Consider the following 121,896-nt stretch of genomic DNA (forward strand, 5'->3'; position numbering starts at 1 on the left):
GAGACTTTTATGCATGATTCTTCACTTTATTATTTTTTTTCCTTATTTTGTTTCTTACTCTGTATCACTGAAACACACTTTATATGGCAAGCCTAACGCCCTGAAACACACTTCATTTTCAGCAAAGGGAACAACATTACCAATCTCCATTTGGGTGTGCCTCAGGACGAGCTTCCACCCGGTGGACTGGTTGCAGTCGATTTGGAACCACACGTCATAAAAGCAATCTTCACCGCCGGATTGGCCAATTCCAAAAGGGTATTGAATAGAAACACAGCTGTAATTTGTTCTGCACCCAGATTTTCCTATCGGCATAGGTGCTAACAGATCATCTGATGCTTCTGCTGTAAATAACAACACCAAAATGAATACCAATATGTGATGATGAACTAGCATTCGCATTGTCATTGGTCGATCCTCTCGTGAGTATAGTTTCTTTGCAATGAAGAAGTACTGTTAACTTAATGAGCAAACCAAGATTGTTTCACAAAATGCATAAACACAACCAAATGATCAATACAATATGAACTAGAATACAACAGGAGGAGATGCATCACCTGCTTCACGCACAACAACCATTCCTTCAAAAGCAGTAGTAGCAACACAGCTATTCAACACAAATAACCCGAGCTCCAAAACTTCAAGCAGTTACACGCAATAAATCTTCTACTCAACTGTGTGTTTAACTCCTCTCTATGGGGTAGGACTGAATGTTTTGTCACACAGTGAATAGGGACTTCAAGCACCTATATATACAAGCAAGATAGGTCTTCCCATAAAAGAATCCTTGATTCTAGCCAATGAGTTATTTGACAGATGCTATAATTTATCATATCAACTAATTAGATATTTATCTTTATCAAAATGGATTCCTAACCATATGAGTGACATACCAAAGCTCATTAGGTGTCTAGGTAGATAATTCATATATTTCATATATTTCCTATTTATTGTAATAAGCTTAATCAATTTGTTATTTACTTAATGTAGATAATATTAGATCCAAATAATATTTTACAATCTCTCTCTTGGACCAGTATTGTCTACATAACAACTTAACCAAAACTCATTCCAGAAAATAGCCAAAGTGTGCACTGAAATATATGATTTCTCAAGATCCATTCAGTTCTGTCAAGAACGCAGCAGCTAAAATAGAACTTGGAAATAAACATGCTTATGTAAACGTATTTGTTCCAAATCATAGAGAACGCAACAGAGTTCTTTTATTTCTCTCTGCAACACCGTTCTGTTGGGGATTGTATGGTGTTGTTAGGCCTCATCAGCTGGCCAGGACTTACTCCATTTTTAAATAGTAGCGAGCCGGGCCGGGCCGGGCTTTATTGTAAATTGAAGGATCCAAGCCCATCCATTTAATGCGGGCCTCGCGGGCTTTTTTGGGCTGGACAGGGCTAAGCCTTGCGGGCTTTTTCAGGGCGGGCCTTGCGGGCTTTATTTACAAATAAATCTTTAAAGATAATATTTTTTATAAACTTATATTTATATATCATACACTCCAAAGAGAAACCTCTATCAACTTAAATAAAATGGGAAAACCGACCGTTAGATGAGATTATTATAATAAATTATGAGTGAGGTAAAAAATTTAGCCAATTTCACCATATTTTCGAATCCGATCGAATTGGTCAACCGTCGTTACTTGTATGTTTTCTTGGTTGACCAATGGCATGACGACCGCGAAACGTGCTTATTTTTTCACATCATATCTGTAAATATTCCATCGATGGATGTGCGTGGACATAAGATAAAATTTCAATTTGAATTGCAAAGATGTTGGCCTATATCAATTTGCCTCCTAAAGTCGTATGACTTGTATATTGCATTTAAATTTTTGAGGTTCATTCTAAAGCAACCATGAAATGGAAAATGAATTTAGAGAAATCAACCGCTCGATTGAGAGATTGTAATATTTTATGGTGATTGTAAAAAATTCAGCTAATTTGATTCTCGTTTCAAATTCGATCAATTAGGTCAAATTTAGTTACTCTTATAAACCTATATCTATATATCATACACTCCAAAGAGCAACCCCTAACAATTCAAAGAAAATGGAAAAATGGACCGTTGGATGAGATTATTACAATAAATTATGAGTGTGGTAAAAAATTTAGCCAATTTCACCATATTTTTGAATCCGATCGAATTGGTCAACCGTTGTCACTTGTATGTTTTCTTGGTTGACCGATGGCATGACGACAGCGAAACGTGCTTATTTTTTCACATCATGTCTGTAAATATTTCATCGATGGATGTGCGTGGATATAAGATAAAAATTTCAATTTTAATTACAAAGATGTTGGTCTATATTAATTTGCCTCCTAAAGTTATATGACTTGTATATTGCATTTAAATTGTTGAGATTCATTCTAAAGCAACCATGAAGTGGAAAATGAATTTAGAGAAATCAACCGCTCGATTGAGAGATTGTAATGTTTTATGATGATTGTAAAAAATTCAGCTAATTTGATTCTCGTTTTGAATTCTATCAAATAGGTCAAATTTAGTTACTCTTATAAACCTATTTCTCTATATCATACACTCCAAAGAGCAACCTCTATCAATTCAAAGAAAATGGAAAAATGGATGGTTGGATGAGATTATTACAATAAATTATGAGTGTGGTAAAAAATTTAGCCAATTTCACCATATTTTAGAATCCGATCGAATTGGTCAACCGTCGTCACTTGTATGTTTTCTTGGTTGACCGATGGCATGACGACCGCGAAACGTGCTTATTTTTTCACATCACGTTTGTAAATATTCCATCGATGGATGTGTGTGGAAATGAGATAAAATAAAAATTAATTTTAATTACAAACACATTGGCCTATACCAATTCTCCTCCTAAAGTTGTATGACTTATACATTACATTTAAATTGTTGAGGTTCATTCTAAAGTAACCATGAAGTGAAAAATGAATTTGGAGAAACCAACTGCTCGATTGAGAGATTGTAATATTTTATGGTGGTTGTAGAAAATTCAGTCAATTTGTTTCTGGTTTGGAATTCGATCCACTATGTCAAACTTAGTTACTCTTATAAACCGATATTTATATATCATACACTCCAAAGAGCAACCCTTATCAATTCAAAGAAAATGGAAAAACCAACCGTTGGATGAGTTTATTACAATAAATTATGAGTGTGGTAAAAAATTTAGCCAATTTCACAATATTTTCGAATCCGATTGAATTGGTCAACCAATATGTAGAATATATATATGCACTAATGTACATATTCTATATAGAAGTATAAGAACACACACACACACACACACACACATATATATAGACAGGGGCGGAGGCAGTAAGGGACCAACTGGGTCCCGTGCCCCAGTAAACTTTCTTAACAAAACATATTAATTATACCACTTAATTGATTGCACAGAGTTCCCATGTGCCTGATCCTCTACTAGTCTACTCTTTAATTTGTTCACCTTCATTTTTCTTGGGAGATGATGGCCAGTTTCTGTCAACTATATCTAAAGTATTTTATTTTTTTTAATGAAAATCAAAGGCCATAACAATCTAATTAAGTAATTAACTTCACAAATCATATTGAACTTCACAATCATGACAGGTTTTTAAATGGACAACCATGAAATATTCTCATTGAAGAACAATATAAAAGAAAGGGTTTTAAGAGAAGTCTTATAAAACCAACCCAAGTTAACCTCAATTTTGAAGAGAAAATATTGAAAATCATTTTCAATATGTATTAGTTGATGTGTCCATTCTTCTACCCATTACATTAGAGGGAGGATTGTGTGACTTTAAAAAGTTCACATAACTTTAGAGAATTTAATTTTAGATGATTCAGATCAAAAAATTATAGTTCTTAAAAAGAGAATTTTTTGCTTTACTTTTGTTTGGCTCCAATTTTGTTGCAGCTGGTCAACAGTCTCTTTTATGCCCGGGCGTGCCAGCACCGTTCGGGTGCGGTCGTCGGGGGTGTCCCTTGACCTGACTTCTTTCAAGCAATTGTAGACGAGGAGAGCACCAACCTCGTCGTGGGATTCTTTGTGCCTCGTGGCGAGGACTTTTGCTGAGCTTCTTGAAAATCACAATCGATACTCGATGTTGTAGAGCGAGCAGAGCGAGAACCACTGGGAAGTGAGGAGAACTTGCTAAAGCGTGACTTTAGCTTGGCTGGGTTGCTAGGGCGTTACCCTTGCTTGGCTGGTTCTGTAACCGTTGTGGTCGCGGCACTACCGTCGGCTCCCGAGGAGACTAGGACCGAAGTACGTTGACAAAGGATTTGGTGGCACTGAAACTCGGCTTCTGGGAAGACTAGGACTAGGAGTGTGATCACCGGTAAGAGAAAGAAAAGCAGAGGAGTTGCTCTTAGAGAGGTTGCTCTAGAAAGAACTTAGATCATCTTAGAGATGTTGTTGTTGTGAATGTGTTTGTGTGTTCCTTTGTTCTCTTAGCCTCTATATATAGGCTAACAAGCCATAGTGGTTGGCTTTAAACAAATCATGATGGGTTAGGTTTGAGCACTTAAAACACTAATGGAATGTTAGGTTTAAGCACTTAAAACACTAATGGAATGTTAGGTTTAAGCACTTAAACACTAATGGATTTGTTAGGTGAGAGCACTTTCTACTCCTTTTTTGCTGCAGCTATATCTCCACCAAGAACTCAAAATGGGCCTTCGACTTCTTCATATCAAATGATCCAAAATGAGTTTAGATCATTGTGACAAATTTTCAGAGCTTTATTCCATGTGGTTGGGCCGGAAATGCTGCTGGACCTCTTACAGGTCCAGTTTTCCAGTTTTGCTTCTGTAGAAAATAGGACTGATTGTTTGAAGGCCTTCCACTCAAAACTAGCTCTGGCACTCTTCATAAGAAATGATCCTTGGTCTTCCTAGATTTAATTTGGAAAGTTTTAGCTCATTTCGATTTCATTTGGTTAGTCTGTCGCCCCTCCTTCCTTGTCTAGCTCGGTTTCTCCTAGCCGAAGTAGGAAAATATGCTAAAGTTGACTTTTCATGCTTCCATATTAAGCTTTATTTAGCCTCTAAATATATATTTCGAACCTTGTCGACAATATATAGCTTGAGCCACTAACATTGGCTCAATTTCTCCAAGACGTGCCTTGTTAGGCCAAAATGTTTGTTTTTGGTCCAAACATTTGCCCCCCAGACCTCGAAGTCAAAAGGTCTTCGTCTTGACTGAAGAGGTCTTGAATCAGCACTGCTCTTATAATGTCGTTGCTCCAAAGCCACTTGTATTGGCTTGACTGAAATTACTTGAACAGTGGCCTCTCTCCCTCTTAATTATATATAGTGAGCATACATATATTAATCACCAGTCTTCCTTCGCGAACCATCCTTTGCGAGGCCATGTAATTAAAACCACTTCGCTGCCAACAATTCGTAACCCAGCTTTCGCCACAATTATTGGCAAAAATATTGATTTGACCTCCTCCACTGCTAATACCATACTAGGCATATTAAATGCCTCTTGTATATGTGCCCAGACTAATACCAATGGCCTCTTAAGTATATTAGCAAGTTCCAGCCACTGTTAGGCAAGAACACAATTTTTTGCATCCTCCGCGACGCACAAATTTGAAACTCTTTTTGTATTTTGTATTTTTGTATTTTTTTTTTTTTAATAAGACATTGTGAATCAAGGTTTAGACATGCGGCCCAAGTATAGTCGTCTAGACACAAATTTTCTTTCAAATCCTTTGGGCAACCTTACTGAAATGGCCAGATGGGAGAGGGCGAACAAGAGAGGCAGAATCCATTTTGGCATGAGATACTCCCACATAGTGGTTTAAGCCCATTTGCACGCACTTCTGGATTCAAGAACCTGTCATGAATGTTGTCCCCTTTCTAGACACCATTTCACATAGGCTATACTTACTAAGACGAGAAAGGTCATAAGTGTGAAGACAGTTCAACAAGTGTTAATAAAGCCTCCCTTAACCTTAAGGGACCTGAACTAGGCACCAATAAGGAGTTTAGGCCAATAGTAACAAAAGAGACTTCACCTATTCCATTATGATTCACAAATGACGAAAATAAAAGTGAAAACTGAAAATTGACAGGAAATTTAAAAACAAAGAAAGAAGTGAGCAGCACTATGTTTGGCTAACCTCCAGAAGGCCACGGGGGAGGCCATCTATGCTTCACTCCAAGCTCCGATGTATCAAAATTTGTAGGGTAAAAATTCCTCTTGTGAGAGCTTGTAGGAAAAGAACAAAGATACTTCTCGTTGAAGAAGTTGGAGGAATTTGGCTCGTGAGAGGGGTAATCTTGGCCCCCAAGTATCTTTGTTGGTTGACGAGGCATGATCTTCAATTGTAATTTGGGAGATGACGGTGTCCCAAGATCGGCTTTGTCGCCAACTGTCGCCAACTTCTCTTGATCAAAGGGATGATCATGGGTCATATCTTGCCCCTCATGCATCTGATCAGTAGCCACATATTTGGCTTGATCAGTAGAGAAATCAGATATTTGTTCAGAGACAATTGTATTGTCAGAAGAACAATCTTGTTGATGACCTTTTCCATGCACAGCCTCTGTGTAAGGCTGTGACTCACCAGTGAGACCCTTAGTTTGATTGCCACCTATAGGCAAGTTAGTCTCAGAAACGACCTCTTCGCGAGCAGGTTTTTGACTTTCCAATTCGCCTTGCTGCGAATTAGCCAAGCTAGAACCTTCCTCGCATAAGGTTGTGAACTCATATGTGATGTTCGCGGCATGTTGAGTGGTCTGTTTGTCGCTGCTCAAGAAAGGCTTATGGAATTGTTCTCCAGCTTCTCGAGCGTTCTGCTCAATTTGTAGGTCCCAATCCCGAAACCTCTGCTTTGTTTTTGAGATCAAACTGGCCATGTCCCTGGCTCGCTTTTCTTTATGCCTCTCGATGTTGGCCATGATGATCGCGAGCTGTTCCTCAATGCTTGCCCCCTCTGGGATGGGAATAGGCATAAACTCATCATTAATGGCAGTATCGCCAGTGGTGGCAACATTGACCATCTATTCACTTTAGGAATTTCTTTTGGTAAAGATTTTCCCCTGGCATCTCAATGATGGCGAACAAATGCAAAAAGACTCTAGTATAATCCCACCGGGCGTGCCAAAATGTTTTTTTTGAAGCCCGGTGGTTGAATGTGCTTCAAGAGAAAAAACTTCTGATGTAGTCCCACTGGGCGTGCCAAAATGTTTGGCTCCAATTTTGTTGCAGCTGGTCAACAGTCTCTTTTCTGCGCTGGCGTGCCAGCACCGTTCGGGTGCGGTCATCGGGGGTGTCCCTTGACCTGACTTCTTTCAAGCAATTGTAGACGAGGAGAGCACCAACCTCGTCGTGGGATTCTTTGTGCCTCGTGGCGAGGACTTTTGCTGAGCTTCTTGAAAATCACAATCGATACTCGATGTTGTAGAGCGAGCAGAGCGAGAACCACTGGGAAGTGAGGAGAACTTGCTAAAGCGTGACTTTAGCTTGGCTGGGTTGCTAGGGCGTTACCCTTGCTTGGCTGGTTCTGTAACCGTTGTGGTCGCGGCACTACCGTCGACTCCCGAGGAGACTAGGACCGAAGTACGTTGACAAAGGATTTGGTGGCACTGAAACTCGGCTTCTGGGAAGACTAGGACTAGGAGTGTGATCACCGGTAAGAGAAAGAAAAGCAGAGGAGTTGCTCTTAGAGAGGTTGCTCTAGAGAGAACTTAGATCATCTTAGAGATGTTGTTGTTGTGAATGTGTTTGTGTGTTCCTTTGTTCTCTTAGCCTCTATATATAGGCTAACAAGCCATAGTGGTTGGCCTTAAACAAATCATGATGGGTTAGGTTTGAGCACTTAAAACACTAATGGAATGTTAGGTTTAAGCACTTAAAACACTAATGGAATGTTAGGTTTAAGCACTTAAACACTAATGGATTTGTTAGGTGAGAGCACTTTCTGCTTCTTTTTTGCTGCAGCTATATCTCCACCAAGAACTCAAAATGGGCCTTCGACTTCTTCATATCAAATGATCCAAAATGAGTTTAGATCATTGTGACAAATTTTCAGAGCTTTATTCCATGTGGTTGGGCCGGAAATGCTGCTGTATCTCTTACAGGTCCAGTTTTCCAGTTTTGCTTCTGTAGAAAATAGGACTGATTGTTTGAAGGCCTTCCACTCAAAACTAGCTCTGGCACGCTTCATAAGAAATGATCCTTGGTCTTCCTAGATTTAATCTGGAAAGTTTTAGCTCATTTTGATTTCATTTGGTTAGTCTGTCGCCCCTCCTTCCTTGTCTAGCTCGGTTTCTCCTAGCCGAAGTAGGAAAATATGCTAAAGTTGACTTTTCATGCTTCCATATTAGGCTTTATTTAGCCTCTAAATATATATTTCGAACTTGTCGACAATATATAGCTTGAGCCACTGACATTGGCTCAATTTCTCCAAGACGTGCCTTGTCAGGCCAAAATGTTTGTTTTGGGTCCAAACAACTTTGTATATTGAGAAATACATTTTTAATAGTATAGATTATAAAAACTAATATGAAACGATTTCAGAATCTGAAATCTCATTGTACTAGATATAAATTTCATTTAGAGAGCTTTTATATTTGATGTTGTTATTATTATTATTTTGTGCCCCAGTAAGTTCAAAATTCTGGCTCCGCCACTGTATATAGATATAGATATATATATATATATATATATATATATCTAAACACACACACACACATATATATATAAACACACACCCACAATTTAGCCAATTTCACCATATTTTCGAATCTGATCAAATTGGCCAACCGATATGTAGAATATATATATATATATATATATATAAACACACACACAAATATCTATCTATATATATATATATATAAACACACACACACACACACACATATATATATATATATAATATTTTACGGGCTTTTACGGGACGAGCTGGATTTTTGCGGGCTTTTGGCGGGCCGGCCCACTACCCACTGAGGCGGGCTTTTTAAAGGGCCAGGTCGGGCTTTTAGCCCTCAGGACCGGCGGACCTCCATCGGCCCACTTGATCCGCGTGCTTTTTGATGAGGCCTAGGTGTTGTATATTGAGCTTTTATACCTACATCGTGCAGATATAAAGCAAATGGACCCTTTTTCTGGCCAAAGCTCAGTACATTTACCATAAAATTCACCATAAAGCTCAGTACTTTTAGCCCTCAGGACCGGCGGACCTCCATCGGCCCACTTGATCCGCGTGCTTTTTGATGAGGCTTAGGTGTTGTATATTGAGCTTTTATACCTACATCGTGCAGATATAAAGCAAATGGACCTTTTTTCTGGCCAAAGCTCAGTACATTTACCATAAAATTCACCCCCCCCCCCCTTATCAGACCTCATAGTCTTAATTTTCATTTCTAGTTGATGTTCAACTTCAGTTTTGAAAATTTTTAATGCCTCAAGTGACTGTGATTTTTCTGACAATAGGTAGATGTAACAGTACCTTGAATAGTCATCTATGAATGTAATGAAATAAACATTTCCACATATTGTTCTATGCCTGAAGGGACTACATATATTTGTATGAATTAACTCTAGCAGTTTTTTACTTCTGCTAGCAGTCTTTTTTTTTAAGTTTGTCATTTTACCCTTAAAACATTCAATGTAGTATGCTAGATCTGAAAAGTCTAGTTCTGGAAGTGTTTTGTTCTTTACTAATATTTGCAATCTTTCTTTGAAAATGTGGCCTAGTCTCCTATGCCACAAGTAAGCTGATTTATCATTGACCAAGGTCCTTTTAACACTTGTGATGGTGTTGTTACTTAATGTGTTATTTTTGTCTTCAACAGTGTCAGACATAGTGTTTCAAATGGTGTTCTTTGCCATTCTATTTGACCTGTATCAGACTTTAAATGCCTTAACCTCCTCAGCTGAACTATCTTTAGTTAATGCCTCAGGTTCATCCTCACGAAAGACTAGGTCTATATTCTCATACATCATCATATAACGCTCTACCGAATCTCTCCAGGCTCTAAAGTTTGTTCCAGTGAACATCAAAACATTGTTGAGGTTTGTAGATACCTCTCACTATGCATGGAGGATTTGCTACATCACCAAGTATAAGTAACACCCTCTTTGGGACACCCACAAGCCATGGTGAGGCCCAACCAAGACATGCATCCCGTAGCCCTATGTTCAAGCTACGCTACGGTATCCGGAAGTGGCAAATACATCTCCGGGAAGCCACCTTCCCGGCCTTGCCAAGTTGCCCTCACAACATAACTTTTCTATACTAGAATAGTGGTGTTTGAGTCCCACATCGAAAACCATGTAAAGGAGATGGCTTCCTTCACCTATAAAAGGAATGCCTCCTCCCACTTAAACAACATCATCCCATTACACACTTTGTAGCAAGACCCATACACACATAGTACAATATTCAAGTGGACGTAGTCTCCCCGTAAGGCGGAGACGAATCACTATACTTCTCATCTCTCTCTCTCTCTCTCTCTCTCTCTCCTCTCTCTCTCTCTCTCTCTCTCTCTCTCTCTCTCTCTCTCCTCTCTCTCTCTCTCTCTCTCTCTCTCTCTCTCTATATATATATATATATATATATATTTATATATATATATATATATATATTTATATTTAAAGCTAACTAGAGACCCATCGGATCTCTAAAGTTAACATTGGCGTTAGAAGCACTCGGCCTTCCTTGCTTTGTATTCTCAAGCAAGCCTTATATCCGCCGCTATCCATCCTTGGCGGCAACAAAAAAAATTCAAACATAAATTTGTTCCCAGTGCTTGCAAAGTTGCAAGATTTCAAGTCAAAACGAAGTTAACGCAACACCCGCTCAAAACTTGAGCTGGTCAACGCTAATGAGTCTTGGTCAACCTTGGTCAGCAAGTTCAACGCTGCAAAAAAACAAAAAACAAAAAAAAATCTTTGGGTGCCAATTTGCTCTGGACACCCACAAGTCTCCTTTAGGCACATTTTTTATCTATCATCAGCGCCAGCTACAAAGCAGAAGCAAGATTGAGTACCGCTGACCAAAGCTCCGCTCCGCCGAGCTTCACCTCTGGCCAAAGCTCCACCAACCACCATTGAGCAAATACCAGCCAACCGTTAGGAAAATTTTATCATCAACCCAACACACCAGTAAGGCCTCCAACGCACCCATCCTCACTAAGCCCCCACCCAGCATCAGTGGTAATATCCCGCCGAGATAGGCTAGCAGTAAGCCCCCAGTGCCAAGTAGCCAAGTAACCAGCATACATCGCCCGGCTAGCGGGGCTAGCAGCCAGCCTAACGCCGGCACTGCACTGCTAGTATGCGCACCCAGCAACAATTTGCAGGCTCACCCAACCAAGGCCAATCCCCGCTGGCAACCTTCGCCGGTCACCACCGCTGACCCGAACTTCTTCCGCTACCCACTTCCACTGGCAAAAGCTTCGCCAGCCACAACATCCTTCACCGCTGGACAAAACTCCGCTGGCCCAAACCTCCGCCACCACTAGCTCCACTGGAAAAACCCCCACTGAACGCTAACACCAGCATCCTCACTCGTTCTCAACACCTCACTGACCACACAGCCACACCACCACTGCAAAACGTAAATCAACTATGGGCAACCATGCCAACTCCGTCATCGACGCTGAACAATGATCATGGCAACTCCAAGTTAGAACGCTCACTTGTTCATCACCGTGATGCTCAATAGATCTTAATTGCAGCAGGCATCGAACATTCATGCATCAGCGCCATCTGGGCTGGGTGCGAAGAACCGGGGCAAGCTAAGTTTCCCTTCCATTCACAGTCTCCTCCTTACTATACAAGCACCACGTGCTTCTGCTTTTTGCATAAGTTGGGAGACACCTGCCTGCACGTACACTTCACACATGCATATATTTATATATCTTTATGTATGGCCCACTTGTGCAGTTCCCATCACTTATGGACACGTACACTTCCTGTTAGGCTAATGGTCAATTGAACAATTATATGTTTAAACCTCTTTGTTAGTTATCTCCTACACAAATGTGTACTGTTCATATATGCTTTCATTTGTCATAAATCCATGTCTTATGACTATTCTTGTCCTATACAGCACCGCTATCTCATGTGGTAATATGAGCCATGTATTTATATAGTTATATATATGTTGTAATCCACTTTGATTAAACAAAACATGCCCACATAGCTGCGGAAGTCAACGAGGCATATTTGGCCAGTCCAAAATTGCGAATGCATATATAGCATGCTCATCTATGCAAAATCATTCGATATACATAACTCTACATGTATAGGCTCCAGCGTCTAATACATACATAATGGCTTATTGAACATGCTTCTTTACGCATTTCAGTGCAATTCAAAACTCACATAAGAGCACACAATTAAGTATGTCATTTTGCCATCAACTACTACTTCGCTCATATACTTGGCTTAATATCTTATCAAAGTACATACATAAGCTATTACTGTCGATTTTACAAATCCACATATTAATCACTTATTTTGTTTCAAGGAAATTCAATTATTTCTATCGAGCATTCAACCTCAACTACGAGTTGACATACATTATCGGAACACTTTATCCGCCAAAGCAATGGAGCGTCATGCTTGGACAACTCCATCATGATTTTGGTACTTATAATTCCAACTCGCTCCAAATCGGCATAAGATAAGTAACTCGATCTTATCTCTTACGCTCTTGCAATTAGAGCCTTTGCCATGACTATACATGTCTCCATGACCCTTAAGCATGCCTACAAAATGTTATTAGCAACTTTACTACAAGTACATGCTACACACAAACATGCTTAAACTCACTTTCATGTGACATGCATCATCTAGAAGCTTGTGACACTTACGACTTAATTAAACATGCCCGGATAAACAACTTGCTTAGGTTACGACTCACTTGGGTATCAAATATGGCCACGACTTGCACTTGGGCCATGCCCCGCATGCTCACACAGCGCCTACACACTCAACTACACCCAACTTGCTCGATCATGTCCAACATGCTTTACTTAAGCCCCAAGTTCACAAACGCTTCATACTATGTCACCGGGACTACTCCCACAATTTTCTTTGGACACCCATTACACTTGCCACTATCTATTGTGCGTGTTATGTGGCCATAAGATCCACATACACAAATACCAATATTTTACATGTTCATACACATTAATGGAATATTGAATTCTTCTACCATTTGTCGCTTGCAACAAATCGAATTCTTTTCACGTTCTATTAATACGAGCTGTAACCAATACAACAAAGTATTCTACATATGCGCTTTTTTCATCTCATTGTGTAGGTTTGACGAGTCCCTTCTTGCTTAAGGAGTTCTGGGACTTGTAGGGGCTCCGTGCCGCCCAGTTACTTATGCTTGATGACTTCATGATTATAACTCCCCAACCAAGAAGCTCCTCTTACTTGGGGACTTTGGGGACTTGTAAATACCTCTCACTATGCAGGGAGGATTTGCTACATCACCAAGCATAAGTAACACCCTCTTTGGGACACCCACAAGCCATGGTGAGGCCCAACCAAGACATGCATCCCGTAGCCCTATGTTCAAGCTACGCTACGGTATCCGGAAGTTTCAAATGCCAAGTTGCCCTCACAACATAGTTTTTCTATACTAGAATAGTGGTATTTGAGTCCCACATCGGAAACCATGTAAAGGAGATGGCTTCCTTCACCTATAAAAGGAATGCCTCCTCTCACTTAAACATCATCCCATTACATACTTTGTAATCCCCTTGGGCTGCAAGGCCCAAACACACATAGTACAATATTCAAGTGGACGTAGCCTCCCGGTAAGGCGGAGATGAACCATTATACTTCTCATCTCTCTCTCTCTCTCTCTCTCTCTCTCTCTCTCTCTCTCTCTCTCTCTCTCTCTCTCTCTCTCTCTCTCTCTCTCTCTCTCTCTCTCTAACTAGAGACCTGTCGGATCTCTAACGTTAACAAGGTTCATGTAAATACTTCTTAATGAGCAAAGTCAAAAAGAAAAAATTTTGTAAGTTTCAGTTTCAAAAATAAAAAAATACAAAGTTTCAATTTAGCAATATTTCTGCAGATTTATGTGTTAGTTCCAAAAGCAGTTCAAAAAACACATAAAACACCAAAACAAAATATCAACCATAATGGCAACAAGTACCACAAGATACTATGTCAATGAATATACCCCAAATCTGAATTTCACATTAGGCAACACTTTTGTAGCATTAATTAGACATAATGTACTTAAGTTTCTGAATCTTCACCCCATAATTAGAGAACTCAAGTTATCCAAAAAGACAATCAACATCTTATGACAGTAGAAGAGTCTTTTAAGTGTCAAAATATGAATTCAAAATCATTTGTGAAGCTGTTTGTCACCAACTATGCTATATTAACACTTCTTTGGAAGACACAAGTAAGCACAGTTTGAAAACAATTAACACAAGTTTCCAGGTCATTTTTATCTTAATGATCAAATGCAAATAATAACAGAAATTGCTTTGTGCAACATGCCTATTTTTGTTTGCAACAACTTGTGACCTAAATAAAGTTTAACTAAATTCGATTCAATACATCAAGGCACTTGAAAAGAAACTTTACTCAATCTGTAATTTTCTCTATGAAAATATGACAACATTTACAGGAAGACTGTGAACTTCTTAACTCAAACATTCATCAATTTATCATATAATCATTGTTCAATCACAGATATATGTTAGCAGAATGCAAAATATTAAGCACAACCATCCATAAGCAATCACAAAGAAGGCACAAAATCGTTTCAATTCAACTCAATTCAATTAAGAGACACAAGCACACCAAAACTTAAATTTCATCCGGTCACCATCTACTCTAGCCTAGGTGCACGCCGTGAATGCTTCTAGTGTTCTTGTAATTCAACAGAAAACAAATTAAATCTTTGAATCGAAACATGGTTCTTAGAAGGCCTAACCTTTGTGACTGCAATTATGCAACAATTTTAGCGGAAGCAATGATTCCCAATACTTGTATTCCCCAAGAACGATCTTTATCCGATTTTAATTTTTTTTTTCTTGGCCTGTTAACCAAAACCCTAATTTCCCAAAACGTTTTTGCAATTCAACATAACACAAAACTCTAGTTCAAAATACAATGAATTGATCTTCTAAAAATGATTTATGAATCGTGAAATTTGGCTCTGATACCATTTGTTAACTTAATGAGCAAACCAAGATCGTTTCACAAAATGCATAAACACAACCAAATGATCAATACAATATGAACTAGAATACAACAAGAGGAGATGCATCACTTGCTTCATGCACAACAGCCATTCCTTCAAAAGAAGTAGCAGCAACACAACTATTCAACACAAATAACCCGAGCTCTAAAACTTCAAGCAGCCACACGCAAGAAATCTTCTACTCAACTATGTGTTTAACTCCTCTCTATGGGACAGTACTGAATGTTTTGTCACACAGTGAATAAAGACTTCAAGCACCTATATATACAAGTAAGATAGATCTTCTCATAAAAGAATCTTTGATTCTAGCCAGTGAGTTATTTGACAGATGCTATAATTTATCATATCAACTAATTAGATATTTATCTTTATCAAAATAGATTCCTAACTATATGAGTGACATACCAAAGCTCATTAGGTGTGTAGATAGATAATTCATATATTTCTTATTTATTATAATAAGCTTAATCAATTTGTTATTCACTTAATGTAGATAATATTATGTCTAAATAATATTTTACAAGTACGGTACATGAATCTGTAAGCAAAATCAGTGACCACTATCATAGTTGAAAGGAAAACAATGAACTTGAAAAAACCAAAAGAGAAAAAAGGACATGAAAATTTGTTTTTGTTTTTGGTAGATAAGGATTATTTGTTCACGGCTGCTTCATGTAGAGAAATGGCACGAACAGATAAACAATAGGAACACAAGTGGACTAGTGGATAATGAATAATATTTTCCAACAACTTGGAATATGGGTAGATCTTAGGTATGGCCTCTCAGGTCAAATAAAAACGCAGCAGATGTGTGTTAGACTGTTGGTCCAAAAATTCAAACGGCAAACAGCCGAACACTTCCTTTTTTGAAATACAAATATCAAACAATCTTTACTTTTTTAAAAATTTCTGCGCGTGAAATTTCTTATTCGGTGGTCGCAGATGTGTGTTGGTCCCAAAGACCTACTCGTAACTTGGTCAGGGGCGGATCCAGTATGTAAGTGGGGCGGGCTATAGCCCGTCCGAAGATTTTGGACAAAAAAAAAAAATTAGATGTATATATATATATTTTTTAGTTGGGTATAAGTGTATTGTCTATAATTCCAGCCCGTTCGAGTATTTGACTTACTCGCCCTTCATCACTTCGTCAGTCCCTCTCCTCCTCATCACTTCGATTACGCTCCCAGGCTCCCAGCCTCCTCCTCCTCGGCTCCTCATCACTTCGATTGCAGCTCTGGCCTCTGGGATTTCGATTCTTCGACTGCGCTCCAACCCCAGTTCGTCACTTCGTCTAATCCGACTCTCGGGCCTCGGCTGTCGACTCCTCCAGTCCTCCTCCTCTTCTAAACTTCTGCAAATCTGCAGCTCTGGCCTCTGGGCTATGAAATTCTCGGCTTCTCCAAGACATCAACATCAATTTGAGGCAATGATTCAATGTAAGATTTTGTTTAATTAATTGAATCAATCCAATTTGGGGCAATTTATAGGGTTTAAGGATTGATGTGAAATTCATGTTCCTGGGTTGTATTCAGGTGAAGATTTCATGGATTGAACTCATTGAAGAATGAAGATTTCATGGATTGAACTCATCTTCGTCTGATCGTCTCATTGTCTGGTATGCAAATCTGCAATTTAACATTTTATTGTTTAATTGTTGTGGACTGTGGGTTAAATGTGATGTGGGTAAGTGGGTTTGAATGTTTGATTAATTGATTAAGTGGATGATCTGACTGGAGATTAAGTGGATGATCGGAGATAATGTGTTGATGAATTGGGTTTGAATGTTTGATTAAGTTGATTAATTGATTAACTGTCAAGCGGTTTCACGAGAATCTGAGTTGCTTTTTTCTTTTCCTTTCATAGTTTCATTGTGCATCAGTGCATATAATTGTGACTTGTATTGTGGTTTTTTATTTTTCTTAAATTAGTTATTATGAAAAGTAGTTGATTCAAAGTTAATTTCTTAATTTATAGGTGTTAGAGTAACATGTCAAATCATGAGCCAAAACCGAAGCGATCAAAATTCATTGACTCATGGTTTAAAAGAACATATGTTGAGTCTTCAAGTTCAAATGTTAGTTTAGGTTCTTGTATTGCATTGCACGTTTATTTTGTTCGTGATTTTGTTTTTTAGTTTTGTATAGATATGCATTTGAAGGGTAAGGCTCACTACGTCCCCCTTGACTAGGTGTATATTTTTCTTAAATTAATAAAATTCTCTCGCACCGTCGAGATTCTCTATAATATATATATATATATATATATATTTTTTTTTTTTTTTTTTTTTTGTTGAAGAAATCCCAGCCCGTCCAAAGTTTCAATCCTGGATCCGCCCCTGAACTTGGTCATCAGCATAACTCAAGGATCACGTCCTCCTCCAAGTGGGTTTGCTGTTTGTACTGTGCTCCTAGATTTTTAATTAGTTCTATCATTCTATGTGTTCTTGTACTCTCGAATTAGATCGATCAATCATCAATTCTGTCACCAATTCAGTGAACTTTTCACTCGACTGTGTTTAAGTTTTCACTCATTGTAAAGAATAATGAAGCAAATACTTAAACACATTCTAACTGTATCATTAGCCAACTTATCTCGTCCGTCAATTTATTTATAAATTGTTGAGTGGTGATTCCCTCAAAATCGTTTTTGGCCTTATCTCACCCAACAAACAAATCATATAAATCGTCAAGGCTAAAACTAAATCTGAGTGGGTCACATCATCAATTTATAAAAAAAAATATGAAACTAATGACTATGATTAATTAAATTAGAGCATATATAAGGGCATATATTATACAATTAGATGCCTATAAAAATAAATAATTTTATGTGTAAAGTATCGAGAGGTGAAATAAATTTTTCTCTAGATCATGATCAAATGTTGGGGAATAATTCGTTGCTTTGGATTGACAAACAAATAATAATGGGCTAAATATTAGTTAGTATCTTGTGGTTTAGGTCCAAAATCAATTCAGTCCCTGAACTTCTAATTTCATCAAAAACACCCATGCACTTTCAATTTTGATCTAATAGGTGCAATTCGTTAATATTCTATTATGAGTTCAAGTTATAGTTGGATTATTTGTTGAAAAATTATTTATTTTTAATAGTATGACTCACTCCTAAATTGATTATGCAAACCACCTCGACACCACATCATAAAACATAGGTCATATATGAGCCACGTTAACAAGTTAAATAACTCAATTGTCGGAAAACTAACAAATTAGACCTATTAGATCAAAATTGAAAGTGCAGGGGTGTTTTTGATGAAATTAGAAGTTCAGGGACTGAATTGATTTTGGACATAAACTACAGGATAGTAATTTGTATTTAGCCCAATAATAATTGAGTGCTAGTGAGGATTGATGGTTTTGCAAGGGAGAAGACATTCTCAAAATTAAAAAGATCTGATGCCATGCATGAATGTAAAATGTGCGTGCATCCACCAACAATGGGTGGTTACCAAAATCTAAGCTGAAGGCAATCATGATTACAAGCTAATCAAAAAGTTTAGTTGCCAAATTCTAAGTTGTAAAAGCAAACTAGAGAGAGAGTTCATCGCACCTAGCTTCTTCAAAGTTCAAACGAAGCTAATGACCGGTCTTTATATGAGTATTGAGACAAAATTGTATTTCAAAATAACACTTGTGTGTAATTTTCTAAAAAAATTAAAAGTAACAATAAGAAATAACGTAAGGGAAGCCGTACTGAAACCTGCACGGAAATATCAGCTCAGTTCATTTTTACCCTTTAATAATTGATCGCCCAATTCTGTTTAAAACTTTAGATTTCCAGCATTTGATTCGGTTCGGTGCGGTTAGTTCCTAAAAGGCCACTCCCCACCTTTCTTCAAGAGCCCATTATGAAGCCCACTATTGGCCCATTTTCTGATTCTCAAATAGTCGAAGAAAGTTTCAGTTGCGTATGTCATTCTCAAAAGCCCCGGAAAGTTCGAGAGAAAATCAGAAAAACGTTTTCAAGTCGGAGCATTCTCCAGAAAATTCTTGGGTCTCCTTATAAATACGCATCCAATCTTCCCCTCCAATCACCAAACCAGTGAAGCAAATACTCGAACGTTCTGATCGTCCAATCCATTCACAATGTCGCTCATCCCAAATTTCCGACGAAACAGCGTCTTCAACCTCGATCTCTGGGACCCATTCAGGGATTTTCAATTCCCTTCCTCATCGCTCTCCACATTCCCTGAATTTCCTGGCGAGAATCCGGCTTTCATCAACACCCGGATCGACTGGAAGGAGACCCCTGAAGCCCATGTGTTCAAGGCCGACCTTCCGGGGCTGAAGAAAGAAGAGGTCAAGGTTGAGATTGAAGATGACAGGGTGCTGCAGATCAACGGAGAGAGGAAGATAGAGAAGGAGGACAAGAACGACAAGTGGCACCGGGTCGAGAGAAGCAGCGGCAAGTTCTCCAGGAGGTTCAGGCTTCCTGAGAATGCGAAGCTTGAAGAGATTAAGGCTGCCATGGAGAATGGGGTTCTCAGTGTGACTGTTCCGAAGGCAGAGGTGAAGAGGCCTGATGTCAAAGCCATTGAAATTTCTGGCTAAGCCTGTAATTAAGATCATTTTTCTCTGTTTCGATCTCTCTCATACTATCAAATATGATTGTCAATGTGTAACTGTACGTGTCAATGTGTCGTGTAATATTATGGATTCGGAACTTGTAATTTGATAGCATTTGCTAGTGTGTTTTGCTTTGTGCTATATGGATGTCCAATGAATTGAAATTATCCAATTGCCTGAAATGGTGCTATATAATTCAATTAGCCATTCTTTCTCTTGCCCTCTATTTGTATTTGTTTCTCTTCAAGACAAAGCCTGCTTATCTGTCATAAGTTCATGACCATATATCTCTAGTCTTCTGGATCGGACTTTATACATAATTAAGTCTGATCAAGTCGTTACATGGTTGCAAATTGCTACCTGAAACTCTAATATTACAAGCGGGAAGACAATACAACAACTTTATACTTGCAAAGAGGTAGGATATTGAGTCTGATCAAGCCCATTAACTTTAGATGGATCAATTCATCAATAGAACAACTTCATAGTACAAGCAAAGGAAGGATAGAGTTATAAACTATAAACCCTCCGACATAAACCAAGTAAAGACAATAAGACAACTCCTCAGACTCTCCCAAAAGCTGGAATACATAAACACAGAGAAAAGAAGAGAATTTATGTTGATGCCACTGGCTTTGTACGTGTAACTTGATCCTTTTTTCTTTTTGAATTCATTAGAAGATAACATAAATATCCAACTTGAAAATCAATGCTCGCGAACCCAAGCAAATAACCATGGCCCGCTGGAGGCGTTTTGGGTAATTCTACCCTCCTCCTGTTTTTGTCTCGTTGATCAATGTGTACATGCAGCCCACTCTTCACTTCTGCAAGCCCAATAAAGAACAACAGTCAAATGGTGCAATTTGAAGCAGTGGCGGATCCAGGAATGAAACTTCGGGCAGGCTTGAGTTTCTTAATAGAAAAAAAATAAAAAAATAACGGAGAATCTCGACGGTTGAAACCATGTAGTAATGAATTTTGAGCGCTTCAATTTTGGCTCATGATTTGACATTTTGGCTTAACCTATAAATTAAGAAACTAACTTTCAAAAACCAAAATAAAAGCCACAATATTACATGCACTGCATTAAGAAAAAAGAAAAAGAAAGAGAATCCCTTGAAAGCAGTAGCTTTGCTCAATTACCAAGTTGATTTCAGCCTTTAAACAATGCTCTCCAAATAGGCTTCGACGGCATCATCAAGATAGCTATAGCTCTCTGCATCTCTGACCAAAAAAAAAAAAAAACAGAAGTAAAATCTAGATAACTATAGCTCTCCGCCCGTGAGATCATCATAGATTCATAGTGTAAGCTATTTGCAAAATTAACAGCAAAGATCCATTCCTTCCAACCAACACTAACATGAATATTAAAGACTTGCAACGACAAGTCAACAACCTCGAAAAGTCGAAATAGATGCAGCATATCAATGATATCACCATGACAATAACAACTATCACTCATTTACTTTATTAGAATTAGAAATAAGCCTTCTTCTAAACCATTGTTCCTCACACTGAATTGGAAGGAAGAAGCCATACCACTTTCTTCCTTTCGTAAGCAAGTTCCAGTGTTCCACACTTCTACAGCAAAGCACATAAAAAAAAAATCTTCAATCCACTGCTAAATGCCTAAAGCAAAACCCACAAAATTGAAATTGACATCAATTCTTAACCCTAAAAATTGTCCCAAATTGAATTGAATAAATAGAACAAAATTGAATCCTACTTACATTCAATTGATTGATTGCCCAAATTGAAGAAGAAGAGTAGAAGAGAAACTGACTTCGATTTCTGAGAGAAAAAGAGAATGTGACACTGTCTGACTGTGAGAAACTGAGAAGGACTGAAGGAGTGAAGCTGCGAAGCAACGAAAGGAACGCAGCAAATAGACGATCGTGGTCAGGACTCGGGAGTACTTGGATGGGCTTCACTATGGACTACCCTCAATTAAAAAATCAAAAAAGAAGCATACATCTAATATTTTTTTTAAACCCAAAAATCTTGGACGGGCTTGAGCCCGCCCAACCCTCTTCCTAGATCCGCCGGTGATTTGAAGGTTTTCCTAACAAATTAAAGCCATCTTATCATTTACATTTAAGTTAATCTAGTAGAATATAGATTACCAAAGTTCTAATTGAAATATGATTCCCGTAAAAAGAAAATAATAATAATAATGATGTTGTAGAGAAACTGAATTTGACAGGAATTTGCTGTGTATTCTCATTGATAATAGGGGCCTCTTTATATAGAGGATTACAATGCATAGAATCTCAATCATACAAGAAAAGTAATTCTACATTGATTAGGATTCTAGATCCTTCTAATTAAATCCTATTACCACTAGGTCAAGTAACCTAGAGTTTGGGCTAAACACAAATTAGGTTTTCCTTGAACACTCCCCCTTGTGTTGCCCAAACGCGGTGCTTCTCTCGTTGCCTCGTTAAAAACCTTGCCGAGTAACAAAAACCCAATGGGACAAAAATAACCTCGGTCGAAGGGGAAAAAGAGCACAACACACCCTTCACGATTCGAGGTGAACATGTAGACATCTCCCCCTGATGTCTGCGCCTCCCCCTGATGACTACGATCATAGGAGTTCAGATAATTTCCGCAAGCCAATTCTTGCCACATGTTTCTCGAACGTGGAATTGGGCAATGACTTAGTAAACAAGTCTGCCTCACTGTCCTCAGATCGAACCTAGTTCACTTTGATCTCGAGGAGAGTCTGTTGTTGCTGATTATGCTTGGTGTTATCGCTTTTGATGTAGCCTTGCCTCATTTGTTCAAAACAAGCAGCATTATCCTAAATGCTTGTAGGCTCATCTGTGGTAGACTTCAAACCACAATTGTTCGAACATGCGTAATTATGGATCCAATCCATATACATTCACGAACCACTTCGTGAAGAGCAATGATCTCTACATTGTTCGAAGATATAGCGACTATGGTCTATTCTGTAGACCTCCAAGATATCACGGTCTTTTCCCATGGTGAACACTTAACCAGTTTGGGAGTGACCATTGTGTGGGTCAGAGAGATACCCAACATCAACAAAACCTTCCAAAACACATGTCGTTTTGGGATGGGGATAATGGACGCAAGCCAGTGTTGGCGGCGTTCTTGGTGTGTGATGGGTTCGAATCCATCACTCTTTGTAGGGATAGAATAAGTCCATGTCAATCGTACATCTCAAGTACTGAAGGATATCTTTTACACCAATCTAATGGCGTCGCGTTGGCGCAGAGCTATATCTAGCTAACAAGTTCATGGTAAATGAGATGTCCGGTCTTGTGCATTGAGCTAGGTACAATAATGCGCCTATTGTACTTAACTAGGGCATTTCTGCCCCTAGCGCATCTTCGTCATCATCCTTCGAACGAAGAGGATCCTTTTCAGGATCAAGACTACGAACGATCATGGGGGTGCTTGAAGGCTTGACCTTGTCAAAATGCCTAAGCATCTATCGACACGATGCTCAAGTTCTTAAACCGAGACATAATCGTGTTCTCCCATAATCCTTCATCTCAAAATCGGATTTCAAGTGTTCAGCGGTTTCCCTTAACTCTTTAAGGGCTTCTAATGAAGATCATGTCCAACATGAACCGCGATAGAATCCAAAACTTGTTATAGAAACGCGTGGGCATATCCCTTCCCAATCAAGTAGTCACTTTAGTGAGCGTTTCAACCTCTTTGTAAACGCGCTCCATGGTCTAGAGCCACTTGACTAGGGTAAATGAAGTTCGCCATGAACCTTCATGTATATTCCGTATCTAGATCCCTATAGAGATACGTAGTGACCATATTTGTAAGCTGCATGTTCAGTTATTCGGAAACTACCAAACTGACAGGGTAGTAGAGTGCAATGACATCCATTACGAGAGAATATATCTCATCGTAGTCGATTCCAGGGCGTTTTGTGAGAAGCCTTGCGCCATAAGGCGAGATTGCCATCTCTTTTTCTCACTACGCTTTCTAACGAAGACCCATTAGTCAACAGGTTTTATGTTAGGAGGTGTTGGCATCTCTAGCTCGAAAACCTTCCTCTTCGTTAGAGAATCCATCTTAACCTGGATCGCATCTTTCCATTTAGGCCAAAAATTCTCTACATTGGCATTCATTCATCAACGGAGCGTGGTTCGATATCATCTGACTCAACAAACTCATGCGCAACGAAATGCACAACTACATCATCAATTATGATGGAGTTTCTATCCCACGTCTCATGTACACTAGTGTAAGTTTCATAGAGCTCTATATTCTCAGGAATAGATTTTGACGTTGAGGCATCCCCCAACGATAACCATAACCCGGAAGATTCGCATGAGACGGATTTTGAGTCTTGATGATCAAAGGATTGGAATGTGCCAAAGTATCCTTCGAACCCACGGGCCTCCCACGCATCCTAGCTGGGGCCATGGCCTGTAACGCCAGAGTGCCACTTTCTTTGGCATTGGCGCCATGCCTACCTCCGTGTAGGGTGGCGCTACGTCCTCTCGTAGGAACGTCCTTCCTTGCAGGCATGTTTGCAGCATATTTGTGTGATCTCGTCACTGTAATAGGGATCGAGATGAGACATAGTGGGGACAGGCCACGACGATCCCTGTCGTTCCTGCTGAACATCCTTGTTCTTATCTCCCCCTAACGACGGGAAGACTGTCTCATCAAAGTGACAACCCGCAAATCTAGCGGTAAAGAGATCGCCTTGCAAGGGCATTAAGTGGCGGACGATTGTTGAAGTCTCAAATCCAACGTAGTTGCCCATTCGTCTATAAGGACCCATTATAGAGCGCTGTGGCGGCGCAATTGGCACATAAATGGCTCACTCAAATGTGTGTAAGTACAAAATACGTGTACCCAGTCACTAGCTTTAACGCAGAGGTACATTGAGTGGCGGTAGGTCGTAGACGAATTAGCATGGCTGCATGCGATATCGCATCACCCCAAGCGGATGTGAGAAGATTGGTGCGCATTACCAATGTTCGGACTACCATCGTAGTCATTTCCGTGAGACCAATTGGGTGTGACATGGGAATGTGATGTCCAATATCAAGCCCATTGCAATATTCATCGAAAGTCTTCGATGTAAACTCACTAGCATAGTCAAATCCAATTGACTGAATAGGATGATTTGGGGAGTGAGCCCATTGTCATATGATATGTGCTAGGAGTGTAGCGTAAGCAGCATTTATAGGTGGACAATGGCACAACACGTGACCAGCGTGTTGGCGTGTCAACCAATATCATAAAATATTTAAGCGTCCGCAAGTTGGTTGAATCAGTCCACAAAATCCCCATGGATTCTTTGTAAGAACAGGCTTAGTATAACGAGCGAGAGGCTTTAGAAGCAACCAATGAGAATTTTGGTTAAGCCTGAGCGTCTGAAACGCTATTTTGAAGCAAGTTGGTGATTGCAGCATCACCTAGGGCGCCATCACCATGATGGACGCCATCCATGGAGTCATGGATAGGGACTACGCCAGCCCTAGGCTGGTGGTGGACGGAGGCGGTGCCCTAGGCAGCAGCATCGGTCACACTTAGTCTAAGAATCAACTTTTGATTCATACTACACCAAAACTGGTCTTTTACGGCCCACCATGTGCGCCGTAAAAGCCTATTTATGGCGCACAAAAGCACGCTGTAAAAGCTCGCGCCGTAAAAGACCCCATGTCTTTTACGGCACGCAAAGATGCGTCATAAAAGAACAATTAACGCGCCGTAAAAGTGGTTCCACAAATGTTATTGAGGTCATTTACGGCCCACGTTGCACGCCGTAAAAGACCTCCTATTTAAGGCATACATCTGCACGCCGTAAAAGAGTGACTAAATTCCTATTTAAGGCACACTTTGCGCGCCGTAAATGAGGTCTTTTCAAACAAAAAAAAAAATTATATTGCTCAAATGTCATGTTCATATTACCCTCATGTCACATATATAAGAAGCTGAATGTAAAAGAGACACTTCATAAAACTTTCATCCCTAAAAGATGTCACTACAAAATCAAATCTGTAAGACTCAGTATCACACCAATAAAGCCATTCATTTATCAATGCTTTCAGCTAAGGGTTGAAGGTAAAGCTGCCAACAAGCTCATCCTGTAAAGAAAAAATGGTGAACAAGTATTTCCGCTATCATATTCAAAGATCTTATGAGTACAAGTTCACATTCAATAAACTGAAGTTCATGTTCCATTTTTATAAATTTAAACTACCAGTATCCAATGAAGGAAGACACTCAGACAAATATGACAATAATCTCTTTATGGCTAAAGAATCCATCTTTCCCAATCCTATCGTAGTGTATTTGCACATGCCACAGATAATGAAAACCTAGTCATAAATTAAACCTGCAAAATCAAACTGACTTGCAACTACTTAACCATCGCAATAATTATAAGGGGAAAGCTATACCTTAAGAAAACGATTCCAGTTCTTGCAGTTCTGCAGATCATGTTTCACAACATCCTTTCCATATCTACAAAGATAACATCATTCAATATAATACCAAAAGTAGTATCGTCTTTGCCACTAAATAATAGATAGCAAGCAGCACAAACCTTATTGCAGTTTGAATTAAAGAGCTATCATCAACTGATGGATCACCACCATCAGTGGAATTCCATGGACCACTAATTGTCATGAATGAGCAGTGTTTTTAAGAATGGCAAACCTAATGATATTGTAGATATGAGGCATGCGATCATCAGAGCTTCTTTCATATGACAGCTCCTCTGAAACATTCTTGCTTATCCTACTCATCAAGATAATCTGGAAAAGGGATAGAAAAGTAGGATAGTCATATGATTCTATGTATTAATAGAAAGAAAACAGACAATGTCAGGATCCTATATATGTATTAACAGAGGCAAAACCGACAATGATCATGCTTAGAATCTTCAATTATGTTGAACATAAACTCTAATTTGAAGAAGGTTCCAAATATTTCTCTACTCCAGGAATTAACACTCGTTAGTTACGTAACTTGTGGGCAATTTAAAGAATAGCAAACGCAAGGAGGAAGGTCAGAGAAGTAACCTACCTTCACATTCCACACAATATTCCCACCTCCTGATATTGCAGGTTCTTCAGCCAATATTTTAGTTGTTGGTTCTTCAGTCCATGGTGCCGGATTCTAACTTGCATCAAGAAACTTTGCCCATATACTTTGCCTGTGTTTTTATAGTCTGTATTGCTGACAATCTTTATAGCACAATGAGTCTATTGTTGATCATTGGATATGTGTAGTAATCAAGCTCTTTGATAGTAACTGCCAAAATAACAATTTAATTAAGATTAGTAAACAGGAATACTCAACCAAGAAAAAAAAACAGAAAAGAAGGATAAATCAATGTCCATTAAGAAATACTGTGTTTCCATTACCTGGTTCAAAGATTTGTGCAAATCTGATCCCAAAGATCCATGATCTCTCTGCCGCGAAGATGCTTAGAACCCCCTCTAAGTCTATTGATGCATAGCAAATGCCCAATCCCATCACAATGTATTATACCATATAGCAGATGTGTTGTGTCTTCTAAGATACTATCATTTAGAGACTTAGTCCAACGATCATCCTTGGGACATGATAATTTCTCTTCGACACAAAATGGTTACTCCAATCTAAACAACAATAACAACATATTGTCACGCTGCAACCACAAAAAAAAGCTAAGAAATAAAGCCAAAGATTGCATAACAGAAGCTTGAATGACAGTGGTATAGTACGTACAAAGAATCAAACAGCAAGTTGCTAGTCTAGTCAGTACACTTGGTTGCTTTTCCTATGAGACCAAGGTAAAAGCTCTTTGATAAGTAAGACACTGAAAGACTAGTACTATCAAAACCTCAAATTTCCGGACTTATTCGCTACCAAATAATGTAATCCAAGGGGTTTTTTTTTAGTTGAACATTGCTAGAGTTAAAAAATTAAGAATGTTCCTAAGGTCTTGGATTACAAACTTCCCTAATTCCTAGACAGAAAACTGCAAACTTCATAACCAAACTACTATGTCTAGCAAGCGACCTATTATTCAAGTACTCCGATTCGAGTACTTCAACTTCGATTGAAGCACATTCCACAACAAGAAGTAAGAAATAGACAAATTGCACAAGAATATAGCCGAAAATGATACAAATCAAACGCACACAAACCCCAAATTAGATCATAGGTTCAAAATCTCAATTACCTCCAATACATTGTACACCACATGCAATTTGATTGTTCCTTGACCACAAATCATGTAATATATTAAGCTGATATCTGAAACAACCCAATGAATAGATAAAAAGACCAGTTAGTACATTCTCATAATTCTGGCAAACTGGCTTTAGTTAGATGCTACATGAATATTCAAGACTATTATTTTGGAAAAAGCACGTATTAAGTTCTTCCTAACCTGTTTGCTGCAAAAGAATGGCACCACAAGCCATTATTGTAAAACACCACAACGGATTTTTGGGCTAGAAGTTCCAACTTAAAGGAGATTCACACTAGACATGCAAATGCCCTTTTTTTTTTTTTGTGGTTTGACCCAAAGAAGTTGACTGACGTAGGCATAGAAAGCTATGCATTTGTATTGATACATAACTCCAAAAGTTGTAATTCCAATCAGAGAATTACAAAAAATTATTATCATGTTTATATCTAACATCCTTGAGTATAGATTTTCAAAAGTTTTATGCTTTATACTTGCTTCATTTATGTCACTAACGTATCAATCCATGGAAGGGATAACTTTGATTCAAATTCAAAAAATATAATAAAAATTTCAAAGGAAAGTACCAGAGCAAAGAAATTTATCACAATGAAATCACCATCCATGCTTGGGCCTGATCCAAATATCGTTTCAACTACCGAAAGACATTCTTTTGTATGTTCTCCAGAAAACAACTTTTTCTACAGCGAAAGAGGCAACTCTACAGAGCCTGGTAAGGCAAGAGATCCAATGAGAAATTTGCAAAAGTACTTTCTACCTATTTCTTAAACAAATGCTATTATATTGAGAGTTTGAGAGAATGATGAGAGAAAGAGAGTAATTTGAACCTGTAGTATCATGTTTCTGATGGATAGAGAGAACAAGTGGTGATGAAATTGGAAGATAGGAAACATTCTTCTCAGCCAAGTGACAACGTAAGCTCTGCATAACAACCAGCAAATAAGACTAAAAATATAGCTCAATAGCATATCAAAGAAACAAATTTCATTTGCATGAACATTTCCATAAGATTAGGTAAAATATGAACGTATCAATGTGAACATTTTGTGAGGAATAGGGAGCTACTGTTTCTTCTGTTCTTACTATTAATACTAGTAATAATTTTGTGAGGATAATTAGACTGCTAATAACTTGACTTGCAACATGTCAATTTAGGATGGTATAAGTAGTCAATGCTGAACCCTCCGATTATGGATTGAAACACTTTCATTTAAGTGTTTTGGTCCTAAGAGAGAGAGAGATATTCAGTTTTTTGATTCACTTAAAGTGAATCTATAGAAACAAACACTCCAGTTTTTTATTAAAAGTCAGCATAAGCTGGTATATAATTTATTGAGTACATGTAGTTGTTGGCCAACAAAGTAAAGCTGAAAAACTGCAAGCTCTAAAAAGTGTCAAGGCCTGTAGTATCATGGGACAAATCATAAATTCTTGTAATAAAACGATCAACCTGCATTTGAGACCTACAATCTCCCTAACTATTGTTGAACACAATTTAAATTCCACAGTATCCCGTACGCAAAAGACCATCTCTAAAACTTGCAGCCTTGGGATTATATGACAAGGTTAAAGGATGCCTGGCATAATACAGAAGGAAATGTAAATCAATGAACATGAAAGTAGCAGATTCTAGTATTCATATATGAATTTCTTGTGTTATATGCTACTTCATTGGAGTTCGAATGCAATGGACAATGCAAAATTGTGGGATTTACTGAGCGATAAATGGGACAATGCAGTGGCCTAACTCTGAGAAAAACGAGGGTTGTATTCTTGGGCCATCTTGAATGGTGCTAGATTATTCCTTAAAGAGGTGAACAAATGTCATTACAAAAATAATGAATGAGTTAGGGTCAGAGGAATCTGCAATTTTTTTTTGTTTTTGGAGTCCCAAAAGGTTGTTTCTTAGGTAATCCTAGAAGAATTGTCACAAACAAAAAATCTCTAGCATTGATCAAATATAGGAGCCTTAAAACATGGACAAGAGTTTATAAAAGTAAACCTCGTGAGCTCAATGTGTGATAAGAACAACTTGGTACTGTCTCTGGTCAGAAGCAAAGGCCGCCGCAATGGCTTGCAAAGAGAATAGAGAATCAAGATTATAGTCTCAAACGGAAAGAGAGAGAGTGAGTCGGCGACTTACAGCAATTGGATAGACATCGCCTTTGGTACCGAAAGCCATGAATATAGCAACGGGTTTCGTCCTCTCCGGCTCTATTTGATTGGATCTGAGTTGGATTGGTGGAAGAGTCCGGCTCCTTTTTCTTTGGGGGAGCTTTTCTGCTCAAAATCGCTAACGAGAGCTTCCAGCCGCCCGATCTCAACGCCATGAACACAACAAATGCAGAGTCGATAAGGGAAATATTAGAAAATTAGAGAAACCCTAAAAATTGAGGAACTGAATGTCGGAGAATACGGGGTTACCGTGCATGACCATCGCGGCAAGGCTATGTCTACTCCTGCCGAATCCAAGTAGGGGACCATGGTGATGGACTCGCCCTTCTTGCGCTACCTTACTAAGGAGCCAAAAGCAAAATCGGATTTTCTTGTCGATTCACCTTAGATCTGATGTTTGGGGGAGAGAGGTATTCACCCAGACAATAGGATGATTGGATTAGTTTGAGCAAGGATTGAGAGAAACAGGGGGAGAGATATGAGAGAGGAAAGGATAGCTGATAGAGTTCGGCGTTTGTTCGGTCTAAAGTGTGAAATTTTTTTAGTAAGAGATTGGGTGGGAGATTAGAATTTAGCGAAAAAAACGTGAGCGGGATCTCAAAATTTAGGCGCTTTCCCACCTTATTTACGGCACATTATAATAGAACGCCGTAAATGTATAGTAACATTTACGGCACGCAATAAAAGCATGCCATGAAAGACCACTAAAGAAAAGTCTTTTACGGCGCTCATTCAAAGCACGCCGTGAAAGACCAAAAAGGAAGAGTGGGAGTCTTTTATGGCACGCATTCAGAGCACGCCGTAAATTGCAGGCCGTAAAAGCCAAGATTTCTTGTAGTAATTCATTTCGCTCGAGAGAAAAGATGTCCGTGTGAAGTCTTTTTGTAGACGGATCATCATATCATGACTAGGATGATCTATCCTGTCATGACAAAGCCAATATGTGTTTAAATCCAAGAGATCTTCTCTCATAACTTTATTGGATTTAATAGCTCGAATAGTGACATAAAGTCCACTAGAGAGACACATAAACTTCTCTAAGATGCATCTTTGTTCGCAATCATTTAGAGGTAATGCAAAGGAACTCATTTCGGTTCTCTACATGCATTTTCGCATGGAATTCGTTGGCTATTCATAGGGTACTATGTGCCCTAAGAGCGTAGAGAGTTTCTGTGACAACTATAATCGAGGTGCCATTTGGCAAGTGGAACTTGGGCTATTCCATGTCCTTGAATTAATATTGATGGCCTAGCCATCGTAGTCACAAAGTCATATGCTCAGAATCAAAATTGAGTCATAATGAAAAGCACTCGAAATTTTATTCATAAGCCAACGGAGTACATCATTGTTTCTATGATCAAAGAAAATCTAATCCAATAAAAAGTAATATGGCAATCGCCTACATCTCTTGGAAAATAAAAAGACTTAATCAAAATCGCCAATTTCTTGGTCTTGATCCTTGTAGTCTCCCACCCTTAGATCTAGATCGCCATCTTGATCTTCTTGTGCCATGTAATTCGCTTCCCTTGCTTCACGATACGTCTTGTATGCGTTTGCAACATTCTGGGGTGCGGTACATGTTTTGGCCCAATGTGCAGTTGATCCACATCGAAAACAAACATCATTATGGTCAGGCTCCCTTGATCGAGGCGCCATTGGGGCGCGATTTGAACGACCTATCCTCTTGGTGGTGTTACCACCATGGTCGGAGGCTCCGCCTCTCTCTCTCTTCACACGTTGACCTCCACGGTTCCGTGCACGCCTCTCTTGGCGATTTCCTTCCTCTTTAGGGTGAACATATGGACCAGAATGTCCAGAATTGTCCCTATCCTTAGGGTTTCGCTCCTTGCGTCCTCCATTGGGGACGCGACTATAGTTAGACTCCGGAATAGGCTTAGTTCCCACGGGTCTAGTATTATAGTTCTTCACAAGGATATTATCGTGCTTTTCAGCTACGTTCATGGCGCCAATGAGCTCATGAAACCTTGTGATACGTCCTGCATTTACATCAATCCGATAGTTCTTTGAAATCATCAGTGCAGAGACGGGGAAGGTAGAGAGAGTCTTCTCAATCAACATCGTATCAGTTATGGCTTGGCCACAATACTCCATCAGAGACTTGATACGAAGAGCTTCCGAGTTATAATCAAGCACAGACTTGAAATCACAAAAGCGGAGGCTATGCCATCGCACTTCTAAATCAAGAAGCAGGGAGTCACGAACGTTGCCAAATCGCTGCTCAAGTTCTACCCATAGCTTTCTTGGGTCTTCCTCATTGAGGTATTCATTTTGGAGCGCGTCATTCATGTGCCTTGTCATGAGAATTATGGCTTTAGCTTGTTTTGCTTCAAAAGCAGTAGCTTGCTCAATGGAGAGCACGTTCTGACTAGGCTCTTGGATGGTTTCCAGAAGTCCATCAGCCTTAAGATGTTGGCGCACATCTCGGACCCACCTATGGTATCCTGCGCCAGTTGTCTCGAGTGGAACAAAGTTCAACTTGTTCAGGTAACTCATCCTGAAAAACAACACAAGATTAGGGTTAGTTTCGGAGCGAAAAAGGCTACAACGAAAAACTATTAAATTTCTTAGCGTAGTCGCTTCCAAGAAAATCCGATTCCAAGAGGGGTTTTGGATTAGATCGAAACGACGATGTATATGGTCGATCGTTTTCTTCTCAACAAACTCTAAGTTTGGAGGACTCTACAAGCTCCAAGCTTGGAGTGAGCACGAACCCCCACAGTTCGGCTATTGGTCTCCCCTATGAAGAAGAAAGGGGGGTAGAAGAAGGGATGTTGGAAGTCCCCGAGAAAAGAAGAAGAAATTGAAAAAAAAACTTCAAAAACGGGAACTTTTAGAAAAATTACCTTAAAAGATGGCCGGAAAAGTGGTCGCCGGAAAGTACTGTAGCTGCCGGAGTTACTGTAGCTGACCGGAAAGTGGCCGGAAAAGTCGCCGGAAAAGGGTTGACTAATAGTTGACCGAGTTACTGACGTGGCAGGTCCAGTGCTGACGTGGCAGAGAGGCTTGGCGGCTTGCTGCACGTGGGCTCACCCTTTTGGGCTAGGGGCATGGGCTGCAGCAAGTGGGCTTGGGCTGGGGCCTCCTCCTCCTTTTTTTTTTTTTTTCTTCTTTCTGCCGGTTCAGGTTAGGAAGATTCTGGTGGCGGGTTCGGTGGAATTTTGGCCGGTTCTGGTGATGAAATTTCCGGTTCCGGGTTACTAGGGTGTAGACGCTGCAGGTGGTCGAGTATGGCTGCAGGAGGTGGTGAGCAAGGCTTTGAACCGGGCAGGGGATTTATGCTACTTCCGGTGGCCGGTTCGGATATTTTCCGGCCGGTTCTGTGGGCGGGGCCGCCGGTTCTGGACTCCTGGAGTTGAGATCTTCAAGGTGGGCGGCGGTGGTTTCTGTGATTTGAAGGCTACGAATTTAGGGCTTTAGGGTTAGGGCTTCGTGCTGATAACGTGTTGTAGAGAAACTGAATTTGAGAGGAATTTGCTGTGTATTCTCATTGATAATAGGGGCCTCGATCTTTATATAGAGGATTACAATGCATAGAATCTCAATCATACAAGGAAAGTAATTCTACATTGATTAGCATTCTAGATCCTTCTAATTAAATCCTATTACCACTAGGTCAAGTAACCTAGAGTTTGGGCTAAACACAAATTAGGTTTTCCTTGAACAAATGAATAATTTTTATTCAAAAAAAAAAACTAGGGGGCGGAGAAAGAGAGACTAACTGCTTATCAAAATATTCTCAAAAACTTTGGCAAACACAATCATGGATGAGAACAGTAGCATTAGTACCATGAAAGGAACCAGACAAACAGAGCAGCAGCTGGGTCCGTCTACATAAGATATCTCTGCTTTCTTATAATCGATTGATGGCCTCTACACTAGTTTGTGGAAATTAGGAACGAAACAACCATATTCGGTACAAACCAAATATCTCATATCCCATGGTCCAAGTCATCTCGTCAACTATGGAACTTCCACCATTTCCAATTTTCTTTTTTCTCCTCTTTCATTTCTCTGTGGACTTTGGTGTTGGTATCATGTATCGTCATCAACTCAAGACAATTTGACTTGCTAAAAGCCTAAAACATAGTACGTAGCAGTTGTTTCGGAAATAAAATCTACCAAGTTTTCTTCCTCGGATCTATCTTTTAGTAGTTGTTTGTGAGTAATCATCGATGCCAGTAAGCCCTCATCATTTGAACCTCAACCATCGTGCCTTCTTCACTTTGAGCCATGATCACTTGAATACAAGTTTAAGCTACATTATTTGATCATATGTAGCTCAACCATAAGCTACAATACACTTTCTTTCATAGGTTATGTTTCAGTGGAACAGGTACAGGTCGTGTGAAGTACAATTAAGTCGATCTTAATACGGTGAGGGTTATTTAGCGAGAAGAGTGCGTCTAGAAAGTTGGCATTTTTTCCATTGGGTAATACCCGCGGGTAATATACCCACCCAACAACCAAAATGGCTAATACCCATGATACCCATACCCAGTCTTTTTTTTTTTCGCAGGTATTTCCATACTCACCCATCGGGTAAATGGGTACCCAACTACCCATCTGTTTGCTTTAATTTTTTTTTTTTTTTTTTTTTTGCTGAGAAAAGCATCTCTAAGAACAGAAAAAAGAAAGGAAAAAAACACCTACTCTTACGCTGGGATTGTGGGAATACTGAAATCAATTCCTTCAATTATTCATCATATGTGATTGATCAGATGGCTCTCGCTACATCATCAATCCTACACTCCTCTTAAATCCTTGTCTCCGATTCTAGAGGGTATACCTTTCCGGTGGCCACCAAGTTCGTGAAGAAGATGCGCGCGTAGGACTCAGCCACCACTCCCGCCGCGCCGAGAGCCACCGGCGCATTCTCTATGACGTTGATGGTGTCGAAGCCATAGACGACGAAGATCGGGAGCTCAATTTGAAACCAAAGGAGGAAGAAAGAGAGTTGTCCATCAACAACGAAGATCTGGAGCTCTATTCGAAATTAAAGGAGGAAGGAATGAAGATCTGGGAGAAAATGAAGATCTGGGATTTAGAGAGACGTGAAAAAATTTCTTTCTTTTTCTTTTTTTTCCTTTTTCATCTTTTTTTTAATCATAAACTTAATTTTGATTGAAAATTGTAAAAAAAAAAAAGGATTAATTTCAGTTTACCCCCCTGAAGTTTGGGGGTGTCATCATTTCACCCCATCTACTTTCAATTTTGACTTTTTACCCCCTAAACTTTCCAATTTCAATCAGCCGTGTCCAATTTCTACTATTACGTCCAAATTGGATGTTAAGTTTGACTTTTGAGGGCTAAAATGGTCATTTCAACATAAATTTTTTTTTTTTTTTTGTTTCTTCATTTTTTTTTTTTTAATTTTGTCTTCAACCTATACACCACAAGTTATAATAGGTTTATAAAAACAAAAAAAATACTCTAGGTAGTTGAAAACCTCTCGCTGGTCTACGATATTTGTGACATATCTCCGATAAAGTGAAGAATTTAGGATATATCTTCAATAAAGTGAAGAAATATCTGTAAAAAATAATTTTACACTTTATCTGTAAATAAATATCTGTAAAAAATAATTTTACACAGATATTTCTTCCCTTTATTAAGGATATACAGATATTTACAGATAAAGTGTAAAATCATTTTTTACAGATATTTCTTCACTTTATTGGTGATATATCCTAAAATTCTTCAATTTATTGGAGATATATCACAAATATCGTAGACCAAAAATGATTTTACACAGATATTTTTTCACTTTATTGGAGATATACAGATATTTATTTACAGATAAAGTGTAAAATTATTTTTTACAAATATTTCTTCACTTTATTGGGGATATATCCTAAAATTCTTCACTTTATCAGAGATATATTACAAATATTGTAGACCAGCGAGCGGCTTTCAACCACCTAGAGTATTTTTTTTTTTTTTTATAAACCTATTATAACTTGTGGTGTATAGGTTGAAGACAAAATAAAAAAAATATTTAAAAAAACTAAAAAACAGAAAGAAAAAAAAATATTTTTTATTTTTTTATGTTGAAATGACAATTTTAGCCCTCAAAAGTCAAACTTAACGTCCAATTTGGATGGAATAGTAAAAATTGGACACGGCTGATTGAAATTGAAAAGTTTATGGGGTAAAACGTCAAAATTGAAAGTAGAGGGGGTGAAATGATGACACCCCAAACCTCAAGGAGGTAAACTGAAATTAATCCAAAAAACAAGTTTTGATAAAAAATAATAATAATAATTATAAAAAACAAAACAGTTTAATAAGTTATATGGATATGAGTACCCACGGGTATCCAACACTCATTACCCATTTACCCATGGAAAATTTACCGCTAAAAATACCCAAATTTTTTTACTCAAATAAAACGGATACCCATCGATGCACATAGACCCGTGAATTTTTATGTCATCCCTAGTCAAGAAGTAAACCATGCCTGACCATCTTCGCTCCTACAATGTCTAAATGCAAGTGTTAATTTTGACATAGTGGGATTGGTTGCACTCTCAAAAGTTGGAGCTCTTGGCAAGAGGGTTTTCCAGCGATTCTTGATCCGACCCATGGTTTGGTTGGAGAGAGTAGCTCTCGACCAATGACATGGCGTGGTCAGGGAGAATTTCAAGTGACCGGTTTGGTCTTTTTTCTATTTACGACATTGTTAATGACTTAATGACTTAATGTCTTGGAATGACTTTCTGCACTCCGACTAATACGTTACATTTCAGCCTAAAGGTATGAATATTATAACTTAGTTAAATTGCTAAGTGAATATTCATATATTCACACAGCTTCACTGAGGTACCACCAGGAAAATACATATACCGGAGCCCAAACCCCACAATAGAACAATGATATGCCCATATTCAGCCTAAAGCCCTAAACAGGAAAACAAAATCCGAGCAAAATTAAGTTTCATTATAGAGTTTACCGCGCACTTTTTTTAAGTACCTGAAAACAAAAGTAAGCAAAAATAACCTCGACCAACCTACAGTAGCATGATTCAAACAAGGGTTTTTTGCACCAACAGTGTCTGGAGACTTGGATGACTGACAATATGATACCCGAACTTACAAAGTTATCAAAGTGATACCCAGACTCAATTTTTCGTATCTCCATCGTACCTACGTTAAATTGCCGTCACAGCATCGTCAATCTCGATCACGTGTGACGCACATGAGTCGCGAAATGAGGGCAAAATAGACTTTTCCACTATATCAAACTCTAAATAAATAAATTCAAATTTTTGAATAAATTATTATATTGAAAATTTATTTTATTACTTTGTTTTACTAACCAACAATCTCAATCGGTGGAGAGGGAGGTCACAGGACATTGAGGCTTGTGTTATTGTGAATATAATTGAGGCCCTGGGCGAGGTCGGCGGTGACCTGCATTCTTGAATCCCACGTCGATAGCAAGGTGAAATTGGGGTTGTTCTTGTGTCTCAGACACGCGGCGAGGCTGGCGCAGTTGCTTACGAATTCGTAGACCAAGAAGACGTTGTCGCCGGAGACGGAGGCACCGAAGATCTTGACGATGGAGGTGTGGTGGCTGCGGCAAAGCATGGAGAGCCGGTTCTTGAGTTCTTGGGTTTCGAGCCTGTGGCGGAACTTGCTCTGGAAGACGATGGCGTCTCTGCCGCAGAGGGTGCAGCGCCAGGAGGGGGTGAAGGAGGAGGAGCTAAAGCGCTTGGCGAGGAAGTTGTTAGTGGCGGCGCAGATTTCGGAGAGGTCGTAGAGGTTAGGATTTTCGGGGAGGGAGAGGTGGAAGCTGGTGAGGGAGGTTTGGCAAGAGGTGGAGGCGATGGAGGAGAGCTTCTAGCTTGTGTTTGAGCTAGAGGTGGAGGGCTTAGAGGAGGAGGAGGTGAAGGTGGGTCGGGTTTGGGTCCGGGTCCGGGCGGATTCGGACAATTGGGTTGTGGGTCGAGGGGAGGAGGTGGGCTAGGCGGTGTCGACGGCCATTTTGGACTTGCAGATATGGGTGGCTGGTGGCACTAACAGTATATGGCTGGGTGGTTTTATTGGGTGGAGATTGTTGAAGAGGCGCATTTAATGTTTTCGTTTTCTTGTTGGTGTTGCGGCGGGCTGGAAGAGGTGAGGCTGGGATCGAGTGATCCCGCCATCACCAATCTCTCTTCTCTCGAAAGCTCAAATGGGTTTGCTGGGTTTGAGAAGATGAATATGAATGGGTTCAAGAACATGAACAAATGTTGGGATTTCTTAGTTTTTTTTTTCTTTTTTTTGCTTTTTTGTTGGGTTTAAAAAGAAGAACATGAAGAATTTCTATGTTCAAATACTTATCTTGATTGCTATCACTGAGATGGGACTGGTGGTGGATTTGAATGGGAAAGCAAATTGCAAGAGGTTGAATTTGATGGAAGAACAATGATAGGTGACTCCAATCTGTTTCAAGGAAGAGGATAATGAATAACAGAGAGAAAATTTAACGAATTGAATGTTGTCCCAAAAAAAAAAAAAGGAATTGAGGGCAAATCAGTCTTTTTAGCCTCATTTAACCAGTCACATGCATTGCACGTGGTCAAATTAACGGAAATATGACGGAAAATGACCGCAGGTATGACGAAGATACGAAAAATTGAGTCTGGGTATCACTTTGATAACTTTATAAGTTCGGGTATCATATTGTCAGTCACCCAAGTCTCCAGACACTGTTGGTGCAAAAAACCCTTCAAACAATTAAAGTATTAAACTGACAAATCCGCATATCGACTGCAATTGGTGTGTTCAATTCACACTACCCAACATTAGAACAGAACACATACTCCATCAACAACACTAATTCAATTCCCGACTCTTCCGACTCTTAAATAGACAGGATAGTTCACAGCCTTCTGTTCATCTCCACCACCAGCATTCCAAGCTTGCTTAAATTCCTCCATCACATCGTCACTCAGAAGCTCAACACCCTTGTCCTTAGCCGTCTGATATGCTGACCACGACCTTATGTACGTGAAAAAATCATCCAAATCCATCAATCTCTCCGTCACAAACTCAAACGGTCCTGTACTGCCTTCTCCCCTAACCGGCTCAAACGGAAAATCAATGGTGCTGTACCTATCGTCCACTAATTTACGCGCCCGATCCCAGTAGGGTTCGACATCAATGGAATAGAACCGATCGAAGACGGTGTCTACATTGTTGTTAACTCTAGGCAGAGTGTAGCACCATGCAGCAATGACCCCATGGGGTTTCTTCAGCACCCATTTCACTTGCTCGTAGAAACTTGGGAGGTCAAACCAATGCAGGGCTTGTGCAATGGTCACTAAATCAACACTAGATTTTGAGGCCAATTTTCGTTCAATTTCAGGTATGGTCAGGACCGGAGGAGTGTGCTCATAGCGAACATTGGGGAGTTTTGGAGCGCATTCAAGTTGCTTTTGGCTTGTGTCTGTTGCCACCACATTATAGAAGATCTCAGCTAGCTGAAATGAATCAAAAAATTAAAGCCTATATCAAGAAAAAAGAGATACAAAAAAGTGTTCAACCGTTCAAGTCCAGTCTCACAATCTTTGTTTGAGTGTATATATAATATATGTATGGAACAGACGATTATCTATTATTTTAAAAAGGAATAAGTCAATGAGTGACCAAATTGCTGCAACAATAACAAAGAAATCTAAGCAAGACTATACGAAAATATAGAGGACTATGCAACTTACTTCCCTATCGTTATGCAATTTGGACAGCAAATTGCCCATCCAGGGAAAGAGGATCATTACTTTCCGGAACCAATAGATTAAGGTTTGAAATTTGGGATGTGAGATGAGAAACTTACGGATCGAGCAGCCTGGCCACTACCGGTGCCGACGTCCCATGCAAGGTCGTGGGCGGCAGCCTTGGAAGCAATGAACTGAAGCAGCTTTTCTGAGTAACCTGGCCGAGCCACAGCGTACTGCTTTGATTGTTTGATGAACAGATCCGCCATATCTCAACTCTCAAAGTTTGGTATCAGTTGATTTAAGAAATTGGAGGTAATATGAGACGTGAAGGTCACCACCCACCGCGTATGTGTACACGACTGTCTCCATAGATGGGCAGATTGTTAAGAACTTTGAACACAAGAAGAATGTGAGCAAGAACACAACACAACTGGACTTGAATCACTTATCATTGACAATCAACTTCGGCTATTTAACAGCCATTACAAAACAGAAAATGAGAAAAACTTGCAGCCCACGTAGATAGATACCAACGTGATAATCTAACTGAGAAGAATTCAAACACTAACAGCACTACTCTAGAGAATAGGACTATCCTAGAGAATAGGCAACTTATTAACAGAAAAACAAAACTCCTAAGTTTAAGGACTTCCAACTCTATCATACCCTCCCTTAAACTAAGCTGCATAACTTAGTTTACTTTTGGTGACTCACACACTCCCAAGAGACCTCGAAGCTTTTGAAACTGCTCCAGCTTTAATGGCTTCGTCAGAACATCAGCAATTTGCTCCTGTGAACCACAATGAACTAGCTGCACCACTCCTTCCTTGGACAAATCTCTTAAGAAATGAAAACGTACTCCAATATGCTTGCTTCTTCCATGCATCACTGGATTTTTGGACAATTTGATTGTTGAGCTATTGTCACAGAAAACAGTTGTACACTTATCACCTTCACAGCCAAGCATTTTAAGTACCCTTTTCATCCATATTGCTTGACAAGCACACGCTGCAGCAGCCACAAACTCAGCCTCTGTTGTAGATAAAGTTACAATCGGTTGCTTCCTAGATGACCAAGCCACCGCCCCCGAGCTCATCATGAATGCATACCCCGAAGTGCTCTTCCTGTCCTCCAAACACCCCGCATAATCACTATCGGTGTACGCTGTCAAAACACCACTTGCCTCCTTCTTATACAGAATACCAAAGCCAACGGTCCCTTTCACATATCTTAATACCCTTTTTGCAGCCATAAGATGAAGTTCAGTAGGTTGAGACATGTATCTAGCAATCAAACTTACTGCATACATCAAGTCTGGACGAGTAGAAGTTAAGTACATTAGACTCCCAACAAGCTGCTTATAGAACGTCCCATCTACCTCAATCCCGCTCTCATCTTTCGAAATCTTGAACCCTGGAACTATAGGATTCAGTACTGCATTGCTCTTTTCCATCCCAAACCTCCTAAGCACATCCATTGCATACTTCTTTTGGCTGATAAAGATCCCATCCTGCAATTGTTGCACTTCTAATCCGAGAAAGTATCTCATTTTCCCTAAGTCTGACATGTCAAACTCTTTCATCATTGAATCCTTGAACTCCCTCATCATTGCATCATCATTCCCAGTGTAAATTAAATCATCAACATACAAACTTACGATCAACAGTTTACCTCGATTGTTTGTCTTGACAAAAAGTGTCTGCTCACTAGGACATTTCTCAAATCCCTCCCTTAAGAAATAGGCCTCAATGCGACTAAACCAAGCTCGAGGGGCTTGTTTTAGTCCATATAAGGCTTTTCTTAGCTTATAAACTTTGTTGAGCTCCTCCTTCTTCTCAAAACCTTTCGGCTGCTCGACATACACATCCTCCATCAATTCACCATGCAAGAATGCTGATTTGACATCAAGTTGATACACCTTCCAACTCTTGTGAGCAGCGAGAGCAAGAATGATTCTCACTGTGTCCATCCGAGCCACTGGTGCAAAGACTTCAGAATAATCGATCCCATACTCTTGCACATAACCTTTGGCAACCAACCGAGCTTTAAGCTTCTCTACCTCACCATGTTCATTCAGCTTTGTTTTGTAGACCCATTTGACTCCAATCTTCTTCGCTCCTTCAGGTAAATCAGTGAGAACCCATGTTTCATTCTTCTCAATGGATTTGATCTCGGTCTCCATTGCTCTCCTCCAATCTTCACTTCCCATGGCCTCTTCAAAACTCACAGGATCTGCATTTGTAAATAAAGCAAAGTTTAACAGATTCACATCAGCTTCACCTTCTGAAAGTCCTTCTCCACTCACGTAGTCATCCATCCAAATCGGTAGCCTCCTATTTCGTGCTTCTTCTGAACTCGAGCTTGAGGGAGATACCACTGCATCTTCATCATCAACTACCACATCTTCACCAACTACTGCATCTTCATCTTCATTGTCACTCAAGTTCTCAATCACCTCATCCTCACTTTCTCCCCATTCTAAGTCAACTAGTACCTGCTGTTCATAACTCTTGTCCCAATCCCACTTTCTCTTTTCTTCAAAAACAACGTCTCTGCTAGTCATTATCTTCTTTGTCAAGGGATCATATATCCTGTAACCTTTCGACTCATCACTTATCCCCAAAAAAACACCGTTGATACTCTTATTCTCCAATTTTGTTCTCTTCACATCAGGTACATGCACATGACACACGCATCCGAAAACTCTCAGATGTTCAACTGACGGCTTCACACCACTCCAAACCTCTTCTGGTGTTGTATCTTTCAAAGCCACAGTGGGACACCGATTTAGCACATAGACAGTCCACTTTACTGCTTCAGGCCAGAAAGGCTTTGGAATCCCCTTCTCAAATAGCATGCATCTCACCGAATTCATCACCGTACGGTTCTTTCTTTCTGCAACTCCGTTCTGCTGAGGAGTGTATGCAGTTGTTAGTTGCCTTCTAATTCCATTTTCTTTGCAAAAACTGTTGAACTCGGCTGATGTAAACTCTCCTCCTCGGTCTGTTCGTAGACATTTGATGGCAAGACTAGTTTCTTTCTCAACAAGTATCTTAAAAAACTTGAAAACAGCAAATGTCTCTGACTTCTCATTTAGAAAATAAGACCAAGCTTTTCGACTATAATCATCAATCAGGCACAACACATACTTCTTTCCACTATTCGAAATTGGAGAAATTGGACCACATAAGTCAGCATGAATGAGTTCTAACCTTTGAGTTGCTCTCCAGGTGCTCCTTTTTGGAATAGGTTCACGATGTTGCTTGCCTTTCAAGCAGTCAACACACACAACATCTGAGGCTGGAAGCTGAGGTAACCCATGAACCATTTTCTTTCGTTGCAAAGTTTGTAATCCTGTGTTACTGATGTGACCGAGTCTGCAATGCCAGAGGTGAGTGAGGTCCTGTGTTGTAGTGTTGAAGCAGATTTCTTGGTTTGAGTCGGACAAAGTTGGCTCAATCCTTGCTACCAAAACAAACATCCGATTGGCTGTCATCTCGGATTGAATGATAAGGCCTTTCTGTGGGTGATATATCTTGCACTTCCCGTAGTGAATGAGAATTGCAAGACCTCTCTCCTGTAGTTGTCCTATGCTTAAGAGATTGTTCTTCAATTCCGGTACATAAAATACATCACCAATAACACAATTAACTCCATTTACCTCCAACTTGACATTCCCTTTCCCTGAAACCTTCATTCTTGTGTTGTTGCCTAATCTCACAGTATGTTGAAAGGATTCATTTAGCTCAGCGAATAGTACCTTGTTACCACACATGTGGTTGCTGCACCCCGAGTCCAAGAACCAAATTTCTTCTCTGCTTGCTCCAATATTTTCAACATAGGCCATCAACAACATCTCTTCTTGCTCGTCTAGTTCGGCATAGTTTGCTTGTTTATCCCAGGTGGGACATTCATACTGAAAGTGACCGAGTTTGTGACAGCGGTAACACTCCACAGTAGCCTTGCTAAATCCTCGCTGCCCTCTTCCTCCACCTCTTCCTCTACCTCTGAAACTGCCTCTCCCTCGACCTCCTTTGTTTCTCTCATCGATAGTCACCTTTAGAGCATGCTCCTCTCCACTACTTCCACTGCCATTTCTGTTGAACTTTTGCTCATGCACAACCAATGAACTTTGTAATTCATCGATTGTGAGTGAGTCGATATCCTTGGACTCTTCAATTGAAACTACCACGTAATTGTATTTCTCAGTGAGAGTCCTGAGAATCTTTTCCACAACAGTGACATCCTTCATATCCTCTCCATTGCTTCTCATCTTGTTTGACAGATTCATAACTCGAGCAAAATACTCAGTGATGGTCTCACCCACCTTCATCTCCATGATCTCCCAATCTCTTCTCAATGACTGAAGGGCTGCGCGCTTCACTCTAGCGTTGCCTGCATACTTCTTTTTCATTGATTCCCATATATCCTTCGAGGTGCGTTTCTCCAGAATCTGCTCCAGAATTGTCCTGTCAATGGCTTGAAACAGGTAATTCTTTATTTTCTGGTCTTTCTGCTCCACCTCTTCCAATTGTCTTTGCTGTGCCTCTGTCAGCTCTGCTCTTGCCTGTGGCTCAACATAACCCGTCTGAACCAGCTTCCAAAATCCCTTAGACCTCAGTAGATTTTCCATGAGCATTGCCCAATGGTCATAGTGCCCACTGAAGCGTGGTATGGCAGGCTGCGTGAAATCTTTCTCTTCACTCATCTCTCTTATTTTTCAAGTCACTCAAGAAGACTACAACTCTCCTTTCTCAGGCCCCAGTGGAAGGGGGCTCTGATACCAGAATGTTAAGAACTTTGAACACAAGAAGAATGTGAGCAAGAACACAACACAACTGGACTTGAATCACTTATCATTGACAATCAACTTCGGCTATTTAACAGCCATTACAAAACAGAAAATGAGAAAAACTTGCAGCCCACGTAGATAGATACCAACGTGATAATCTAACTGAGAAGAATTCAAACACTAACAGCACTACTCTAGAGAATAGGACTATCCTAGAGAATAGGCAACTTATTAACAGAAAAACAAAACTCCTAAGTTTAAGGACTTCCAACTCTATCACAGATGGCAAAGTATTACTCGTCACTGGGCTTTTTTAGCCCTGAGTGTTAAATGGGTAGGGTATGTGAAGCCCAGGCCCTTTCATAGGGAATAAGAAACCTCATAACAGTGCGATACTGAGATGAACATGTTATACATTTATTTTGATACGAAAATGTCGTACATTTACCAAAGTAGTGAAAGAAAAAGAGTGGCTTTAGATCTCGATGCCTGTAACTACGTGCAAGTTGACTCATGCATGCCCTGTATTTAACTCAGAATCATCCACGATATCGATGGTGCTATGAAGAAGAGATTGATCAAACATTTCTTATTACAATGTGATAAGGAAGCCACCTATTACGATACCATGTAAATTACAAAACGTTACGGTCCAAGGAAAAAAAGAAGAACGTGATGTAAGACCGAGAAATTGGAGGAAGAAATATACTATCGGAACACAACTCATTGACATATACGCTTCAGATTGATTTCCATGGTACCAGGTTCTGAACAATCTATTTATTATGCTAGGGTGCACTAACTCATCATAATCATTGTAACTCTTTTAACTACTTGAAAGAATTAATGCTTCCTTCTAACATGTATCAGATCACGCGATCGACTTACTTTGAGATCTCGTTACGAATTAGATCCTACAACAAGTATTCCTTCCAATAGTTAAAAACTCTGCCAAGTGCAGGCTTATAGTACCTGCTTGACACTTCACCATAAAATTATTTCTCCGACCCAAAACCCTTCCCAGAATGTTACGTTCCCCTGAATCAGTCATGTTTTGTCCATGAAAAGTATTAAAGTTTCTATAATACTTCATCGATGGGCTCTTGAACAGAAATGTTGAATAGATACACAAAGTGACAGTGGCTAAACAGACCCCCAAAACTAAATCTAGCATCATTTTTCTCCATCTCAAACAAGACAACAGCACAACTTTTGTCTACGAACTGAAATATACATAACTTCAAGTGTCTTTACCCCTTATGACGAGTGCTATCTATACTATATGTTCCAGAAGAAAGCTTCAGCGTTCCTTTATTTTCCACAATCAAAATTAAACTAAAGAAGCTTAACAATGTTCATATAAGCTTAGCAATACACGCAGGGACGTAACCATGTACAAGCCTACTGGAGCCAGTGGCGTAGTTAGAAATTTCATCTAGGAGGGTCAAAATATAATCAAGCTATTACATTGAAGAAAAAAAAAATCGTTTACTAACACAATTGGTCATGTAATGAAATCTTTACATAATTACCTTATACCTTGATAAATTACATGACGAATGATACTAATTTGTTTGACAATTAGATTGATTTATTGGAGAATATTAATTGTGATTCCATTTGCATTAATAGAAATTGAAAGAGGAAAGCATCAAATAGTAAAAAAGGAAAATAATTAATGTATTTAATTAGGTCAAAGATGAAACTGATTAGCCGAAAAAGCATACTTTTCATTTCTTAGGAGGGTCATTAAAGTATATAATATCTATCTATATGGAATGGTTGACCAATCAAGAGTTAGAATGAAAATTTGAGAAGGGTCAGTTGACCCTTCTGGCCCTATACTCCCTACACCCATGACTGGAGCTGCAACCCAATCCAAATTTGTCCCAAAAACTTTTATGTACATGAATGTATCATACTTACATAAATTTCTCACAGACCAGTTGGTTAAAGCTTTGGTTTCTCACATATATATATCAGTTCACTGGCTCAAACGCCAATAGAAAAGGTTTTTTTTTTTTTTTCCTTTTCTTTCTTTCTTCTTTTACTAATTTTTATTTTCTTTTTCTTTTTCTTTTCTAGGTCTATTCTTTTTTATTAATTATACATCAAAGTATTTCTATCTTTATCTATTCTTTTTCATGATGGAATTGATAAAAAATAATAATAATAATAATAATAACTTATTGTTTTAGGTTTTAGCCCACCCAAACTTGACATCCTGAATCCGTCTCTAAATATATGTTTACCACGTACAAATATAATGGAGCAAGAGACACGATATATCGTAACTGGGTTGACTGAAGAAGAAGTTATACTCATGGTCTGCGTTCAGCTGTGAAAACGAACTTTCGGAAATTGTTCATCATCTACTGAGTTCCCTGGTTTCGGAAGCTAACAAGAAAGTCAAGATTCAGCAAGGTTATTAAAATTATTCAAAATTGTCTAGTTCTAGTTTCGATCAACAGGGATATAGGAGTCACTGGGCCCGAGATCTCGAGTTAGATACCATATTGATTAATCAAAGCATATATACATGCAAATCAGGCAATCTATAATTAACTTGAAAATCAAGATGAAGCAAGTATATATGTTCAAAATCTGGCAAAAAAAATATTCTTGAAAATCTTAACTAAGCAGATCCTTGTTCAACAAGAATAAGCAAGTATATGGTGGTTCAAAACTGGCAAAAAATCTATGCATGGAAATCTTGAACCGGCATCAACTTCTTTATATACCCCAAACCCCTTTGCTATCTCTCTCACAGACTCGAATTCTGTACTGCAATCTTTAGACTGAATTCGATCAGTTGTGACTATGTTCAAATTAAGAAACAAGAGGAGGCCTCAGCCTCAGCCTCAGCCTCAGCCTCAGCCTCAGCCTCAGCCCCAGCCCCCCCAGCCTCAGCCACAGCCACAGCCACAGCCTCAGCCTCAGCCTCAGGTACCTTATTGTTATGTTGTTAAACTAATTATATGCTGTACGTTTAATTCTCTTCCCGTAGCTCTTAAGCCCTGTTTCAGTTGTTTTAACTGGCAAATAATTAATTTGCTGTTTACACGTGCAGATGTGCCTACTCCAATTCAACTACTGTCAATGTAAAGGCTGTGACAAGAACTTCGCAGAATTTCAGAAACTTGTTGAAAAGAAATACGGTACGTTCCGCCATCTACCATGCATTGATCTTGATATTGTTAAGTTTGATTATCCGCCCATCTAACATGCATATTGTTCTTGTTTTCTCTCTTCAACTAATTAATTTGTTTGAAATTTGAATGACGTCTGCGTAGGTGTCCAAAAACCGAGTTTGGATAAACAGCAAGGGATAGTGACTGTGATCGGGACTGGAGCTGCCACTCCAAAGAAGCTTGAGGAGCTTCTTCAAAAAACCATAAAGAAAAAATATGTCCGGATTTTGCCAACTCCAAAGAAGGAAACTAGTGAAGCAGAAAAAGGGGGCAAGGAGAGTAATCACCCACCACCACCACCACAACAACAACAACATCCTGATGCAAATAACATGGGAGGAACAAGTGGAAATATGCAACATGTTGGAGAGTCGAGCCGGATGGGCCAAATGGGTCAGTATCCCATGGGTCACCCAGGAGCCCCGCATGGTCAAATGGACCAAACAAGAGCCCAATATGGCCAGATGGAGCAGAGGTATCAATATTCAATGGATGGTAATCAAGAATCATCATTCCGGACCAAAAACCATCAAGAATCATCATGGAACGTTTTCAATGATGAGAATGCCAATAGTTGCACCATCATGTGAAAGTGGCGGAATTAATTTTCTAGGTTTTGGTTTTATTTGTCTTGCGTTCTTTGGTAGCACATTGGGTTAACCATATTACCTCTTCTTTTTCTCTTTTTAAAAACAAAAGTCATATTCGACGAGCCTTTGATGATCTTTTTTAGTTGTGTTGGTCTTTTCTTGGTTAAATTTGTTACAAGGAGACATCTTATTGAGCAATATATGTTATTGGGACAAATATCATTCAACAATTTTATGAAATCAGATTTTTTAATGCTTGTTAGTCTATAATTGAATGAGTAGCTAGTATAAACAAAGGATTTTATTTTTTTTCCTTTTTACTTTGGGATTTGCTAAAAGTACAATCCAAGTTGGATGTGGAACAAGAAGACAATCTCCCTCTATTTAAAAAATTAAAAAAAGTGAAAAATAAAAAATAAAAAATAAAAAATAAAATAAATAAATAAATAATCCATACTCCCTGATTTGCAATCCACATTGCTTTCTATTTTTTGTTGAAAATTTTACCCAAAAAAAAAAAAAAAACCAAATTTAAGTTATTAAAAAAGAAAATATAAACAGTGGATTATATAATGGAAAATGTGAATTTCAATATCCTTAAATACATCATAACAATAATAATAAAAAAAAATAGAAGAAGGAAAATAATCAATTGAAGCTATACCAATTACTAATTAGGATATTTGAGGGGATATGTCTTCCTGTATGCATGCAATAGGACCCAAATTCGTCCAAATTTCTTTCAACATATTACAAGAACAAAACTTCTTCGTCATTCTCCGAAAAAAAAAAAAAACTACTTTTCATATATAAGATTACAGAACTACTGCAAGACCAAGAAAACTAATCAGATTTGAACTTGCTGGTTCCATGATAAGGGAAACGCCAGCATACCAATCCACCTTTACCTGCTCAACGAAGCAACAACTCTTCATATCAACGATCTAACATGTGACAGCAGTAAATTCAGGATGCTGATCCTTCTTTTTTTTTTTATGAAAAGAAGATGCAAATTTAAAATCTGGAATACTTAAGAATCCATAAGCAACTTAATTTGTGAAGGGCTCAACCATAAGCTACCATAATTATGCACTTTAAAGTTGGGCACAGGAACTTGCAGAAATAGGTTGATAGAGAAATTGTTAAACACCGAAATGACAATATCGAATAGCAAGTTAACCCAGAAAAAACGGAGCATGGAGATTTGATTTGAGACAGTTGGGCAATCACAATACCTACTTATTCAATACAAATATTCATGGGAGCAGATGATTGAAAGTTATGGTGTGCAGCCACAATTAATACTCCCTTACAATGAGTATCTTACCAAATAGAGCAATTAATAAGACACATCTACATGACCATCGTGACTAAAGCCTAAAACAAGTCTTCATACTAAAAACCATCAAATAAAATTTTCCCGACCCAAACCTTCCAAGAATACCATATGTCCCTGGTTTCGTTAAGTATATAACAGGCAATGTTTTGTACATGAAATTTGGATAATTTGTATAAAGGCATGCATAACTAGCATGCAGATGAGAAGCAACAACTAGTTGCCAAAGAATACACAGCCACTAATAAAGGAATTCAATCCAACAAAATTAGAAGGTATAAGACTTCACCACTGAACTCCATGGAAATATTGACCAAACCATAGAGAAGAGTGACCAAGCACCTAGAGCTCAATACTAGTGTCAGTCTTCTCTATTATCTCAGAGAGAGAAACAAAAATAGCAGCAAAGCTTTCATGTACAAACTAAACTATACTGGGAACAATGTCATTACCCCTTGTGTGCAAATTCCAAGCGGATCTGTCTGCCATCCAGTAACTGAGAAGAGTCGCAAACATTAACAGCTGATATTAATTCTCATCCCAAAGAACTGCAACACATAAACTACAAAGATATAACCACGATGGATAGAGTTACCTGACCATCCATTTCTTTTAGAGCAGTGCTGGCTTCAGTTTCAGATGAAAACTTCACAAACCCATATCCTTTTGATTTCCCACTCACACGATCGCATATAACTTTAACTGTGAAATATGATAACAGAGTTCCCTCAAGTAAATAGATGACCACCTTCAAGAAAATAAAGACCTAAAATGTAACTGACAGCCTCCTACAATTACCTTCAATAATTTCACCATGCTTTCCAAAAGCATCCTTAAGAACAGGTTCATTTGTATCATAGCAAAGCCCTGCATATTACAGACAACTCCGGTTAAAGTATATCTATATCAAAACCAAGAAACCATGAAGGCAAAAAAAGTTCAGGGTCCTGATTACATATCTTTCGAAGCTTATGTTTTCTCTAGTAATACATGGCCCAAGCACTAAATGTCAAGTACTTGAATAGCAAGCATTCCAGGCCCATGTAAAGCTGAAAGTTCAAAAGGGTTTACACGAAATACACCATTCAATTGCATTTTGCCCTATCAATTAAAGGATGGTACTTCTCCTACTGGAGTCTGCAGTGCTTAAACGCTAGTACATAACACAACTTCCAAATCAAAGCAGTACTCCTATTCGCAATTCACACAGCTTTAGATTAATTTCAAGTGATTTTGGCATATTCAGGATTTCATTGTTAACAGATAACAATTATGCAGCTGGTCTATACGATTTTTGTTGACCCAGAAATTAACTTTGATCGAAAAAATAACAATAGTAATAATAATAAAGAACTGATATGAAGGGAGTAAGATTGAAATACCTCCGACGAACAATTTAGTAGAGGAATGGCGTGCCCATGAATTCCTGGCAGATATACTCCACTTCCGCCAAATGCTAACTCCTCCGCCATTCAACCCTCTCATTTCCGCCTAAGAGGGACGCAAAACGGCGTCGTCATGAGCTGCGAAAACTGAAACTACTCCGGTTGTTGCGCTGATATTAAAATGTTGGCTTTCAGCCGAGAAGTCACTGAGATGGTTAGATAACCCGACCCGTTTTGGGTATTGTGAGAAAATGGGCTTTGCAGGACTTCAACTGGGCCCGACCATTTCAGTCTTCCTTTTACAAACGCCCAAGCCCAATAACCAATGAAGAAACTTGCCCTAGTTCTCTCCAATTCCTTTCTCTTCTCTTATTTTCTCTGAGATAATAGGTACCAAACAGAATTATCAAAAATGTAGGAGATTAATCTCAAGTCATCATGGGTATTGCATTGTTATAATTCTGATAAGAACTTATGATAACTATTACTGAGTAGTTGTTAAATTATATAGCCTGCTATTTTAGGATTTTGCACAAGTCTATTACATTTCCCTTTCTTTTTTCTTTTTTCTTTTTTTCTTTTTTTAAATAAATTACATTTCCGTTTAGCATTGATGAGAATGACAAACATCTGGAACAAGGCATGGGCATAGTATGCAAAAATTGATATTTCACTTTCCCGTTTTGGTTTGTATATGAGATCAAATAACTTAAAAAACACAATGTACAAAAACAAATTTTTTTAAATAATCAATCTCATTAATATATCCCATTAATAAGTAGATAGATTAAATATATTTTGTCATTTAAACATCCAGCTGGTTTGCCCGAGAGGTTAAGGGGGAAGACTTAAGATCTTCTGCACATAAGTGCGCATGGGTTCGAACCCCATAGCCAGCACATTCACATTCAGTAAATTTTATTCTATTTTTACTAAGCTGATTTACTTCAACCAAACACATAAATTTTTAATAAATATCTTACAAACATAACTATCCAATAGAACTAATTCTCACTTCAAATCTTACAATGTTTTATTTAATTTTTTACTAAGCGAATTTACTTCAACTAAAATTTTAAATTTTCTCCAATATCTCAAAAACATTACTATCTAATAAATGAACCAATTCTCACTCCGCATCCTAGTCATTTTGTTATTGCAGAGATTAAAGCTTCGTGAGTTTTATATATAGCAATAACTAAGGCAGATTAAATGTGAATCATGTGATAGATACATAAAAAGCAATCGTGCATCAAGCATTTACCAAGATAGAAGTGTGTTTCACATTCAGTAAATTTTATTTTATTTTTTACTAAGCTGATTTACTTCAACCAAAAACATAAATTTTTAACAAATATCTTACAAACATAACTATCCAATAGAACTAATTCTCACTTCAAATCTTACCGTGTTTTATTTAATTTTTTATTAAGCGAATTTACTTCAACTAAAATTTTAAATTTTCTCCAATATCTCAAAAACATTACTATCTAATAAATGAACCAATTCTCACTCCACATCCTAGTCATTTTGTTATTGCAGAGATTAAAGCTCCGTGAGTTTTATATATAGCAATAACCAAGGCAGATTAAATGTGAATCATGTGATAGATACATAAAAAGCAATCGTGCATCAAGCATTTACCAAGATAGAAGTGTGTTTAGGCCAAATAAGCATGAAGCCATGAGAACAGAAATTTCACCATATTTGTGCATGTCTCCAATATCTTCCCGGCTCCTGTTTTTTTTTTTTAAAAATTTTAAAAATTTTATAAAAAAAAAAACCACCCATGAGAACAGAATTTTGAGGGGAAATATCTCCCTATTCCCTAATGCACTAGGAGACGTGTACATGTCCTAATGAATGGATCGATTCTACTTACTAAAATAATTACAGCACGGATTTGACATAATTACTACAAATGAAGAAAAAGTTACTCGGTGCTCAACTTAGATTTGAACTTGCTTGCTACTTAAAAAGAAGAAAAGCTCAGCATACTAATCCACCTTTACCTGCACGAGAAAGCAACAAATTAAACTTGATATCAACAATCTAAAATGTTGCATAGAGGCATATTCAGAATGCTAATCCTTATTATTCTAGAAACCTGGAAGCATCCAAAAGCAACTTTATTGTGCACGACTCAACCCAGAAGCTACTATAACAGTACACTTTAAAGTTGGGCTCAGCAACTTGCTGCTGCAAATTACACTCCAAAAGTCAGCTTCGAAGCTACTATATTACCATTTTGTAGAAATAGGTTCATAGAGAATATGACACCAACGTGAGAAGTACCATCAAATAACAAATTACCACCCTCAAAACAAATGGAATGTTGGAGATGAGACTTTAGACTGTTGATCAATCTCGTTGCCTATTAATGCAATAGAAGTACGTCATGGGATCAAATGACCGGAAGTTATGATGTGCTCTAGCCACCGACTATCAATCAATATAACTCTAATTATATACAAGGGGAAAAAAAATTCAAAAAAATAAGAAAAAGAGAATCAGCAATCAGCAATCTGCAAAATAATTAACAATACATGTAAAATAGACTAGAAAGAGAGTTTTTTATTCATTTCTTTTATGTTTGTGGCCCAACAAACACAGTTTTTACTAATACTACATGTAAAAGTCTTGTATTACTCTAAAGTAGGGACTTTTATTGCTCTTCAACGGGGGCAATATTGCTGAAACAATTTCATTATGGTAAATACTATAAAGCAAATCAAACAAAACCAATTAAATGAGTGGGTGCAGCTGCCCTCACTGGGCCTTAGCTGCGTCCACCGCCAACGCTAAGTATTGCTCTTATATTTCTACTATTAATTTCCTCCAAAATCTCAACTACAAATGATGCACTGACTTCCTTTTAGCAAACCTATCATTCTCGTTTCATAAGGCTGAACACTTCTGTGATTCTTAGCACAAGAACCAATACGTCAATGGTTTTAAATTTTTAATAGCAAAATCAACACAGTTCATGTGACATATATGCATACAAAACTCCATTCCCTCAAGAGTCAAGACAGATTAGCGTGCAATAGAACTTGGCATTGAGCTTATGTGACAATAATAGTAGCTTGTCTATACCAGGAAGTTTGCAGGAATAGATTGTAACTTGTAAGCAAAATTAATTAAGTAAGCCTGAATTTGGGTAACTCAGCTATATATCATGAGCAATAGAAAAAAGGATTTGCTCAACTTGGCATGATCTGCAATAACTGTTAAGATTAGGCAAGAAATGAAATCTCAAAACATCAATTATTAAGGCTAAAACTTATGAATATATACAATTCTTTTTTGTGTACCACCATCTGTAAACTTACTCACGGTCAACTTATTGAGAAGGTAGATTATACTGCAAGCAAGCTAGCTAGCAAGAATTTCTTTTCTTTTCTTTTTTTGTGAATACGGACAACTAACCCGCTAGGTCGGAGTGGTGGTTCTCCTCCCTAGGATTTCATTATTCATAACTGCCACGAGGGGGACATAGAGTCTATACCTCGGGCTAGATTACATCCATCTTCAATAAGAACATCCTGAATAATATCAGGAGTGTCATCCACCCAAAACTCATCCAGCTTGGATGTACTAGCAAAGTGTGCTAACCGGTGAGCAACACCATTTGCTTCCCTAAAGACATGTCTAAGAAGAATAAAGTTAAACTCTTGCAAATAACGTTTACAATCATCTAGGATAGCACCAACCTCAGACAAGTCTTCACCTTCTCTTGTGAGAGCAGTCAGCATCGTTTCAGAGTCACCTTCCATTTCGACTTCACTCCACTGTTGATGTATGGTGACTAGAAAGCCTGCACAGAGAGCTTCAGCCTCAGCTTGCATCGCTGACTACACATGCGGGATGTACTTGGCTAAGGCAACAACACACTGCCCATCAGCGTCCCTCACCACTACTTGTAAGCGGAAAATAAACTACACATGAAGTTGCACAAATAATAAACACAAGATGAAGATCATACATATATAGCATACAATAACAGAATCAGTTATGAACATGAATAATACCAGCAGTGGTGGAGAAAGCCATCGATATTGCAACAAGGTCTTCTGTGATCCTCTCAACTTAGAAGCTACTATCTATGGGGCTAGAACTGTATGCTATCGTATCAGAGAGGTCACAGGGACCTTGTATTTATATTGTACAGAACAATGAATACCTGCCCATAACAGGTTACTTAATATCATTATTACTGTATCTAACAAAATATATCCGATATATTCTTGCTTGGTTACCAAGCCATTTAGATTTCCAATCGTAAATATTAAATTCACAAATAAATATGAATATCATGGAATAGGTTTTCTCATATTATCTCAGATTACTTTCTCTTTAGGAAACAATAGTTATTACACTTGATATGCATTCATTAGATGTTCATATCAAGTCTTACAATCTCCCACTTGAACATCTAGTGAATCCATGTAATAAGAATATTGCTCAGTATAGACATAGTAATCAACCAAAGTGTGCACAGAGATAAAATGAGTACCTTAATCTAACCAAATCTCTGTCAATGTACAACCATGTTGAAGAACCACAGAAAAGATTCAAAGTTGAAAAAAAAATGATCCCTCTGCAATTACAAAACCCCATGATTATGCATCACATGAGACACTAGAATTATCACTTAATATGTACAGTGTCAATGAATGTGAATTTTAACTCTTGATGCATTTGTACATGGTCCTCTTAATGGTTCAATGTGCAAGAACCTCAACACTCAGTCAATGTTTATAACTAATCATAATGTGTACGTTATCAAAATTTCGATCCACAAAACCAATTGCTGAATGTATACATATATGGTAAAATTCAAAACGGATCAGAACAGAAATCAAAACAAAATGCTGCAGCAAAACAATATATATAACTTAAAACCATGGATAAACTGAATTTTATTGACTTGTAAAATTCAAATGTCAAATACAACTTGATAAGTTCTTAAAACTCAAAATATAAAACTGAAACATTAATCAGAAAACTTAAAAATCAGCTCAAAACAAAACAGAACTCCCACTGAATTTGGCAATACTCCCACTAGACTTCAGTATCCAAAGTAGGCAGAATGCCAATACTTCGTGCATGAGTTTGGAAAGCTGCAACAGATAAGGGTAATTTTGTGAATGGATCAGCCAACTGGTTCTGTGTACTAATCTTCACAATATCAAGCTCCTTATGCTTCACCCTTTCTCTAACACTATAATATTTCAAGTCAATATGCTTGGAGTTGGTTGATCTTTTATTGTTCTTGGTAAAGTAAACTGCAGCTGAGTTGTCACAGTGTACTTTCAATGGTCTGGAAATAATGGAGCTCACTAATTTGGTCTGCTGCAAGAAATTTTTCAGCCACAAGCCTTGACATGTTGCTTCATAGATGGCAATGTACTCTGCCATCATAGTGGAGGTTGCAGTCTGCGTTTGCTTTACACTTTTCCATGCTATAGCTCCTCCAGCAAGCATGAATACATAGCCGGAAGTTGACTTCCCAGAATTAGAATATTGCCCTGCAAAGTCTGCATCCGAAAAGCCCTCAACTTCAAGCTCATTCACTCCCCGGTAAACCAAGCTATAACTTTTGGTTTTCTGCAAGTACCTTAAGATTTTCTTCCCAGCTATCCAGTGTTCGTGTCCTGGATTGGATTGAAACCTAGCTAACATACTTACTGCAAAAGCCAAATCAGGTCTAGTACAGACTTGAGCATACATCAAGCTCCCCACAAGCCTAGAATATGGTTTACTCTTCATGTCTTCTTTCTCAATGTCATTTTTGGGGCATTGACTCTTGTTTAGTTTATCACCCTTAGACATAGGCACTTGTCCTGGAGAACAATTATGCATTTCAAATCTCTTCAATATCTTTGAAATGTAATTTTGCTGAGATAGTCCTAGCAAGTGCTTGGTTCTATCTCTAGTGATTTCTATTCCCAGAACATAGGAAGCCTCTCCCAAGTCTTTCATATCAAAATTACTTGAAAGAAAATACTTGGTTTCCTGCAGCAGCCCCTTATCAGTGCTTGCCAATAAAATATCATCCACATAAAGCACAAGAAAAATAAAATTCCTGCCACTGATTTTCATATACACACATTCATCAACCAAATTTTCTACGAAACCAAAAGAGCACACAACTGCATCAAACTTAAGGTACCACTGTCGTGAGGCTTGTTTCAACCCATAAATTGATTTATTAAGTCTGCAAACTAAGTGTTCAATTCCAGGCTCAATAAAACCTTCTGGTTGTCTCATGTAGATCTCCTCATCCAAGTCTCCATTCAAGAAGGCAGTCTTCACATCCATTTGGTGCAATTCCATGTCGAAATGTGCCACTAAGGCCATAATAATTCTGAAAGCATCCTTAGTGGAAACAGGTGAAAAAGTCTCATTAAAATCTATTCCTTCTTGTTGTGTAAATCCTTTGGCTACTAGCCTAGCCTTATATCTCTCAATGGAGCCATCTGCACATCTCTTGGTTTTGTAAACCCACTTGCAGCCAATTGCTTTATGATTCTTCACAGGTTCCACCAATTCCCAGACTTGATTATCTTCCATCGATTTCATTTCAGCTTTCATTGCTTCCTCCCATTTTAAACGTTGGTCACTTTCAATGGCCTGCTTATAGCTTAAAGGGTCGTTATCATCAGAAAACTCCAAATCTGCCTCCTGCAGGTACACTTCATATTCTGCAGTATTAATTGTTGGTTTTCTAACTCTTGTTGATCTTCTTAAAATCTGGTTATCAGCAGCAAGCTCATTTTGAGCTTCTCCTGCAACTACGTTTTCATTTTGTCCCTCCCCCACAACACCAACTTGAGGTTCTACTTCAATTTCTATTGGATTTGGCAGTTCAACATTTTGAGCTGGTTATTGAACTTGTTGCACAACTTCAAGTTGAGGTTGCAAAACAGGTTCAGCAGGGATATTGAAGTCAAGTGGTGTGCTTGACATCTCAGTTTCATCGTTAGGCAATTCTTGAAACTCAAGCTCAAGATCTTCGAAAGCATGGGAATGATTTATTTCATCAAGGAAAACAGCTCTATTTGTCTCAAAAATTCTGGTGCTATGATCAGGACAATAAAATCTGTAACCAAAAGATCTTTCCGGATAGCCAATAAAATAGGCTGAAACTGTTTTGGGATCTAGTTTTCCAATATGAGGGTTGTAAGGTCTAGCTTCAGCTCTGCATCCCCAAACATGAATGTGATTCACACTAGGCTTTTTATTCTTCCACAGTTCATAAGGTGTTTTTGGGACAGCTTTACTCGGGGTTCTATTTATCAAATAATTTGCCGTTTTCAGTGCATCACCCCAAAGAAATCTAGGTAGTCCAGAGGTACACATCATGCTCCAAACCATGTTTAAAAGAGACTTGTTTCTCCTTTCTGAAATTCCATTGGACAGAGTGTTCTGGGTGTAGTATATTGAGCTTGGATTCCATGTTTTTCTAAATACAGTGCAAAAGGCCCCTTTTGTTGTCCTGCTTCAGTGTATCTACCGTAATATTCTCCCCCTCTATCTGATCTAACTGATTTAATCTCTCTCCCCAATTCTTTTTCTGCTTCAGCTCTAAAGATTATGAATTTCTCTAAAGCTTGAGATTTTTCAGACAACAAGAAAACAATCATCTATGAAAGTGATGAAGTATTTATTTCCACATATGGTGGTGTTTGCAAATGGTCCACAAATATCAGTGTGGATCAACTGAAGTGGTTCAGTGTTTCTAATTGAAGTTTTATTCCTGGATTTAGTAAATTTCCCCTTAAGGCATTCTATACAAGTATCAAAATCTGACCAGTCAAGCTTTGGCAACAAATTTTCCCTTTCCATTCTCTGCAATCTTTCTTTGGAAATATGAGCAAGCCTTCTATGCCATAAAAATGCAGAATTTTCACTGAACTTTCTTTTCTTATTGAAATTTGATTCACCATTTTCAATCAACATCACATCTTTAGGCAGAGAGCAATCAAGCAACCAATAATCATTAATGAAAGGAGCAAAGGCAAGAGATTTCGAACCAAAAGAGACTTTTATTCCTGATAAGTCGATGAAAAAAGTACATCTTTTCTTGACTAAACACGAAACTGAAATAAGATTCCTCTTCATTGAAGGGATATAAAAAACATTCTCTAAATCAAAAGTGGCTCCAGAGCCTAATACTAGCCTAACTGTTCCTATAGCCTTAACTGCTACTCCAATTCCATTTCCCACAGAAATGTTGACTTCATTTTTCCTTGGTGCCCTCCTTGTTATGAAGCCCTGCAAATTGTTTGCAATATGTATAGGTGAGCCTGTGTCAAGAAACCAGGAACTAGGGGAAAATTTTACTAAATTTACTTCAATAGAAAACACTGAAAACCAAGACTTACCCTTTTTCACCAGCCAATCTTTAAAACCCTTACAGTTCTTTTTAATGTGCCCTTCCTTCTTGCAGAAAAAACACTTAAATGTCCCAGATTTCTTGCCCTTAATGACGCCTTTCTTAGGACCAAGTTGATATGGCTTAGTCCCGCTTGTGCCCTCACCAGAATTTGCAGCACTAGACGCTACAGCTTTTCCCTTACCCTTCCATTTCTGCTTGTTAACCAGATTCACGGACACAGTCCTATGGCTCTTAATTAGCTCTTCTTCCTGCACACAAATTGCTATAAGCTCATTCAAGTCCCATTTTTCCTTCTGTGAAAAATATGCAGTCTTCAGTGGGCCAAAACTAGGAGGAAGACGGATCAAGGCCAAGTGAACAATGAAGGCATCAGAGAACACAATCTCCAGTTCACCAAGTCTAGTGGTTATGTGAATGATTTTCATTATATGCTCCCTAACACTCTCTGAGGTGTCAAACTTCATGCCTAAAAGCTGATCTAGTAAGGCTGAAATCTCTGCTTTCTCATTCTCCTTAAACTTCAGGCCAATAGCAGTCATAAATCCCAAAGCCGTATCAGGTTCAGCGACACTACCCCTCACCACAGGTGACATGGTTTGTTTCATAATTAGTTTGGCCATTCTATTGGTCCTATGCCACTCCCTGTGTGTTTCACAATCATTGCCTCAGTACTAGTATCATTCAAAACAGGTTGAGGCTCCCTCAAACACACATCAAGTCCTTGGAGGCCAAGATAAAGCTCAATACGCTCTTTCCATGTTTTAAAATTTGAGCCATTAAGAGGCTCAATGTTATGCAGAGAATAGCCAGAGTTCATAGCTGAAAAAACAAGGAAAAGAAAGAAAATTTTCAGTTTTCTGTTCAAGACTTTAAGGCTTTGTTTGAAAAAAAAAAAAACTTGAATTCAAAATTCATAGCAATCCATAGAAAATTCAAACAAGCAAACAAGTGAAAATTTCACATAGAAAACAAAAAGATCCCCAAAATGCACATTCAATTGGAAGGCTTTACCTATTGGCACAAAGACAATCCAATATACTGTATCTCTTAATTGTAAAACTGAAAAATTAGAACCTAAAATATCCCTGAACTTCCAACACATATTAGCAAGAAGAAAAGATCAGTTCACCAAATATAGTTTCTAAAATTTCATATTACACTATTTTAATTTCAAGAACATAAAAGTCTAATCCCTCTGTTGAAGATACAATTATATTCTAAAAATCAAAGACACAAGTTGCAAGTCTATAACTGAATGGTTCTCAAAATAATCAAATGGCAGATTGATGCTACAACATATACCATAAAACTATTCTGAAAACTTAGAACTTGGCATTGTAAAGATTAAACTTTACGATCAGTTTGTTATCAAATTACAAATTAACAAGATACTGAACACTTAAGGGAGACAATCTTGTCAAAAGCAATTTGTTCATAACAACATACATACATAATTCATAAGATACAGAGTAGTGAAAAGAAAAACACAAAACTCATCACTCAATCACAAGACAATTTCAACAATACAATCAAAATTCATGATCAAGCAAAACAAAATTTAAATTCCATCCGGTCACCATCTACACTAACCTAGATGCACGCCGGGAATGCTTCTAAGGTTCTCATTCAACATCAGAATTATGTATATATGTAAAATTCCAAGTTTTTGAAACGAAAGCTTACCGGTACGCTCCTGCGCTGCAATGAAGTGTTAATTGGAACAAATACACATTCATATAATCATACCAGGGCATACCCATGGGAGAACTTGAAGGAATTTTCAATCAGAAGCTTGAATTCTCAAAAATTGGAATTTTCTCTCACAAAACCTAAAACCCCAAAACTGAAAATTGAAGAGGAGAGAGCATTCTACAAAACTAACGTGTATTTTGGGGTAGCTATATGCGCGTATGCGCTCTTGGGCCAGAAAACAGGCCAAAAAGATTTTATATATATATGGTCTGTGAGTAGACTTGAATAAAAGGAGCAAGCCATAAAAGATTTTAGGCCTGTTCCGTTTTTTTTTTTTTTTTTTTTTTTGAAAATTTTGCAACACAAAACCAAATATTGCAAAAGCCTAATCCAGTTTATTATCATGCAACTAAAGCTCTGATACCAATTGTAAGCGGAAAATAAACTACACATGAAGTTGCACAAATAATAAACACAAGATGAAGATCATACATATATAGCATACAATAACAGAATCAGTTATGAACATGAATAATACCAGCAGTGGTGGAGAAAGCCATCGATATTGTAACAAGGTCTTCTGTGATCCTCTCAACTTAGAAGCTACTATCTATGGGGCTAGAACTGTATGCTATCGTATCAGAGAGGTCACAGGGACCTTGTATTTATATTGTACAGAACAATGAATACCTGCCCATAACAGGTTACTTAATATCATTATTACTGTATCTAACAAAATATATCCGATATATTCTTGCTTGGTTACCAAACCATTTAGATTTCCAATCGTAAATATTAGATTCACAAATAAATACGAATATCATGGAATAGGTTTTCTCATATTATCTCAGATTACTTTCTCTTTAGGAAACAATCGTTATTACACTTGATATGCATTCATTAGATGTTCATATCAAGTCTTACACTACTCCCACACCTCCACTGTCACTAGACTTGTGAAAAGCACCATCCACATTTACTTTGAGCCTCCCACTCGGTGGGAGACACCATTTAGTCCTCGTACGTTTCACCTCGCCTCCAAGCTTAGCATGCACACTCTGGTAGTCAGAGAGGAGTTTGAGAGCCCATGCAGCCATATTGTGGGTATGGCACTCACCCCCGTTCCACACTATATGATTCCTTTCGCACCAGATGGCCCAAAGTGAGACCAAAAACAGATCAATCCTTTGTGAGTCCAGACCATCCATCACAGCTATCAACCACTCCATAATGTCATGCCCAGGACCTCCCTACTCTTCAATTGAACCGGATTATCATCCCAAAAAGACACAATGATGGGACAATCCCTGAATAGATGTAGAGACGTTTCAGTCTCTCTATCACAGAACACGCACTTTAAACTGGGTAGACAAATTTTCTTGGCCAATGCTGCCTTCGTTGGTAAGATACCCTGACACAGCCTCCAAGCAAACGCTCTAATTTTTGGGGGAATGCCTGCCCTCCAAATCTTCCTCCAGAACACCCCAGGAGACCAACCATCATTTCTAGACGTTGAGGTCTGCTCCATTCGCCTCTCAAAATTCCTGGCAACGTGATATCCGCTTTTGAGACTATAGAGACCCCGTCTATCAAAGTGCCACATTAGCTTGTCTGATGAATCTCTTCGACTCAATGGGATACTGGCAATAATGCTCACTTCCTCCTCCATGAACAGTTCTTCTAGTAGAGGTAAAATCCATTCCCTGTCTTCCAGGTCAATGAAATCACTAACCATAAAGTCCTCCGTACCCACCATCGGGAGTGAATAAGGTCGAAAATGGTGAGGGAGTACTGGCAAGTGGCAACCAAGGATCCTGCCACACCGAGACAGAGCTGCCATCTCCAATTTGAAATCTCAGGCCTAGCTTTGATACACCTCTACCCACTAGTATACTTCTCCATGCATATGAGGGGTCATGACCAAGAGTAGCATTCATGAAAGAAGTATTAGGGAAATACCTGGCCTTCAGAAGACGAGCCACTAGTGAATTAGGTCGCTGAAGGAGACGCCACCCCTGTTTTGCAAGAAGGGCTCGGTTAAAGAAGATCATGTTCCTAAACCCCAACCCCCCCCCCCCCCCCCCCCCCCCCCCCCCCTTCATGCTTAGGGCTACAGAGACGATCCCATGCCAGACAATAGATCTTTTTGGCCTCACCTTTATCCCTCCACCAAAACTTCGCTATAGTCTTATGCATGGCAGTTATAAATGTTGTGGGAGTTCAAAGCAACTCATCACGTAGTTAGGTATGGATTGTAAAATTGATTTGATGAGCACTTCCTTCCCTGACACACTCAATGTCTTGTCCCTCCAACCCTGTGTTCTCTTCTCAATCTTCTCATTCAAGAACCAGAAAGCTTCATCTTTCGAATAGCTTAATTCCGTAGGGAGGCCCAAGTATTTGTCATGCTTCTGCACTCGAGTCACTCCCAATAGTCCCGCAAGGCCAAACTGCTCATGGAGAGGCACATTTTTGCTGAAAGATATGCAGCTTTTTTGGAAATTAACTTCTTGCCCTGATGCCTTAGTATAAGTGTGCAGGATGTGTTTAATTGCCCTACATTCTGACCCATCAGCTCTGAAAAAGATGAACGAGTCATCAGCGAAGAAAAGGTGGCTGATGCATGGGGCTCCGCTGCAGATTGTGACTCCATATATGCAACACATCTTGTCTCTTCGCCACTGATATTAACCTGGATAGAGCCTCTACACACAATAGGAATAAATAAGGGGAGATGGAGTCCCCTTGCCGTAATCCACGGGACGGTTTAAGTAACCCTCTAGCCTCTCCATTAACCATGAAAGAATAGGTAACTGTCTCCACACATCCCATAATCCAACCTATCCATTCCCTACAGAACCCAAATTGCTCCATTACTGCCTCCAAGAAACCCCACTCCACAAGGTCGTACTCTTTTCTCATGTCTAGTTTCAAAGCACAAAACCCTACTCCTCCACTTCTCAGACGCTTTAGACAATGAGAAATCTCAAAAGCCACAAGGTAATTATCATAAATCAGTCTGCCTGGAATGAATGCGCTTTGAGATTGGGAGATGATCGAGATGCTCCAAAAGCGGCTTCAATCTGTTTGCCAAAATTTTGGAACCAATTTTGTACAAAACATTGCATAAACTAATTGGTCGAAGTTGACTTACAGTCTCAGGGGCTTTCACCTTGGGAATGAGAGTGACATGGGTACTATTAATTTGGCGCAACACCTCTCTTGAGCTCAGGAAGGTCCTAACTGCATCAACCACGTCTGAGCCAACAATAGACCAGAACTGTTGGTAAAAACAAGGAGCGAATCCGTCCGGGCCAGGGGCTTTGGAAGGATTCATTTGTTTCAGGGCCAACCAAACTTCCTCGTTACTTATGGCAGCTTTCAAACTCCTGTTCATCTCTTCCGTAATGACTTTGGGAAGCGCCGATGTTACTTCCCTAATATTCGGCTGGCATGATGAGGTGAAAAGGTCCCTGAAATAAGAAAATATAACACCCTCAATGTCATCATCTTCTGTTCTCCAGATGCCATTAGAGTCCCTCAGACCCTTAATTAAATTCTTCCGCCTTCTGTTCGTAGCACATTGATGAAAGAACCTCGTATTCATATCTCCATCAGCAAGCCACAGAACCCTAGACCGCTAGCTGCCTCCAAAAGGTCTCCTCCTTTTGTAGTAAAGTTTTGAACTTTGTTTCTAGGGTTAATCTATCATGTATTGGTGGAACTGAAGGAGCTCTATCGAAAAAACTCCCCAACTTTTCTCTGACTTCTTCTATTTCCCTCTTCAGACCACTAAAGCGCGCATGACTCCATGTAATTAATGCCTCCCTCGTATTAATTAGTAATCTTATTACTAACCCGAGAAAAGGGATCAGCTCCAGTTGCAGTCTCCCACCCCGCTTCAACAACTGCTTTACAATCATCCTTTCTTGTGTAGTCCAATTTCCCATTTAAATTCATCCAAAGATTTCAAATCATCTCTTTCTTACTCTTATGAATTTGAGAGACATAACAACCAACACATCTTGTTCATGCAAGCCTACAGAGTTGGGTAACTTTCTCAATTGATTTCTCTTGTGGAAAATCCAAATCAATCAGACAACAGAACAAGCAGATAACATGAACACAAAAACAAAGAAAAGAAACTCACTCTTACTCACCCCAACAATCCAAAAATAGAATGATGATCCATCACCGCACAACAAAATTCCTCTATCAGTGCCGTGAAACTCATCCAATGTTGTTTTCTTATCATCAAGCTTCAAGCACATTTTCATAGTGAAAGCTGAATTACTGTTCAAATCTCGGTTCACAATTTATTAGCATGGGTACCTAATATAATTAATATTAGGTTCTTATACCACAAATAGCAAAAGAGCTAAGGCATAATTCATAAATAAGACGATATGCATAGCACTTACAACTGACAAGCATTCCCATAAAGCAACCCAAGATAAACAAAGGATTAAGTTCATTAACTATTGAATTCCCAAACAAAACAAGCTCCTAAACCTGATCATCACTTAGATAAATGATTACAAGTTCATTAACTGTTTTGTTTCCTTTACCTACAATGAATAAAATATGGATATATATACAAACTGAAGAAGACAAACTATAAATAAACAAGTGCGATTTGGGAGAGATGCATAGTGCATGTGCCAATTCAAATGGACAAGGCAAGTAGTGGATCCTGAGATTACATATATACAACTGGACAAATTCAAACTACAACCTAAACAAGTCCTGGTTTAGAACAAGAACCAATACGTTACAGTTCGTATAGCAAATTTATAGATCCAGAAGATAGATTAGCGTGCAAGGGAAAATGGCATGAAACTTGGATTACAATTATAGTAGCTAGCTTGTTTAGAAAATGCCAGTATATGCCTTTAAATATGCAGGAGTAAATTTCTCTCAATTTGACCGGAATATGGGTGAGAGAGATTTTATTCACACATCTTCAATTACTCAATGCACATCCCTGTTTTTTGAAAGTTTTTTTTTTATTACACTTTTACGGAGTTTTACCAATTTTTATAAAAACCTAAAAAATAATAATTACATTATCAAATCACGAACGCCAAAACTTTCAATTTGTTGTTCCCTTGATAATGTTCACAACACAATCCAATTCCTTTTTCTTTTTCTTTTTTTTTGACTTTGTCAAGGGGAACCCAAAGGTTTCTTAGACTCAAAATAAACTCCTTCGGCACATGTAAAATGCTCCAACTGTGCATTGCAGCACAGTGCATGTTGATTATGCGCAGTGATGAATAAGATTGCAACAAAAAGTGAACTGGTTGGATATAATAAAGGGCATGTCATGTAGTTGGATATAATCATGATTCGTGAATGATAAATAATAGTTGATATAGAAGGTCGCTTGGATTCCTTTCCATGGCTTCCAACAAATTTCATAGGAGGTGAGAGTCTTTCCAACTAAGAACTCAAATTTGTTTAGTTTCATGAAGTAATAATCAGGTTTTCCTCTCTTTGGTTACCTATTATTTACTTAAATGATCAAAAAGGTGATTAGGGGTGAACCAAGATGATGAACATGATTACATGAAGTGGTTTTGTGAGAGATGACGATGAACTGGTTCATGGAAGAAGACGATGAACTAGGTGGTGGTTGAGGTGGATTCGGGCAAAATAGATAGTTTATGGGAAAAAATTAGACCAAAAAAATTGGAATGTGTATTTAGTAATAGGTGATGTGCAGATAAAATTCTCTATGGGTGATTCAACTATATATTTTAGGAAGTTTCATGACACTGAACCAGCAAGTAGGCAACAAACGCTCACAAAATCTGAACCATGCTAATAGAATATAAGGTGCTAAAAGATTTCCTACAACATTGTCTTCTAATTAGCTACAATAAGCATTCTCAAAAAAAAAAAAAAAAATAGCTACAATAAGACGTTACTAGTAAACTGACTGGTTAGCTGCAATAAGACGTTACACGTAAACTAATGCTAAACAAGCATGTATAAATTAACTACAATCTGACAATGTACACATACTCATATAGCTAGGCTCACAACGGATGCGCATTTCTTCCATCAAGCATCTACCTTCAATTTAAGCACTAGTTGCCCTCACACACCCACACTTTTAGAGGATTGCCCATATGAAGTTGACTACTACAAGGTTGATCATTATATATAGAGAAAAATGCACCATCAGTGCCTCAACTCTTGTGCACCGATCAAGTTGATACATGGACTCTCAATGGTATCAATGTGATACATGAACCCATATTTTGCTATCAACGACGTACTTCCATCAAATTTCTCAAACGGGAACGTTAAAAAAGTCACTTGCCATGCACGTGGGCCCAAAAAAGGGCAAACATGTCTTTTTGCCCAAATGCAGCCCAATTTTTATTTTTACACAATTTTCTCTCTTCTCTTCTTCTTCTTCTTCTTCTTCCTCCTCCTCCTCCTCCTTTGTTTAGTAGTTCAGTCCAATGAAGAAGGTAAAGAACAAGTCTTTTATGTCGTGAACTGTGTGCTTATAATTCAATAGCAGCGAACCCATATTAGATTGAGGCTCTTCCATTTGTATCCCTTCTGATGCCATGTGAAAAGACAGAGACCATAAACGAAATCTTGCAGCGGCTATCACGCTCGCATTGATTGCATCTGATAATTGGATTAGTGAGGACGAAGAAAACCCAGGCCACGGTGGTCGCCACCTCACAACTCCAGCTGATTTCTATCCCATTTTTGTATTTGTTTCGTCAAAGGTGGGCCTCCCCGGACTGAAGAAGGAAGAATTGAAGGTTGAGCTGGAGGAAGGGAATGTCCTTCATATCAGTGGAGAGAGAAGCAGGGAGCAGGAGGAGAAGAACGACAAGTGGCATAGGGTAGAGAGGAGCAGCGGCAAGTTCTTGAGGAGGTTCAGGCTGCCAGTACTTCGTCGCCTCCACCCTACCAGAGCCTCGAGTTCACCGTCAAGTCGCTGTAAGTGATTTCTGGGCAAGCATTGATTAATGGGTTTTTTATCTAGCTCCTAAGGAAAGAAAGCATAGAGCTTGAGTCTATGTTTAACAAATGGTTTTTTGATTTTGAATGATGTCAAATGCCAATTGATTGGATAATATATTGTTTTCCAGATTTGATTTTGGTTTGTTAATCGAATTTCAATTTTGGTCAAGACTTGCAAGTGGAATTGCTACAATTTAAGAGATTTTTTGGATAGTGGAGCACCTGCATCTGTTTGCGTCTGGTTTACAATGGCAATGCATTCATACCATCTGCATTCTGGGCCCTTTTCTTTATCTTCTTCAACCTCACTTTCCCTCATTAATTTGCTTCGTACGCTGTTGAAGGTTTGTGTACAATTTGTTGTGTTTTGGTTTTGATTGGAGAACTGGGTTTTGGCAATTTGTTGAGTTTTGGTTGTGATTAGAGAACTGGGTTTCGGTTTAATGGAGCATTGCTTTTGTAAAGTTTGGAACTTTGTATTGAGCTGAAATCAAAATTGCATTGAACATTTTGTATGCTTAAACTTAGAGTTGAGGTAGTGGAGGTTGGAGAGGCATGCGGTTCTGGAAAATGACGACCGAGGGAATGGTGGTCATCCCCTATGGAAAAATGGCGGGAAATCAAGGTCTGGTAGAGTCTGGAGTCATTTAAGTCATTTCATGGCATTTTTGGGGTCCACATGCTTGCCATGTCAGACATCTGACGGAGCCGTCAGTGAAATGTGACGGAAGTACCTCGTTGATAGCAAAATATGGGTTCAGTTATCACATTGATACAATTGAGAGTCCGAGTATCAACTTGACCGGTGCCCAAGAGTTGAGGCACTGATGGTACATTTTTCTCTTATATATAACAACAAGCATAGGCATCTGAGCCCCTTTTGTGCACTCTCAAGGCTAAATTCTCTCTCATATATGTTATGCACTTCCAAAAGTACCCCCTTGTAACATTGCCTCATTTCTACTATTAGTTTGCTCCAAAATCTCATTACCTATAATTGATGCACTTTTTTCATTGCAAACATTTCATTCTCAGTTTCAAGGCTGAACTATGACTCCCATGGTTCTTATATTTTATACAAAACTACATTAAACACTCAAATCACCATGGAAGTAAGAGTGAAATCTTTTGATCCTCTTTATAAAAGAAGGAAAAAAAACATTAAACCCTCAAGATAGTCAGAATATTAGTGTGCAAAGGAAAATGGCTGCATGAAGTCTGTATGAAATTAATAGTAGTTTGTTTGTACCAGCAAATGCCACTATTTGATCCTTTTAAACTTTTGTGTATGTTTAAGGTTTACACTTGATGTGTTGGCATCCCTATACAAAGCACTGAAGAAGCCTACAAAGTTCATCAAAACTGATTTCGGAGAATTTTAGGTAATTGTATCTCATGCATAAGCACGGGATTGCAACATGTGTTGCAATCCCGTAGTTAGTCCGAGTCAACCCTACGTTTTTGGGAGTCCAATTTTGGAAAATATCTTTTGGTTTTTAGATTTTATTTTACAAAGATATTTTTCAACTAATAAAATCGTGCTTTTGAAGTCCTAGGTGATTTAGGATTTGTTTATTTTAATTGGATATCTTTTATTAAAAGATGTTTCCTAGTAGGAGTCCAATTAGGGTTAAGTCTTAATTGTTGAGAATTTATTTTCTCCTCAATATATTCAGAAAAGCAGTGTTGATTGTGTCGGGATTTTGATGCAAGAATTATTATGTGTCTTGCTTGCTTAGAAAGAGTTCCATAGGAGTCCATGAAACACTTGTTCCGTGTCTAAGTGTTTCATTGTTCATTCATATACATGCATTGATTCTCTCGAGATCAGTAGAGAAGATTGGTGGTGCAAGTGGAGCGATATTTGCAGATCATTCAAGTGAAGAAGAAGGTCAAGATTCAAGACAAGCACCTCTCTAGTGAGTCTAGAGATTGTTGCCGCGTAGAGAGCTATATGTGTTTGTAAAGAACCATATCCTTCATCAATAAGTTGATTGATTTTATTTGGGTTCTCAAGAGTAAGAACCCCGCAGTGTTTTTAATCTCAAAATTGAGATTTTCACTGCGTAACTAAAATTGTGCTTTCTGTGTGAATTTTTTGATTTCTGCCCAGTAAGGATTGCAACGTGTCTATCAATCCCCGAAACCCAGAAAAACGTTTCATCCAAGTATTTTCATTTTGGCAATGAATCGCAAGCAAATTTAAGTCGGAATCTGGGTTCTTCATCTATAAAGAAAATGATAGAATAATTAATTATCACTTACAACCGTTCTAAAGTAATCCAAGATAAATAAATGGTTACTTTTACTAACAACTAACAACTAGCAGTTTGACCCTTGCATTTGCACAGAGAAAACTTTTGGGCAAATATGTATCATTTTCCGGTTGATCACCAAGTAATTTACCGCATTTTATTTTTTTTTATTTTAGGAAAACTGAATTGGGAGAGAATTTGTTATACTTTCATTGATAATAAGAGCCTCTTTATATAGAGGATTACAAGCATAGAAGTAGAGTTGTACATGAAAACATAATGGTACAATGATTGGATATCTACAAATATCTCCGAGAATATCTCTAACATAAACTATATTACAACTTGCACAAGTAATATAGAGTTTGGGCCAGACAAATATTATGGATTTACTTAAACACTCCCTCTTGTGTCGCCCAAACGTGGTGCTCCTCTAGTTGCCTCATTAAAAACCTTACAGAGTAACAAAAACTCAATGGGACAAAAATAACCTCAGTCGAAGGGGGAAAAGACCACAACACACCCTTCATGTTTCGAGATCAATATGTAGACATCTCCCCCTAATGTCTGCGTCTCCCCCTGATGACTACGATCATGAGAGTTAGGATAACTTTCGCAAACCAATGCTTGCAACATATTTCTTAAATGCGGATTTAGGCAGTGACTTAGTAAAGAGTCGTGCAAACATACATGATACTATTAATATGAATATCACAACTTTATGGGATTGAATACTCGGAGGGATAAGGGAATCCGCGGTCTCTATAACTGAAACATGCATGCTAGTTTTTAAGAGATGTCATGGACTAGCCTGTTGCTTTAATCTCCTATTAGTTTCCTCCATTAAGCCTATGCACTAAACTTTCATTCTTGAACACATTCTATCCTCATCTCTTTACAGCAAATTAAACTAAGACATCCATACTTCAAGATAACCAATACTTGATTATGGATTTTATACTATTGGCCAAGAAAACATATGTGCTTAGGCTATGTTTGGTATGGCTGGGCTTTTCAGAAAAGCTGGCTTCTGCTTATTTCTGAGAATAAGTGGCTGAAAAGCAAAGCTGCTGAGTGTTTGGTAAACTGACTTTTTATAAGAGTTGTCAGTGGCAGCAGCAGTGACAAAGTGTTTGGTAAATCAAACTGGCTTGTGCTTTTTATTTGTGGAATGACCAAATTGGACATGAGAGATTATTTTGCTTTGATTGTTTGGTAATACAAAGTTCTTCAAATGCTCTTGTTATTATTTTTAATCTTTATTATGTCCTTATTAATTTTTGTTAACTTTCAATTTTTATAAATCATGGTGACCATATATGATTAATATTGGACAAGTTTAAAAATAACTTATACAAATATATTAGTAACATTAATAACAATTGGTTTTTGGTTCGCATCAAGTAAGCAAATATGTTACAAATATAAAGAGCCTAATCAAATTAGCAAACAAACCAACTGCGAAAATTTTGTCATCCAACCAAATCAAGTGCAAAGAGAAGTCACCAGAGAACAACCAAACAACCATATCAAAAAATGCAGATTAGTTCTCTCTGATCAAATGGACTAATGAAAAAAAAAAGGATCTGCTTGAATCTAATCAAGTATCTGTACAAAACTTTGGTATTTCAAAATCCATATCAATAATTCAAGAATGATGAATAACATCCTTTCCAAGGTTTTCCAGATCGGTGTCTTTGGATCTTGAACAAGACGGCACAAAACAGTGGTATGTTTGAAGGAATTGTTTGAAAACATCACCATGAAGGTATTTCCAACCAACTTCCTTGTCTTCTTCTTCATCACCATTTGAGCACCTACGAGAAATGCTTACGGTTAGGCTGACCCAGCTATTTAAAAATAAAAATAAAATAAATATATGCAGTTGAAAGATCATAAACAACCTTGAGTTCATTAACAAAAGTAACATATAGACATAGACGGTATTGCCTTAATTCCATGTGTTCTCCTAATTAAACTAGACAAGCTGATAAGATCAATAGGAGCTAGCTGGGTTTGTTAGCCAGAGAAGGAAAATATTGCTCAATCTCAGCTCATACATTAGCAAACCTTTGAATAAGGAATCTCTGGAATTTGCTTTTAATAATAAGCTATTGCAACTAGCTAATGTGCATATGCATGAGATTAACCCTCCAGTCATATAACAAATCAATTTGTTTTGTTTAAGATGTTTTCTGGGTTTATGTTTGTTCTCTTTGCTTTGTTTAATGAAGTATTATTCAGACCAAAAAAAAGATATCATAATACAACTCTTTAACAAATCAAGAAGTATCGATCTCTCTCTAATTAACCACATATATTAGAAGCATTCATCTCCTCAAGGATTAAAGAAACAATACCTCAAGTTATTGCAAGCCTTTACTAGCTATAATATGAGACCTGCACCACTTTTCTGATCTGATCTCTTTTTCTGCTACCTGCTAGCTAGCTTCCTGTGCTGGGAAACCTACATGCATATCAACAATTTACTATTAATACTTGCACCAAATAGAAGAAAAATTGTCTAGCTTGGATTATGTATTCAGAAGAAAAATGCAAACACTAAGCTCATTATTATTACCCAACCATAGAACCGAATAAGAAAAGGGGTATAATTAATCATTTTCGGTTATTAACCATGATCGATCAACATTTTTATTTTTCATTTTTTTTTGTGAACCATGAACATAGCATGATTGCTCCACTGAAACCATTCCAAAAGATTCAAAGAAGCTGGATGATAATATATAATTTTCATACATGGTAGTGTGGAACGTACGCTGTAGTGTACTGCTGCAATTTTTTCAGCATGCAGATACATAACGTCTGCTGCCTCTTGTAACCAGAGATGCCTATTAATTGGCTAAAGCATTAAACTCTCTCTCTCTCTCTCTCTCTCTCTCTCTCTCTCCATGTACTTCTAAGCTATAAGTATGGGTAACTTAAAAGTGTATATATATATCCTTCTAAGCTATGAGGATAGCTAGCCCTGCACTACTTTTGAGCAGTTACACTATAACAAACACAAATTGTTCATATTTCAATTTCTTGACCTTTTTGTTCAAACAGAAATTGTTCATATTTCAATTTCAATTCCTTTTTGTTCATATTTCAATTTCAATTGTTCACATTCATTTCAAATTCTTACACTCAAAAGCATCAATAAAATGCAAACCCTATCAGAAGCAATCAAACCCGAGATGCAAGATTATAATGTATCATACACGAAAACTACATCAGCTTGCATACCAAAAGCTTGAATACTAAATACAAGAGCTTGAATACCAAAACCATAGAAGAGGAATTAAACCCATCAAACAAAATCACAAGCACATGAAGTCTGAAAAACAAATTCAACCAAATCTTACGTTTTGTTGCCCAGAAATCAAACCCAAGTTTGTAAATCACACACATAATCTTGAAATTGAAATGAATACTAGAACCCAAACAGGTTTTTGAAATTTTATTCAACCAAGCTGAAAGAAAAATTGATTTGGGAGATTGAAAATCAAGAGAGACAAACTAGCTTTTCCTCACCAGGATGCGTTCTGTAGTAAAGAGAGGATGAAGAAAAGCTGGCTTCCCGATCTAAAATTGGGGGAGGATGTGGGTTCAGGTCATGATGTGATGGTGTTTGGCTCGATTTCTCTGTGCTTGGGGTTTTCGTGATGAGAGGCTGAGGCGGCGTCAGAGGGAGAGGGAGGCGGCGTCTGTGATGAGAGCCCGGCGGCGTCAGAGGGAGAGTGGAGATGGGATAGAGATGAAAATGCTGTGCGGCCTCTAATCTCATCTCGAAGGCTTGATGGCAATCCGTAATTGCCTCTCCCAAGGGAGGATAGAATCTGCCATTTTGAAACATTCATTTAGCTACAGTAAGTACCGCTACAGTAAGCTGCTGGCTTCTGGCTTCTGAAAGCTGGGGTCAGGCAGCTTCTCCTTTTCGAGAGAAGCCGCAGTGGCTTTTAGAATAAGCTGAGCATAAGTCAGCTAACCAAACGCATCGTCCTCTTGTGCTTATAAGCAGGGGAGCTAAAAAGCCCCCCCAAACATAGCCTTAGTATACTGCTGTGTGCAGCAGCAAAAATAGTATGAAACCTTTTTTGCCCCACAATGGCATGAATATTCTTGTACAACAATAGTCATACTTGTATGCTGACTGCAATATATATCAAGCATTCAAGCTCAAATTATCTGTCATTATTTTTCTATAGTACCACTACGAGCAAGGTATCTAAAATTGATGATCAATAAAACAATGTCCTTATATCCGAATAAAAGAAGACATGCAAAAAAAGTATAAAACTAAACAAGCAGGAATGCAGGAGAATTTCAGGTCTTTTTTGGGGGACTTGGGCTCTCTGGAGGCCGCCACCTTCTCTGCCTTTTGCACAAGATCGAGGATTGGGAGGATGTCCGGAGAACATCATCCCAGAATTTGCCATCATTCGAAAATACCTAGCTTTACCACCTGTAGAAGTGTAAAACGTCTCTTCCATATTGGCCCTCTCTTGAGGAAGAAAAAAAAGATCGTACGGTACAGAAAAAAAAAAAAAAAACTTTGAACTAGCTATTGATTGATGCGAGTCTCATTATAAGTTATATATCAATTGATGGTTGAGGATCACTTGTGCTAGCGTTAACCAGTAACAAAAGCATACTCTTAAACGGAAAATTACATTGCTTTTGAAACCTTTCATATGTTCGTTTCTCGGTAATTTAAATTTACAGAACCAAGTACCAACAAGAGCCGCTGTAATCTTTGGCGAGTTGGGGATAAAATGTTGCAGGCATGCGGCAAAGTTGGTTTCATTTAGATGATCAATAAATTGATTGAAGACACTTTCATTGGCTTGAGTCACTTGACGTCTTCACATGATTTGGACCAACTTCATATTCCATTTCAGATTCAACCTCGTTTTGTAATTTCTCGTGTTTATGTGGGTCATACCTTAGGCTGGTTTTAAGATGCAACATTACAACCCAGCTGGTTATTTTATATATATCTACCCTGAATTTGTTACATTATTCACCTGTGCTTAGATGTGATGGTTGGTTAAAACCACATTATTCTTTTTTCAAACTAAATGTGGATGGGGGTGTAAATGTTGCTGCTGGTTAGAGAGGATTGGGTGTAAAAATGGCGAACTGTTGTTGGCGGCCTCTAAAGGAATAGTGGGACACTTTAGTGTAAAAGCTACAGAGTTGTATACGGCTGTTTTGGGACTCCGGGTCATCTCTCAAGCAGGCTTTCATTTCTCTAACATCATTCTTGAATCTAATGCACCATCTGTGATTAATGATCTTAATATGGAGGACTCTGATTTATCTGTTGAAAGTTGTTTAGTAGAAGAGGTGAAGACTTTGTTTCACTTTTTCAATTAAGTTGTTTGTACATATTGCCCTAGGAAGTGTAATCAGACAGTACATTTGTTAACTAGAAAAGCGCTTTTGTTTCCTGCATTTCAAGTTTGAGTAGAGGATGGGCCACAATGACTCTCCGATATACTCGCTACTGATGTATGTATCTAAGTTGCTTAATAATATGTAATTTTCATTCTCAAACAAAAAAAATGTTCGCTACAACTTTATGACTACTTATTTAACACAAATGTGCAGAATTGATGAATGCAAACATCATTTTGGTATAATGCATGCTTTATACATTTGGTGTGCGCATGACTAGCAAAACATTTGGCGACAGAAAATTATTGCAAGGATATGAGGGTCCACCATCACAATACCAGAAAAATGAGAAGACCAACAGTCATAGTGGTTATTACTCTATTATGCTATTATTTTCCTCCAGAAACTCACATAGTGGGGTACATTGAATTCCCATCTATCAAGGCAAAATTAAAACACCACTCAACCAGTACTTGTTAAGGAATTTTAGAGTACTGGGCTACTGGTTAAGAAAACTACTGTGTGCAACAGCAAAAATAGCGTGAGATGGCTTTTGGTCTAAAATGGCACGAAACTTGTGCAACTATAGTTATAAATTAACTTATATTTGTTTGAATGCAATATCTACCTCAAAAGCACCCTCTGTTACCGTCATTCTTCGTAGCAAACATCAATTAAGTAAAATAAGATGTAAACTCCTTTAAAGACATTAGACATAACAAAGAGAAAAATAAATCAACTATTACAATACACATTAATTTGACGCAGCCGATTCAACTTCATACTTCATGATCAACAGAAGGACGTTTTTATCAACTTAACATGATCTGCTTTTGTTAAGGTTCTGCTGCTTCAGCAAATGACCTCAGCCAACCTACATCTTTCCCCATTTTCCTTTCAGAAATAGATGGGTATGATTCAATCTGTAATCTTACCCATAGTGCAATACTTCAAATTGAAGGTAAACATTGCATCAATAATAGCAACAGCTCGACTAGTCCAACTGTCCCTTATATCATCTAATCAATTCCTCTCGAAGCTTAGAGAGTTGGTTCTTTTCGTCATAGCAGTTGCTATGTCAAAACCCCAAATTATCACACAAAAAGAACAAGCAGAATTCATGTCACCTAACAGCAAAACCCCTCGGCAGATAGATTTTCCTACTACATCAAGAATCAAGCACTTTTTCATCCACAGACTCACAATTCATTGCCAAGAATCAATGCCCAACAGCACCAATATGATATGAAAGGCAAAAGCAACAAGGAATAAACAACTGTGCGTGCAGATTGGAAATGCTTGAGAAAAGCAAACAAGAAAAGGATGTTAAAACACTTTGAGCAATCATAAAGCTAACCCATCAACACAAAACATCACAGAAACAGGGGGTTTCATTGATCAAATCCCAAACCAAATCCAAAAAGTTCCTAGACTTGATGATGAACACTAACATGTAACGATAACAAAAGCTTTAAATTTCCTTGGAATTTTCCCTACAAATAACAAAAGCAACATCCTGGATACTGAGATTGATTACATACAAATGGACCAATTCAAACTAAACCCTAAACAAGCAACCATTCACAGAATCTATGCCGCCGCCTTCTTGGGTGACTTGCCAGCCTTCGATGGGGACTTGGGCTCCTTGGCAACTCCTCCAGCCTTCTCAGCCTTCTTGGGTAGCAGAATTGGGTTGATGTTGGGTAGCACACCTCCATGAGCAATAGTAACCCCAGCAAGAAGCTTTCCAAGCTCTTCATCGTTCCTCACAGCCAGTAACAGATGCCTTGGGATAATCCTGTTCTTCTTGTTGTCCCGAGCTGCATTTCCGGCCAACTCCAGCACCTGGACCAAAACCCAGAAACCAAATTAGGTCAAAATTCTGGGGCAAAATTTAAAAAAGAAACCCTAAACTTCAAACTAACACAATTGAACCACAACCCTAAATTTAGAAATGCAAGAGAGACAGAGATAGATGAGCTTACTTCAGCTGCGAGGTACTCAAGCACGGCGGCCAAGTAGACCGGAGCTCCGGAGCCGACACGCTGAGCATACCTTCCCTTCTTCAAGTAACGGCCAATCCTACCGACCGGAAATTGCAGGCCGGCTCTGACGGAGCGGGTCACCGCCTTCTTCTTGGGGCCACCGCCCTTCCTTCCCCCGGCGCCCTTCTTGATCTTACCACCGCCAGTCTCCATTTCAACCTAATCTGAGCACTGAATCTGATACCCTTTTGAGAGAGAATTCACAAATTGGAGAGAGAGAATTGGGAGATTTTCGGACAGTGGATTTGAGAATTTCGTGGGAGGGTTGGGTTTTTATAGTGGGTGATTTATTGTAATTGTTAGAGGGGATAGAAGAGCCGGGGAGAGAAGTGACCGTTGGATTGGGTTGTAATCGACGGTTGTGGGACCTTGTATTACGATCCGCGTGTTTCTGAATGGGCCAATGGGAAGCGAGAGTGGAGTTTTGGTTTTTCTCCTTTTTGGCTTTTGTCAATTAAAAGAGTGACCGCCAATTGTTTTCCCGCTGCGTTTTTTGGAAAGTTTTTTCAAATTTTAAATCCCTTACCAAGGAAAGTTCCTAATTTTTTTTAAAAGCAAAATTAAACTCGAATGGGTTGAGTTGACCTGATCAAATTTTAATGCGATTTAGTATTTGGAATCGTTCATTGTTGGAAATAACTTTTATTGAATAAAATTTATCAATTTAATTACAATTCTTCAAAGAGAACCAATAGTTATGAATGCTATTATGATTCATAAATTATTCTGAAATCTAACAAGGCATCAGCTGCTCTCCGTTTACAATTTACATTGAAGATTATTGCAAATTTATTTAGTATTTATGCTATTGCATGTTTTTTTTCGGTTCTCCAAATTGTCCAATGCTATTTAAAAAGCTGATTACAGACTATCGAAAGCTGATTATTCATTATTTACATGTGTGGTTGGTAATTCTTTTACTATTGTGCTCATTTATGCTGACAATATTGTGCTTATTGGAAATGATCCCAAAGTCATTTAATCGTTAAAGACATTTCTTCAGAAGAAATTTCGCATACAAGATCTTGACAATCTTAAATATTTCTTAGGCATAGAAGTCTCACGGTCCAAAAAAAGAATTTTTGTTTCTCAACGAAAATATGCATTAGATATTCTACTTGATGCACGTCCAAAAAAGGAGCACGCCCATATCATTTTTCTATGTAACAAAATTTAAAGCTTACGCCTATAAATGGGGAAATACTTAAAGATCCACAAGTTATCAGAAATTGATTAGAAAACTTATTTTTCTCACTGTGACAAGACCAAATATTGTCTTTTCTATTCAGATTCTTATCCAATTCATTAACCAGCCAAGGAAAACTCATATAGAAGATTTCATGAGAGTATTGCATTTTATTAAGGGAAATCCGGGTAGAGGCCTTTTCTTTCCATTAAAAAATGATTTGGCTTTAAAAGTTTATTGTGACTCAGATTGGGTAAGTTGTCCAACAACAAGAAAGTAAACAACCAGATATTGTGTTTTCCTTGGTAAATCATTGATTTCTTAGAAATCTAAAAAGCAAAATAATGTGGCATGTTCATTAGCAGAAGTCGAGTACTGTGCTATAACTATGACTTGTTGAGAATTAACTTGGTTGAGATACATTTTACAAGATTTTTGGGTTATTCATGTTAAGTCTGCTTCTTTATATTATGGCAACCAAACTACATTACATATTGCTGCCAACCCAGTTTTTCATGAAAGAACAAAACTGTAGAGATTGGTTGTCATGTGGTTCGAGAAAAGCTACCAGATGGATTGATTTCCACTAGATATGTTTCTTACTCTCTACAAATTGTAGACATTTTCACAAATGCCTTGGGGAGAGATTTAGTTTTGGGACTTTCTCCAACTTGAGGGGGAGTGTTGAGAATCTGCCATGATATGGAAAGAATTATGTGTAAATGCTAATTGTTTCATTACACACGTTGTCAATTGTTGTAATTTATTTCATGTTAATACTTATGATCCAGATTATTTCATATCAAATATGGTAGACTGATTTACTGTATATCTTGTAACATTTGGAGTTGTAATGATCATCAATATACTAATAACATTTTTGCATTCTCATCGGAAAGTTTTTTTTATTTTTAGTTTTTATTTTTACAACTTACAAGTTTATTCAGACTCCGATTTTTTAGTTGTTTTGTTCAATAATTGGGAGTTTATGTTTAGTTATAGGGTTGATTAGTAAATCAAGCAACCTATGGTTTATATGAGTAGTGTATTTTTTATTTGTTTTAGTACTTAGTGAAGTTATGTACTTATGCAAAGCTGCTCACCTAAAGGATAGTTTTTTAAAGACTGTAGGGAATAAGTGCATCTAACCGTCGAGGATAAATGCACATTTCAAGTTGTTATAATTTCAGCATTTTAATTTAATACATATGGTTGAGATGCATTTATCTCTTACAGTCCTTCATATGCTGTCTCTTAGGTCAGTAAGACTAATGTATTCATGATTACAAACTAATGTATTTGAGCATTATTTAAAAGGAGAGTGAAATCCACACTTATTCTTTCTCTTTTGTTGAAATTCTTATAAAAAGATAAAACTAAATTACTAAAAACAGAAATTTAAGTTATTAAAAAAAAAAAAACAGAGAATGTGAATTGTAAAATGGGGAGTATGAGAGTGTGAATTTCACTTCCCATAAAAAAATATAAAAAATAAATAAATAAAGTAAAATGAAATCAACCTTTATTTTAATTTTTTTAAGTGCACATTTCACATGTCTAAAATCTCAACATGCATTACTTATTCATTGTCATCGTTTCACTTGTATCGAATGCTTTAGTCAGGATCATATTGCTTTCATGCATTTGTTTATTTAAGAGACATTAATAAGGGAAACCAAGGGCTCACCTTTAATGACAATATAGGCGTATTTGTATTATTCAAATCTCATCACCATTATCACAAAGTCTTCTCAGTTAGCTCTTCTTTTTGTAGGTTCAATTAAATGGCTATAGATATATAGATATGTACCACTCTTTCAACCTAATAAATAAAATATTAGAGGAGATTAAAATTACAGAAACTCTCAAACATGTTTTTTTTTTTTAAATAAAAGGCTGGTGCGACTACCCTCAAGCCTCTATCAATGAAACTGTCGAATACAAGGGGGGACATTGAGCCTAAACCCCTTATTACAATAAGCATTTAGAGTACGTCTTGAAATGATATCAGGAGTCTCTACAAAATACATGTATTCAAACAAGCACTAATTAGCAAAGAGTGCACTACTGGCTACTCCATTTGCTTTAACATAGCGATGACATACCGGAAAGATAATTCGATTACAACGAAGCATGGTTACCAAATGCACAGCTTTCATACTATGTTGCCTCCGGAGAAGAAATATGACGACACTCAATTTCATCCTGCCACTAGGAGGATGCGACACTTTAACAATAGATCGCTGCCTCGCTAGGCCAGACAAGGCACTTAGAGTGCACATACAGGCATTCAGCCCAACTAACCGTACAAAATACGTGTAAGGACTTATTACACTCCAAAGGCGAGACATAATTAGCCAACCAAAACAAATAGAACTAAACAAAGAAATAAAAATAAATAACCTAGCCCAGGCAAGGCCCAAAAAGAGGGCCCAAGCCCAAGCAACAACCACAGAAACATGAAGATCACGTGCAGCCAGCCAAACTCTGCCCAACCTTGCAACCACCGCCGACGGGCCCCCCATTGTGCCACCACACCATTTTGGATGGAGTGCCGTCATCAACCTTCTGCTAGCCACATCACTCCTCGAGGAGGTAGCAACTCCCGGACCCGGACCCGTACCCATATCAGAACAATTCGATCCTAGCAAAGCCATGCCACCCAGACCTCATCCCCATGAGGCAGCCTCCAAATTTGCAACAGCACACCACCCTGCCGGCCAGGCCTGCAAGAAGCCAACGAAGCCCAGCCAACCACCGTGATCTCCCTCTCCCTCCCCTCACCTAAGCCACCGCAATCTCCGCAATCCAATTTATCAAGGAGTCCGGTCTCATAGCAAACGTACACTGGGTTAACAAAGGCCCATCCGATGACTGCGGAAGGGCTCACCGCCGGACAGGGAACGAACGCACTCTCTGTTTTCTCGCTGACAATTTCCTTCTTTAGACAGTTTATGACTTTTAGACTTGGACTACATCCAATCCTCAAACATGTATTACAAACTAGTAAATTAGTAAAATCACACACTATGTATGGGTGTGTGTAATGATGTATGCCAAGTCAGTGTATATAACATGTGGAAAGTTTGTGCAGATGCTGAAAAATAATTTGAATATGTAGCTATCTGTGAGGGAATTTCTCACTATTTCTATAATTCGGATTTTTTTGTTTTTCTTATCCCTTAAATATAATATTTTTTTAGCCGATAATTTAATGTTAGCGTGTAGTATAAAAGTTGATATGTCTCATAATTATACCTCTCCAACACTCTTAATATTAGAGGAAATTAAATATCCACAAAACATGAAAAAAAATTCAAAGATGGATCAGTTAGATGTTGTCATGATAAGTACCTGGCCCCCAAAAATGTTTTAGAGAGTAGAGTGAGTCGCGTGTTCAATCTTCGGTTTAAGCCTCATCTTCTTCCAGTTTCAGTTTTCAAGCTCTTTGCTGTCTTCTTGTTCATTCTTCATCTTTGTCTTGCCCTTTATAATCTCGAGCAATTGTGAGTATCTTCTTCAATTATTGTTCAATGAACTCTAACCGGATACAAATTGGGGAAAACGTTTAGGGTTTTAGCACTTTACAAGGGTTTAGTTGCTTCAATGTGTAGTTAAATTTAGGGATTTTGTAGGGTATTCATAGTGTTAAATGGATTCAATCTTGCTTATGTATAGTTTATGGGTTTGATATTAGCAGCCTTTGTGGATTAGTAACTAGGCGGCAACCAATTTTAGCTAACATGGTAACATTGAATCCTAATAGGATGAAACTAAGCTCCCTAATGCATTCTCTTCTTCATGGCAATTGGGGTTGGTTGCTGATACAGTGGTGTTTGATAACCATCGCCTAGGTTGGCTTGAGTTGAAGGAGTTGTTGGGTGGGTGTGAGTATGCTACCTGCTCATGGATCAATCGTCCCCCTAACTCAGGAGGGTTGAACGATACGCCCATGTGCAATACTTGAGTTGTTAGTGTCGGTTCCACCCTGATTCTAATGTTTGCTTCAGGCCCTACACTCTGCTAGTGTGTGCTTAACACCAAGTTAATGTTGCCTCGTAGTGCCTTTTTCAACTCATCAAATTTGGCTAACAATTATGTCACTTGGTTAAGAGTTGCTGCCTTTTCCCTTCACTCATGCTCTCGCTCTCTGTTGGCATGATGTAGGTCCGTCAGCACTAGCTCAAGCTTGGCGACAAGATCTTAGCCTGGTGTTTGGTGGCTACCTCCTAGGTTGTCCTCTACCACAGGAAGGAGTAGGGGGTTGTTTGGAGTGATGACTTGGCATCAGCCGTCAGTGTTATATGGGGTATCAAACGCTAGTGTGCGCACTATGAGTGCTGAGGGATTAACATGTTAAGGGTTGGTGGTCTGCTTTGAGTGATCGGTTGCGCCTTCTCGTTGGCATTTGTCATGGTAATGATGAGTGAATGACCTTTAACTCAAAAATTCCCACAGACGGCATCAATGTTAATGCTCAAGACACAGGGGTAGCCTGATCTTGTTAATGCGAATGTGGGTCCAGAGTCTTGGATGATTTAGTGGAGGTAATCATTAGCTTCACATGTCAAGTAAAATACACTGGCATCAAGAAAGAGACCGCCATTAGTGGTCTTCATTTCTCCAATGCCTAAGTCAGTTAATGTATTTATATTGACAGAATGACTTAGGTAAGTAATTAATGTGTAATCAATGAGGAGAGAGAAGAGTGAATCTTTTATAGGTAGAAGGGAGAGTGCACTCCATTTGGTTTATGATGTGGGACTAATAAGATCAGTATGTGCCTTCTGAGGTCTCTGTGAAGCCGTCTTGACGCTGCGTCATCTCGGCTTGAGCCTAAGTTCAGGCGATAACCTACCTGCTAGTGTTCCTGGTGGTTACACCTATGGCGAGGTTCGGACGTATAGAGGTGGCCTCAAGTCCTACCTAATTATGCTTCGCAATGCCGTGCATGTACAACCTTCATCTGAATAGATAGGCATTTGGAGACCATATATCGACTTAAAAGCCAAAGAATGTCCAATTCTTAGGCCAAGCCATTACAATCACGCAATTGTGGTACCAATAAAATGCCACATCCTAGCAAACAAATAGGAGTTACTCCTCATCCATAATCCGCTTAAGGTGTGTTTGTCATTGAGGATAGTTACCAACTCCAATAGAAGCCTTGATCCTAATAAATAGGCATTTGAAGACCATATACCAACCTAGAAGCCCAGGAATGTCCAATTGTCAGGCCAACCATCCCAATCCACTAAGCAATAAGTGAGAGTGGCAAGAAACCCTTTTTGAGAGCCTATGGATTAAGCCTAGATAACCCATATACGAGTCTAGGCCCGAAGGCCTAAACCCACACACAAGCAACCCTAGCAGAAGCATAAGCCATCTTCTGCCATGCCACCACTGTCACCTCAGGTGGTCGACCCTTCTAACACGGCATCATGCCATCAATTCCCTGGCAAAAAACCAACTTAGTTCTGCACCAGCTATCAGAGATCATCCACCACTAGAGTAACCCGAGCAAAAGCAGTAAGCAAGGTATGAAAAAAAAATTATATTTATATATATGCAATCCTCGATCTACAAGCTGGACTTGACTCCGATCACGCACTCCTCAATTTTATTCGTGCTCTATAACCAGCAATCAAACTAAGACAGAGAAAATTTCCATCCCTTTCACCACCACATAGCACTGAGCTGCAGCGCCCAGCGTTCCCACTATATGCCACGACACCTCGCCGGTGCCAGAAAGACATATGGCAATCGGAAAGTTTTCCGCTGCCGTGCTTCGCTCAAAACCCTAAAGGCACTGCTCTTTGAGGTAGCACCCCTAGTTTATATCTAAGGCTATTTTATTCTAGTTTGGGTATATGCACACTTTTAAATTATTATAGATTCATTTTTTAAATTTAATACATGTGACTGAGAGTTTTTAAAAATAATAAAATTAAGTAAAATGAAATCATCCTTTATTTTTTCAAGTACATATTGAGTTCGCGCATTTCACATGTCTAAAATCCCAACATTACTTATTCATTGTCATATTTTCACTTGCATCGAATGCTTTAGTTTGGATCATATTACTTTCATGTATTGTTTATGGGAGGTTCTATTCATACCTCCAAAATTGGTATTTGGACCTCTCACTTTTCCCAAGTAATAGTTGACTTTGTCAACTCATGTCAAATTACCAATAAAGACACAAATAAGGAAAAAAAAAAAAATCTCTTCTTATCTCTACGAACAGTAATAGTCTTCAACTTGGGAAAAATTTTCTCCTCCAATGTAAACCTTAAAATATATATCGCCAAATGTTATTTAACGTTGAAGTCAAAATTTTTCTGAATTTGACTTTGTCTTTGTAAAGTGATAGACTTCCTTGCTCACATAGCTGACAATTTACAAGATCTATCATTGCGCTATAAAAAAATAAAATAAAAAAAGGAGAGAAAATGGGAAATACAAAGACACCTCAGTTGATGAAGCCCTACTCATTCTGAATGCAATCAAACATGTGAATGAGCGGCGACAAAAAGCAGTACTCCAGCACATTTATATGACAAATGCAGCAATGGATAGTTGTCCACAAGATCTTCCCACACATCATCAGTGCAGAGCAATTTTATGTGGAACTATTCTATAAATATAATGAAAAATTCGACCCTCTGATATAAATCTATGGAGAATGCACTAGACTCATGGTTGATTACCATACATATCTAAAACAAAAAGACCATGCATGTTCATTTCAAGTTGCTATGGAAACAAGTAGGAGAGAATCAGTTTAGGGATAATGACACCTAAATGCAATGAAAATAATACTTGAAAAACATGTTTGTATGAGATGATGAGTAAACATGGTATTGTTGCCTACGCTAACCAAGAGTACACAATTCCTTGAAAAAGTGCTAGCACCTCTGTTACTCGTATATGGAGGATGAGCTTTCAAAAAAAAAAAAAAAAATTGCTGCAATTCCAAATCTTTAAAAATTGAAGGAGATCCGACTACTAATTTTTGAAAGTATGAATAGAATCTAAAAAAAAGAAGAAGGTATTTTATTGATTTTATTGGACGATGAGCATTATAGGAAAATTAGAGATGTGTAGATAGCAAATTAGTTATTTGTAAAAGTAAGTTGGAGGTCTATTAAGTAGGGAGGTCCAAATGCCAAATTTGGAGGTATGAATAGAAGCTCCCATTGTTTATTTAAGAGACAATAATAAGGAAGATTGAGGGCTCACCTTTAATTTCATCAACATTATCATAAAGTTTTATCAATTAGCTCTTCTTTTTGTGAGTTCAATTAAATTACCATACAATCATACATATATAGGCACCACATCTTTCAACCTAACAATAAAATATTAGAGGAAATTAAATATACAAAAACTATCAAAAATGTACTAGTACAACATAATAAATTGAGAAAACCAGATATTCTCTATAGGCATGGTAAATGATGTGGGAGAAGTTAGTGCGGATAACACGTGCAAAGTCGGTGCAGCTAATGAGAAATGTTAGTATATAGTATAAAAATTTATGTCTTTTCACTTTCCAATACTTTTGATATAACTTGACGGGTTCCACACATAACAAACTGTTTTATAAATAGGGAGTGGGCACTTTTTCATGAAACTGGGTAGTTTTTTCCACACACTTATCTGTTCCCACTTTCTCTATTGTTTTTATATTTTTATATTTTCTTTTTATTTTATAATATGACTATATTATCTCTATCTATTTGATGAGTAGTAAAAAAAATTAATATTTCAAAATTATTTTAATACATCTTTTCTATTTCGACCAATAAAACCTTTTATCTTAATAATATTATTATAGATAAAGATAAACACATTAGAGGAAATTAAATTTGAAAACATGGATCAGTAATTTCAACCAAAAAAAAACATGGATATGTTTGTCATGAGTACTCGGCCGAAAATTCTTCCATGCTCCAAGCATGGAATGCTCGGCCACAATAGGGATGGCAATGGGGCGGGTTGGGGATGGGGATCACAATACCATCCCCATCCCCAAGGTCATTTTCTACCCCCATCCCCGCCCCAATCCTCAATAAAAATATATTAGGGATTCCCCGTCCCCATCCCTATTGGGGACTAAACCTCCAAACCCGCCCCAAATCCCCAATAAGAATTTAATAAATAAAATAATTTTCTCATATTGCCTTTTATAAAATCAAAATCTATAACAAATAAATTTAAAATATGATTAAATTCATAAATCATAATTCAGTGAGTGCAAAAGTCAAAACACCATTAAAGTAAAAGGGTAACCATTAAAGAAAAGTAGTAAATGTATATATTTGTGATTTATATTATAAAAAAAAAATTAAAATATATATATAAGTTAATATATGTATATATTATTGGGGCGGATTTGGGGATGAGGATCACAATACCATCCCCGCCCCATCCCCAATCTTAGATAGCGGGGATTGGGGATCCCCATCCCCATTCCCCATTTGTCCCCGAATTCTTCCCCCATTAGGGGCTGGTATCCAATGGAGCTCCGCCCAGCTGGGGATTTTTGCCATCCCTACGGCCACATAAGCAGCCAATCCAACGGTCAGTGTTTGTAGTGTAATCGTGACCGTATATTTCGGTAAACTGGGTAACCGGCCAAGAATTTTAAAAGGACTAGGAGCCTTTTCCTTCCTCCTCTTGCCTAACGTTTCAATCCTGGCCGTCTATTTCAATCTCGCGGTCAGGATTTACATCTTCTTTTTCTTTTTTACTTAAAACCTGCTTGTTTCCTTCCTCTCACTCTGCAACTCTTCTCCATCAAATTCTGAAGCATCTTCCTGGCTCATCTCTTCACCATCAACAGAGAAGTATGATTTTATAACTCAAAAATCAAATTCAAAGTTGTTTGGTCATTAGTTTCTCTCTCATCTCTTCACCACCAAAACAGAAATATGCTTTCCATTAAATAAGATCAACATATTGAAATCATTGAATTACTTTTATTATTTTCAGTTGTCTTGAATTTCTGTTGAAACTCTTACAAAATGGTACAAATTGATATAACAAATGGATTTTTGTTGGACATTCTCTTCATGAAGATGGGGACACAGACTCGGTCTACAAATTGGATTTGATTGAGCCAAAGAGAGCAGAACCAATTACAAGGAAATAATTTTTGGTTTTGATTTTGAGGGAGAAAGTTTGAATGAGAAGAGTGTTTTTGGATCTGAGAATGAGAAGAGTTGTAGAGAGGGGTAACTGATGAGCCTTTTCAACTTGTTTCAATTTAATTCGGTTGCTGTATCTGCGAACAATAAAGAAATACAAGAAAGCGTGGCCGTTACCAGAGCACAGCAGCATCGCCAACGGTAATCGAGTCACCGAAAAACTAAATCGAAGAACCACCAAAGCTGCCAAAGATTTTGGCCTTTGATTCTCCCTTCAAACTCGACCAATGCACAAACCAATTAAGATCACAGGAACTCCGGCGATGGAGAGGCAAGTCGAATGGGGCTTGTACCTCGTCGTGACGTGGGCTAGCGGCGGGGATACAGTCGGCTCACTGTCGTCCCTTCGTGGGTCTAGAAAACGGGTTAGGGAGGCCCGATGCTTCTGGCCTCTTTGATCTCAATTGGTATTTAAAGCCTAGAATTAATTTTGATAGAAGGTAGAGATCAAGCGGTGGTTTATCAACGGCTAACATTGCACCACGTTAATTAGTAATTTTTCATTATTCTGAAAACTTCTTCTTCTTTTTTGGGTACAACATCATTCTGAAAACTTTGAAAAGTCATAATAAATAACTTAAGTGCCTAAAAAATTTTCTGAAACTTCTCACATACTCGTCTCGTCCCGTACTTTACTATCGAATCCATCAATTGAATATTCTACATAAAGAAAGATTCTAGAAAATATTTTTGCTCTCTCTAAATAATCACCGAGACCATAGACTCTCCTTAATAAAATACCATAAGCTTAACTCCTTCGTAAAAAACCACAGGCTCACGGAATATTTCATTGTGGTTGTAAAAAATTTAGTCAATTTTGTATTTGTTTTGACTTCGATCAACTTGGTCAAATATAGTTACTTTTATAACTATATTTATATATCAAATTCCTCAAAGGGCAATCCATCAAGACATACAAAACTGGGGAAACCGACAGTAGAATGAGAGGATTGGAATATTTTATGCATGTTGTAAAAAAATTCAGCCAACTTTGTTATTATTTCGACTTTGATCCATTTGGTCAACTAATCATATGCTTGTACTTCCCTAAGGGGAGCTGAATCACAAGGAGATAAACTTTACGAAATTTTTACATTAGTTGATATATTTAATACGCACGAGAGTGTAAGAGCTGACAAATAAGAAAAAAAATTGTGAATGAGCGGTTATGTGCATATTAGTTTTAAGTGGTGTTTAGGGTTTATAGTTGACTTAGGAGATCAAGAACCAAATGATGACGAAAGTAGTTGAAATTTTGACCATCATCATTTCTTCTTATCATGATAACATCCAATGGTCGATTTTAATAAATTTTATTTCCTCCACCTTGTTCTTTATGGAAGGAATATTTTTGTATTCAACTAATAAACAAGTTAAATCACATTAGTGGACATATAAAGATTTTTTGCAATCCAAAAAATTGAAACTGGAATTCGATAAATTTGACATTACTCATCTATTTATAGCATATTGATAGGTATTGTGTACAAAAATTAACCCGATCCACCGTTATTTCGACATGAAATAAACCGATCAATCCTTTAAAAGCTTCTACTTCCCTAAGGGAAGTCAACCCTTGAGGGGGTAAAATTCCCAAAATTTTTATATTAGTCTATATAGCTCCTACCCACCAGAGCGTGAGAGCTGACATATGTATCGCAAAAATAAGTTACAAGTGAGCAGTTATGAGCATATTAGTTTTATGTGGTATTTAAGGTTTAAGGTTGACTTACTAAATCGAGACCCAAACGAAGAAGAAAATAGCTGAAATTTTGACCATATCCATTTATTCTTATCATGATAACAACCTACGGTCGATTTTAATAAAGTCTATTTCCTACACATTGTTACTCATGGAAGGTATACTTTTCATTACAACTAGTAAACTAGTTATGCCACATTAATAAACATATAAGAATTTTGTGGAATCCAAAAAATTGAAATTGGAAATCGATAAATTTGACATTACTCATTTATTTGTAGTGTATTAATAGATATTGTGTAAAAAGATTAAGGATTAAATACTGTTTATTCCCTATACTTATAGAGTTTCATCGTTTCAGTGCCTGACTTTCGAATTTCACCTAAAAAGTCCCTAAACTCTCAATTTCCTCCCAATTGGTCCCTGCCATCAAAATTTTCTGTTAAAGTTGTCAAAAATGTCTATTATGCCCTCAATTATTATTTTTTAAATTTATTTTCTCTCTCTCTCTCTCTCTCTCTCTCTCTCTCTTTTATTTATTTATTTTTCCATTTCACCTCTTGAAGGTCTGTGGATTGGATCCATCTTGATGAGAAGATGAATAGAAGGATGCGAGAGAGCCGGAAGAAGAAGAGGTAAAAAGAAAAAAAATTTAAAAAAGAGGAACTGAGGGTATAATAGACTTTTTAGGGAAAGATAACAAAGTTTTTGACGGATGCTTGACGGCAGGGACCAATTGGGAGAAAATTGGGAGTTCAGGGACTTTTTAGGTGAAATTCGAAGGTCAGCGACTGAAACGATGAAACCCTATAAGTACAGGGAGTAAGCAGTATTTAACCCAAAAATTAACCTAATCCGCCGTCATTTCAACATGAAATAAACCGGTCAATCCTTTAAAAGCTTCTACTTCCTTAAGGGGAGCTGACCCCTGAGGAGATAAAATTCTTGAAATTTTTACATTAGTTGATATAGCTCATACCTAGGAGAGCATGAGAGCTGATAGATTGAAAAAATAAGTTAAGAGTGAGCATTTATGAGCATATTAGTTTTATGTGGTATTTAAGGTTTAGGGTTGACCTACTAGATCGAGACCCAAACGATGACGAAAATAGCTGAAACTTTGACCATAACCATTTCTTCTTATCATGATAACATCCTACAGTCGATTTTGATAAAGTCTATTTCCCCCAACCTTATTGCTTATGGAAGGCAAATTTTCTTATACAACTAATAAACAAGTTAGACCACATTAGTAGACATATAAGGATTTTGTGTGATCTAAAAATTTGTAATTGAAAATAGATAAATTTAACATTACCCATCTATTTGTAGTGTATTCATAGGTACTATGCAAAAGCATTAACCCGATCCGTCGTCATTTCGACATTAAACAAAGCGGTCAACCATTTATTCGCTTATACTTCCTCAAGGGGAGTTGAATCACGATGAGATAGATTTTCTGACATTTTCACAATAGTTGATATAGCTCATACCCACAAGAGTGTGAGAGCTGACAGATAAAAAAAAGTAAGTTGTGAATGAGCATATTATTTTTATGTGGTATTTTGGGTTTATGGTTGATCTAGCAGATCGAGGCTCAAATGATAACAAAAATTGCTAAAATTTTGACCATAACCATTTCTTCCTGTCATGATAATATCCAACGGTCAATTTTGATAAATTCTATTTCCTCTACCTTGTTGGTTATGAAAAGAACACTTTTTCATATAACTAAAAAACAAATTAGACCATATTAGTAGGCATATAAAGATTTTGTGCAATTCAAAAAATCTAACTTCGAAATCGGTAAATTTGACATTACTCATCTATTTATAGCGTATTAATATGTACTGTATAAAAAAATAAACCTGATCCGTCATCATTTCGATATCAAACAAAGCAGTCAACCTTTTATACGTTTATACTTCCTCAAGGGGAGTTGAATCATGAGAAGATGAACTTCCTAAAATTTTTACATTTATCAATATAGCTCATACCCACGAGAGTATGAGAACTGACAGATCGAAGAAAGAAGTTGTGAATGACCGGTTATGTGCATATTAGTTTTGGAAAATTCTACAATGTGTTAACGTATGACATATATACAATTGCCTTAAAAGTGGTAAAATGAGTAATCAAAATAGTAATATTAGTCTTCAAAGTATTAACATGAGTCCTTAAAGTGGTAAATTTTCTTAGTTACCACAGAGTCCTCAAAATAGTAATATTAGACCTCAAAGTGGTAACATGAGTCCTTAAAGTAGTAAATTTTCTTAGTTTACCATATGAGTCCTGAAAATAGCAATGTTAGTCCTCAAAGTGATAACATGAGGCCTTAAAGGGGTAAAAATAGTTGATGTATGAGAAATGTTAACATACCATAACTTTACCCATTAGTTTTATTTGTTATTTAGGATTTCGGATTGACCTAGTAGATTGAGACCTAAATGATGATGAAAATAGATGAAATTTTGATAATAATTATTTCTTTTTGTCATGATGACATCCAACAGTTGATTTTGATATATTTTGTTTCCTCGATCCTGTTCATGATCAGTACATTTTCTAAACAATAAGTGTTGTAATTTCCACTACTCCATCTTTACCAGAAAAATAAAAGGTGATTGCTGGATATGACAAATTATAGTATTTGCTGTGAGTGAGCAATATGCATGTCAAATTGTCAAGTGCCAATAAAGGTAAAGAAATGTTAGTGCTGGCCATGAAATAAAGGTTAAATGTAGTGGTGACTTTCCAAAATTATTGTGTCAATTTTTACTCTTTATAGCAACTTCTCTCTCTCTTTTTTTTAATAGAAGAAAGAAAATTACAAAACAAACTCGCAACTTCTCTCTCTGGTGTTGTTAGTTTTGTTCTTTATGTAAATTTCTGCAACAATTTTTTTATTATTGGAATTTCTGCAACAATTTTGAATTTATGAAGTATATTTTTTGGGAAAAAAATACAAACAGTACCCAAACTATGGGCCACTAATAACTTTCGTACCTTAACTTCAAAAACTATCATTTTGGTACCTGGACTTTTCACCCCGACCCAAGATTCATACCTGGGATCCACTTTGCCGTTAACGGTGTTAAATTTACAAGGGTAAATCTGTCACTTCACTATTCATCTCTCTTACCATGGGCACTGTTCATATATATATTTTTAATTTTTAATTTTTTTTCTCTTCCTGCAAGTGAAAAGACAGATTTACCCTTACAAAGTTAACACCGTTAACGGCAAAGTGGATCCCAGGTATGAATCTTAGGTCGGGGTGAAAAGTCCAGGTACCAAAATGATCGTTTTTGAAGTTTAGGTACGAAAGTTATTAGTGGCCTATAGTTCAGGTACTGTTTGTGAGTTTTTCCTATATATTTTTTTGAAATGGAATTTACGAAGTTTTGAATTACTGAAATTTATTTTTAACAAAAACAAAATTGGTGGCTGGATCTGGATCATTCAAATCATCACCGCTCGATCTTAACCGTTGATTTTTCTACATATATATTTAGATCGGTCTATCCGTAGACCCATTTCACGAACTGGGAAGCCCCGACGCTGACCCGGCGGTATCTCCACCGTCTGGCTGTGTCTCGGTGTCGGACCAGCAGCGTGTTAATCGCTTTGGCGGCAGGAAGATGAACATGACGTTGGTTTGGTCAATCAACGACGGGAGATGACGAATAGAGCTCGAAAACTCTTGGTTTATCGGCGGCTTTGATGCTTTTTCCTGCAGCTTCGATCGCCGTTGGCTGGCTGCAAGTGAGGTATGGAAATTCCTCTTCTCTCCAAGCTATACATGATGGTATACTCGAAGTCATCTTTTGGTTCCAATTTAAAGATTTGGTGTTTTAGGCGGCTTCAGCAGGGTTGATCAATACTACAGCGGCTGGGAATACTGCTGCCGCTGGAAAGTTGCTGCTGGGATTTAGGAGGGATCGACGAGCAACCACTGGGCCCAAATAAACCGACACGTGCTGCTCACGTGGCTGGGCCCAAATAAACGAATCTCGTACTCGGCCCAGTGAGTAGTGTTTTTTACGGCTCCTCCTTCCAATTTCACTTTTTTCACGCTACTTGCCGTCGTCTCCGCACAAGCTTGCCGTCGTTCTTCATCTTCATCTTCATCTTCTTCGTCTTGGCCTCTATAATCTCGCGCAATTGTAAGTATCTTCTTCAATGATCATTGTTCAATGAACTCTAAGCGGATAGTGACTGGGGAAAACGTTTTAGGGTTTTAGCACTTTACAAGGGCTTCGATGTGTAGTTAGATTTAGGGATTTTGTAGGGTATTCTTAGTGTTAAATTGATTTAATCTTGCATCTGTATAGTTTAATTGGTTCGGTATTAGCAGCCCTTGTGGATTAGTGACCAGGCGCCAACCAATTTTAGCATTCAATCCCAGTAAGGCAATGCATTCCCTTCTTATCTAGGTTACTACTCCACCACAAACCTCGCCAATAAACTACTTTGTTCTCCACAATCAAGAAAGTTCCCTTGCAATGTTGATGTTCCTAGATCAGCCACTGAACTTAGGTTTGTGTTCTAGTTGTTAAGTTAAGTAATCTAGTTGGATTGGGAACTAGAAAGATTGTCAAACTTTTAGACGTTTGTCGAGGATTTGAGATGGTATCTCATAAGGAGATTCAGATATGGATATGGTTGACTTAGATTGTAATTATTGAACAAAGGAAACTTGCTTAGTTCCTGAAGTTGAATAATGGTTTGTTGTACTATGTGCAATAGGCCTTTCTATCTACGTTTCCCCCCTTTATGGTTCAATGCTTAATGTTATTAGCTTTTGTTCTTAATGCTGTCTAATTATTAAGGAAAAAAAGTTACTTGTATAACACCATGAGGTTGCTTACAGAAGTACGAGATTAAGATGAAACATTTGCATACAAATGTCCTGCTGCTTAGTTTTCTGTTTTGTGTATACATTCTATGAGATTGTTTACATCAATGCCGTATTGCTTTGTTTTTCTAGGGACTTGTTGTACACATCCTTTGACTTTAAGCTAAACTATTAAAAGCTAAATATTCTGTATGCCACTTTTTCCATAAAATGAAACTAACAATTTTCAATCACGTGTTTTTGGGATATAAATCTTGAAGAAAAGCCAATGTTCTACCGTAGCCGAATTGAGCACTCATTGCGTCTGCCTCCTTCTCTGCTTAGCCTTCGTCTACAAGATGCAGTTAAGGGAGAGCTTGAGAAGCTATTCTTAGATAAGGTTCGCAGTGCTATATATTTTCAAATTGGAGTTTGAGTTAAGCCCTTTATTTCGCATTCACAGTTTTTTCTTTGATCACTTGTCGTAGGTTATCTCGAATTTGGGACTTTGCATTTCTGTCTATGATATCCAATCCATTAAAGATCACTTCATCTTACCAAATGATGGTCATCCAACTCTAACGGTATATACTCTACTTACCTTTTCTTTTTTGTCCATAAGAAAGTGCTATTTGCAATTTTTGTTCATATCACATGCCATTTTGGTTGATTCTGACATCTATCCCTGTAATCTGAAACAGCTGTTTGCTTTAATGGGTTTTCAATCTTCATGTTTTTGTTATATTGTTCTTTAAATTCAGACGTCCCTAATTCATTTTAATTGCTCTAAATGTATTGGGGACAGCCAATTGATTACTTAGTGTCTTCTGAAAACAAAAAAAAAAACAAAAAATGGATATACTTTGTCTACTGTATTCCGAGAATCCTAATTTATGGAACAAGTTGATAATATGTTCTATTATATTGGCAGGTGGTGTTCACACTGATTATGTTTCGTCCATTTGTGGGAGAGATAATTACTGCAAAAGTCATAGGGTCTACTGCTGATGGTTTACGTTGTAAGTCTTCTACCAAACTAGTTTTGACTGACTGCTCGAATTTATTCTGCTGTGTCTCTTTGGTCCAAGCAATTCATACTAAAGATGCAATTCAGTGCTGCATATCCATTGATCCACTGCTGATAATAAATCATTTCTAATTGTCCATATTCTTATCTTGAATCTGCAAATGCTACACTGAGCCATATATAGTGAGAATTACATGTACTGAAGAGATGCCAATATGACTAATTTCTAATTGTTTTCAATAGTTTGATTTTGAATTTGCAAATGGCAGTGTCACTGGGATTTTTTGATGATATTTATATACCTACTCATCGTTTTCCTACACCATGCCACAAGAAGGATGACTCAAAAAGGTAGGTGCCGGTCCTTCTATGTTGGTCTGATTGATATACATATAGAGCTTTACATGCAGCATATATTCATATCTTTTGGTTCATTCTTTGTATTATTTTTATGTTTATTTTTCTCCTTTTATTTTTAATATTCTATTAGGACTGCAGGAATGTCGTCTTATGGTATTGGAAGCCTTCTGATGATGAATTTTCAATTGATTTGAAGGACCAGGTTCATATTTTTATGATTTGATCTATTCATATGCATGCTCAATTTTGTCGAGTGCAAGTGTATACTAACATATAGTTTCAAACTGACAGATACGATTCCAGGTTGAAAGTGTAAACTATCCTAAAATTCCAATTGAGCAGCCAGAAAACTCAAAACCATTTGCCCCTATGGAGGTTAAAGTAAGTTCATGCTTTGAACCTTATCATATGACTTGTCGCTGCAAATCTAGCTGTACATTTCCTAATTCCTCGCTCTCTACCATTCTGAGTGAACTTTGTAAATATGCTGCTTCCTGAAATATTTGTTTTCTTTGAAAAACAATTGTTATGTTCATGTGGAGTAACGGGTTCGCCATTTAGGCCGTAATGTCCTTTTGAATGTTTTCCTGAGGTGGGCTGCCATTGGTAGATGCTCTAATTTATTTTACTATAGACCCACCCATTTCTGCAAGAATACCCAGTTCATATGTCAATGGAAATAGAACTTGATCCATTTCAGATATGGTTATAATCTTTTTCTTTTCATCTGATTAAAGAATGAAATCATAGTCTTGTTTTTTCTCTCTCACCTCTGTTATTTTGCTAAAAATGTTAGATTTTATTAGTTTTAGTTTTTTCTGTATGTTAGATTTTACTGTTTTTAAAGGTCCGGGGGTGAACAATAGAGGCACTTCGGTTTGTTCATTTACTTTTATTACCGCTATAGGCTTTAGCTTATAGACTTTGGTTTATCTATTAGCTCAGTGTTTTTCTTTTCTACATAAAGAGAATTAGGGTATGTTGGCTGTTACTACATATGAATTTCTGGTTGTGATTTGGCTTATGAAATAACTGGTTTTGGGTAATGACCTGTGGTGCAGTAAATTCTTTGTTCTGCCTCTGAAATTTCTTTGTTGTGCTTGCCATGCACTTCCTCTGTTTTAATGAACTTTGATAGTTCCACTGTAATGCTTGAGTGCTAATTAATCATACAAGTTCATTGACAGAAATTGCCTGATAGGAAGTTTTCCTGGTGTAGTTTAATTTGTTTCAAATATAACGTATGATAGTTGGTTGTTCATATGATTCATCATTTGTTTACTGGTCTAGTGATTAATCACATTGTTTAGTTCCCTAGCCTATGATTCATCCTCTGCTTATCTATATTGGATATATATATATATATATATATATATGTATTTTTTTTTAAGTTAAATTTTCTTGCTTGGTTGAAGGAGTCTGTGATCCAAAGAACGGAATTTGCAATTTATAAAATTTGAAAAATGTGATTTTATAGTCTTTCACTTAGAAATCCAGGAAATTAAGCTTCTTCCAAACACAGCAGCTTAGGAAGTTCTGTTTAAATCAAACACTTTTGGATAGAAGACTAATGCTAAGTAAATTATTTTGCAACTCTTAGTGCTCCTCAGATATTAATGGAAAAGGTCTACGATATGGTGATGTTGATATCTGATTGGCTAGAGTCAAATTTTACCTTTTCAGTCTCTTCTGGTGTTACCAGTTAACATCACTGTCTCGCAGCACCTGCTTTGTATGGGTATATATGGGTACTGGAATTTTTGTATTTTATGTTACATATGTCAAGGTTAGATGGGGTCATGAAATGTCCATCCGATTTGATAATTATTGATTGCCTAGGCTAAATGATTCAAATATTGTCACAGTTCTAGATTCTTTCATTATCGGGCCTAACATAAATGTTGAAGTGGAAACCTCTCATGTAGATTACATTATGTGAAGTTTGTATCCATCTTTAATTTGCCAATTGAACCGGGTTGTCAAAATTTTAAAATGGTAGTTTGTGCTGTGAGTTCATTTATCTTTCTGAAAGTAGAGCTTGTCAACCTTTTGGACAATATTACATGATATTTATTTATTCATTTATTTTTAAACGGATCGCCTATAAGTATGATTCCTTTGCAGGGGTCAATTGATTTTGATGGTTTAGGGCCTGTTCATTGGTGGCAAGATGTAGATGAAGAAGCTTCTTAAGCTCACGGACTCTTTATCTTTAGCAAAGGCGTGCTACTTGAATCACGATTCTCGTAATTGTGTTTGAAGGCAAGGAGACAAATTTGGTAGAGCATGTAAATTCTTAATTGTAGATGGAACTTAAGCCATTTAGTTTCAAATTCGAAGGGAGATATCTTTTTGGATACCAGCTTGCATTATCGTTCTTTACCAGCATTGTCGCATTTCTCTCCTTGTTTCCTTGTTTACCAAATTGTGATACTGCAACAGCACTTTGTGGGCTATAGAGACTGAGAGAGTTGACCAGGTATTAAATGGACAAAAACTTATGATTCACTCGTTACCTTCCATTTATAAATTATCAATGAAACACTTATGTCACTATGACAAAATTTGATTTGTTTAGCTTAGATCTCACCCGTGCTGCAATTATTGGGAGTTTGTGACATCCTTTTGTAACCCACTATTAGTTTTGTTGAAATGACCACATTGCGAATGAAATTTTTTTTTTACAGACATTTGTAATGTGAGCATGACATTTTTTTAATTTTTTTTTTAATTTTTTTTTATGATCATAATGAATGATTTAATTATAAGCTCGGTCAATTATGAATGTGGAGATAAGATAAGGCCTGGTCAAAAACCTTGTTTGATTAGGGAAATATCACACCCCTATCATCAAGTAGACACATCATCTATTACAATAATTGTAAAATGTCCTTTAACTTAAAAAAATTAGAGCCAATTTTCTTTCATAAAAAAAAGGGCCAAATTAAATTAATAATTTAATTTGTACAATTTTCTTTTCATATGTATAGTTGAACAAAAATTGCATTTATGACATAACCTCATTTGGTTACGATTTGACATATTGCCTAACCAACATTTCTACAAGCGCCATATACGTGCAAATATTCATGTCGTTAATTTTAGTATAGTTGCTGCAGCGAGAAATGTTCATGTCCTTAATTTTAGTATAGTTGCTGCAGCGGATTTATCCGATGCGCAAAAAGTTGGTTGATTTTCAAGATATACAATGACCTCCTCAAAGCCTTGTTCAAGGAGTATCCAGTAGGGATATACTTTGCCTAATACTGGAGTAATGTGCAGCAACTGCTACTTTACATTTGAGCATACTTGTGCACCGCTATATGAAATTTGCAAAGAAAACCTTTCATTTGCTCGAAAAGGTGCATGTTAATAACCGAACAGTTCTCCTCTCTATTTTAACTTTTCACCACGATCTTCCAGTACAAAAGTGAAACTTCAAGTAGCTCGAATAAAATTAAATCAAACAGGAAAATGCAAATAAATTTATTCAACCAAAAGTCCATTTTTCTGTAATCAAAATACAATATAAAAAAGGCAAAATAACCAAATTTCCCCCTGACTTTTCCCATGGCTGCCGATTTACCTCATGACATTTCAATTTTGATTATCTACACCCTCACTTTTCTAATTGTTGCCAATTTACACCGTATCATTATTTTTTGGACTTTCCATCCAATTTTCAGTTAACTTGGTTAGCACGTGAGGGGATTCTTTGTCTTTTCAACTATCACAAAAAAAAAAAAAAAAAAAAAACAAACAAACCAACACATCGTTAAAGAAATAAATAAAAGCTCGCAAAACAAGGTTGGAGACTTGTCTCAAATCCTAACTCGCTCATTGCAAAGTTGTTCAAGGCTCGTTACTTTCCGCATTGCACCTTTTGGGAAGCTGATGTAGGGGAGTCCCCATCCTTCTCTTGGCGCAGTATTTTGAATGGACGCCCTGTGTTAAAGGCTAGTGTGAAATGGAGAATAGAAGATGGTGCTATGGTGAATATTTGGAATGATCAGTGGATACCCAACTGCTCACAATCCTCAATTCATAGACCTGCTCACAGTGAGTTTGAAGTCGTGGCAAATTTGATTAATTCTCAAAGTAGAGAATGGATACCGAGTGTTGTGCAATCTCTCTTCAGCCCAGAAATTGCTGAGCAAATCCTTTCCATCCCATTGAGTAGACGTCAACCCAGAGAAGCGTGGCAGATTCACAGTTAAAACGGCCTACTGGGTTGCCAAGAATTTTGTTCTTGGTAGTGTACTTACTAGCACTTCAGAGGGTGACCCTTTTGGCGCACTTTGGAAAGTGATTTGGAAAGCTCGTGTACCAGGCAAGGTCCAAATCTGTCTCTGGAGAGCTGCTCAGGACCTCTTACCCAGTAGAGCGCATTTGATTAAGAGGGGCTACACTGGTGATACAGGTTGTCTTTTTTGTACACACAGGTTCGAAACTACTGCCCATCTTTTTTGTCAATGTCCCATTGCTATGGAGTTACTCTCTGCGTCTCCTTTTCATCTTCAAGATTCTTTGTTGCCCTCAAGTAATTTTAAGGAATGGCTACTCGATCGTGCACTACACCTTAAAACTGATGCTTTTATGGAAAAACAGAAATAGTTTGTTATGGGATAATGTTTCCCAAGCAGCACCGAGCATCATGCTTTCCTCTCTGACCTGGTTGGAAGAATTTCATCAAGCTAGGGCTGCAAATTCCAATGCTGGCTTTGCACCAAAAGGATCTAAACAGAGTTGGAAACCTGAGGTGGAACCGAGATGCAAACTGAACGTGGATGGTGCGTTTTTACCTAGTATGACCCGAGGTGGTACAGGAGGGGTTCTTCGAAATGCTCAAGGGCAGTTCATGGCCACTTTTGCTCATTCTGTGAGATATGCGGGATCGACGAAACAAACAGAGCTACTAGCCATCAGAGACGATCTTGACTTAGCTAAGAATTTGAAGCTGCATAATGTCACCGTAGAGAGTAACTGTTTAGAGGCAGTCCAAACCATTCTTAGTGAGGACCATGATCTGGATGAGAATAGTACTCTTTTAGATGATATCATTGTCCTTATGAAGGGTATTCCAGGTGGGCAGATTAAGCATGCACCTTGTACTTGCAACACTGTTGCACACAGGCTTGCAGCTGTTGCTTTTGAGGCAGATCAACATGAGGCTTGGCTTTATCAGCCTCCTACGTTTCTACTTGATGTACTCCAGTATGATGCTAATCATACTACTTAATGTTCAATAAAATCTTTTGCACCTTTATTCAAAAAAAAAAAAAAAACAAGAAAAAAACAAAACTGTTCTTCGTTAAAAGAAGGAAAAAAAATATTACCCTTTGTCGCTTCTTCCTTGTCCATCTCTTCTTCTTCTTCACTCCCTTTATTTCAAGGTTGGTTGTTAGCTTGCAACTGATCACTTAATTAATATTTGCTAGTCACATCAAATGATTGGATGATAATATCATTGAAGGAGAAACCATCTTTGATCATTTATGTTTCTGATTTACTTTTTCTTTGAAGGCCAAACTGGATTAATATTTCAAACATTCATATGAGAATTTGATCTTCCATGTTTCAAGTTTGAGGGGTTTGTATTGTGTATAAGATTGAGGAGCCATCAAACAAACTAAAATATTTATATGTATGAAATATGAAAATTAAAATTACAGCAAGCATGTGAAGGTCATCTTGATTTATCTAAGTTGGGATTGTGTTATATGGATCTCGATAAAAGGAACATAGAGGAAGAGGTCATGCTGAGAAGAAGATAATTGAGAGATAGACAGAGAAGAAGAGGAGAGGATGAGGGGGAAAAAAAACAGTTGTCACAGACGAATAGCAGTATTTTTTTTATTTTTTAACAAAGTAATTTTGTATTTTTTTCTTGATTTATTAATACATGAGGGTAATATTGGAACATTAGAGGCAAAAAATTTATAGTTGGCCGGGGTGTACTAAGATTTTGAGAGTTTCTATTGGGACCTCCAAATCTGCTCACTTGACCTCACTTTATTATGAATTATTAAATGACATATATAACCTATTATAAAATGACTATTAGGGACAATAATTATATCAAAAAAATGGTTATATTTATTTTCTCTAGACTTTCCAATTCAATAATATTAGATTGCATTCTTTATTATTTTCCCTATCTATTTTCATTTTCTAATTTCACTACATACTCATTAAAGCATTCATATATATATTTATTAAGAAATAAAACTATGATTAAGATAAAAATGTATGATATGCATATTGAACACATATTGGTCACGGAGAACAAAATAAATTGTATTATGCCCTAAATCTAAATCTATCCATTATATTTGTAAAAAGAAGAAGGAAAAAAAAGAGCTAGCAAATAAAAAAAATAAAAATTATTTAAATAATTAATCATGAGGTACAAAAAATAGAGAAACATTGAGAAAAAATTATTAATCTTTATTTTTTTTAACAGCTAAAAAAGAAAAAGTAAATAAAAAAATCACATAATAGTTCAAGTTATTTTATTTTTATTAATTTTTAAAACTCAATACCTTGTGTTTTACTTTTTTTTATTGGATAAGAGATTTATGTTGTCAAATTAAGGAATGGAGATGTAATTAAGATTTATAGAGTAATTAAATCATTGAAATGACTAAGTTTTTTATTATAAAGATCTTAGTTTGTTTGTAAATTAATTATATGAGTGAGGTTATTTGAGGAACTTTAGTGAGGTTTAATGAGCAAATTAAGTATTTGAAAATTTGATAGGAGGTGTAAAAAGCATAGAGGTCAAGTGAGTAAATTTGGAGGTTCCAATAGAAAAACTCAAGATTTTTGATCTGTACAAATAACAACACCTTTTTTTTTTGTGACAATTGCAAAGATGAAAAGACCCCTCACGTGCTAACTAAGTTAACGGAGAAATTAGATGGAAAGTCTAAAATTTGACCGTAGGGTGCAGATTGGCAACATGTAGAAAAATGAGGATGTAAATAATCAAAATTGAAATGTCAGAGGGTAAATCGACAATCATGAGAAAAGTTAGGAGGTAATTTGGCTATTTTGCCAAAAAAAAATCCACCATTTTCTGATTCGATTTAGTGCGGGCTGTCGGGCGGGTCAATCATCCGCAAACCGGACCGAGAAGCAGAGTGGCGAAAGCGAAACGCGATTTCGCGACATTAAAATTGAGGGGGCATAACCGTCCTTTCAGAATCATTACCACGTGTCGTTCTCTTAGTGGACAGGCTCACTTTTGCCCCTCCGAGTTGTCACGCACGACATGACCTCCACGATGATGATATTTAGAGGAGTGGAGGTGTGTCAAGTTTGAGCCACCGTCTCTCTCTCTCTCTGATCGATCACACTCCTCCATTTTCCCTCACACTAAAACCAATACACCCATTCTCATCTTGGCCTCAATCTTCTGCAACAACCATGGTCAGTATCTCCTCTCCCTAAGCATTTGCTTTTACCTTGTTTTTTTTTTTTTTTTTGGTCTCTGTTATTATTTGCTGTTTGAAGTGTTTTGTCTGTGATCTCTGGTTTATGATCCCTGATCTGTTATGGGTAGATCTGAGTTTGGGTTTGTATTGATTTTCGGATCATTTAATTTCTAGTTGATATTTGTTGAAATAAAAAATAAAAGATTAATTTTTTATTTATAGGATGTATGTATCATCATTCGAATTTGTACACTAATTTTGGTTTTTATGGAGATGTTTTGCATGTTGGCTCGATTTTCATAGTGTTTGAGTTGATAGGTTGAGTCTGTCATTTGAAACTGATGTTGTCATTTTGATTCTATAACACTGAAATCTGATCATATCGGCAAAGAACCGCGCTTTCTCTTCTTTTCTGCCTAAAACTTCGAGTCTGTGTTCTAAGATAGCCTGCCTCAAGTAGCCTCTTTTTCTGTGTTGGGCCTTGCTCTCTCTTGCATTAGCTTTTGGTTTCTTATTGCTGCAACCCCTATTTATCAAAATTAAAAACAAGGGGACCCTACATAAGTAACCCTACAGATAAAGGGAGGCAATTGTGCCTATAAACTGTTGGGAACCCATAGTAGCAAGAGAAGTTGGAATCAGGAAGAACATAAGAAAAGGAGAGCCTGAAAATCTTGAGGTTGCTTTTGAATATAACAAATAAGAGCAGTTGGATGTTGTTTTATTGTGCAAGATTTTTTTTGGTTGCATTGGGCAGGTGTTGGTGTTGGAAAATGACAATGTATTGATTTAGCAAACAAGTTGGGTGCCCTAGTTGCATGATATTGATATACGCCTAACATCTATTTCTGTTTCATCCTATGATCAGGCCAATGCGGCGTCGGGATTTGCTGTGGATGATGATTGCAAACTAAAGTTCTTGGACTTGAAGGCCAAAAGAACTTACCGCTTCATAGTATTCAAGATTGAGGAGAAGCAGAAGCAGGTGATCGTGGAGAAATTAGGTGAGCCAGCTCAAAGCTATGAAGATTTCACTGCAAGCCTTCCAGCTGATGAATGCAGATATGCTGTCTATGATTTTGATTTTGTGACTGCTGAAAACTGTCAGAAAAGCAGGATTTTCTTCATTGCATGGTAATATTACAAGTTAAAACCCTCCAACTTTCTCAGTGTCCATATCTCTTTTCAATTTTTGCTTATGTCCTTAATCATATACATAGGTCCCCTGATACATCAAAGGTGAGAAACAAGATGATTTATGCAAGCTCCAAGGACAGGTTCAAGAGAGAATTGGATGGTATCCAAATAGAGCTGCAGGCCACTGACCCAACTGAGATGGATCTTGATGTTATCAGAAGTCGTGCCAGCTAAGAAGTTGTGTTTGCAATGGCGATTTTCCTTAAGTTTCTTTTTTCAATTTATGCCAATGTTAATAGTTTGTGGGGCTGTGAACCTAACTGAATTATGATATTTGGTTTGCTATTAAATGTTTATCTTCATGTAGAACGAATTCAGTTGTCTCAATTTATATAGGATGATGGACGGACTTGGGCGATGATTTAAGTCCTAGTGTCCCAAATTTTTATATTTGGAGACCGAGTTGTATCATCTTCTTAAGGTAGAAATCTGGGTTTGTGTTTGCAACTTCAGAAAGGTGTGGTTTGCTATCCTTAATTAAGCAAAAATCGAATGAGCTGTTATGCTGTGAAAACTCAGATGTGGAATTGATTGGATTGGAAACCTACTTTCTTACTCATCCAATACGATTCTAGTGACAGGCTTATTTGCCATTTAATCTTCCTCTCACAACAGACGGGCTCTAAATAATATTGCTCGTTAGAAAATGTTGCTTCAACCAACCCTGATTTACACTATTCTGTCCATATGTTCACCATTTTCTTTACTTGCAACCCATTTATCCTAAACTTTGCAATAGACGCGATCTGTGAGATCAAAGGTCACATATACGGAAGACTTGCAAAGACTGACAGCAGCCAAATCAGATGGATTAACTTTCATTCCAAGTATGTACCACCTATTTGAAGTGACCTAAAAAAAGAATGCTTACAAGTTGCAACAAAAGCCTGAGAGAGACTCGCTAGGGGCTTATTTTCATGATGTCAATTCCAGGCATGTCTGAGCTCTGTTGATCATCTCCTTTGTTGATACATTACACTGTCTCTTAAGACTCCTACACATCCTAACCTACCATACAGGGTTGAAATAATTACAAAGAATACCGGATACCTCAACAAGGTCCGATGTATACCTAAATTACAAAATTGTGAAATCGAACCATTCGGCTCTGGTAAGTATCAGAGAAGCTATCAACTAACGCAATAAACCAATGTCTGGTTACCTGTTTGACAAATTAATGATGCTTCAAGAATGACTAGCAGTGGTGGACAGTACTTACCTAGTAAGGCAAGTTCCACGACTTAGTGTGTTATATGTAACTTGATTTGGCTTCAGCCCTCTTCTCACCATGTCATCACGCAACTCAAAAGCCTTGGTTAGTTCTCCAGTGACACAGCAACCATGTATCAAAAAGTTGTATGCTAGAATATCAGGCTTCAGACCCCTATCTAGCATAACATCCCACAACCTAACAGCTTCTGGCAAATTGCCCATCCTACAATACTCAAAGATAAATGTTGAATAGGTGATGCAATCGGGGTAAACACCATTATTTGTCATCTCAAGCAAGAGTTCTGAAGCTTCATGAAACTTACCCATTTTGCAGAAACCCCTAATAAGTATATTGTATGTTACAGTATTGGCTGAGAACCCAGCAAGCATGGTGTTGTGTAGTTGCACAGCTTTCTCCATGCTACCTTCTTTGCTGAATTGATCTAGGAAACAACCATATGTGACATGATTGGGAAGGGTATCACCCACGAGCATATCCTTGCAAAGAAGCTCGGCTTTATCAATACAGCCTGCCTTACATAATCCATAGATCAAGGCTGTGTATGTTACAACATTAGGAGAGCATCCTTCATCGACCATTATATCCCAAAGTCCAAATGCCTTATCAAGTTTTCCTGTTTTCCCGTATGCATCAATCATACTTGTATAGATTACATTATCAGGCCTCAATCCATGACTATGCATCTCATTTACGAGACCAAATAATCTTCGGGTATCCTGTTGTTTCAGAGCTCCACAGATAAGTATGGCATAACACACTAGATCCATGTCTACTCCTCTTTCACTCATGTCACGACAGGCACCTAATGCATCATATAATCTTCCTTCCTTGCAATAACCATACAGCAGTGCACTGTAGCACATCTCATTTAACTTATAATTCTTCTTATGTAGGTCATCTACAAACTTTTTGGCTTCAGACACTCCACTTGTGGAACAAAGACCACTTATTAAGGGTCTATATGTATATGTGTCCGGTAGAAGCCCCCTTTTGAGCATTTCATCAAGCAATTCAAAAGCTCTAGTAATGTTACCTTCCCTACAGTACCCATCAATCAAAAGATTGTACGTCACCTCGTTTGGCATAATGCCCCTTTCCACCATTTCATCAAAGAATTTACTTGCTTCAGCCATCATGCTTGCACGACAAAGACCTGAAATAATTGCAGAGAAGGTATAAGTATTTGGTGCAATGCCTCTTCCCATCATTTCATGATACAGTATGAATGCCTTCTGCATTTCTCCTCCTTTACAGTATCCACTTATCAGTGACGTATAAGTAACGACAGTTGGTTCCACACTTCTACTCATCATCTCACTGAAGAGAGATTCCGCCACACTCAACTTTCCAAACTTGCACTCCCCACTTATCAAAGAATTGTAGGGATATACAGTTAATCTAATCCTAGCATTGATCATTTTATTAAAATAACAATGTGCAGTGTCCAATATTCCGCTTCGACAGAATGAATCAATCAAAATAGAATATGTAACATCATTGGGAAACAAACCCTTCGTCCCCATGTTGTCAAAGAGTAATTCTGCCTCATCCAGCTTCCCGTCTTTACACAAAGAATTGATCAATGCATTATAAGCAAACAAATTAGGCACCACCCCAACTTCTCCCATTCTGTTCACTAAATCAAAAGCATCTCCAATCTTCCCCTTCCTCCTCAATCCCTCCATAAGACCCGAAAGAGCCGCTGCACTTGGAACAAACCCCAGCCGAATCATTTCCTTCATTAGCTCCACACCAACCTCAAATTCTTGCACTTTACACAACCCAAGCACCAATGTACAATAAGTAACCATATCTGCTTTCAATCCCTTTCGACTCAATAAATTCTTGATTTCTACCGCCTCCCAAACTCTCTGGCTCCTGCAGAGTCCATGAATCAACACATTATACGTAACAACACTCAACTCACACCCATTTGATTCCGCGTACCGAATCACTTCATTAGCCTTGTGCAAATCCTTCAACTCACACAAACTCCTAACCACCACAGTGTACATATAAGCATCCGGCCGAAGACCAACATTGACCAACTCATCAAACAGCTGCAAAACCATATTGAAATGCCTAATTCTCACCAACCCATTTAAAAGAGCATTCAAGGTTCTAACTTCAGGCACCATTTTACACTCCCTCATCAGACTCACAACCACAACACCATCCAACACTCTCTTATTTTGCACATAGTTTTGCACCAACAAATCAAAACCCAAACTCGTCGCGCAATTAAATTTCTTATATGAATTCAAAAGGGACCGGAAAACCTCAGTTGGGTTCAACCCACGAAGCAAGAGGGTCTGTAAAAGCGAGGTGGCAGGCCAAAAGAGGCTACACTGAACGAGGGCATGAATCAGAATGCAAAACGACGCCGTTGAGTGGTTGAAGGATTTATGCAAGCCCAGAAAATTAAAGAAGCGCAAGGCTAACCTGGGATTCCTTACGTTCTGGATCAGAACCTTCTCGACGTGGTGGGGTTTTAACGAGCTCGAAATGAAGGGGTCGCTGAAGGCGATTCTCCAGCTCTGGTTCCCTCGAACGACGTCGGATAGGTTGGAAATGAAGTGGGGGTCGTCGTTTTCGTCATTATCTTTGGGGGTGGAATTGGAAGAGGTACTGAGATTTCTGGGTTTAGAGTGAATGAGAGGGTTTGGGAGGGGACGATGCGGACGAGTGAGCTTCATTTTTGGGGTTGAAATGAAAGAGTTTCTGGATTTAGGATCGACCCATCTCAGGTTGAAGACGCACTCGTCGCTCCAGTGGATTTGGAGTGTCGAGACATTTGATTAACTCATGCGCTTTTTTTTTTTTTTTTTTCGATTGAGAACTCATGGGATTGTTTCTTTAGCATCACCGTTGTGCAATTTTCCTTTTTATTTTATTTTTTATTGTTATTTTTTTCAATGAATGGTAATCAGAATTTTTACTGAATCACAATAGTTAATTAATATTTTAACAATATTTTTTTAGTTACATTACAAGGAATTATACCGCATGACCAGCCTAGTAGTCTAGTACTAACTCAATTCTTAACTCCGCTTTCAATATTTAAGGGGCGTTTACTAAATTTGAATGGAATTGGAAAGAAATTGGAGAAAGAATGAATGGGAGAGATGAGGAGTGTCGTTCATATTCCTCTGTTTACTTGTTATTTAGAATCAGAAATTTAAACAGAGTTGATTCTCATTCATGTGTTTACTAAAGTGTAGGAATACTGGAATAGGAATCGTAATGAAATTGATTACAAAAATATCCTTGCATATAAAGTTATGAACATCAATCTTATATCATGAAATTATGAGGTCAGTTTTGGATTAACATAAAATTATGGGGTCAGTTTTAGAATGAAAGTTGATTCACTAAAAGCAAGTTCATCCGTTAGGTCAATAGGTCAGGGTCATTGGGTCACTAAGTCAAGACATTGTTCACTGCCATTGGACATGTGTTTCTACCAGTTCTGTTTCTTAACCGATCAGTTACTGTTCATTGATTTTATTTTATTTTTTAAAAATTTATTTATTTATTGTAAAATTGAAATATATTTGATGTAAATAGATGGTAATAATGGACATTTATGGATAATTGATGTAGAATGGATAAAGTTGAGACAGTTGAGAAATTAATTTACAATCTCATCCCAACATGAAGAACATTGCTCGCCAAGACATGTAATTGTGGTACTCATAACATGATTATACTGAAACTTCTTGTAAAATGTAGAAACGAGTTTTCCACATGAAAGTAAAAACAACACACCCATGGAATAAAAATAGCACTCCTTTGCATGCCCAGATTGCAAATTATGATGGTTTGGTATACAAATCTCAAGGTCACCAATATTTCTATTGTTGGTAATTATTTTGAGGAGTCTGAAGATTTAGCTTTAGTTTTTGCTAGTTTCTCTATAAAAGTTTCAGAGCAGTGTTTTATTATACATTGACAATTAGTTGGTGTAGTGAACCTTTTGGTTTGTTCTATGTTAGCTCTAGGACCAAGCCGTCTTTAGCCTTTATATGCTCCCCATTGGGAATGTCCCTTTGAGCGATTTCAATCATTAATTCAATGAACTTTTCTTTTCAAAAAGAAATTCTACATTTCGGTACTTTCGTCTAAAATTTGTTAAAAAAAAATTATTTCATACATCACATTTCTCAAGATTATTTTCACCAAATGATATATTTAAAAATAACAGTTATTTATATATTTAAATTTACATAAAGTTGGAACAACACATTTTCTCAAAATTATTTCTCAAAAATTGATACTCATAAGAACTAAGTCACCCTTTGTAGTTACCAGCATTACCCTCGAAAGAGCTGCTTAGGTGCTCTATAATCAAGAGTTTGAAGTCTACAGTTGATGACCACTCATCATTCTTGAAGAGCCGGATGGAGTTTGTAGTCAAGGATCACTTACTTTTCACATTTTGGTGTACCAAGGAAGCTGTGCAACTATTCTTCATCGGAGACTTTTCACATGTTGGTGTTCCAAGGAAGCCGTGCAACTATTCTTCAGTGTCTCCACTGAAGATTACGGAATGAAATGAAGCTCCAATAGCTTATGAATCACTTTAGAGTCACCCAAATATACCCTATAAATCTATAATATCCTTTATTGATCTTGACCCTCTAGCTATGGTTGGTTTTAGTATCACAAGAACCATCACTGCCAACAACATCTTTTCAGTTCTACATGATGTCACTGATACCACAGCTAAACACTAATATCTATTATGTTGTCTCTAATGATAAGGTGATAGTTGATCCTTACCGGTGTTTTCTTTCCATAAATATTCGACCTAAACACTAACACAATAGAATACTAAAACCATATCATCTTCTTACCTTGATCTACCACAAATCATTCTCGGGTTTACCTTCTTGAATGTTTGGGTTCTCAAACATACTGTTAGTTTATTCCAATATCTAATGTAATTTGATTTGACAAATAGAGGATATATAACCAATTCATGTGTCTCGTGAAAATTATGCAAATCCATATTTAAAAACAATGTTGCAATCTAACACAGTGAATGGTTGAAATCAAATTATTGTTGTTATTACTTATTACACCATGAGAATCGTATTTATTCAGTTAATCACACAAAGCATACCTATCTCATACTTTATTCTCACAAACGGATCCGGCTCCTCTAAAGTAAGAAGACATTAAATTTACTTCTAGTTCATAAAATTCGAATGCTCCGCATAATCTAAGGGCCGGTGTTAACGGTCGATACATCACTCTATTACAAATTTTTTGGTATTTTGTCTAAACAACCCTAACTTGCCGTCAACTTCAACAACAACAACAACAAAAACCAAAAAAATTGGGATTTTTGGCGTGATCGTCTCCTATTCTCCTATGCGTCATTTTTTTGTTGTTGTTAATGATACGCTGTGTTTGCTCCTTCTCTGTGGCTCTGTGCTTCCATGCTAATCCATGGTTGAAGGAAAAATAAAAAAATAAAAACCAGTGTTGTCAATCTGTTATTGTTCATTCTTATAGATGCGTTTGCCCTGCTTCTGTGGTTGGTTTGTCCCAATTCTAGAATTGTTCAGGTTCCATATAGCCCAAGCATAAACATTCAAGCTTGAAACTAGCGGAGCATTGAGAATTTCTATTGGAGGAATTAATAAAAATATTTGGTCATGGAATTACGTACCCAACTAATACTTAGTCGATCGATTTGAGGCTTTGCCAAATAAGTATTGCTTCTTGTTGAATTTCCCAATTAACACAAAATCAATATTGCAAGAAGTCATTTTCATTGTTATATTTCGATTTCACACAGCAGATTCTTTGTACTTATAAAAAAAATGGAGAATTCCACATATGGTCACTCAACTATGACTCATTCGACATTTTGGTCACTGAAGTTTCAAATATATCACTTTGGTCACTCAACTATTACACTGTCAATTACTTAAGTCACCAAAAGAGTATTTTTTATATTTTTTTTAATGAAAAAAATTAACAAAGTGACTTAAGTGATTGACAGTGTAATAGTTGAGTGACCAAAGTGATATATTTGAAACTTCAGTGACCAAAGTGTCGAATGAGTCATAGTTGAGTGACCATTTGTGAAATTTTTCATAAAAAAATTAAAAGGCCGATGATCTAATAGCATTCCAAAACGAATTTATATATGTGCAATCAGTTTGTGAAACACCTACACATAAGTGATTTCGAAGACTTGAATGGAAAACAAAGATAGCATCACCCTTTTGGTTTTGTCTTCAACCATGAATGAGTATCCATGGAGGCAGAGAAAGCTAGAACTCTGGAGCATAGGAGAAATAAGATCACATCAAATCCCTATTATTATTTTTATTTTGTTTGGAGTTAACGGCAAATTAACATTGTTTATTCTAAAATCTCAAAAAATGGTAGTAAAGTGATGTGTCGACCGTTAAGACCTTTACATTACGTGAACTATCTAAATTTTATGAACTTGAAGTAACTTTACAGTCTTCTTATTTAAGAGGAGCCAGATCCCTCACAGACATGGTATGAAATTTTTGCATGCCATGAATTTCTAATTGAATCTATGTCGGTGTTCTAGATGACTTATTGGATTTTGGACGATACCGAGGATGATTTATTGAGACTTTTTAATGTTTAATGTCGATTCAAGATTTTTTGAAGGGTAAAATCTTTATATGGTACCTGAACTATCACGAAATGCACTTTTTGGTACCTACAAATTTTTAGAGAGTCTAGTGGTACCTGTATTATCACTCCGTTAGCCATTTTAGTACTTCTGTCAATTATTCTGTTAAAGTATGGGTAAAATCGTAAAATACCTATTTTTCATATTTCTTTTACAAATTTTTTATCAAACTAAATTAAAATAAATTAGACTAGATTAAAAGAAAGACCTAGAATTAAATTTAGTGAATATCTAGATTTACCTACCATCTCTCTTGATTAATCCTATTAATTGTTCGAGAAAAAAGTTATCTCCAAATTAGTATATATTAAATTTTCATAAAATAAAAAAAACTAAACAAAAATAAAAGTACTTAAATTAATTGACCCAAGTACCCCTATAACAGTGAATAATAAATTGGGTATTATTTATCTTCTTTTTTTTATGTGTCAAAATGTTTTTTAATTATAGATATTCAATATATTAAATTCTATAATTCTAATTATGAATGAAAATACTATTTTACCCTTACTATTTTACTCACGTGGGTGTCACATAACCGCCACATAGACATTTTTAACAGAATAATGGACGGAGGTACTATAAGGGCTAACAGAGGGATAGTACAGGTACCACTGGACTTCCTGAAAATTTGTAGGTATCAAAAAGTATATTTCGTGATAATTCGGGTACTATATGAGGATTTTACCCTTTTTTGAATCGTCAATCACTTGATGCGGGGGATCCGTGACTATAGTTTGGATCACACCGCATCGGCATGCCCTATACTGACTCTACGAGCTTTATGGTACTAGAGGGAGGTTTCTCTAATTATTTTGTGATTGTGATATTTTTATTATTATTTTGTAAAAATGAATGACGGTTTGTGACCATTTGACACTTTTACCTTATCTTTTATGTCTTGCATTGTATCTCATGAGACTAGTAACAACTTGTCTAAATTAGAATATTAATTTTGTTTTGGTTAATCAAACCACTATTCTAGTATGGACAATTTTTTTTTTTTTTTTTTAGAAATACAAGAATAAAACAAACTGTGCATTTATGGAATTCGAGTTTTAAGTGAAATGTTGATATTTTCTTCTCTCATATGGAGTAGGTTTTCAAACACAAGAGGGAAATAAAATTAATATCTAATTTCCCATTGGTCAGAGCAATAGCACGCGGATCGCGATCTCCGCCACCTTCTCTTGCAACATCAGCCGTCCATTAGAGTCCTCATCAACGGCCCAAACTCTCTCTCTACACCATTCTTAACCTCCCTAAAGTTTTACCCCTCCCACTCTCCACTATAAATCCCCGCAAATCTCATTCCCAAATTCCCACCATCACCATTTCAACCTTCTCCGATTCTCAAATCTCAATCTCATCCAAAAACCCATCAACCCCTTCTCTTCTTCTCCGGAATCTCAATGGCCCGTACCAAGCAAACCGCCCGAAAGTCCACCGGAGGAAAGGCTCCACGTAAGCAGCTGGCCACCAAGGCCGCCCGGAAGTCTGCTCCTGCGACCGGAGGAGTGAAGAAGCCCCATCGTTTCAGGCCCGGAACTGTCGCCCTCAGGGAGATCAGGAAGTACCAGAAGAGCACTGAGCTTCTGATCCGCAAGCTTCCATTCCAGAGGCTTGTGAGGGAGATTGCTCAGGATTTCAAGACTGACCTTCGTTTCCAGAGCAGCGCCGTGGCCGCGCTTCAGGAGGCGGCGGAGGCTTACTTGGTGGGTCTGTTTGAGGACACCAATCTGTGTGCCATTCATGCCAAGAGAGTGACCATTATGCCCAAGGATATTCAGCTTGCCAGGAGGATTAGGGGCGAGAGGGCTTGAGAGAGATCTAATGGCAATTTGGGAAATGTTTAATCTTTTAGATGTAGGTTTTGTGTTTCAATTCTCTGGTTTTGGATTTCCCAGATCTGGAATTGGAGTATTTTCTCTCTGTAATTTGTTAATGGCAATCTAATGGGTAGTTGGATTTGTGTTCATATTGTTGCCTTCTGTTTTGCTGGATACTGAATGTGCTATTTCTTAGTTGGGTTTCTGATTTTTGATTTGCATATTAGTTCGATTGTGTTGATTAAGACGTCAGTGTTTCAGACTATGAAATTCGGGTTGTGAACATAAAATTGAACGTTTTGGAGTTTGGACCAAAACTTAGGGGAGAGGTGTTCAGAGATCATGGAGGCAGTTCATAGAGTCATTGGCTTCACTGCTTCTATCTCTCTCTGTTGCTTTTAGGCTGACCCTCTTTAACAAAAAATTGAATATAAAAACAAACAAATCAAAATATGAACTTGATTCTTGTTTCATTAGTTTTTTCAAGGAATAGACATAATTTGTGTATAAAAGTTATTGTGAGGATTTCTCTTAGTTTGAGAGTTTTAAGGCGTGTTTAGTGTGACTTCATTGAAATGAATAAATTAAAATAATTTCATCATATTAATCGAGATAAATTCCACTCAATCAATCAACAGTTTAATGTATTGGTCACTTTAATTCTTTTATCCTAAATATTATGCACATTTGAATTCAACTTTATGTTTAACCCATTAAGTAGAAGAATTAATATTTACCGTCATGCTTATGAATGTTGACATCTTGATAATATTTCGGTTGCTTATTATCCACATTCAATAAATTTATGGGACACGTGTGTAATTCACATTCATGTAATGTTGCAAGCAAAGATATAAGAAAATTGTTGTAAGCAAAATAGGTGCACACCTATATATATGTACAAAATGCAAATAATTGTTTAAACTTAATGAACTTTGGCTTTAGCAACATACAGCCTTTGAGAAAACAAATTGTTAAAGAAAATTGTTTGTTATTTACCTTTTTTTCATTGGTTACATTGTTGTTATTTTCCTTTAGTATGTTATGATTGAAAATGTTGAAATATTTGAGAATACTAAAAAAATATAGCACCTGAACTAAACCAAATGGTTGCTTTCGGACCATAGTTAATTAACCGAGGTTAAGGTCATGCTTTTCCAAAATGAATTTCAAATTTTAAATTCCGTGAAATTGGAGGGTGCGGATGCCGCTTTTTTGTTTTTGTTTTTGAGAAGAGGTGGAGATCCCGCTTTTATTAAATGAAGGTGAAATTTCCGCTCTATTCCCAGGTCATCGATCCGCACCTCTTCTCAGTATTAAATGAAAAGCCGCCACGTGGTTTTCTTTAAGCCGTTCACCTCCTTCTTTACTGATCACATCCAACGGACCATATTTGCCACGTCACCGATCCGCGTCTGCTCTTATTATCGAATAGAAACACGAACCAGCACCCTATATAAACAGAAGACCGAACTCCTCATTCAATCACCTTACGAATTTCCACTTCTCATCGCAAACTCCCGAAAACTTCAATTTCGTTTCCCAAATTTTTGAGAAAGATTTCCGATGGCGCCCAAAGCTGAGAAGAAGCCCGCCGAGAAGAAGCCGGCAGAGGAGAAGAAGTCCACCGTCGCCGAGAAGGCCCCCGCGGAGAAGAAGCTCAAGGCCGGCAAGAAGCTCCCAAAGGAGGCCGGAGCTGCCGCCGGAGACAAGAAGAAGAAGAGGAACAAGAAGAGCGTAGAGACCTACAAGATCTACATCTTCAAGGTCCTCAAGCAGGTCCACCCTGACATCGGGATCTCCAGCAAGGCCATGGGCATCATGAACAGCTTCATCAACGACATCTTTGAGAAGCTGGCTCAGGAGTCGTCGAGGCTTGCGAGGTACAACAAGAAGCCGACGATTACTTCTCGGGAGATCCAGACTGCTGTGAGACTTGTACTTCCCGGTGAATTGGCCAAGCACGCCGTTTCTGAAGGGACCAAGGCTGTGACAAAGTTCACAAGCTCCTGAAGGGTTGGGATGTTTGTGTGATTTGGGTTTTTAGGGTTTGTGTGGATGTAGGGTGGAGGAGTTAGGGTTAGTGGTTTATGGTTTTGGCATTTGTTCATTTACTGATTCAGATGCTTTGACTGGTGTAAAGAAAGAGCTGATTTTGTTCAGGTTGATGTTGAAATGAAATTTCTTTTGCCCAATTGATTTGCCCCTTTTTAATTTATGTTTTTGTTATCAGTGAGACGATTTATTTTGTGAAGTAGTTGAAAATTAAACAATCATTGATTCATTACCTGAAATTAGGGTTTAATTCTTTGTGGGACTGAATTATGCTTGAAATTTAGATTATAGACTCACCAATTGTGTTTAAATTTTGGAATTGGAGGGATATTGGGTTGGCTAAAGCTTGGTTGTCCCTGACTCCCTGAGTGCTTCCACGGTTTCTCCGTTGTTAATGCTTCATAATCTTGTGGTTGATTCATCAGTGGATGTTATTGGAGATATGCTGATCAATTGTGAGGGGCATCACTATTTGCTAGACTACTATATAAATTTGCATCAGATGAGGCATGTTGTTTTTGTCGACCTTGTGCCGAGATCATTTTCCGATATAGGTGCTACTACTGTTTGGTTTCTGGATGGTGTCTTTCGATTTGTGCTCTTACGCTTTCGGCTGAATCCTGTAAATAGATGGCTATGTTTTAAAGGCAAGGGATATGGTTCGTTGCTTTGATTAATATGTGGGGAGACATTCAGGAACGGGCTGATGATGTGAATAACCACAACTTCAGTGACTCTGAGCAGAGTCAAAGTAAGCCTCACTACTTTACTGTTTTTATGTTTTATTCCCACGGTTTAAGTGGTGAATCGTGCAGGTGTGCAATATGGTAAAGTATTGCATCCTTGCAGAAGCGTTAGTTTTGTTAATTTTCCAACATTTATATTACATTAGTTGTGGAAAATTACCTGATTGATGTTGGTCTACTGGTATCAATTTCATTCCAAAGGATGGGATAGTTGAGTTTTATGTTTGAGTCTTCTCAGGCGTTAGATGATGAATGCTAATATGATAATCAGAGTTGCAACTTTTATGGACCTCAACTTGCAGCCGGGTAATGTCTGGAACCTATAGTCATCATACTTTCCTATGTTTGATGGGTTTAGCATCTGTTCAATTTCTGAAGCAAATGATTTGGCTTTTACAATTACTGAATTTTCTCTATTTGTGTTGAAATGTATTTTATACCCAATTGATCTGTGCTCTTTGTTTGCAAGTCACTGACGTCAGAGGTGTGGTAATCTCCGCGCTTGGAACCCTCAAGAAATTAAACTTGGGTTGGCTGGACCATGTGACAGACCACACCATTGTTGCTGTTGCTGAGAAATGCCTCAACTTGGACGTGCTTGATTTGAATGGTTGTAAACTGGTGAGCGGAGTTGTATTCAAGCATATTCGGGTCACAAGAGTCTGCTCATAGCTTCGACACAAAAGTTGACGCACTTGAATTTGGGTTGGTGTTCGTCGGTTTCCGACCAAGCCATTGAAGCAATTGTGTCCTCCCTCCAGTTTCTCAAAAACCATGAAGATATTGGTTTTGGAAGGGTGCCAGAGAATCACTGATTCTGGGGTCTCGCTTTTGCAAAACATGTGTGTCTTGGAGGAGCTGAGTTTGGATTGATGTATGCTAGTCAGTAGTCACTGACGTTGGAGGTGTAGCAATCTCCACACTTGGAACCCCCAAGAAATTGAATTTGGGTTGGCTGGAACATGCGACAGACTGCACCATTGTTGCTGTTGCTGAGAAATGGCTCAACTTGGAGATTTCTTGATTTGACTGGTTGTAACATGGTGAGTGGAGCTGGTATTCCTGCATTTTCGGGGGGAAACTGCTTACAATTCCTTGATCTACTGTTTTGTTGGTTTGATATCAGGGATTCTGATTTGGAACGGCGAGCACTTGAATGCCCTTCATTAAAAATTATTGCAGTGGATGAAAGAAGCAGAAAAAGGTTGTTCTGTAAAATGCAAGAGAGCACTGTTAGAAAGTTCTTGAAGTTCAAAGCAAGATATGACTACTTGTAGCAAATTCCTGAAGTTTAATGCAAGAAACGACTGTTAGCAAATTCCTAACGTAAAGATTACGGCGAATCATGGTGCATGAGACGTTTTTTTTTTTTTTTTTGAGAAGAGGTGCATGAGACACTTCTGAAATACTAAGAATCAGAATTGGAGGTATATTGGAGGAATAAGAATCAGATTGCTCTATTTATGTTCAAATGCTGGTTGGCTTTTATATATTGACTCCTGTAATTTGGATTCTACCTCTGATGTTTTATTGAAGATCAATCTTTCTATTTTGTTTCAATCTGTCTTCTGTATAAACAGTGAAGACAATGAGGTACTGTCGCATGTTTGCTTATGTATGCTCTAGAGTAGCCATATGGTGAGTCTAAGACATTCGAGCTTATATCTAGTTGATTTATATATATTCCAGATCTTATAAAAATATTGGTGTTTTTGCCATTTATGTTATATTAAGCTCGATCGAACTGCTGTAGTTTTAATTACCATGATTTGAACCGGGAGATGAACAGCCACACCAACCACCTTGGCGAAGTAATGTATTAGCATTATTCACTTTTATCTCTGCCTGATTGACAGATCATGGTATCAATCTCATTCTTAAGGATTGGAGGGTTGAAATCACAAATGAGTCTTCACAGCACCTGGGATATATGATGAATGATATCCCGAGTTGATACATTTGTGGAACTCAACTTTCTGCTTAATTGGTTAATGTCTGGGACCTATAAATTGTCCTAATCTTGGAAGTTTCTTTGTAGTCAATTTTTTTCATTTCTTCCTTTGAAAGTCTACTTGCATGCATGGCTGGTGATCTACAGGAGTTTTGCACCTTAAGCAAATTGAAAATGCCGACCACATTGCTAGTGATTTCGCTTCTTATTAATATCTATTTGTCATTTTACTAACCATATCTGAAAATGACATGGCTAATGATGCTTAAATTGCCGTTTGTTGAATTAGTGTGTAACTAATTCTAAACTCCATTGGAGATAATTTGACTTGGGTGAACCTACTCCTCTTCAGACGGATTGGGGCCCTTTATAATAAAGCCGCCTCATTATAACAGAGATTGCAGTCTGATAACCCTAAAGAAAACCAAAAGCTCCCCAGTCCCTCGCTTACATGAACAAATTCAAGATGGGATTCACAGTAGCTCTCAGTTGAGGCTTGTTGAACCTCATTGTAGAATCTGCATAATGGTCTAAATTAGGGAAAAAGGATGCTGGGACTATAGAGGATGACTACGAGAAGCTCAACAGCCATTATGACCTGCAGGAATGAAACCATTTTTGACTTTTCAGAGAATGAGATCTAATTAAGGACTGCAGTGCATTGACCAGACTTGGGGTTGACTTCTGAATTAAGGCACATTTATCCCGTCACTAATGCTTAATCATAAGGTTTGCACCAATGTCTTTCTGTCTATCTGATGCACTTGAACTGTTGTTCGTTCTAGTTCACAAGTTATGCATTTGATATCAGAAGGGACAAGAATATCCTATACTCTACTTATTCAATATGCAGTAGCTAGGTCATTGCTCACTTGTAGATGTCCCTCTGTTTGATTTGCGAACTAAAGATGGTGTTTCAAGAAGTGATGTTATAATGGTGCTAAGAGCTGTGGTGGTTTTACCCAGGACCCCAGTGTGGTAGTTGTGTCAATTCAAGGAGGCCTTGCAGGACTACATGGAAGCTGTGAATAGCTTGTTTGCTGCGATTGTACGCAATTCTAGTCCTTATTATCATTTTCATAATTTTTGGAAGCATTTGAAGGAAATATGTGCTTCTCAAATTCCTTATAGCATTTTGTTATTAGATTGAATAAGCACCAGAGGTTTTACTGTAATTGACTTATTAGAGTCATCGTGACATTTGAATTGGAAGATTTTAAACCCTACTTATCATTTTTCTATCAGTTAGATCCGCCACAAAAATTTAACTTTTAACAATTGGGAATTCAATCGGGGCACAAGGCACAAGCTGGTTTTGCTAGTAGAAAGTTATACCAAGAGGCCCACGTGTTAAAGAAGAAAAAACAGAGAGGTGAAAATTTTAATTTCAGGCATCTCTATCAGCCGTTCACCATCCAGTTTACTCCACCAAATCCAACGGACAGAAGTTGCCACGTCACCGATCCGCACCTTCGCCTATCTTCCAATAGAAACACCAACGAACGACCTATATAAACACCAAGACCTAACCCCTCTTCTCATTCATCCCACACATTTCCAACCCCTCAATCCTCATTTTCTCTTCTCGAACTTTCAGAGTTTCATTTTCTCCAAAATTTCCGATGGCGCCAAAAGCTGAGAAGAAGCCCGCCGAGAAGAAGCCGGCCGAGAAGACCCCCGCCGCCGAGAAAGCCCCGGCCGAGAAGAAGCCCAAGGCCGGCAAGAAGCTCCCCAAGGAGGCCGGAGCCGCCGCCGGAGACAAGAAGAAGAAGAGGAACAAGAAGAGCGTGGAGACCTACAAGATCTACATCTTCAAGGTCCTCAAGCAGGTCCACCCTGACATCGGGATCTCCAGCAAGGCCATGGGCATCATGAACAGCTTCATCAACGACATCTTTGAGAAGCTGGCTCAGGAGTCGTCGAAGCTCGCAAGGTACAACAAGAAGCCGACGATTACTTCTCGGGAGATCCAGACTGCTGTCAGGCTTGTGCTTCCTGGGGAGTTGGCCAAGCACGCCGTTTCTGAGGGTACAAAGGCGGTGACCAAGTTCACCAGCACTTAGGGATCTGGATTTGTTTTTGTGATTTGGGGGAAGAAATTAGGGTTAGGTTTAGGGGTTTATGGGTTTTGTGATTGTTCAATTTCCGGTGGAAATGCTTTTCATGATGTAAGTAAGCACTAATCTATGTTCTATGGTTATTGAAATTGAAATGGAAGTACCTTTTATCCAATTGATCTGTCTCTTGAATTTAGTAGTTTTCATCCTATCTGTCTGAATGTGTTCTTAGGAGTTCTTCAAGTAACAAATAACTAAATGTTTGCGAAAGATTTCATGAGTGAAATAGAATGCGCAATAGATTTGATTTCACTACTTTGGGAGGTGCCAATTCTGGTCTTCTTCTTGGAATCTTGGTAGTTTGTGTTCTTCTGTGATGACATTACAACACCCCTTTTTGATGTTTCC

General features: G+C 37.8%; 10 protein-coding genes, 3 long non-coding RNA genes and 1 other non-coding gene across 15 annotated transcripts; 7 read left to right on the plus strand and 7 right to left on the minus strand.

Annotated features, from left to right (window-relative positions):
* The first annotated feature begins 19,237 nt into the window (after nt 1–19,237).
* On the plus strand, nt 19,238–19,983 carry LOC112166493 (18.1 kDa class I heat shock protein). Its single transcript, XM_024303357.2, has one exon. It carries the CDS (start codon nt 19,304–19,306, stop codon nt 19,766–19,768), a length of 465 nt encoding a protein of 154 aa, XP_024159125.1. The 5' UTR covers nt 19,238–19,303; the 3' UTR covers nt 19,769–19,983.
* Nucleotides 19,984–25,654: 5,671 nt separating this feature from the next.
* LOC112202173 lies at nt 25,655–26,446 on the minus strand. Its single transcript, XR_002937137.2, has 3 exons — nt 26,337–26,446; nt 26,191–26,254; nt 25,655–25,875 (listed from the first exon to the last, which is right to left on the minus strand). It is a non-coding gene; the product is annotated as an uncharacterized LOC112202173 (long non-coding RNA).
* A 457-nt stretch (nt 26,447–26,903) lies between these two features.
* Nucleotides 26,904–28,698, minus strand: LOC112167629. The gene is made up of 4 exons (XR_002923869.2): nt 28,559–28,698; nt 27,963–28,036; nt 27,160–27,396; nt 26,904–27,046 (listed from the first exon to the last, which is right to left on the minus strand). It is a non-coding gene; the product is annotated as an uncharacterized LOC112167629 (long non-coding RNA).
* Nucleotides 28,699–37,121: 8,423 nt separating this feature from the next.
* On the minus strand, nt 37,122–40,238 carry LOC112168177 (putative methyltransferase DDB_G0268948). The gene is made up of 3 exons (XM_024305295.2): nt 40,005–40,238; nt 38,914–39,651; nt 37,122–37,217 (listed from the first exon to the last, which is right to left on the minus strand). Exons 1-2 carry the CDS (start codon nt 40,152–40,154, stop codon nt 39,010–39,012), a joined length of 792 nt encoding a protein of 263 aa, XP_024161063.1. The 5' UTR covers nt 40,155–40,238; the 3' UTR covers nt 37,122–37,217; nt 38,914–39,009.
* A 7,262-nt stretch (nt 40,239–47,500) lies between these two features.
* On the plus strand, nt 47,501–48,461 carry LOC112163929 (tyrosine-protein phosphatase non-receptor type 23-like). The gene is made up of 3 exons (XM_024300187.1): nt 47,501–47,626; nt 47,751–47,838; nt 47,974–48,461. The coding sequence occupies exons 1-3, from the start codon at nt 47,501–47,503 to the stop codon at nt 48,459–48,461; spliced, it is 702 nt and encodes a 233-aa protein (XP_024155955.1).
* Nucleotides 48,462–49,106: 645 nt separating this feature from the next.
* LOC112167018 (glycine-rich RNA-binding protein 4, mitochondrial) lies at nt 49,107–51,382 on the minus strand. The gene is made up of 5 exons (XM_024303962.2): nt 51,180–51,382; nt 50,596–50,664; nt 50,393–50,499; nt 50,250–50,293; nt 49,107–49,369 (listed from the first exon to the last, which is right to left on the minus strand). The coding sequence occupies exons 1-5, from the start codon at nt 51,280–51,282 to the stop codon at nt 49,366–49,368; spliced, it is 327 nt and encodes a 108-aa protein (XP_024159730.1). The 5' UTR covers nt 51,283–51,382; the 3' UTR covers nt 49,107–49,365.
* A 616-nt stretch (nt 51,383–51,998) lies between these two features.
* On the plus strand, nt 51,999–52,081 carry TRNAL-UAA. The gene has a single exon. It is a non-coding gene; the product is annotated as a tRNA-Leu (tRNA).
* Nucleotides 52,082–72,275: 20,194 nt separating this feature from the next.
* On the minus strand, nt 72,276–74,380 carry LOC112167866. The gene is made up of 3 exons (XR_002923975.2): nt 74,064–74,380; nt 72,887–72,993; nt 72,276–72,343 (listed from the first exon to the last, which is right to left on the minus strand). It is a non-coding gene; the product is annotated as an uncharacterized LOC112167866 (long non-coding RNA).
* A 2,922-nt stretch (nt 74,381–77,302) lies between these two features.
* On the minus strand, nt 77,303–78,234 carry LOC112165543 (histone H2A). Its single transcript, XM_024302092.2, has 2 exons — nt 77,915–78,234; nt 77,303–77,774 (listed from the first exon to the last, which is right to left on the minus strand). The coding sequence occupies exons 1-2, from the start codon at nt 78,125–78,127 to the stop codon at nt 77,520–77,522; spliced, it is 468 nt and encodes a 155-aa protein (XP_024157860.1). The 5' UTR covers nt 78,128–78,234; the 3' UTR covers nt 77,303–77,519.
* A 15,372-nt stretch (nt 78,235–93,606) lies between these two features.
* LOC112201452 (DNA-directed RNA polymerase III subunit RPC8) lies at nt 93,607–98,875 on the plus strand. The gene is made up of 9 exons (XM_024342328.2): nt 93,607–93,844; nt 93,933–94,240; nt 95,193–95,311; nt 95,400–95,495; nt 95,843–95,930; nt 96,208–96,289; nt 96,437–96,500; nt 96,590–96,679; nt 98,423–98,875. The coding sequence occupies exons 3-9, from the start codon at nt 95,201–95,203 to the stop codon at nt 98,489–98,491; spliced, it is 600 nt and encodes a 199-aa protein (XP_024198096.1). The 5' UTR covers nt 93,607–93,844; nt 93,933–94,240; nt 95,193–95,200; the 3' UTR covers nt 98,492–98,875.
* A 4,697-nt stretch (nt 98,876–103,572) lies between these two features.
* Nucleotides 103,573–105,421, plus strand: LOC112165609 (actin-depolymerizing factor 2). Its single transcript, XM_024302186.2, has 3 exons — nt 103,573–103,729; nt 104,603–104,868; nt 104,955–105,421. Exons 1-3 carry the CDS (start codon nt 103,727–103,729, stop codon nt 105,103–105,105), a joined length of 420 nt encoding a protein of 139 aa, XP_024157954.1. The 5' UTR covers nt 103,573–103,726; the 3' UTR covers nt 105,106–105,421.
* A 317-nt stretch (nt 105,422–105,738) lies between these two features.
* On the minus strand, nt 105,739–108,997 carry LOC112165608 (putative pentatricopeptide repeat-containing protein At5g59900). Of its 2 annotated transcripts, none has more exons than XM_040506377.1 (2): nt 106,151–108,997; nt 105,739–105,939 (listed from the first exon to the last, which is right to left on the minus strand). In XM_040506377.1, exons 1-2 carry the CDS (start codon nt 108,859–108,861, stop codon nt 105,885–105,887), a joined length of 2,766 nt encoding a protein of 921 aa, XP_040362311.1. In that variant the 5' UTR covers nt 108,862–108,997; the 3' UTR covers nt 105,739–105,884. The 2 variants fall into 2 exon arrangements, with proteins under 2 accessions (XP_040362311.1, XP_024157953.1); XM_024302185.2 differs by lacking the exon at nt 105,739–105,939 and having other exon boundaries at nt 106,169–106,366; nt 106,467–108,997.
* A 5,166-nt stretch (nt 108,998–114,163) lies between these two features.
* LOC112166759 (histone H3.2) lies at nt 114,164–114,828 on the plus strand. Its single transcript, XM_024303662.2, has one exon. It carries the CDS (start codon nt 114,263–114,265, stop codon nt 114,671–114,673), a length of 411 nt encoding a protein of 136 aa, XP_024159430.1. The 5' UTR covers nt 114,164–114,262; the 3' UTR covers nt 114,674–114,828.
* Nucleotides 114,829–116,171: 1,343 nt separating this feature from the next.
* Nucleotides 116,172–121,663, plus strand: LOC112167070 (histone H2B). The gene is made up of 2 exons (XM_024304032.2): nt 116,172–116,684; nt 121,067–121,663. Exons 1-2 carry the CDS (start codon nt 116,246–116,248, stop codon nt 121,492–121,494), a joined length of 867 nt encoding a protein of 288 aa, XP_024159800.1. The 5' UTR covers nt 116,172–116,245; the 3' UTR covers nt 121,495–121,663.
* Nucleotides 121,664–121,896: the final 233 nt, after the last annotated feature.

This window comes from Rosa chinensis, chromosome 5, assembly GCF_002994745.2.
Source record: "Rosa chinensis cultivar Old Blush chromosome 5, RchiOBHm-V2, whole genome shotgun sequence".
Lineage (NCBI taxonomy): Eukaryota > Viridiplantae > Streptophyta > Magnoliopsida > Rosales > Rosaceae > Rosa > Rosa chinensis.

Excerpts from the sequence above, each read along its gene's own strand:
- LOC112167018 (XM_024303962.2), bottom strand. The coding sequence starts at position 51,282 with ATGAGAGGGTTGAATGGCGGAGGAGTTAGCATTTGGCGGAAGTGGAGT. Across the intron at positions 50,665-51,179 it reads TACTAAATTGTTCGTCGGAG|GGCTTTGCTATGATACAAAT; the intron begins GTATTTCAATCT and ends TGTAATATGCAG. Across the intron at positions 50,500-50,595 it reads GCATGGTGAAATTATTGAAG|TTAAAGTTATATGCGATCGT; the intron begins GTAATTGTAGGA and ends CATATTTCACAG.
- LOC112165543 (XM_024302092.2), bottom strand. The coding sequence starts at position 78,127 with ATGGAGACTGGCGGTGGTAAGATCAAGAAGGGCGCCGGGGGAAGGAAG. Across the intron at positions 77,775-77,914 it reads TTGAGTACCTCGCAGCTGAA|GTGCTGGAGTTGGCCGGAAA; the intron begins GTAAGCTCATCT and ends GTTTTGGTCCAG.
- LOC112201452 (XM_024342328.2), top strand. The coding sequence starts at position 95,201 with ATGTTCTACCGTAGCCGAATTGAGCACTCATTGCGTCTGCCTCCTTCT. Across the intron at positions 95,496-95,842 it reads ATGGTCATCCAACTCTAACG|GTGGTGTTCACACTGATTAT; the intron begins GTATATACTCTA and ends TTATATTGGCAG. Across the intron at positions 96,501-96,589 it reads CAATTGATTTGAAGGACCAG|ATACGATTCCAGGTTGAAAG; the intron begins GTTCATATTTTT and ends TCAAACTGACAG.
- LOC112166493 (XM_024303357.2), top strand. The coding sequence starts at position 19,304 with ATGTCGCTCATCCCAAATTTCCGACGAAACAGCGTCTTCAACCTCGAT.
- LOC112163929 (XM_024300187.1), top strand. The coding sequence starts at position 47,501 with ATGTTCAAATTAAGAAACAAGAGGAGGCCTCAGCCTCAGCCTCAGCCT. Across the intron at positions 47,627-47,750 it reads AGCCTCAGCCTCAGCCTCAG|ATGTGCCTACTCCAATTCAA; the intron begins GTACCTTATTGT and ends TTACACGTGCAG. Across the intron at positions 47,839-47,973 it reads ACTTGTTGAAAAGAAATACG|GTGTCCAAAAACCGAGTTTG; the intron begins GTACGTTCCGCC and ends ACGTCTGCGTAG.
- LOC112166759 (XM_024303662.2), top strand. The coding sequence starts at position 114,263 with ATGGCCCGTACCAAGCAAACCGCCCGAAAGTCCACCGGAGGAAAGGCT.
- LOC112165609 (XM_024302186.2), top strand. Across the intron at positions 104,869-104,954 it reads AGGATTTTCTTCATTGCATG|GTCCCCTGATACATCAAAGG; the intron begins GTAATATTACAA and ends TCATATACATAG.
- LOC112165608 (XM_040506377.1), bottom strand. The coding sequence starts at position 108,861 with ATGAAGCTCACTCGTCCGCATCGTCCCCTCCCAAACCCTCTCATTCAC. Across the intron at positions 105,940-106,150 it reads CGTGGAACTTGCCTTACTAG|GTTAGGATGTGTAGGAGTCT; the intron begins GTAAGTACTGTC and ends CCTGTATGGTAG.
- LOC112167070 (XM_024304032.2), top strand. The coding sequence starts at position 116,246 with ATGGCGCCCAAAGCTGAGAAGAAGCCCGCCGAGAAGAAGCCGGCAGAG. Across the intron at positions 116,685-121,066 it reads GGCTGTGACAAAGTTCACAA|CTGAGAAGAAGCCCGCCGAG; the intron begins GCTCCTGAAGGG and ends TGGCGCCAAAAG.
- LOC112168177 (XM_024305295.2), bottom strand. The coding sequence starts at position 40,154 with ATGGCGGATCTGTTCATCAAACAATCAAAGCAGTACGCTGTGGCTCGG. Across the intron at positions 39,652-40,004 it reads GTGGCCAGGCTGCTCGATCC|CTAGCTGAGATCTTCTATAA; the intron begins GTAAGTTTCTCA and ends GATTCATTTCAG.